Source organism: Vitis riparia, chromosome 9 (genome assembly GCF_004353265.1).
Source record: "Vitis riparia cultivar Riparia Gloire de Montpellier isolate 1030 chromosome 9, EGFV_Vit.rip_1.0, whole genome shotgun sequence".
Classification (NCBI taxonomy): Eukaryota; Viridiplantae; Streptophyta; class Magnoliopsida; order Vitales; family Vitaceae; genus Vitis; species Vitis riparia.
In genome coordinates, this window is record NC_048439.1 from 14511414 (window position 1) to 14640854 (window position 129441).

Genomic DNA, 129441 nt, shown 5'->3' on the forward strand with positions numbered 1-129441 from the left:
TCAATGCATCAACCATTGTGGCATCAATTAGAAACTCAAGAGTCACTTAATTGATCTCAATAATTTAATTTTGTGAAAAAAAGAAAAAGAGATATTAAAAGGTTCATCTCATCCTTTTATTTTGATCAAATACTTCCAATGGAAATTAAAAATCAAAATGAGTTCAATTGTGTTAATTTATTTTTTGCACCCTTAAATTTGGAAATTGAGAACTCTCAAATATTAAGCTTTAAATTTTCAATTTTAATATTAATATAGATAGCATGACATCAATGAATCTCATTGGGAAAACCTAGTTAGAAAGTAAATTCATTCCTAATATGTATGATACATTGAAGTAAGCTCTCGATAAATTATATAGATAAAATACATTTATAGAAGTTCTAAGTAATGAAATCTAAAACCAATAGTGGTTTAGTTTATTTACACTAAACCTTAGGGTGTGATTGAAATTAATCATTTTACAAATGCTTGTAGCTAGTATATTTGTAGTTGTGGTGTTAGATGTTGATGATTTTCTTCAAAGCCTCTACAAAATTGGAAATATTGTCATAGTTTTGGATTTTTTTTATTACACCTAATAAAGGATATCAATAATTTAACAAATATAGTCTTGACTTGAAAGTAAGGTCTCTCCATCTTGTATAAGGCCTTAGGTGACACTATTAGGTGAAATTTTTTAATTTTTGGTTTATGACAAAATATAAATAATTTATTTATTGTAGGACAAAATTTTGTATAATACATTTTTATAGATGCAAAATTATTAATTAGTTTTTATATATTTACCAAATTATCATTTCAATAAATAAGCCTTTATTTGTAAAAAGATGTTATAAAATATATGCAATTCCAAAATATTTAGTTTTTCTTTTACTTAATTTAGTATTTTGATTGGATTAACAATTAATATTTGTAAGATTTTTGTACATTAAAAGAAGTTAACATACTTAAGAAAGATATTCAAGATCAAGAGACCATTTGATATTGGATTAATTTCTCTATTTTCTCCATTTTAATAAATTTTCACATCCATTAAAAAAATTTATTATTTATTTTTCACTTCAATGTTTTATTATGTAATAGACATTTAAAAAGATGTTTTTTCTACTTATTAAACAAAAAAGAATGTGAAAGCCCCTAAAAATGAAACATTGGAATAAAATTAAAGCTAACACGGTAGGACTATAAGTAAGTGTTTTATGCTTAAGAGAGGCTAATTAAAGTAGAATTGGTTCTAAAATTATAATTTAAATGTTAATAATAAAAACATAATATTTATTGAAACAAACATTCTATTGGATTTTGGTTGAGATGGGCTAGACTTTATGCAACAATAGATATGTGGACTTTTCATTAACATCTTCAAAGACATGATTAGGAACAAAATTCCTAGAAGCTACCATAGAGGTACCTTAGCTCCATTCATCTAGATCGTGTAATGTTTAAAAATCAAATTCAATTAACCATTGAATTTAGAAATTAAGATAGGCTTTCCAACATTCTATGCTCTAAAAAATAATGGTATGATACCTCTCTTGTATGATAGAATGCACCATAAAAGGTGTAGTAATACTAATATCTTATCATTTTAGCAACAATTTGAAACTTGAAAGTCACTTAGCACATTGTAGTTATTAATTTAAGAGTACCAAAATAAAATATCCAAAAAGTTACTTTATTCTTGAGATTTTGATCCATGACTTTCAACTATATAAAAAAAAATGGAAATAAAATTAGCAAATCAAACAATTGAATGTAGTATAATTTTTGTACCATTAAATTGGTAAATGAAGACTCTTAGATTTATTATTAATATGAACATCAAGACTTCAATGTACCTCACAAGAAAATTTTAGTTTGAAAGACTTTATCCTTTAAACATGTAGCACATATTAAAGTGAGACTAAGTCTTCCCTATAATTTGTATCTCTCACAATTTCTTTCCTCTTAAGTAGCCTTTTTGAATAAACTATAGACTTTAGCATGCATGGTGGGCCCTATCAAACTACTAGTTAAGAAAATTCATAAGGACTATGTATCAACTGGATTAAATACTTTTCATCTATTTTTATATCAAGAGTAATTTAGTACTATCTTTCTTATGTACTTCATGTCTAAACATATGAGAATTGTTTTTCCCATATGTTAACTAAAGAAAATTTTGAACACCTCTAAAATGAAATATTGCAATAAAATTGAAGTTACATTATGGGACTTTTAGTGAATGTTTTTATGCTTAGAGAGGCTAATTAAAGTAAGCATGCATCTAAAATTGTAATTTAGATATCATACTAAAATAGTAGTTCTCCTCAAGTATATCATAAAATTTGGTTTGAAGAAGACTAATTCATCTTATAAATTTCCAAGTTTCAATTAGATGCATCAAATATGTGAAACATATTTGATATAACTAATATTTTTTGAAGTAATTGAACACTTCTTTTTCTATAAATTTACTTGATTATCAATGAATACCTACATATACAATATTTACATAGATAAGTATCTTAAAATAGTATTAGAATAACTTTGTTTTTTCTCAATTAAAAAAAATATATATATATATATATACACATAATATAGATTAGCATATATTTTATGAAACTATATATTTGTTTAGTGAATTTAATTATTTCTCAACTCATTAGTTACTTACAAACATTATATCGCTCTCAAAGTCAATTCATTTGCAATCATATGTATCTAGCCTTCTTCATTATGATAACTTTTATAAGATAGTCATTGATTGAAAGAATCTGCATGTTGTTTTGTTAGGATAGTTGTTTTTATTTATTTTTTTAATTTTTAAAATTTTTTTATTCGAAGAATTTGCTTTTATTATTGAAACTTCCAAATCCTATATGTCTATTACCAATTATTTTATAAATGAGATGCATTTTTCTCCCTTGCTATCTAGCTTCCACCGCTTCTCATATGGAATATGGGCATAGACAGTACACCTAAAAATCTGGAAATGATCTACAACAGGTTTCCTTCCGCTCCATGCTTCATCTAGTGTCATATTTTGAACAGCAAGTGTGGGACTTCCGTTCAATATATGAATGCTCTAATTAACTTCTTCAAGCCATAAATTTTTTGGAATGCTACTTGTTGTCAAAAAGCTTCTCACCATATTCATAATAGTGTAGTTTTTCCTCTTGCATACACCATTCTATTAGGGTGTCTAAGTTGTTGTAAGTTGTCTCTTAATTCCAAGGTTCTCACAAAAAATTGCAAATTCATGTGAGTTATATTCTCCACCGCAACCCGTGCGAAGAACTTTTATTGGGTTGCCAACTTCTTTCTTAACAAGCACTTTATAGCTTTTAAAAGCTAAAAAGGCTTCAGATTTTTCTTGCAAAAACTAAACTCATATCTTATTACTATAATCATCAATGAAGGTGATTATATATCTTTTACCTCCATTAGATTGTGGTGTTATTGGCCCACAAATGTTGGAATGAACAAGCTCTAATGCCTTCTTCGCTCTCCAAGATTTTCCTTATGGGAATTGATTACGGTGTTGTTTGCTAACAACACATTCTTCACAAAATTGAGAAGAAGCTATAATTTGAGGAAGCTCCATCACCATGTTCTTTTGTTGTAGTGTTTTCAATCCACCAAAATTCAAATGCCCATAGTGAAAGTGTCATAGCCATGCCTTATCTTTTAATTTTGATGAGAAGCACGAATGAGTGGTGTTGTGGAGATAAAGTGGGAACATACGATTCACCGTCATGTTAACTTGAGCAATTAAGCCCAACTTTGTGTCTTGAATCTGACATACTCCATCTTTGATAAGAATCTCGTATCACTTTTCTTGTAATTGACCCACACTAAGCAAGTTGGTCTTTAAATCTGGATCAAAAAGTACATTAGCGATAGTGTGGGTGGAATTTCCTTTGGTTTGGATTGTTACCTTCCTTTTCCCATAATAGAAATTGTGGAGTTGTCACCTAACTTAACAGAGTTGCGAAATGATTCATCCAAGTCAGAGAATGCCTCCTTCTCTCCACACATGTGGTTGTTGCAACCAGTATCTAAATACCACATGTTTTGTTGAGTTTCTTCCTTCACCGTGACATACCATCAAAAGAGACACCTCTTCTTCATTTTCTACAAAGTTAGTTTGATCTCTACTTTGTTTATTCAAATCAATTTGACATTCTGATTTATATTGGCCATACCTATGACATTTGTAACATTCAACATTGAACTTGTCTGCTAACTTTGATCTATAAGTTATTGAGTGGTGGCCTCCATGTCCTCTGCCTTTTCCTTAAAATTGACTCTTTTGATGATGATGATTTTGTTGTTGGTTCCCATGATCATTATTATTTATGCCTCTTCTACCTTGACCTCTGCCTCTTCCTTGTCCTCTATAAACTCTACTAGATGTAGAGTGATTTTCTTATAAGGCCTTCAATGTATGTTCTTTTTTTTCCTGGTGGTTAATTTTTTGCTCATGAACCAATAAAGAACTTTGTAATTCATCAATTGACAGTAAACCAACATCATTAGCTTCTTCTATAAAACAAACAACAAAATTAAAGTTTGGTGTCAAGGATCGAAGAATTTTTTCAACAATGAGAACATTCTCTATCTTGTTGCCATGGATCCGCATCTTGTTAACGATTGCCATTGCTCTTGACAAATATTTGTAACTAATTCTCCTAACTTATTTCGAAACATTTTGAACTTCGAACGAAGTGCTTGAAGTTTCTACCTCTTAGCCCTTGTTGTACCTTGGTGTTTTTTCTTCATGGAATCCTAACTATGCTTGGTGGTGTCCTTGCAAAGAATGGTTTCCAAGATTGAGCGAGCAATAGCTTGGAAAAGATAATTCTTTGCTTTAAGATCCTTTAACTTCAAACCTTCAAGCTCTATCTTTTGCGCATCTATCAACACAACACCTTCTGCTGGCTCTACTACTCCAAAAACAACAACTGTCCAATATTCTTTAGAGCTCAAGAAGTTGTCCATGAGCATGCTCCAATGGTCATAGTGACCATCAAAGTGTGGAATGGCTGGTTGTCCAAAACTTTTGGAAGCCATTATTTTCACTTTTACTATCCTCGAAACCTGCTCTGATACCATTGATATAAACAGAAAACTAATAAAATGTTTTTCACAATAACAGTAGGAAGCAGAGGATATACTTTCTATTTTTTTATTATTATTATGATTGATAAACAAACAGCCTATAAATAGGCTAATACATATATTTTTCACAATAGCAGTAGGAAGCAGAGGATATACTTTCTATTTTATTATTATTATTATTATTATGATTGATAAACAAACAGCCTATAAATAGGCTAATACATAACTAACAGCAACATGAAAATAGGCACTATCCCACGTTAAAAACAAACTCACTAAAGACTAGGATAACTCACGTGCAAATTATTAAATTTCCTCAACAATTTTTTTCAATGACAGTAAAAGGAAAGGAAAAACATCTTTCTCTCTAGATCATATTATTTAATCACTTAAAATCATTTAAAAATAAAAATGTTTACTACTAAAATTATTTAGGTTTATCTTTTTTTTTTTTTTTTGGAGTTGAAATTCAATAATTTGGAGACATGAGCTTGATGTTATTATTGTTATACTTTACTATAATTAATTGATTGTGTGTCTTCATTCCTATTAGTGTAATTAAGTAATTTATGTCTATTAAGTTTTATTGTTTAATGACAAAACAATACTTCAAAATATATCTCTATCTGTTTTATATATACTAGAGGAAATAAGCATTCCAACTAAGGCTTTTTGGCTTTTCTTGTTCCTTTCCTAGTGGAGTGTACATGATTATAATGTTATTGATCATCAAATAATTTGAACCAATTTATGGAGAAGCTTTCCTCTTTCTCTCTTTCTTGGAAACTTCTTAGAAATAATTTGGGCATTAAGTGTTTGCTTTTATTGAGTGATTGGATTTAAATCCATTGAATTATGCAATAGTTTAGTTGTAAATCATATGACATACTACTAAGTAATGTTAGATTGATAGGTTTGTAAATCAAGAAAATAATCCAACAATTTAGTCGGATTATATAATCCTCCTCTTCATTTCATCCACATTTGGATCTACCTTCAAATGTCTACTTTAGACAGCCCATATATGATTCCCCATTTCTTTCTAGGCGGTTTTAAAGGCTATAAATTTTACTATCTTCCATCCCTCAGATAGATGAAAACTATTAGATTTATCCAATGATCGATAGATAACATTTTTGCAAATGCTTTTATTGGATTTTTTAAAAATTGTTCTTAAAAATAAGTGTTAATGAAGATCAACACTATAAAATAAAAAATTACATCTTAATTGACCTCAAGATATTATTTATTTTAGTCTACTCATTTTAGTCATTTCTTAAATGTATTTTAAAATATATCATACGATGCACCTAGTTAAAAAAAAAAAAAATACTATTATGGCAATTAAATATAGAATTCAAGTTTTAATTATGCAAAAAAATATATAAAAAGTCTTTAAAATTAATAGACAAAGAGTTTTTGATAAATGATAAGTAGATTGATGCATTTATTTCCAAAAGTAGAGATGGAGGATCATAAAAGTTGAACAAAGAATATTTTGGAAGTCATAAAATTTTGGAAAGATAAGAAAAAAAAAAGTTGTAAGGAGATTCTAGAAATTTAAGAGAACTACAATTTTTAAGAGCAATCAAAATTTGAGAAGAAAATATAATAATATAAAAGTACAAATAAATTTTTAAAGTGAATAATAATTATTATAAAAATAAATCACTTAAAAAATCTCCTAACATCATTTATATTCATATTTTTGTTTATGGATTTGAAAAACTAAACAATTGGAGTAAAAGTTTACTATTTAAGCTCATAAAAATCATAGTCATCGTTGAATATAATAATGGTAAAAATATTTGTTGGGAATTTAGATACTTATATAGAAAAGTAGACGAAGTGTTATGGTTTATAAAAACAATGCATTTCTTTAGTTTGTTATGAAAAAAGTAAAACAATATGTTTTGGCAATTTTTTTTTTAAGTAGAAAACATTTTATTTCATTTGTATCTAAGATCAATGTCTTTTCTTACACTAGTTATTTTAATTTTCTTTTAATAGAGTTTGCAAGCTTAAACAATTTGGAGATATTGGATTTGAGTTATAATTTCCTCAATGAGATTCTTCCATCATCTATAAGATTGATGTCTTCTCTCAAGTTTTTATCCTTGGCTAGGAATGGCCTCAATGGTTCTTTACAAAATCAAGGTACACATGTTATACTTTCTTTGTTTCATAAACATTAGAGAGGATAACACATTGTAAAAAAGAGTTGTCATAGTTAATGTAAGTTAGAATTAAATAACTTGCTTTCAATTATATAAGCATGTTTTGTTCTTGATGAATCTTTACAGTATTCAGAGTTACCAATGTTTATAATTCATAAAGACCTCATTAATAGTAAGTAACAACAAATTATAAGTAACTATGAAAAAAAAATAAGGAAAAAAAATAAGGGAATAGAAAGGAAATTGGGAAATTATTCCATCCCATAAAAAAAATGCTAAGGAAAAGGTGAAGAAATTTTAAAGAAAGTGTATTTTTCAAAAATTTAATTCTCTTTCCCTTACTTTTTGTTGTGGACAACAAACAAGAAAATGATTTTTTAATTCTTTTTTTATTTTTTTCTTTCATTCTCTTTTTTCCCCCTACTATATTTCTTTTCCTTCAAATTTTCTCAATAGCAAACATAGCCTTAGATAAATAGGGAAACAATTTTTAGTATTTATTTATTTTTTTTAGAACTTTTCTTACCTTTTTGTATTTTATCTAGATATAGAAAAATTATTTCTTTATTTTTTTATTTTTCTTGCTGCTTCTCAAGAATGAATCATACTTTAAAAGAAAATATTTTTAATTAGGAGTTAGACAGATTTAAGGAGAAACAGTGGAACAAATAACAAAAAAATTAAGGAAATTGAATTTTTGGAAGTATAGTCAAATTGCTTCATTTGATGCAAAATTTGAATAAAAAATCTTTCAATGAAAGGGAAAAATATTTTTATCTCCAAATTATAATACTAAATCATTTAAAAAAAAATTCCTAACGTCATTTATTTTCATCTTTTTTTTTACTGATTTGAAAAACTCAACAATTTGGAGAAAACTTATTCAAGGAAAACCAACTTTTAGATTTAGAGATTATTATTTAAAAAAATCATAAATATTACCTTGTTGATGTTTAAGAAGATCATACTCTACAATTTTTTTAATATTATTTAAAGATTATCATTTCTTTATGGTAATTAGGTGATGTCTACTAATTTTTAGTACTTAATGAAAAACATTATTTTTAATTCATATAAGCCTCTTAATTCATGAAAACCTCATTAACAGTAGTGAGAAATAACTTCTTGTAAGTTTGGAGTCAAAGACATGTCAAGGATATGATTAGTTACATGTCTTATTCTCTTTTGTAGGCTTGTGCCAATTGAACAAGCTGCAAGAGTTGGATCTTAATTCCAACTTCTTCCATGAGATTCTTCCTCCATGTCTGAATAATTTGACATCTCTGAGGTTATTGGATCTCTCTTCCAACCTATTCTCCGGAAATGCATCTTCCTCTCTATTAGCTAATCTCACATCCCTGGAGTACATCGATCTCAGTCATAATCTTTTTGAGGATTCATTCTCTTTCAGCTCTTTTTCTAATCACTCCAAGCTTCAGGTGGTCATACTTGGAAGTGGTTACAACAAATTTGAGGTAGAAACTGAATATCCAGTTGGTTGGGTTCCCCTGTTTCAGTTGAAGACTCTTGTGCTATCCTACTGTAAGCTCACCGGTGACTTTCCTGGTTTTCTTCAATACCAATTCAAAATGACGGTGGTTGATCTCTCCCATAATAACTTGACAGGAAGTTTCCCCAATGGTTTTAAAGGTATTCTCCCATCCTCAATAGCCAAAATGAGTTCCTTATGGTCGTTGGATTTGTCCGCTAATAGTTTCTCGGGGGAAGTACCAAAGCAATTGCTTACAGCAAAAGATTTTTCGATTTTGAAATTATCAAATAATAAATTTCATGGTAAAATATTTTCAAGGGACTTTAACTTGACTGGGTTACTGTATATGCATTTAGACAATAATTAGTTCACGAGAACTCTGTCAAATGTAATCTCCAGAAGCTTATGGTTGTGGGAGTTGGATGTGAGCAACAACTACATGTCAGGTGAAATTCCAACTTGGATAGGTAACATGACAACATTGGTAACATTGGTCATGGGCAACAATAGTTTTAAAGGCAAATTACCACCTGAGATTTCTCAATTGTAGAGCTTGGAGTTTCTTGACATTTTGAGAAACGCTCTTTCAGGATCTCTTCTTCATTGAAGAGCATGAAGTATTTAGAGCATCTACATTTGCAAGGGAACATGTTTATAGGATTAATACCCAGAGATTTTCTTAATTCCTCATATTTATTCACTTTGGATATTAAAGATAACAGATTATTTGGAAGCATTCCTAATTCAATCTCTGCACTTTTGAAGCTAAAGATCCTTTTGCTAAGAGGAAACCTTTTAAGTGGTTTCATTCCAAATCATCTTTGTCATTTGACTGAAATAAGCTTGATGGATCTTTCAAACAACTCTTTTTCAGGGCCAATTCCCAGATGCTTTGGCCATATCAGATTTTGGGAGACAAAAAAGGAGTACTGCATGTTTGGACAGTTCCATTATTCTTGGTATGTAGAAAATTCTCTTACCGTATATCCAGGTTACTGGGTGAAATATTGGCGATACCCAAGTTTTGCATATGAAGAAAAAGATGAAGTTGAGTTTGTCACCAAGAACAAGTGTGACTTCTACGTAGGTGGTATCTTTAATTTCATGTCTGGATTGGACTTGTAATGTAACAACTTAATTGGTGAAATCCCTCATGAACTTGGAATGCTAAGTTTGATTCATGCATTGAACTTGTCTCATAATCTATTGAAGGGCTCCATTCCAAAGAGTTTCTCAAATCTTTCCCAAATAGTGAGCTTAGACCTTTCTAATAATAAATTGAGTGGAGAAATTCCTCTAGAGTTGATTGGACTCAATTTTTTAGAGGTGTTTAGTGTGGCTCATAACAACGTCTCTGGTAGAGTTCCAGATATGAAAGCATAATTTGGAACATTTGGTGAAAGCAGCTATGAAGATAATCCTTTTCTTTGTGGGCCAATGTTAAAGAGGAAATGCAACACAAGTATTGAGTCACCAAACTCACCATCACAATCTTCTCAAGAAAGTGAGGCAAAATGGTATGATATCAATTCTGTTGTTTTCCTTGCAACTTTTGTTACATCATATATCATGATATTGCTAGGATTTGCAACCATCCTTTACATAAACCCTTATTAGCATCAACGATGGTTCAATTTTATTGAGGAATGTATATATTCTTGTTATCACTTTGCTTGTGATACTTTTTCCAAGTTATTAGCTTATTTATATAATTAGATACTTTTAATTTGGATGATATTTGTATAATTAACTACTACTTGTTTCTGGCATAGAATTGAATTTGGTGATACAAATAATAATCATCTTTTTGTCTACTAGTGGAATAATTGTTATGATATATATAATTACCAAATATTGTACCATTTTATGTATCCATTACTCTTAGCTTGGATATGAGGTAGACAAGGATAGAGATCATGGGCTTTTAAGGTGGTCCTAAGGCTTGTACATGAGGCCATGTTTGGTATTTGCTTGGTATGGGTCTTTTGGGCTCATTTATAACTTGGGCCTTTTAAAGTAATATCAATATGTCCTTCTCTAGCTTAATTTAGGGCTTATTTTGTGGACCCTTTTGCTGTGAATTATTTGGGTTTTTTTAGCTTTCTTGTTTGTTTAATATTTAGTATGAAGTAACCCTCTTATGAGTTGAATATCTTGGCAATATATTTTGTTGCAATATTTAGCTATACTTTTCTAATATTTGTTGTGTTAAATTTTTGTTATTTCTTTACAATTATTGTCCCATATTTTTTTGGCCTTCTTTTGATAACATTGAACCGAGTGTCACTTGGAAAGCAAATAGACATGTAGGAAATAGAGTGAGATCACTTAAACCAACCTCTCTTCAATGATCTAGTTAATGGCGAAAAGAAGACAAATAAATAAAAAAGTGAATAGATTATTGTGTGTACCTTGTTCTTGGAGGGACTCCCTTCTTATAGTTGTTCTTTTATTGATAGTTTACAGAAAGATGACAATGGTGGTATCAATTAATGGGTGCTTTTAATTGTTTCATTATGCATCTCTTTAACACTTTGGCCATTTCCATGATGATTATGGTAAGATTTTTATGGTCCAATCATTTCATGGTTAACTATGGGGTTGGATCATTACATCAATGTGTTTTGTCCATCTTTTGGGTTAGGCTTTTTCAACGGTGATTCCTTGAAGTCGGTTCATGCTTTAAGGTAATTATGTTGTGGATCTAGTCATATTTAATACCCCACATTGAGTTGGGTCCCTAGATGGCTCTACGATGATTGTTGATTGGCTCTATGTGTCACTTCTATCGGGGCAACACATGGTGGTGGATGCGCATGCTCCTATAAATACTCATAATTATAATTATGAGTTAAAATATAATTGAGTTATAATTATCCCATAATTATTTGTTGAAACCTCTAAATATTTTCTCTACATGAATGGTGATGCTATAGCCATTTAGCCCAAGTTTGTTCTATTGAGATTTCTCAAAATTGAAAGTTTGGAGTATATTAAACTAAATTATTAAGACATATTAAAGTAAAATAATTAATTTAAAATTTTCCAATATAAACCAAAACGGTAGATGATTTGGATAGTCAAAGTTTATCTACTATTGGAATGCATCAAACAAAAATGCCCAAAACTTCTTCAATATAAACAAGAATAATGGGAGAAAACATGATAGAATCTGAGAAGACATAATGTTGTGTTTATTTGAGAAATCTTGAAAAAAAAAAAAAATTAGCACCACTTGTTTGATGGATGTCTTAGTATCATTGAATACCAATTTGCTCTTCTAGCATCAACTCATTATATATATATATATAATAAACCAAATAAACCCCACCCGAAGAATCAACTTTTGCTGCTAATCCCTCCATCTTACTTGCAATGCTTATCATACCAAGTCTGTCTCTGAGCTGCTGAACTGCAGCTCCCGCAATTGCAACAGAGCCACCTAGAGCATAGTTGGTTGGAGCTTCTCATCCAAGCTTAAATGCCAAAGTGGTTAAAAGCCCATGTTTGGACTCGATTAGCTCCTCACCTGTATTGAGAAGTATGAAAGCCCCAGTCCCATATGTGCTTTTGGCCTCACCTTTTTGGCAAGCTTGGCCCTGCATTGCAGCATTCTGGTCATCGAGGCATCCAAAAATTGGGAGCCCAAGAATGTACCATCCTTTTCCGACCATTCCAATAATCTCAGAATTACTAACAATCTTGGGCAAAATTTCAGCAGGAATGGTTAGGGTTTCTAATGTGGGTTTATCCCTATCAAGGGATTTGAGATTCATGAGCATTGTTCTAGATGCAGTTGAGACATCAGTGACATGAACCCCACCATTCAACCCTCCTGTCATACTCTAAATCAACCAAGTGTCTATTGTTCCAAACAGAGCATCCCCTGTTTCGACAGCTTTTTCACAGCACCCCCATTTTCCAACAACCAAAGAAGCTTCAATGCACTAAAGTAAGTGCTTATGGGCAAACCACATGTCTCCACAAAATGTGTTCTTCCCCCAGGTAATTATTTCTCCAATTTCCAGCAAAAACAAAATGTAGGTACCATCCAACTGATTCCTAACATGGGTTGTTTGCACATTCATTAAGTGGGGCAAATAATAATAATAATATTAAATATAATATAAGATGATTAAAGTGAAAAATAATAGTTGTATAATATGTTTATATAAGTAATAATAAATCATATTGTAATAAGTTATTGGTGGATGTTTTAAACTCTATCATACAATAAAATCTATTAATAACTGGACAGGACACCATGCTGATCGATGGAAGGGGCATGGACTTGACTTTGAGACTAGGCCTTGAGTTTCTTTCTGCCAAGGCCATAAGTAGCGTAGCGATGTAAAAAACTATACCATATAGAAAACCAAAATAAATATGCTAATTTACTATTTTTTTTTTCAATCACATATGAGTTAAAACTTGCACTCTTATTTTTGCTTAAATTTCTCCATTTTTTATTTTTCTGTATTATTTATTTTAGGGTTATTTAATTAAAAATTAAAAAAAAATCACATATTCACAAAAATAACCTTCTTATAAACACGTACAAAAAGCATAAAAGAGTATAAAACTGAGATTATATTTACAACTTTCAACACTTTGAGGTTGTTTTTATCTTTTTCCACATTACTCTTGAGTTTTTTTTTTAATGTTAAAAATGTTGTTTACTTTCATAAACACAAATTCAATTCTTTAGGAATTTTTTTAGTGTTAAAATGATTTAGAGCTTAACAGGGGAAAAAAAGAATAAATAATTGGAACAGTAACTCAAGAAAATAAATTTTATCCTCTTAAATTGGTTTTGCATAATACTGAAATTTTAAAATAATCTTTCAATTTGTTAGTATTTTTCTTTTCTTTTTTTACACTATGGAAGCCATTTTCGGATTTCGATTAGGTAGCATTTTGAGTTCATAATTAGTTTAAAATTAAATATTTGTTTGATGACCGAAAGAAGTTCATTTGTTAATAACATGAATAAAATCCTAATAATTTTATAATTTTATTTATAGATAAATCATATTTAAATGTAATTATCACAATAGAAGATCAATACTATCAAGAAGACACGATCAATTAAATCTTTTTTCATGTGTAATGTTGACCTTGCTTATTTAATCATAATAATTGATAAACATATTACACAATTATTATAATTTATTACACCATATATCCCATTAAATTATATATGTTTAATATAAAATATAATATAAGATCATTAAAGTCACAAATTATAGTTGTGTACTAATTATACAAGTCATATAAATCATATTGTATAAATTTTTAACTCCATCAAACTAATAGAATCTATTATATGAATTGGGGTGGACACCATGTTGGCCCGTGTTAGGTCTAGGCCAGATCTTGAAGACTGGGCCTTGAGTTGCCTTTGGGCCTAGGTCAAGGCCTTCTCTTGGTTATCATCATCTTGAAGAAGTACATTACTGAGATGTTAAAAAAAAAAAAAAAAAAACCATACTAAATAGAAAATAAATAAAAGCATCAACTAAAATAAACGTCAAGATGCTTGAAAAGAAATCTTTAAATTTGTTGGATATATAATTTCAATAATGCATAAATAATATAGTATAAGATCATTAATTTCAAACAAATTCATTAAATTTGTTGAATATCCTATCCCATATTTTATCTAGACAATCAAACATGACTTATATATTTAATTTCAAATATAATATAAGATCATTAAAGTGACGAATTGTAGGGGTATAAAATATTTATACAAGTAATAATAAATTATATTGTACAATCAAACATGACTTATATATTTAATTTCAAATATAATATAAGATCATTAAAGTGACGAATTGTAGGGGTATAAAATATTTATACAAGTAATAATAAATTATATTGTATAAGTTCAAATTAGAAGTTTTAAACTCCAAACATATAGGTTATGTTTGGTTCCCGGAAAATATTAAGGAAAGAAAAAAAAATACAAAGGAAAATCATTTTTTCATGTTTGGTTGTCCTATGAAAAATATAAAAGAAAATCAAATATAATTAAAACTAATTAAAAACTTATGTATTTTAAAATTATTTAATCTTTATATTAATGAATTAAAATAAATAAAATGAGTTTGAAGTAAAAAATAAAAATAACTTATCAACTTTTAATTTATTTTTTATTTTCCTTCTATTTTTCCTTTATATTTTCTTTCTCTTTTATTTTTCCTCAAATTTTCTGAGAACCAAACATAGTCATAGTATCTATTAAAAATTGGGCTGGACACCATGCTGGTCATGAGAGAAGTAAATTGGGTCTTGAGTTCCCTTGGGTCAGGGTTTTGAGTTTTGTTGAAATCATAAGAAGTCTCTTGGTATCATCATTTTTGAAAGAGAAGTGAACTTCATTGATATCAAAAAACTGGTACCCACTCTGTCCAACTTCATATTTGTACCATTAAACTACTTTATAAATTCGATCCATTTGCATTGTTGAATTAAGGTGAGAAGAAATAGAACTTAAGTTCAAAAAACTAAAATTAAAATATATTAGTGTATTTTGTTTAGTTGGTAATTATTTTTCTTTCTTATTAATTAGGAGCAATTTTCTTTTTGAGTTTTATCTATCTCAAGATAACCTCCAATGTTAATTTAAATATTAAGGGGGCACCCTATTTACAAGGGTTGTTAAGAGAGACATATTTGGCTAGCATTCTGATTCCTTATAACTATTACTTGTTAATTAAAATTAATATTTATGAAGATTTTAAAACTTTTTTTTTATAGTCTTAACCCTTCAAATATTTTTATTTTTAATTAAAACTTATATTTAGAAAATTTGGAAAAGTTTATTTGGATGTCTTTTTAATTTATTTTTAATGAGAATTATTATTTGTCTTTTTTGGTATCAAATTCACTACTTTTATTTATTTTGACAACTATATTATAATTATCTAAATTACTTATTTCTTTATTTGATTTGAAGACAACCTATTTAATTTCTTTTTGTGTGAGGTCCATATGGCACGTGTCATAATTTGATTTAATAAAGTCATTGTTGAAAAGTAACAACTTATTTGAAATATCTTTTAATGGATTATGATAGAATAAAGTAAGAATAAATAATTAAAACTATTTTTTAATTGTTTACATCCATCTAAATAAGGACAATTAACAAGCAGTCATCTTCAGTTTGTGAACCAAGACCAAGGGAATCAACAATCTTAGCTGCATAAATTCAAGGACAGAGTGGATTGAAGCCTGGCCGTGAAGGAAGCTCAACAAGGGTCTAGCCATGACTGATTACATGACAAGTTAGCAATGTAAGTCTATTTGATTTGGAAGGTGTGAAAGAAAGTTTGTTAAAATTCTTCATGCATGTTTTGGGGCTATGGGGCAACCTGTTTTTGATTTCAAGGATAACATTTGTATGCTTCAATACTAACATTTTCTACTTTCCAAAAATGCATTCAAATCCAATGGATATAATCTCCATGGGCTTGGTCATATGTACCCCAGGACTGATTTTTTCTTTTCGTACCCCGCACAGAAAAAAGCCAGTTTCATTTCCATCTCATCTCTATTTGTTTTGGCAGAAAACAAAATCCGGAAAATAAATGATTAATGCGGCATACAATTTAAAGAATATATATATATATATATATATATATTCGTAGTAAAACATATTTCATCATAAATTTTATTTCATGGTAAAAAGGTGATCTTTCACCATGAACTTTTTTTATGGCGAAAAAATGAAATATTGCCACAAATTTTATTTTGTGGTTAAAAGTGATATGTTGCCACACATTTATTTTGTAGAAAAATTATTTAATTTTGCTATAATATTAAATTTTATGGCTAAAAATAATTGCTCGCGAACTTATAACAACAAACTAGTCACAAATATTTTTTATCCAAAAAAATCTTTTACCACAAAATACTTTATTTTAATCACAAATTAATATATGACAGAACCCCATATTTATTGTAGTGATCATAGTAAATTTAAAGTTACATTGTGGGACTTTTAGTGAGTGTTTTATGTTGAAGAGAGGCTAGTTATAGTAAACATGCATCTAAAATTGTAATTTAGATGTCGTACTCAAATAGTAGTTCTCTTCGAGCATATCATCAAATTTGGTTTGAAGTAATATAAGTCATCTATAATTTTTAAGTTTCAATTAGATGCATCAAACATATGCAACATATTTAATATAACCAATATTTTCTTAAGTAATTGAACACTTTTTTCTATAGATGTTATTGATTATCAATGAAAACCTACATATACGGTATTGACATAGTTTGATAAATATTTTAAAATAGTATTAGAATGGTTTTTCTCTTTTGCAATTAACAAATTCATCAAATACACACACACACATATAATATTCATAAGTATGTCTTTTATGAAACTATATTTGTTTACTTGAATTTAGTAGTCCTTCAACTCCTTAGTTACTCATAAACTTTATATCACCTTCTCAAAGTCAAGTCATTTACAATTATTTCTATCTAGCTTCTCCAATACGACAACTTTATAAGATAGTGATTAATTGGAAAAATCTTCATGCCTTGTTGATAGGATAGTTTTTTTTTTCCTCTTATTCAAAGGATCTTGCTTTTGCTGTTGAAACTTTCAAATCCTTTATGTCTAGTGGTCCTAGAATTCTCTATTCATCGGTAGTTTTTATTACTAATTATTTTACAAATGAGTTAATTTCATTCACATGCTTTGAGATTTGATGTAAATTCACTTAGTCACCAATGATTTCAAATTTCATTAATTGTGTACAAAATTTATTTTTTTATAAGAATTTAGGTAAAAATATTTTAGGTTTATGTCTTTAACAATTCTCTAAAAATAAATTTTACTTGCTAAAAAGTAAATTTGCACTAAGCATTAGGGAGTGTGACTAAAATTAACCCTTTAGGTATATATGTTTAACAAAATTTTTATTATTTATTTTTCATTTAATATTAAAATTTTCAATAAACATTGAAAGGGAATTGTTTTTCTATATGTTAACAAAAAATGATTTGAACACCTATAAAAATGAAATCTTGTAGTGAAATTGAAGTTGTATTATGAGACTTTTAACGAGTATTTATGTTTAGAGATGCCAATTAAAGCAAGCATGCATTTAGAAATTGTAACTTAGATGTCATACTAAAATAATAGTTCTGCTTGAGTATATCATAAAATTTGGTTTGAAGTAGACTAAATCATCCTATAAATTTTCAAGTTCCAATTAGATGCATCAAACATGAGCAACATGTTTGATATGACTAATAATTTCTTAAGTAACTAAACACTTATTTTTCTATAAATTTACTTGATTATCGATGAATACTTACATATATTTACATCGTTTGATAAATATTTAAAATAGTATTAGAATAACGTTGTTTTTTCTCAATTAACATATATATTATGAAACTATATATTTGTTTATTGAATTTAATGGTCCCACAAATCATTAGTTACTTATAAATTTTATATCATTTTATCAAAGTCAAGTCATTTACAATTATTTCTATCTAGCCTTCTCCATTACGACAACTTTTATATGATAGTCGTTGATTGAAAGAATCTACATGTCTTTTTTGATAGGGTAGTTTTTTTTTTTTATTTTATTCCAAGAATTTGCTTTTATCGTTGAAACATTCAAATCCTTTATGTATATTACCAATCATTTTACAAGTGAGTTAATTTCACTTAAGGTAAATATACTTAGCCACAAATGGTTTCAAATTTCATTGATTTGCACTCTTATAGATGTAATTTGTATTTAAATTTTATTCTTTATTTATGTAAAAATATCTTGGGTATATGTGTTCAACAATTCTCTAAAAATAAATTTTCTTATCTAAAAATAATTTATATAAACAAAATACATCTATAGAAGTTCTAACTAATGAAATTTAAAATCAATGGTCGTTTAGTGTATTTACATTAAACCTTATGGGGTATGATTGGAATTAACCATTTTACAAACACTTGTAGCTAATATATTTGAAGATGGGTGTTGGAAATTGATAAAAAAAAAAAAAAAAAAAAAAAAAAAAAAAAAATTGAACACTCCTAAAAATGAAATATTGCAATAAAATTAAAGTTTACACTATAGGACTATTAACGGGTGCTTTATAGTTAAGATAGGCCAATTAAAGTAGAAATACTTCTAAAATTATAATTTAGGTAACAATAATAAAAAGATAATATTTTTTGAAACAATGTGGACTTTCCATTAACATCTTGGGAGACATGATAAGGAGCAAAATCATCCTAGAAGGTACTATAGAGGTACCTTAACTCCATTCATCTAGACTATATAATGTTTAAAGATCAAATTCAATTACTAGATTTCAAAAATCAATATAAGCTTTCTCACATTCTACCCTCTATAAAACAATGGTATGATACCTCTCTTGTGTCGTGGAATGCACATGAAAACCTTATCATTTTAAGATTAGTTTGAAGTTTAAAAGTCACTTAGCACATTCTAGTTATTAATTTAAGAGAATTAAAAGAAAATATAAAAAAAATTACTTTATCCTTGTGATTTTGACCTAGGACTTTTAATGATATTAAAAAAACAAAATAGAAAAATAAATGGAAATAAAATAAAAAAAATTAAACAATTGAATTAAATTATTTTAATTTTTGCATCATTAAATGGGTAAATAAAGACTCTTAGATTTGATATTAATATGAACATCATGACTTCAGTGAATCTTACAAGAAAATTTTAGTTTGAAAGACTTCATCCTTTAAACGTGTGGCACATATTAAAGCAAAACCAAGTCTTCTCTATAATTTGTACCTATCACAGTTTCTTTCCTCATAAATAGCCTTGAATATAATATGGATTTCAACATGCATGGTGGGGCCTATCAAACTACTAGTCAAGACAACTCATGGGCAAGAATGATGTACCAACTACATTAAATACTCTACATCTATTTGCATATCAAGAGTAATTTAGTAGTGTCTTTCTTATGTACCTCATTTCTAAACTTTCAATGGAGAGTTGTTCATGTAAAAATTTGACGTGGTTTTCACATTAGTTTTGGTTTAAACATGTGGATGCAAAGGTTGGATCAAAGAAGAGAAGTAGGCTAAGTCATGTTAAAATTTTTCAAGTTCAAATTAGATGCATCAAACATATGCAACATATTTGATATAATTAATATTTTCTTAAGTAATTGAATACTTTTTTTATTATAAATTTACTTGATTATTAATGAATACTTATATGTATAGTATTGACATAGTTTGATAAATCTTTTAAAATAGTATTAGAATAACTTTGCTAAAAAAAATAAAAATAAAAATAAAAATACATCTATATATATATATACTCCAATGATATTATTGTTCCTTACCATTATGGAAGCAGATCCGGGTAAAATATGCACTTCCTCGGGAATGAAAAAAAATCGATCTACTTTCATTTGGTATTTTGGCTTAAATTCTTTGACTCCTCGATATTCAATCAAATCCTCTTTTTTAACGATTGAATGCGCCTCTATAGTCCCATATTTAGTAATTCCTGAGCTGTTTCTTCTGTATCGAGGATCGTCGAAATAAGCAAGAATACTATTTCTACGGAAAATACCATTTATAGGTATTTCAATCGAGATACCTGAAGGGGGCATTAGTTCTTTCTCTCCTTCTTGAATCGATTGGAATGGAATGATGAATCTATTTCTTCGCCTCTTTGCCAATAAATCAGAATTCTCGTGTAGAATGGCAGGATCTATGAGATTATAACGACCAGTATATATGATTCGATTAAGTTCTGAATAAGCAGGAATCCTACCTTCTTTTTTACCAGAAAGATCAGAACTAAAGAATTCGTGTATCACTTGATCATTAGTCACTGAGGGGTTAGAAATATATCTTCGTTCGACAGAAAGAGAACGAACGCTCATAGGATTTTAGGTCTTTTCCCAAGCTATGAATCTTTATCAATGGCATAGTATAAAGTTAAGAGATAAATAAATTTTTTCTTTGATGAAAGAAAAACCGCAAACACGATGAAAAAGGTAGCCGAACCACCTCCCTCAACTGTTAGCGTACAAGAAATAGCTTTCGACAGTGAATCACATGTCGAAATACAGAAATATTTAATCATCTATATTTGTGCTTGGTCTTTCGCCTACCGTGTATAGTGTAACGACATCTTGTGCCAAGAAAAAAGAAGGGTTGAACCTGATGTGTGTATATATATATTTGCGTGTATGTGTGTGTGGTCCCACAACTCATTAGCTACTCATAAGCTTTATATCACTTTCTCAAAGTTAAGTCATTTTGTAATTATTTCTATCTAGCCTTCTCCATTACGACAACTGTATAAGATATTGATTGATTGGAAAAATCATCATGTCTTTTTTGATAGGATAGTTTTCTTTTATTCAAAGAATTTGCTTTTATTATTGAAACTTTCAAATCCCTTATGTTTAGTGGTCCTACAATTCTCTATTCATTGGTATTTCATATTACCAATCATTTTACAAATAAGTTAATTTCACTCGGTAAATATACTTAACCACCAATGGTTTCAAATTTGTAGCACTCTTATAGATGTAATTTGTTTTTAAATTTTATTTTTTAGAAGAATTGTAGGTAAAAATATTTTAGGTATACATGTTCAACAATTCTCTAAAAAAAATTTATATAGATGGAATACATTCTTGGAAGTTTCAACTAATGAAATTTAAAACCAATGATGATTTAATGTATTTGCACTAAATCTTAGGGGGTGTGGACTAAAATTAACCCTTTTACAAATATTTATAGCTAGTATATTTGTAGTTGTGGTGTTGGAAGTCGATCATTTTCTTAAAGGCCACTAAGATATTGGATATCACCAAAGTTAAGAACTTTTTGTTTTACACTTAAAAAGAATATCATTAATTTAATATATATACATATATACTCTTCACTTGAAAGTATAGTCTCTCAATATTGTATGAGGTCCTAGGTGACAATATTTGGTAAAGTTTTTTTTTTTTGTTTGCTACAAAATATAAATAATTTATTTATTATATGATAAAATTTTGAACAATATATTGTTATAGATGCAAAATTATTGGTAAAGGAAGACTCTTAGATTTGATATTAACATGAACATCATGACTTCATTGAATCTCACAAAAAAAATTTAGTTTGAAAGATTTCATTCTTTAAACATGTGGCACATATTAAAGTGAGACCAAGTCTTCCCTACAATTTGTATTTATTGCAATTTCTCTCCTAATGAATAACCTTTTTGAATATAGACTTTAGCATGCATGGTGGGGCCTATCAAACTACTAGTCAAGACAACTCATGGGCAAGAATGATGCACCAACTAGACTAAGTACTCTTGATCTATTTGCATATCAAGAGTAATTTAGTGGTGTTTTCTTATGTACCTTATCTCTTGACTTTCAATTGAGAGTTCTTTATCTAAAAATTTGATGTGGGATTTCATACTAGTCTTGGTTTAGATACGTGGATGCAAAGGTTGCATCAAAGAAGAAAAGTAGGTTAAGTCATCTTACAAATTTTCAAGTTCAAATTAGATGCATCAAACATGTGCAACATATTTGATATAACTAATATTTTCTTAAGCAATCGAATACTCTTTTTTTATATATAAATTTACTTGATTTTCAATGAATATCTACATGTATGGTATTGACACAACTGGATAAATCTTTTAAAATAGTATTAAAATAACTTTGCTAAAAAAAAGTAAAAAATAAAAATAAAAATACACACACACACACACACACACACACACACACATATATATATATATATTAGTGGTCCCACAACTCATTAGCTACTCATAAGCTTTATATCACTTTCTTAAAGTCAAGTTATTTACAATTATTTTTATCTAGCCTTCTCCATTACAACAACTGTATAAGATATTGATTGATTGGAAAAATCATCATGTCTTTTTTGATAGAATAGTTTTTTTTTTATTCAAAGAATTTGCTTTTATTATTGAAACTTTCAAATCCTTTTATGTCTAGTGGTCCTACAATTCCCTATTCATTTCATATTACCAATCATTTTATAAATAAGTTAATTTCACTCGATAAATAGTAATTTGTTTTTAAAAATTTATTTTTTAGAAGAATTGTAGATAAAAATATTTTAGGTATATATGTTCAACAATTCTCTAAAAACAATTTATATAGATGGAATACATTCATGGAAGTTCCAACTAATGAAATTTAAAACCAATGACGATTTAATGTATTTGCACTAAATCTTAGGGGTGTGAACTAAAATTACCCCTTTTACAAATATTTATAGCTAGTATATTTGTAGTTGTGGTATTGGAAGTTGATCATTTTCTTAAAGGCCACTAAGATATTGGAAATATCGCAAAAGTTAAGAACTTTTTGTTTTACACCTAAAAAGAATATTATTAATTTAATATATATACTTTTCACTTGAAAGTATAGTCTCTTAATATTGTATGAGGTCCTAGGTGACAATATTTAGTAAAGTTTTTTTTTTCTTTTTGTTTACTACAAAATATAAATAATTTATTTCTTATATGATAAAATTTTGTACAATATATTGTTATAGATGCAAAATTATTAATTGAGTTTTATTTTTTACTAAATTATCATTTCAATAAATAAGAACTTATTTGTTAAAAGACAATTATAAAATATATGCAGTTGAAAAACATTTAGTTTTTTTTATTTAATTTAGTATTTTATTTGAATTAATAATTGATATTTGTAAGATCTTTTAATATTAAAAGAAGTTAACATACTTAAAAAGATATTCAAGATCAAGAGAGTATTTGATATGAAATTAATTGAGTTTTATTTTTTCTATTTTAATAATTTTTCACAACTATTAAAAAAAATTTATTGTTTATTTTTCACTTCATTATTTTTATTTTGCAAAAGAAATATAAATAAAATCAACAAATAAAACAATTGAATTAAGTTAGTTTAATTTTTCATTGTTAAATTGGTAAATGAAGGCTCTTAGGTTTGATATTAATATGAACATCATGACTTCATTGAATCTCACAAGAAAATTTTAGTTTGAAAGACTTCATCCTTTAAACATGTGGCACATATTAAAGTGAGACCAAGTCTTCCCTATAATTTGTATTTATCACAATTTCTTTCTTTATAAATAGCCTTTTTAAATAGAATATAGACTTTAGAATGCATGGTAAGTCCTATCAAACTACTAGTTAAGACAATCTATAGGCAAGAATGATGAACCAACTAGATTAAATACTCTTCATTTATTTGCATATCAAGAGTAATTTAGTAGTGTATTTCTTATGTACTTCATGTTTGAACTTTCAATGGAGAGTTTGTCATCTAAATGTTTGATATGGGTTTTTATACTACTCTTGGTTCAAATATGTGGATGCAAAGGTTGCATTGAAGAAGAGAAGATGGGTTTGCTTGAATTCAAGGCTTTTCTTAAATTGAATGATGAGTATGCAGATTTTCTTCTCCCTTCATGGATAGATAACAATATGAGTGAATGTTGTAACTGGGAGCGAGTTATTTGCAATCCCACCACAGGTTGAGTTAAGAAGCTTTCCCTCAATGATATAAAGCAACAACAATAGTGGTTGGAAGACAGTTGGTATAATTATAAAAATGTCAAATTCTGGTTACTAAATGTCTCCCTATTCCTTCCTTTTGAAGAACTTCACCATCTAAATTTGTCTGCAAACTCATTGATGGGTTTATTGAGAGTAAAGCTATGTTACCTCTCACCTTTAAAATTTCTTTTCACTTATACTCCAAACATTCTAAAGGAACTACTAGCATGTATTTTTAAAAGTGTTCAGGTGGAGACTAGATGGTCACTAGTAACTATTGAATTTAATATAAGAACAATTACTAATTATTAAAATTTATAATGTAAATTAACATTTAAATAGAGCAATAAAAAATTATTATTTTAGAATATTATAGATTACATTAGTCTTATATATATATATATAAGCATACTTGTTATTTATGCCATCACATCATCTCACAATCAACCCAATAAGTGGGATTCAACTAAAAATGAGCAATTTCACAATTATTAATTAACATGAACACTTAGGCTCCCATATCCTTATCCCTTTTGTTGAATTCTCTTTTCTTATCTTCCATTCCTAAAAAACTTGATTTCTATATTCCAAATTGATAGAGATTGGTTAAAGAAAGGTGATCACAAAATTTGACTATTGATTTCAAATAAGGAATCACCATCTTCAAAATTTCACATTTACAAAAAAAAAAAAAAAAAAAATCCTAGCCTTGAGTCCAAGCCTTATTGTTTTAAGCTTATGTCAGGTTGGTTTAACAATGAGCAGAGTAAAGCCCAACCCATGACCATCTACACATTTCCAAATTCCACCCATCCACAACCCATTGATATGACATTTTCAAGGACAAAATTTAATCAATGAAACCTATTAGATGGATTCTATATACAATGTTAAAATGAATATAAAAACTTTAATTCAGAAAATAGTTTCCTTTATTTAGTTAGGATTCAGATTATAGGGGCACGAAACATGAAAATTTTCATGTTTAAATTCATAAAGATCACAAAAGCTCTTTGAAGCTCTATGGACTTTTTTATTTCTAACATTTAAACACAAAAATCACAAAATTGAATTAGAAATTTGGATACATATTCTTATATTAAAGACATGTAAGCTTACAGATTTAAATATGAAGATCACAAAAGCTCTTTGAAGCTCTATGAACTTTTTTATTTCTAACATTTAAACACAAAAATCATTAAAGATTTTATCTTCTTCATTTGCTTTATCTTTTCTATTACGTTTAGGTGTTGTGATTTTGCCAACAAGTGGTATCTAAGTCGTGGCGAGAAGATTATGGGAAAAATTATTTTGAGGATGGAGTCAAACTTAAAATATGACATTGAACCCTTTGATGGAAAGAATAATTTTAATATTTGACAGAGTATTATTAAAGATGTTCTGATACAACAAAGACTTCTCAAAGCATTACAAGGAAAAAAACTAGAGAGCATGACAAATAAAGAAATGGAAGAATTAGAAGCAAGAGTTAGTGAATACCTATTACATGCATCAAACATGTGCAATCGTATTTGATATGACCAATATTTTCTTAAGTAATTGAACACTTTTTTATATAAATTTACTTGATTATCAGTGAATACCTACATATTACGACAACTTTAGAAGATATTGATTTTTATTGTTTATCTCTCATTTAATGTTTGCATTTTTCAATAAACATTGAAAAGGAATTGTTTTTCCATATGTTAACAAAAAGAAATTTGAACACCTATAAAAATAAATCTTGTAGTAGAATTGAAGTTACATTATCATACTTTTAACGAGTGTCTATGTCTAAAGAGGCTAATTAAAGCAAGCATGCATCTAGAAATTGTAACCTAGATGTCATACTAAAATAGTAGCTCTCCTTAAGTATATCATAAAATTTGGTTTGAAGTAAACTAAATCATCTTATTTTCAAGTTCCAATTAGATGCATCAAACATAAGCAACATATTTGATATAACTAATAGTTTCTTTAGTAACTAAACACTTCTTTTTCTGTAAATTTACTTGATTATCGATGAATACTTACATATATTTACATAGTTTGATAAATATTTTAAAATAGTATTAGAATAACTTTGTTTTTTCTCAATTAACATATATATATATATATATATATATATATATATATATATATATATATATAATACTAATTAGCATATATTTTATGAAACTATATATTTGTTTATTGAATTTAATGGTCTCACAACTCATTAGTTAATTATAAACTTTATATCATTTTCTCAAAGTCAAGTCATTTACAATTATTTCTATCTAGCCTTCTCCATTACGACAACTTTTATATGATAGTTGTTGATTGGAAGAATCTACATGTCTTTTTTTTTTTTATAAGATCGTTGTTTTTATTTTTTTTATTTCAAGAATTTTCTTCTATCATTGAAACTTTCAAATCTTTTATGTATATTACCAATCATTTTACAAGTGAGTTAATTTCACTTAAGGTAAATATACTTAGTCGCACCCCTATAGATGTAATTTGTGCTTAAATTTTATTTTTTATTTAGGTAAAAATATCTTAGGTATATGTATTTAACAATTCTTTAAAAAATAAATTTTCTTATCTAAAATTTTATATAGATAAAATACATCTATAGAAGTCCTAACTAATGAAATTTAAAATCAATGGTTGTTTAGTGTATTTACATTAAACCTTATGAGGTATGATTGAAATTAACTCTTTTACAAGCACTTGTAGCTAGTATATTTGTAGTTGTAGTGTTGGAAATTGATCATTTTCTTGAAGGCCTCCAAGATATTGGAAATATTGCCATACTTTTAGAATTTTTTTTTTATTACACCTAATAAAAAATATTATTAGTTTAACATATATATTCTTGACTTAAAAGTAAGGTCTCTCCATATTGTATGAGGCCTTAGGTGACAATATTAGGTGAAGTTTTTCTTTCGTTTATTACAAAATATAAATAATTTATTATTGTATGATAAATTTTTATGTAATATTTTTTTATAGATGTAAAATTTTTAATTGGGTTTTAAAATTGAAATTTAGGTAACAATAATATAAAAAGATAATATTTTTTGAAACAATAGTTCTCTTGGAGTTTTAATAAGATGGACTAGACTTTATGTAACAATGGATATACGATCTTTCCATTAACATCTTGGGAGACATGATGAGGAGCAAAATCATCCTAGAAGGTACCATAGAGGTACCTTAGCTCCATTCATCTAGACTATATAATATTTAAAGATCGAATTCAATGACTAGATTTCAAAAATCAATATATGCTTTCTCACATTCTACCCTCTATAAGACAATGGTATGGTACCTCTCTTATGTTGTAGAATGCACCATGAAAACCTTATCATTTTAACATCAGTTTGAAACTTGAAAGTCACTCAGCACATTCTAGTTATTAATTTAAGAGCATTAAAAGAAAATATAAAAAAAAGTTACTTTATCCTTGTGATTTTGATACAGGACTTTTACTGATATTAAAAAAAGAAAAAAAAAACACAAAACATAAAAATAAATGGAAATAAAATCAACTAATTAAACAATTGAATTAAGTTAGTTTAATTTTTGCATCGTTAAATGGGTAAATAAAGACTCTTAAATTTGATACTAATATGAACATCATGACTTCAGTGAATCTTACAAGAAAATTTTAGTTTGAAAGACTTAATCCTTTAAAGGTGTGGCACATATTAAAGTAAAACCAAGTCTTCTCTATAATTTGTACCTATCATCACAGTTTCTTTCCTCATAAATAGCCTTTTTTTTTTTAATATGATATAGACTTCAGCGATGTGGCCTATCAAACTACTAGTGAAGACAACTCATGGGCAAGAACGATGTACCAACTACATTAAATACTCTTCATCTATTCGCATATCAAGAGTAATTTAGTAGTGTCTTTCTTATGTACCTCATTTCTAGACCTTCAATGGAGAGTTATTTATCTAAAAATTTGACGTGGGTTTTCACACTAGTTTTGGTTCAAACATGTGGATGCAAAGGTTGCATCAAAGAAGAGAAGTAGGCTAAGTCGTCTTACAAATTTTCAAGTTCAAATTAGATGCATCAAACATATGCAACATATTTGATATAACTAATATTTTCTTAAGTAATTGAATACTTTTTTATATATATAAATTTACTTGATTATTAATGAATACCTACATGTATGGTATTGACATAGTTTGATAAATCTTTTAAAATAGTATTAGAATAACTTTGCTAAAAAAAGTAAAAATAAAAATAAAAATACATCTATATATACATAAATAAATAAAATTGAAAATGAAAAAATAATATATATAGAGTATGTGTGTGTGTGGTCCCACAACTCATTAGCTACTCATAAGCTTTATATTACTTTCTCAAAGTTAAGTCATTTTGTAATTATTTCTATCTAGCCTTCTCCATTACGACAACTGTATAAGATATTGATTGATTGGAAAAATCATCATGTCTTTTTTGATAAGATAGTTTTCTTTTATTCAAAGAATTTGCTTTTACTATTGAAACTATCAAATGCTTTATGTCTAGTGGTCCTACAATTCCCTATTCATTGATATTTCATATTACCAATCATTTTACAAATAAGTTAATTTCACTAAGTAAATATACTTAACTACCAATAGTTTCAAATTTAATTGATTAGCACACTTATAGATGTAATTTGTTTTAAAATTTTATTTTTTAGAAGAATTGTAGGTAAAAATGTTTTAAGTATATGTGTTCAATAATTCTTTGAAAACAATTTATATAGATGGAATACATTCATGAAAGTTCCAACTAATGAAATTTAAAACCAATGACTATTTAATTTATTTGCACTAAATCTTAGGGGGTGTGTATTGAATTTAACCCTTTTACAAATATTTGTAGCTAGTATATGTAGTTGTGGTGTTGGAAGTTGATCATTTTCTTAAAGGCCTCTAAGATATTGGAAATATTGCCAAAGTTTTATTAAAGTATTTGTTTTAGGTAGTTTGTTACAAATTTGTTTGTATTCCCTATTGATAAGGAATGTGTTGTTTAGTTTGATCTATTCTTTAGTCATAGACCACATTTCTAGGATTGTTGAACATGGATTACTTTCAATTCTATTTGATTTATCTTTGTAGGGCTATTTTATAAGCCAGTAAGTTATTTATTCAATAATAAAATTTCTTAACAAGTTTTGAACTTTTTGTTTTACACCTAAAAAGAATATCATTAATTTAATATATATATATATATATATATATATATATATATATATACTCTTCACTTGAAAGTATAGTCTCTCCATATTGTATGAAGTCGTAGCTAGGTGACAATATTAGGTGAAGTTTTTTTTTGTTTACTACAAAATATAAATAATATATTTATTATATGATAAAATTTTGTAAAATGTATTATTATAAGAACTTATTTGTTAAAAGACAATAATATATTAATTGAGTTTTATTTTTTTACTAAATTATCATTTCAATAAATAAGAACTTATCTATTAAAAGACAATTATAAAATATATGCAATTGAAAAAAAAAGGTTTTTTGTATCTAATTTAGTATTTTATTTGAATTAATAATTGATATTTGTAAGATCTTTTAATATTAAAAGAAGTTAACATACTTAAAAAGACATTCAAAATCAAGAGAGTATTTGATATGAAATTAATTTCTTTATTTTTTCTATTTTAATAAATTTTCACATCTATTAAAAAAATTTTATTGTTTATTTTTCACTTCATTATTTTTATTTTGTAAAAGTAATAGAAATAAAATCAACAAATTAAACAATTGAATAAAGTTAGTTTAACTTTACTGCTGTTAAATTGGTAAATAAAGACTCTTAAATTTGATATTAACATTAACATCATGACTTCATTGAATCTCACAAGAAAATTTTAGTTTGAAAGACTTCATCCTTTAAACATGTGGCACATATTAAAGTGAGACCAAGTCTTCCCTATAATTTGTATCTATCACAATTTCTTTCCTCATAAATAGCCTTTTTGAATAGAATATAGACTTTAGCATCCATGGTGGGCCCTATCAAACGACTAGTCAAGACAATTTGTAGGCAAGAACGATGAACCAACTAGATTAAATACTCTTCATCTATTTGTACATCAAGAGCAATTTAGTAGTGTCTTTCTTATGTATCTCATTTTTAGACTTTTAATGGGGAGTTCTTTATCTAAAAATTTGACGTGGGTTTTCATTCTAATCTTGGTTCAGATATGTGGATGCAAAGGTTGCACCGAAGAAGAGAAGCAGGCTAAGTCATCTTACAAATTTTCAAGTTCAAATTAGATGCATCAAACATGTGCAACATATTTGATATAAATAATATTTTATCAAGCAATTGAATATTTTTTTTATTTTTTTTATTTTATAAATGTACTTGATTATCAATGAATCCCTACATGTATGGTATTGACATAGTTTGATAAATCTTTTAAAATAGTATTAGAATAACTTTGCTAAAAAAAGTAAAAATAAAAATAAAAATACATACATATATATTAGTGGTCCCACAACTCATTAGCTACTCATAAACTTTATATCACTTTCTTAAAGTGTCATTTACAATTATTTCTATCTAGCTTTCTCCATTATGACAACTATATAAGATATTGATTGATTGGAAAAATCATCGTGTCTTTTTTTATAGGATAGTTTTTTTTTATTCAAAGGATTTTCTTTTATTATTGAAACTTTCAAATCCTTTATGTCTAGTGGTCCTACAATTCCATATTCATATGTATTTTATATTACCAATCATTTTACAAATAAGTTAATTTCACTCGATAAATATACTTAACCAACAATGGTTTCAAATTTGTCTTATAGAAGTAAATTGTTTTTAAATTTTATTTTTTTAGAAGAATTGTAGGTAAAAATATTTAAAGTATATAAGTTCAACAATTCTTTAAAAACAATTTATATAGATGAAATGCATTCATGGAAGTTCCAACTAATGAAATTTAAAACCAATGTCGATTTAATGTATTTGTACTAAATCTTAGGGGGTGTGGACTAAAATTTAGCCCTTTTACAAATATTTATAAATAGTATATTTGTAGTTGTGGTGTTGGAAGTGGATCATCTTAAAGGCCACTAAGATATTAAGATATTAGAAATATCGCCAAAATTAAGAACTTTTTGTTTTACACCTAGAAAGAATATCATTAATTTAATATGTATACTCTTCATTTGAAAGTACAATCTCTCCATATTGTATGAGGTCATAGGTGACAATATTTGGTGAAGTTTTTTTTTTTTTTTACTAAAAAATGTGAATAATTTATTTATTATATGATAAAATTTTGTACAATATATTGTTATAGATGCAAAGTTATTAATTGAGTTTTATTTTTTACTAAATTATCATTTCAATAAATAAGAACTTATTTGTTAAAAGACAATTATAAAATATATGTAGTTGAAAAAGATTTAGTTTTTTTTTATTTAATTTAGTATTTTATTTGAATTAATATTGATATTTGTAAGATCTTTTAATATTAAAAGAAGTTAACATACTTAAAAAGATATTCAAGATCAAGAGAGCATTTGATATGAAATTAATTTCTTTATTTTTTTCTATTTTAATAAATTTTCACATCTATTAAAAAAAATTATTGTTTATTTTTCACTTCATTATTTTTATTTTGTAAAAGAAATAGAAATAAAATCAACAAATTAAACAATTGAATAAAGTTAGTTTAACTTTACCGCTGTTAAATTGGTAAATAAAGACTCTTAAATTTGATATTAACATTAACATCATGACTTCATTGAATCTCACAAGAAAATTTTAGTTTGAAAGACTATCATTTAAACATGTGGCACATATTAAAGTGAGACCAAGTCTTCCCTATAATTTGTATCTATCACAATTTCTTTCCTCATAAATAGCCTTTTTGAATAGAATATAGACTTTAACATCCATGGTGGGCCCTATCAAACGACTAGTCAAGACAATTTGTAGGCAAGAATGATGAACCAACTAGATTAAATACTCTTCATCTATTTGTACATCAAGAGCAATTTAGTAGTGTCTTTCTTATGTACTTCATGTTTGAACTCTCAATGGAGAGTTTGTCATCTAAATATTTGATGTGGGTTTTTATACTACTCTTGGTTCAAATATGTGGATGCAAAGGTTGCATTGAAGAAGAGAAGATGGGTTTGCTTGAATTTAAGGCTTTTCTGAAATTGAATGATGAGCATGCAGATTTTCTTCTCCCTTCATGGATAGATAACAACATTAGTGACTGTTGTAACTGGGAGCGAGTTATATGCAATCCCACCACAGGTCGAGTTAAGAAGCTTTCCCTCAATGATATAAGGCAACAACAAAATATGTTGGAAGCCAATTGGTACTATTATGAAAGTGTCAAATTCTGGTTACTAAATGTCTCCCTATTCCTTCCTTTTGAAGAACTTCACCATCTAAATTTGTCTGCAAACTCATTTGATGGGTTTATTGAGAATGAAGGTATGTTACCTCTCACTTTTAAAATTTCTTTTCACTTATACTCCAAACATTCTAAAGGAACTACTAGCATATGTTCTTAAAAGTGTTCAGGTGGAGACCAAATGGTCAGTAATAACTATTGAATTCAATATGAGAACAATTACTAATCATTAAAATTTAAAATGTAAATTAATATTTAAAAATTATTGTTTTGGAATATTATAGATTACATTAGACTTATATATATAAGCGTACTTGTTATTTATGCCATCATCTCGCACTCAACCCACTTAGAGTGAGCAATTTCGCAATTATTAATTAATAGGAACACCTAGGCTCCCATATCCCTATCCTTTATGCTAAATTGTCTTTCCTTATCTTCCATTCCTAAAAAGCCTAATTTCCATTTTCCAAATTGATAGAGATTGGTTAAAGAAAGGTGATAATAAAATTTGACTATTGCTTTCAAATAAGGAATCACCATATTCAGAATTTCACATTTTCACGAAAAAAAAAAAAAAAAAATTAGCCTTGGGTAGGGCCTAGACCTTATTGTTTTAAGTTGGTGTTGGGCTAGTTTAACAATGAACAAAGTAAAGCCCAACCTATGACCATCTACGCATTTCCAAATTCCACCCATCCACAACCTATTCATATGACATTTTCAAGGACAAAATTTATTCAATTAAACCTATTAGATGGATTCTACATACAATGTTAAAATGAATATAAAAAACTTTAATTTAGAAAATAATTTCCCTTATTTAGTTAGGATTCATATTATAGGGGCACAAAGAATGAAAAATTTCATGTTTAAATTCACAAAGATCACAAAAGCTCTTTGAAGCTCTATGGACTTTTTTTATTTCTAACATTTAAACACAAAAATCACAAAATTGAATTAGAAATTTGGATACATATTCTTATATTAAAGACATGTAAGCTTACAAATTTAAGTATGAAGATCTCAACTTGTAATTACATGCTTCTAATTAAAATTATATTACTCTATTTTACAGGATTTAAAAGGTTATCAAGTTTAAAGAAATTGGAGATCTTGGACATAAGTGGTAATGAGTTTGACAAAAGTGCCTTAAAATCTTTGGGCGCAATAACATCGCTCAAGACATTAGCTATTCGCAGCATGGGACTGGATGGATCTTTTCGTATTCAAGGCATGTTATATGTCCACATTGTTTCTTTGAAATTAAGTATAATATATTTCTAACCTTTAATGTTCCTTAGTTAATCTCTCTTTTGATTCATATTTGTTGCAGAGTTAGCTAGTTCGAGAAATTTGGAAGTGTTGGATCTAAGCTATAATGATTTGGAAAGCTTTCAACTAGTGCAAGGTACTTCATTAACTTACTAAAAAAACTTATGATATTTTGTTATTAAATTAACAATATTAGCTAACAATTTCATCTCTATTTTGATTCATATTTGATGTAAAATTAGCTAGTTTGAGAAATTTGAAAGTGCTAGATCTAAGCTATAATCATTTGGAAAGCTTTCAATTAGAACAAGGTACTACTTCGTTAACTTGCTAAAAAAACTTATGTTATTTTGTTATTAAATTAATGATATTAGCCAACAATTTCATCTCTCTTTTGATTCATATTTGACGCAAAATTAGCTAGTTTGAAAATTTTGAAAGTGCTAGATCTAAGCTACAATCATTTGGAAAGCTTTCAACTAGTGCAAGGTACTTGATTAACTTGCTAAAAAAACTTATGATATTTTGTTATTAAATTAAAGGTAAGATTAATCAACAATTTCTTCTCATTAGTTACTTTTCTTTTTTAATATCATTAAATTTGATATAATGCAGTCTAAGTCATCCTTTCAAATTTTAAGTTTCAATCAAATGCATCAAGCATGCACAAGATGTTTGATATAACTAACATTTTCATAAGTAATTGAAAACTTTTTTCTATGAATTAATCAACTTGATTATCAATAAATACTTACATGTATAATATTGTTATAGTTTCATAAGTATTTTAAAATTGTCTTACAACACACACACACACACACACATAAAATACTTTTATGCTATGTTTGGTTTTCAAAAAATTTGAGGGAAAATGAAAGGAAAAGAAAGTAGAGAGGAAAATTAAAAGAAAAAAAAAGTGAAGAAAAATATCAAATTGATTAAAGTGAATAAATTATTTTAATATGTTACTTTAAACTTGTTTCACTTATTTTAATTCTTCAATATAAAGATGAAAGATTTGAAAATGCATAAGTTTCTAATTATTTTTTATTATATTTTGTTTTACTTGATATTTTCTACAATACAACCAAACATGATAAAATCATTTTCTTTAATATTTTTTTTTCTTTTCTTAATACTTTTCAAGAAGCAAACATAAGCTTAAGGTATGTTTGGTTCACAGAAAATATGAGTAAAAGAAAATAAAGAAGAAAATTAGAAGAAAAGAAAAAATGAAGTAAAATAAAATAGATTTAAAATTAATAAATTATTTGTATATGCTACTACAAACTTATTTCACTTATTTTGAATGATTTAAATTCATTTCTAGTAAATAATAATAGAAATTGTAGAGAAGTTTGCATTATTCAAGGTTTGCAATGACTTTTCAAGGGAAATAAAATAATTTTGCTGAAACTAAAAAAGGAATACCCTCCTAAATATAAAAATTACCCTAAGATATACATGCACCCTTATTATTTATACAATCATGTAATACTTAACCAAGTTAGTGGTATTTTGGTGGTCATTTCTGTCTTGGTTTCCAATATTTCCAAGTGATAGTGCTCGGTTTATGAAAGATCATAAAATTTGACTCTAACAAGGACCTCATTTAGGCCTAATCCCTATTTAACGTAACTAGATGACCTAAGCCTAAATGACAAGCCCAACTCATGGAAACACATCTTTCTAATGGAGCCTAAATAACCTAGCCTTAGGTAGGCCCATGCCTTACTATTTTAAGATGTAGTCTAGCTGGTTTGACACTGGGCTAAGTAAAGCCCAACCCATGAGCATATGTGCATTTCCATCCATCCACAACCCACCAACATGGACAAACTTTGATCAATTAAACCTATTAGAAATGCATACAAAATTTTAAGTTGAGAAGATAGTTTTCCTTATGGAGTTAGGATTCATATTAAAGGGGCACAAAGCATGAATTTTCATGTTAAATTCACAAAGATCACGAAAGCTCTTTCAAGCTCTATAGACCATTTTATTTGTAACATTTCAACACAAAAAGCAAAAAATTGAATGAGGAATTTGGACATCACAACATATATGAACTTACAAATACATGTATAAAGATCACAACTTACAATTACATGCATTTGATTAAAATTATATTATTATTTTTTTACTAGATTTAAAGGATTGTTGAGTTTAAAGAAATTGGAGATCTTGGCCATTAGTGGTAATGAATTTGACAAAAGTGTCATAAAATCTTTGGGAGCAATAACATCACTCAAGACACTAGTTCTTTACCGCATAGGACTGAATAGATCTTTTCCTATCCAAGGCATATTGCATATCCATATTGTTTTTTTTTAAATTAAGTACAATATATTTCTAAATTTTAATGTTTCTTAATTAATCTCTCTTTTCATTCATATTAATTTATGCATAATTAGCTAGTTTGAGAAACTTGGAAGTATTGGATCTAAGCTATAATGATTTGGAAAGCTTTCAACTAGTGCAAGGTACTTTATTAACTTGTTAAAAAAGCTTATGATATTTTGTTATTAAATTAACTATCAAATTGACCAACAAATTCTTCTCATTAGTTACTTTTCTTTTGTAATGTCATAAATTTCATATAAAGTAGTCTCAATCATCGTTTCAACTTTCAAGTTCCAATTAGATGTTTCGAGCATGTACAACATGTTTGATATAACTATTATTTTCATAAGTAATAGAAAACTTTAAAAAAAAAATCAATTAACTTGATTATCAATGAATATGACATAACCATAACAATAACCATAACATTCTAACCTTAGATATGCCATAACTATGTTTCCTTCATTCAATTTAGCAACTTTTTCCTTTCATAGGCTCCATAAAACCCTAACAAATTCATAATTTTGGGCATAGTTAGTAAGAAATTTGACCATAAGAGTTTTGGTATCATGATTCGAATTATTCAAATTGTTTTAAAGGAATATTTTAAATTGCATGTTAATTCATTTATAGTAAATGGAGAAAACCTTATTCAAGAAGATAATTGTACTTGGGGCTACGTATAGCATTCGTGAAGACAAAAAATATAGATGAACTTATTTTTCAGAAAACTTAAATCATAGTTAAATAAAATTTATTGATTTTTTAAATGCCTATTAGAGGAGTAATAGAAGTTTTAGATAGAAAGTAAGAACTTTTCTAAGGAATTACTTGTTAACTCCATAAGTGGGATTATTCCATCAACTATAAGATTGATGTCTCATCTCAAGTCTTTATCCTTGGCTGGAAATGACCTCAATGGTTCTTTACAAAATCAAGGTATATATGTTATGATTTGTTTGCTTCATATAGATTAGAGAAGATTAATATTGTAAAAACGAGTTGTCATAGTTAATGTAAGCTAGAAATAAATAACTTGTTTTTTAAATTTTATAAGCATGTGTTTGTTCTTAATGAATCTTTACAACATTCAAAGTTAACAATGTTTATAATTCATAAAGACCTCGTTAACAGTGAGTAACAACTAATTGTAGTTAACTATGGAAAAAGTAAGGAAAACAAAATGAGGGAAAAGCAAGGAATTAGGAAAATTATTTCATCCCCATAAAAAAATGTTAAGGAAGAAAAACATAAAGAAAGTTAAAAAAAAAAAATTAATTTTAAAAAATTTAATTTCTTTCCTTTAATTTTGCTATGGGCAACCAAAAAAGAAAATGATTTTGTAGTTTCTTTTTTTTTTCCTTTCATTCTCTTTTTTTTTTCCCCTACTTTATTTCTTTTGCCTCAAACTTTCTTGATAGTGAACATAGCCTAAGACAAATAAGGAAGCAAATTTTTAGTACTTATTTAATTATTTTGAATTTTTCTTACTTTTTTGTATTTTATTTAAACATACAATTTTATTTATTTATTTTATTCTTTTCCCTTCTGCATTTTAGGAATGAATCATACTTTAAAAGAAAATTAATCTTTAATTAAGAGTTAGATGGATTTAAGGAGAAACAGTGGATCACAGATAAGAAAAAAATTAAGGAAATTGAATTTTTGAAACTAAGTCTAATCATATTGCTTCATTTGATACAAATTTGAATAAAAATTCTTTCAATGAAAATTCAAGGAAAGGAAAAAACATTTTTATGTACATAGATAATAATACTAAATCATTTGAAAAATCTCCTAACATCATTTATGTTCATATTTCTTTTTATGGATTTGAAAAACTCAATAATTTGAAGTAAAAGTTTACTATTTAAGAAGATTATAAATATTATAGTCACCATTGAATAGGATAATGGTAAAAATATTTGTTGGGAATTTAGATAATTTTATAGAAAAATGGATAAGTGTTCTAAATAATATAATCACCATTGAATAAATAATGTTAAAAATATTTGTAGGGAATTTAGATACTTTTATAGAAAAGTGGACAAGTGTTCTAGTTTATAAAAACAATGCATTTCTTTAGTTTGGTATTAAAAAAAAAAAAAAAGATAGGTTTTGGTCATTTTTTAAAGATAGCATGTCACACCCCAAGACCCACTCCAAGGGCGTGATGATCATTTCACACCTCAAACCCGAAGGCTTAAAGTATAATCTGACCCAAACAATCATATTGTAACTGGATGTTACCAATTACCAAATACCTGTTCAGAGTAGCAGAACAAAATCTAAAATCCTCAAATTCAATTTCCAAATAACTTCCAAATATCAAATGATCCAAATGAACATAACTAACAGTTAAAACAAAATCCAACATAAAATCCTAAGTCAAATTCTAATGATGACTATTCCTCAGCCTAGCCATCACTCCTCACCCGAACTAAGAGTACCTGAAAAATTTTCAACAATTGGGAATGAGCTCATAGCCCAATAAGGAATATTAATGCAATTCATGGATCAAATATTTTCATTTCAAATAGGAGATATATATATTTTTTTCTCATCAAATATCAGAGTTTCAAAGATACTAATATATTCAAAATTCAACCAACCATTTTCATATCAAATTCAAACACTTTCATATAAGATTCAATCAAATCTATTCAATTTTCATTACTCTGGTTATCAAATATCAAATGCCCAGTTAGGTGGGACTTTTCAAATGGGTGGCTAGCCTCAAATTGTTCTTGGTGGACGGAACCAAACACTACTAGTACTAGTAACCTCTAACCAAACCCCTAGAGGCTGGGGTCCAAATCAATTACATTCCCACCAAGAAATGTAAAGGTCAACTATTATATCCCGTTGACAGGGCCGAATAGTCAACTATTATATCCCGTTGACAAGGGCCAAATAAACCAGAGTGGTGTTTTGTTCAAGTATTTAAATTTACACAACATAATATCTCCATATTTTGTGTCATAAATAAAACAAAATATTCCAACATAATATTTAGTGCAAAACAGTTTGATCCATGCATGGTAACAAAATATCATTTTCTTTTCCACAATTCAAAATAACATATAAAATAATTTAATTTTATAAATATTGCATTAACTTCCCTTACCTCAAAATATGCAAAGACCTTAAAGGAAAAATAACCCTGCAAAGTCTACTCCTCACCTAACACAATAAAAAGACCACTATTACTATTTACCTCAAAATATAAATCTGATAATCCTAAAATTTCTAAATGTTAAGATTAATATTTTTTTATTAACAAAGTAATAATTTAATTACTCTATTCCTTATTTAATTATAATTAATAAATTCCCAATTTGTTTCTAATAACACATTTCTAATTTAATTAAATTACAATTTTATTTCATTATAAAATTCTATATATATATATTTTTTGCTAAATCTCTCATTCTATTTATTACAAAAAAAAAAAACCATTATTACTATTATCTTATTTATTAATCTAAAACTAAATATTATTATTATTATTATTATTTTATTTTTTAATTAAACAATTCAAAAGCCATTCATGACTCTCGGGTACACCAAACCAAGAAAAGCAAAACAAGGTTTTTTTTTTTTTTCCCATTGCCATCATCATGATAATGAATCATTATATATATATATATATATATATAAGCCTCCCTCCATCCGGGCACACGCCCATTTTTTTTTTTTTTTTTTTTTCCTTCCATCCCATACTGTGCACACGCGTTTTCCCTTTCTTTTCTTTTTTTTTTTCTTTTGTTTTGTTCCATGCTTCCAATAGCACAGTACACGTACGCCATTTTTTTTTTTAAATTAACCCTAACCTAAAATTGAAACTTTCCAAGGAATTATTATTATTATTATTATTTTCATCTAATAAAATTTAAGATCTCCTAAATTCCAACAATAAAATCAAAATCTTAAATTTTTATTATTTTGATATTAAAACGAATTAAAAATAAAATAATCTAACCCTAATCTAGATTTGGGGTTTTCCAAAAAAAAAATATATCTAATGTGCTTGAAATTAACTAATGAATCTAAAATAATAATCTAGGGGTTAGAAACTTACCTATAGAGGTTTGTTCTTCAAACCTTGAAATCTGACCTCAACTTCACGTTCTCTGGAAACTATCTGCGAACAGGAATACGATTCAAAAAAAAGAGTGGAAAGAATAAAATTTATAATTTATACCTAGGGTATTTATTCGTAAAATTACCCTTTTACCCCTCTTCCTTTTTATTAAATTAATTAATTAACTAAATTAATTATTATTAGTAATTTCCTAAATTACCCTTAAAAGAAAATGCTTGGGCGTTACATCCTCCCCTCCTTAATAAAAGTTTAGTCCTCTAAACTTGACATACCTGAGTCTTGAAATAATTGAGGATGTTTTTCTCTCATCTCTTCTTCTAACTCCCAAGTAGCTTCACGAACACTATGGTTGCTCCATTGAACCTTTACCAATTTGACAACAACATGACGTAGTACTTTATCCATTACATCTACAATCTGAACGGGTACCTCTTCATAGGTCAAGTCCTCAAAAATTTGAATAGGCTCCAACTCCACAACATGAGAGGGATCATAAATATACTTCCTTAGAGTCGAAACATGAAACACATTATGAACCTTAGACAGGCTTGGGGGCAAGGCTACTTTATATGCCAAAGTGCCTACTCTTTCCAATATTTCAAACGGACCCACAAAACGAGGACTAAGTTTTCCTTTTCTCCCAAATCTCATCACAGACTTCATAGGTGAAACTTTCAAGAACACATGATCACCCACCTCAAACTCCAAATCTCGTCTACGATTATCAGCATAACTCTTATGTCTACTTTGAGCTACTTTTAATCTTTCTTTAATCAAAGCAACTTTTTCAACAGTCAACTGCACAAGTTCAGGCCCCAAAAGTTTCCTTTCTCCAACATCATTCCAACAGATAGGAGATCGGCATTTTCTACCATACAATGCCTCAAAAGGTGCCATCCCAATGCTAGCTTGAAAACTATTGTTATAGGCAAACTCTACTAAAGGTAAATGATCATCCCAATTACCTTGCAGGTCCAAAATACAAGCTCTCAACAAGTCTTCCAAAACCTGAATTACCCTTTCTGATTGACCATCAGTTTGAAGATGGAAAACAGTACTAAAACTCAACTTAGTGCCCAAAGCTTTTTGTAGACTATGCCAGAATCTAGAAGTGAAATGAGGATCTCTGTCAGACACTATAGAAACTGGTACTCCATGCATTCTCACAATCTCCTTCACATAAAGAGAAGCTAAACGATCTAAAGAAAAGTTGACTTTCATAGGCAAAAAGTGAGCAGACTTTGTCAACCGATCAACAATCACCCAAATAGCATTATTACCCCCTGAGGTTCTTGGCAATCCTATCACAAAATCCATGGTAATATGCTCCCACTTCCACTCAGGAATAGCAAGTGGCTGCAAAGACCCTGTTGGTCGCTGATGCTCAGCCTTCACCTGTTGACACACTAAACACTGAGCCACAAATTGTGCAATGTCACGCTTCATACCTGACCACCAATAGTTTTGCCTCAAATCCTTGTACATCTTTGTCCCTCCTAGGTAGATTGCAAACTTGGAACAATGAGCTTCCTCTAAAAGCTCTCTCCTTAAGTCTTCATCATTTGGGACACAAAGTCTAGTCCCAAATCTCAAGATCTCATCATCTGACAAAACAAAATCAGGCTTACTTCCCCTCTTAACTTCCTTTATAACTTGCACTAATCGGGAATCATTTTTTTGTAGGGTCTTAATTCTCCCAACTAAGTCTGGTTGTACTCTGAAATTTGCTACAAGTGTTCCTAAGCTCATAACTCGAAAGTGGACTTGTAGACTCCTCAACTCTTCAAGTAACTGCTTTTGACACCCTCTAATAGCTGCTAGAGAACCAACTGACTTCCTACTCAAGGCATCAGCTACAACATTCGCCTTCCCAGGATGATACTGAATAATACAATCATAGTCCTTAAGTAGTTCTATCCATCTTCTCTGTCTCATGTTCAACTCCTTTTGGGAAAATAGATACTTCAAACTCTTATGATCTGTGAATATCTCACAAGTTTCACCAAAAAGAAAATGTCTCCAAATCTTAAGTGCAAAAACCACAGCAGCTAACTCCAAATCATGAGTAGGGTAGTTCCTTTCATAAGGCTTCAACTGTCTAGAAGCATAAGCTACAACTCTCCCATGCTGCATAAGAACACAACCCAAACCCTGATGAGAGGCATCACTATACACCACAAATCCTCCTGAACCTGAAGGGATAGTCAAAATAGGAGCTGACACTAATCTATTCTTCAACTTTTGGAAGCTACATTCACAATCATCAGACCACTCAAACTTAACTCCCTTCTGTGTCAACTTAGTTAAAGGTAGGGCAATCTTAGAGAACCCTTCTATAAACCGCCTATAGTAACCAGCAAGTCCCAAGAAACTTCGAATCTCAGTCACAGTACTAGGTCTTCTCTAATTAGCTACAGCATCAACCTTTCCAGGGTCAACTGAGATGCCATCATTGCTTACCACATGCCCAAGGAAAGAAATTCGATCTAACCAAAACTCACACTTCTTCAGTTTAGCATACAACTGCTTATCTCTGAGGGTCTGTAATACAATACTCAAATGGCCCTCATGCTCCTCTCTACTTCTTGAGTATACCAAGATGTCATCTATAAAAACCACTACAAACTGATCTAGATAGGGCTTGAATACCCTATTCATTAAGTTCATAAAAGCAGCAGGTGCATTAGTCAAACCAAAAGGCATAACTAAAAACTCATAATGCCCGTATCTAGTTCGAAAAGCAGTCTTGGGTACATCTTCACTTCTAACCCTTAACTGATGATAACCAGACCGAAGATCAATCTTAGAGAACACACAAGCACCTTGTAGCTGATCAAACAAATCATCAATCCGAGGAAGGGATACTTGTTCCTCACTGTCACCTTATTCAACTCCCTATAGTCAATGCAAAGTCTCATTGAGCCATCTTTCTTTTTCACAAATAGAACAGGAGCTCCCCAAGGTGAAACACTGGGCCTGATAAAACCCTTGTCTAATAACTCCTGAAGCTGAACTTTCAACTCCTTAAGCTCCACAGGTGCCATCCTGTATGGGGCCTTAGACATAGGACCTGTTCTTGGTACCAGATCGATGGTGAACTCCACCTCTCTCTCTCGTGGCAAGCCAGACAAATCCTCTGGAAAGACATCAGGATACTCCCTTACTATGGGTATGTCTTCTAACTTCAAATCACTTTCATTACTCATCACACTAGCCAAAAATCCTTGGCAACCCTTCTTGAGCAAGCTACTAGCTCGCAAGGCTGAGATCATACGCAGTGGTCTGTCCACATGCTTCCCTTCAAAGCTAAACTTAGGCTGACCAGGAATACTAAACATCACCCTTTTCTCAAAACAGTCAACAGAGGCATGGTAGGAAGCTAACCAATCCATCCCCAAAATCACATCAAAATCCTGAAGGTCAAGGAGTACTAAGTCAACTGGCATTTCCCTATAACCAATCATCACAATACAATTTCTAAGCATTCTACTGGCCACAATAGAATCTCCCACAGGAGTAGCAACAATCAAATCAAAGTTCATGCTAGCAACAGGCATACCCAACAAATCAGTAAAAGATACTGAAACAAAATAGTGTGTTGATCCAGGATCAATCAAGACTCTAGAAAATAAGGTGTGGATTCGGAGAGTACCTGTCACCACATCAGAAGTGGCTTGAGCATCTCGATGAGTCATAGCAAACACCCGTCCTTGGCTTTGGGTTTTTTTTTTTATCCTCCTTATTTTCCTCTTTAGGCTTCCCAGTGATAAACTTCCTATTCTCTGGACAATCCCGAACCATATGTCCCTATTTTCCACAACCAAAGCAAGCCTTTGTCTTTCTATAGCATGGCCTACCCCCATGCTTCTTACCACAAGTAGGACAAATCCCATCTAAATTTGTCACTAAGAAGCCAAATAAGCAAATCAGAATTATAAGGAATAAAATAATCGGACTAGATGAAGTTGAAACTTAAACTAATGCGTCACTCATCTATTCCCAAAGGTAAACTAAACAAGTTCCCATCAAGATCACAACCTAAAGCTCTGATACCATTTGTAACGACCCGCACCTAACCATATAGATATTGTCCGCTTTGGGCCCAAGGGGGCCCTCACGGCTTTAAAACGCGTCTACTTGGTTAAGAGGAGTCTCTACATATATAGCGTCAGGAACTTGCTCCCCTATCCGATATGGGACATCACAAATACCCTTTGTAACGACCCGCACCCAACCATATAGATATTGTCCGCTTTGGTCCCAAGGGGGCCCTCATGGCTTTAAAACGCGTCTACTTGGTTAAGAGGAGTCTCTACATATATAGCGTCAGGAACTTGCTCCCCTATCCGATATGGGACATCACAAATACCCTCCCATGCAGACACAACGTCCTCGTTGTGTCCCATGGGATTGCGGGGCTAAACAGATAAACACTTCTTACGGAGCCAAACAAACCCCCACACCTGGGTCGGGGATCGGCTTTGATACCACTCTGTCACACCCCAAGACCCACTCCAAGGGCGTGACGGTCATTTCACACCTCAAACCCGAAGGCTTAAAGTATAATCTGACCCAAACAATCATATTGTAACTGGATGTTACCAATTACCAAATACCTGTTCAGAGTAGCAGAACAAAATCTAAAATCCTCAAATTCAATTTCCAAATAACTTCCAAATATCAAATGATCCAAATGAACATAACTAACAGTTAAAACAAAATCCAACATAAAATCCTAAGTCAAATTCTAATGATGACTATTCCTCAGCCTAGCCATCACTCCTCACCCGAACTAAGAGTACCTGAAAAATTTTCAACAATTGGGAATGAGCTCACAGCCCAATAAGGAATATTAATGCAATTCATGGATCAAATATTTTCATTTCAAATAGGAGATATCATTTTTTTTTCTCATCAAATATCAGAGTTTCAAAAATACCAATATATTCAAAATTCAACCAACCAATTTCATATCAAATTCAAGCACTTTCACATAAGATTCAATCAAATCTATTCAATTTTTCATTATTCTGGTTATCAAATATCAAATGCCCAGTTAGGTGGGACTTTTCAAATGGGTGGCTAGCCTCAAATTGTTCCTGGTGGACGGAACCAAACACTACTAGTACTAGTAACCTCTAACCAAACCCCTAGAGGCTGGGGTCCAAATCAATTACATTCCCACCATGAAATGTAAAGGTCAACTATTATATCCCGTTGACAGGGCCGAATAGTCAACTATTATATCCCGTTGACAAGGGCCAAATAAACCAGGGTGATGTTTTTGTTCAAGTATTCAAATTTACACAACATAATATCTCCGTATTTTGTGTCATAAATAAAACAAAATATTCCAACATAATATTTAGTGCAAAACAGTTTGATCCATGCATGGTAACAAAATATCATTTTCTTTTCCACAATTCAAAATAACATATAAAATAATTTAATTTTATAAATATTGCATTAACTTCCCTTACCTCAAAATATGCAAAGACCTTAAAGGAAAAATAACCCTGCAAAGTCTACTCCTTACCTAACACAATAAAAAGACCACTATTACTATTTACCTCAAAATATAAATCTGATAATCCTAAAATTTCTAAATGTTAAGATTAATATTTTTTTATTAACAAAGTAATAATTTAATTACTCTATTCCTTATTTAATTATAATTAATAAATTCCCAATTTGTTTCTAATAACACATTTCTAATTTAATTAAATTACAATTTTATTTCATTATAAAATTCTATATATATATATATATATATTTTGCTAAATCTCTCATTCTATTTATTACAAAAAAAAAAAAAAAAAACCATTATTACTATTATCTTATTTATTAATCTAAAACTAAATATTATTATTATTATTATTATAATTATTTTATTTTTAATTAAACAATTCAAAAGCCATTCATGACTCTCGGGTACACCAAACCAAGAAAAGCAAAACAAGGTTTTTTTTTTTTTTTTGTAATAAATAGAATGAGAGATTTAGCAAAATATATATATATATATATAGAATTTTATAATGAAATAAAATTGTAATTTAATTAAATTAGAAATGTGTTATTAGAAACAAATTGGGAATTTATTAATTATAATTAAATAAGGAATAGAGTAATTAAATTATTACTTTGTTAATAAAAAAATATTAATCTTAACATTTAGAAATTTTAGGATTATCAGATTTATATTTTGAGGTAAATAGTAATAGTGGTCTTTTTATTGTGTTAGGTGAGGAGTAGACTTTGCAGGGTTATTTTTCCTTTAAGGTCTTTGCATATTTTGAGGTAAGGGAAGTTAATGCAATATTTATAAAATTAAATTATTTTATATGTTATTTTGAATTGTGGAAAAGAAAATGATATTTTGTTACCATGCATGGATCAAACTGTTTTGCACTAAATATTATGTTGGAATATTTTGTTTTATTTATGACACAAAATACGGAGATATTATGTTGTGTAAATTTGAATACTTGAACAAAAACATCACCCTGGTTTATTTGGCCCTTGTCAACGGGATATAATAGTTGACTATTCGGCCCTGTCAACGGGATATAATAGTTGACCTTTACATTTCATGGTGGGAATGTAATTGATTTGGACCCCAGCCTCTAGGGGTTTGGTTAGAGGTTACTAGTACTAGTAGTGTTTGGTTCCGTCCACCAGGAACAATTTGAGGCTAGCCACCCATTTGAAAAGTCCCACCTAACTGGGCATTTGATATTTGATAACCAGAATAATGAAAAATTGAATAGATTTGATTGAATCTTATGTGAAAGTGCTTGAATTTGATATGAAATTGGTTGGTTGAATTTTGAATATATTGGTATTTTTGAAACTCTGATATTTGATGAGAAAAAAAAATGATATCTCCTATTTGAAATGAAAATATTTGATCCATGAATTGCATTAATATTCCTTATTGGGCTGTGAGCTCATTCCCAATTGTTGAAAATTTTTCAGGTACTCTTAGTTCGGGTGAGGAGTGATGGCTAGGCTGAGGAATAGTCATCATTAGAATTTGACTTAGGATTTTATGTTGGATTTTGTTTTAACTGTTAGTTATGTTCATTTGGATCATTTGATATTTGGAAGTTATTTGGAAATTGAATTTGAGGATTTTAGATTTTGTTCTGCTACTCTGAACAGGTATTTGGTAATTGGTAACATCCAGTTACAATATGATTGTTTGGGTCAGATTATACTTTAAGCCTTCGGGTTTGAGGTGTGAAATGACCGTCACGCCCTTGGAGTGGGTCTTGGGGCGTGACAGAGTGTTTTTTTTTTTTCCCATTGCCATCATCATGATAATGAATCATTATATATATATATATATATATATATATATATATATATATATATATATATATATATATATATATATATATATATATATAGATATATATATAAGCCTCCCTCCATCCGGGCACACGCCCATTTTTTTTTTCTTTTTTTTTTTTTTTCCTTCCATCCCATACTGTGCACACGCGTTTTCCCTTTCTTTTCTTTTTTTTTTCTTTTGTTTTGTTCCATGCTTCCAATAGCACAGTACACGTACGCCATTTTTTTTTTAAAATTAACCCTAACCTAAAATTGAAACTTTCCAAGGAATTATTATTATTATTTTTTTTTCATCTAATAAAATTTAAGATCTCCTAAATTCCAACAATAAAATCAAAATCTTAAATTTTTATTATTTTGATATTAAAACGAATTAAAAATAAAATAATCTAACCCTAATCTAGATTTGGGGTTTTCCAAAAAAAAAATATATCTAATGTGCTTGAAATTAACTAATGAATCTAAAATAATAATCTAGGGGTTAGAAACTTACCTATAGAGGTTTGTTCTTCAAACCTTGAAATCTGACCTCAACTTCACGTTCTCTGGAAACTCTCTGCGAACAGGAATACGATTCAAAAAAAGAGTGGAAAGAATAAAATTTCTAATTTATACCTAGGGTATTTATTCGTAAAATTACCCTTTTACCCCTCTTCCTTTTTATTAAATTAATTAATTAACTAACTAAATTAATTATTATTAGTAATTTCCTAAATTACCCTTAAAAGAAAATGCTTGGGCGTTACATAGCAAACACTTGCATTTAAGAACAATGTCTTTTCTTACACTAGTTAGTTTAATTTTCTTTTGACATATTTTGCAAGCTTAAGCAATTTGCAGATACTAGATTTGAGTTATAATTCCTTAAGTGGGATTATTCCATCATCTATAAGATTGATGTCTCATCTCAAGTCTTTATCCTTGGCTAGAAATCACCTCAATGGTTCTTTACAAAATCAAGGTACGTATGTTATGGTTTGTTTGTTTCATATAGATTAGAGAAGATAAATATTGTAAAAACGAGTTGTCATAGTTAATATAAGGTAGAAATAAATAACTTGCTTTTTAAATTTTATAAGCATGTGTTTGTGTTGGAAAAGTCAAATGGTTCTAGTCTCCAGTAGTTGTCCTAGACTTTAGGAAAGTTGTTTTTTTTTTTTGTTATACTACTTTGTTGCTGTATGTGGCCTACTTTGGCCTAGTCTTTAGTAGTAAGTTTGAGTCTGTTGCAGTTTGTTATCAAGTCTCAGGTTTGTTAGTAGTGGAGCACTTTCTTAGGACTTAGTGGGTAGTGTATGCATGATCCTATTTTCATGCTGCAGCAGTTCCTATTTTCTTGGTCTTATCCTTCTGTGTATGAGCCTATTTAAAGGCTGTTTGGTTTATCAATAAGGTGTGTGCAGATTAGTAAATAGTCTCTGCTTTCCAGTTATTATTGTCTTTCTCTTTTTCAATTTGTAACAGTGGTATCAGAGCCACCAAGTGAAAAGTGAGATAGAGAGTGGGTATAGCAGCAGCTCTGTATTTGTTTTCCGTTTTGCAGCAGCATAGGAGAACGATGGCTTCAGACACTTTTGTGCAGCCAGCCATTCCACGTTTTGATGGTCATTATGACCATTGGAGCATGCTCATGGAGAATTTTTTGAGGTCCAAAGACTACTGGCCAGTTGTGGTTTCTGGAGTAGCAGAACCAGCAGAAGGGGTGGTGCTGACAGATGTGCAGAAAATGGAGCTCGAAGCACTGAAGCTGAAAGATCTCAAGGCAAAGAATTATTTTTCCAAGCTATTGATCGCTCAATCTTGGAAACCATTCTTTGCAAGGACACCGCCAAGCATATTTGGGATTCCATGAAGAAGAAATACCAAGGTACAGCAAGGGCTAAGAGGCAGCAGTTTCAAGCACTTCGCTCGGACTTCGAAATGCTTCGAATGAAGTCAGGAGAATCAGTTACAGACTATTTTTCAAGAACGATGGCAATCATTAACAAGATGAGGATCCATGGCGACAAGACAGAGGATGTTCTCATTGTTGAGAAGATTCTTCGATCCTTGACACCAAAATTTAATTTTGTTGTCTGTTTGATAGAAGAAGCTAATGATGTTGATTCATTGTCAATTGATGAATTACAAAGTTCTTTGTTGGTTCATGAGCAAAAAATAAACAAACAGGTGAAAGAGGAACAAGCATTGAAGGCCTTATCTGAAACTCACTTTACACAAAGTAGAGTTGATAGAGGACGAGGTCGAGGCAGAGGTCGAGGTAGAGGAAGCAGGCACAACACTGATCGTGGCAACCAACATCACCATCAGCACCAAGAGAATCAATTTCAAGGAAGAGGAAGAGGACGTGGAGGCCATCAGTCAACATCTTATAGACCAAGGCCCGTAGACAAGTCCAACGTTGAATGCTACAAATGTCACGGGTATGGTCATTATCAATCTGAATGTCGAACTAATTTGAATAGACAGAATGGAGAAAGAACTAACTTTGCAGAAAAAGAAGAAGAGGTGTCTCTTTTGATGGTGTGTCATGTGAAGGAAGAGACTCAACAAGATATGTGGTATTTAGACACTGGCTGCAGTAACCACATGTGTGGAGATAAGAAGTTGTTCTTTGAGATGGACGAATCTTTCCGCAACTCTGTGAAGTTCGGTGACAATTCCATGGTTGCTGTTATGGGAAAAGGAAAGGTAGCTTTCCAAACCAAAGGAAACACCACCCACACTATCTCTAATGTCTTTTTTGTGCCAGATTTAAAGACCAACTTGCTTAGTGTGGGTCAGCTGCAAGAAAAGGGTTACGAGATTTCTATCAAGATGGAGTATGTCTTATTCAAGATGCAAAGTTGGGATTAATTGCTCAAGTTAACATGACGACGAATCGTATGTTCCCTCTTTATCTCCACAACACCACTCATTCATGTTTCTCGGCAAAGTTAAAGGATGCAGCCTGGCTATGGCATTTTCGCTATGGTCACCTAAACTTTGGTGGTTTGAAGACTCTACAGCAGAAGAATATGGTGATTGGTCTTCCTCAAATTACAGCTCCTTCTGCAGTCTGTGAAGAATGTGTTGTTAGCAAACAACACCGTAATCAATTCCCACAAGGGAAATCATGGAGGGCAAAGGCTGCACTAGAGCTCGTTCATTCTGACATTTGCGGGCCCATAACTCCTTGCTCTAATGGAGGTAAGAGATATGTACTTACTTTCATTGATGATTTTAGTAGCAAAAGCTGGGTTTATTTTTTGCAAGAGAAGTCCGAAGCCTTTCTAGCCTTTAAAAGCTATAAAACGCTAGTTGAGAAAGAAGTTGGCAGTCCCATAAAAATTCTTCGCACAGATCGCGGTGGAGAATATAACTCACATGAATTTGCAAATTTTTGTGAGACTCATGGAATCAAGCGGCAACTTACTGCAGCTTACACGTCCCAGCAAAATGGAGTTTGCGAGAGGAAAAATCGCACTATTATGAATATGGTGCGAAGCCTTTTGTCAAGAAGTGGAGTTCCAAAAAGCTTTTGGCTTGAAGCAGTAAATTGGAGTATTCATATTTTGAATAGAAGTCCCACTCTTGCTGTTCAGAATATGACACCAGAGGAAGCATGGAGCGGTCGAAGACCAGCGGTTGATCACTTCAAAATTTTCGGGTGTGTTGCATATGCCCATATTCCAGATCAGAAGAGGAAGAAGTTGGATGACAAGGGAGAAAATGTATTTTCTTGGTGTTAGTGATCAGTCAAAAGCTTATAAGCTCTACAATCCTTACACTAAGAAAATACTTATTAGTCGAGACGTTGTTTTTTATGAAGATCAGATCTGGGATTGGAGCAAAAATGAAGTTGGAAAACCAATTCCAACTAGTTTTGATGGTGATGAAGCCAACCAGTCGCAGCAACACCTTGCTCCAGCAACTGGCGCAGTTGAGTATCCTCAAAATGAAACTTCTGTAGCCTCTGAAGTCACTCCAATAGTACCAAAAGCAGCAGCTGAATCACGTTCTCATCGTGTTCGAAGGAGGCCAGCATGGATGTCAGATTATGAGGTAACCGGAATTGATCAATCTGACGACCCACTCACTCATTTTGCTCTATTTTCAGATTGTGATCCTGTAGTGTTTGAGAGTGCTGTCAAAGAATCAAAATGGCGAGAGGCTATGGATGCTGAAATTGCAGTCATCGAAAAGAATGACACTTGGGAGTTATCTGATCTTCCAGAAGGGTACAAAACAATTGGTGTGAAGTGGGTGTACAGACAAAGCTGAAGGAGAATGGTGAAGTCGACAAGTACAAGGCACGCTTGGTGGCCAAGGGCTATAAGCAAGAGTTCGGTGTTGATTACAAAGAAGTCTTTGCTCCGGTTGCAAGGCATGACACAATCAGATTGGTGATCGCATTGGCAGCTCAAAACTCATGGCCTATCTTTCAGTTGGACGTGAAATCGGCATTCCTCCATGGTGATTTGAGTGAAGAGGTATTCATTAATCAACCTCCTGGTTATGTGAAACTTGGCAATGAGCATAAAGTGTATAAGTTAAAAAAGGCTCTATATGGATTAAAACAAGCTCCAAGGGCTTGGTATAATCGTATAGAAACTTATTTTTTGAAGGAAGGATTTCAAAAATGTCCTTATGAACATACACTTTTCATAAAAGTTGGAGACGGAGGTAAAATGCTCATTGTCTGTTTATATGTGGATGACTTGATTTACACTGGAAATGATAGTGTCATGTTTGAAAGTTTTAAGAAGTCCATGATGTTTGAATTTGAGATGTCTGATCTTGGCATGATGCATTATTATCTTGGCATTGAAGTGATGCAATCTTCTACTGGAATTTTTATTTCTCAAAAGAAGTACGTAGGAGAAATCTTAGACAGGTTTCAAATGAAGGATTGTAATCCTGTGAATACACCATCTGAGTTTGGCTTAAAGCTAAACAAAGATAATGGAGGAAAGAGGGTTGACAACACTTTTTACAAGCAGATTGTAGGGAGTTTAATGTACTTGACTACAACAAGACCTGATATAATGCATGCTGTAAGTGTCATTAGTAGGTACATGGAGTGTCCTACTGAGATTCATCTTTTGGCTGCAAAAAGAATTTTCCGGTACTTGCAAGGTACTAAGGAGTTTGGGCTGTTCTACAAGAAGGGAGAAAAATCAGATTTGTATGGCTTCACAGATAGTGATTATGCAGGAGATTCAGAGGATCGGAAAAGCACATCTGGGTATGTTTTCATATTGGGTACAGGAGTTGTTTCATGGTCATCGAAAAAGCAACCAATCGTCACTTTATCAACCACAGAAACTGAGTTTGTTGCTGCCACTTCATGTGCCTGTCAAGCTATATGGCTAAAGAAAATTCTCAGAGAGCTGCAGTTTAAAGAGGATGGGCCTATTCTCATTTATTGTGACAACAGTTCAGCAATAAAGCTCTCAAAGAATCCTGTTCTTCATGGTCGAAGCAAGCATATAGATGTGAAGTATCATTTCTTAAGGGACCTCACGAATGATGGAGTTATTAGTCTTATTTATTGCAGGAGTGAAGACCAGGTTGCTGATATTTTAACAAAGTCTCTCAAGTTGGCTACGTTTCAAAAGCTAAGAAGGATGCTTGGTGTTTGCACTTTAGATAATCCAATTTGAGGGAGGGAGCTTCAAAGACCTTCACTAAACTGAATGTTGAAACATCAGTTTAAGGGAGGGATTGTTGGAAAAGTCAAATGGTTCTAGTCTCCAGTAGTTGTCCTAGACTTTAGGAAAGTTGTTTTTTTTTTTGTTATACTACTTTGTTGCTGTACGTGACCTACTTTGGCCTAGTCTTTAGTAGTAAGTTTGAGTATGTTGCAGTTTGTTATCAAGTCTCATGTTTGTTAGTAGTGGAGCACTTTCTTAGGACTTAGTGGGTAGTGTATGCATGATCCTATTTTCATGCTGCAGCAGTTCCCATTTTCTTGGTCTTATCCTTCTGTGTATGAGCCTATTTAAAGGCTGTTTGGTTTATCAATAAGGTGTGTGCAGATTAGTAAATAGTCTCTGCTTTCCTGTTATTATTGTCTTTCTCTTTTTCAATTTGTAACAGTTTGTTCTTAATGAATCTTTACAACATTCATAGTTACCAATGTTTATAATTCATAAAGACCTCATTAACAGTGAGGAACAACTAATTGTAGGTAACTATGGAAAAAGTAAGGAAAACAAAATGAGGGAAAAGCAAGGAATTAGGAAAATTATTTCATCCCCATAAAAAAATTCTAAGGAATAAAAAGGTAAAATAAAGTTTTTAAAAAATGTATTTTTCAAAAATTTGATTTCTTTGCTTTCATTTTGCTATGGACAACCAAACAAGAAAATTATTTTGTAGTTCTTTTTTTAATTTTTTTTCTTTCATTCTTTTTTTCCCCCCTACGTTATTTCTTTTGCCTCAAACTTTCTTGATAGAGAACATAGCCTAAGATAAATAAGGAAGAAATTTTTTAGTAATTATTTAATTAGTTTGAATTTTTTTTTTTTTTTTTTTGTATTTTATCCAAATATACGAAAATTATTTCTTTATTTATTCTTTTTCCTCCTACTTTTTAGGAGTGAATCATACTTTAAAAGAAAATTAATTTTTAATTAGGAGTTAGATTTAAGGAGAAACCTGGATCATAGATAAGAAAAAATTAAGGAAATTGAATTTTTGAAACTAAGTCTAATCATATTGCTTCATTTGATACAAATTTGAATAAAAATTCTTTCAATGAAAATTCAAGGAAAGGAAAAAAGATTTTTATGTATAGATAATAATACTAAATCTTTTAAAAAATCTCCTAACATCATTTATGTTCATCTTTCTTTTTATGGATTTGAAAAAATCAATAATTTGAAGTAAAAGTTTACTGTTGAAGAAGATTATAAATATTATAATCACCATTGAATAGATAATGTTAAAAATATTTGTTGGGAATTTAGGTACTTTTATAGAAAAGTGGACAAGTGTTCTAGTTTATGAAAACAATGCATTTCTTTAGTTAGGTATAAAAAAAATAAAACTGTAGGTTTTGGTCATTTTTTTAAAGTAGCAAACGTCTTATTTCATTTGTATTTAAGAACAATGTCTTTTCTTACACTAGTTATTTTAATTTTCTTTTGACATATTTTGCAAGCTTAAGCAATTTGAAGATACTAGATTTGAGTGATAATTCCTTAAGTGGGATTATTCCATCGTCTATAAGATTGATGTCTCATCTCAAATCTTTATCCTTGGCTAGAAATTACCTCAATGGTTCTTTACAAAATCAAGGTACATATGTAATGATTTGTTTGTTTCATATAGATTAAAGAAGATAAATATTGTAAAAAAAAAAAAAAGTTGTCATAGTTAATGTAAGGTAGAAATAAGTAACTTGCCTTCTAAATTATATAAGCATGTGTTTGTTCTTAATGAATCTTTACAACATTCAGAGTTACCAAAGTTTATAATTCATAAAGACCTCATTAACAATGAGGAACAACTAATTGTAGGTAACGATGGGAAAAGTAAGGAAAACAAAATGAGGGAAAAGCAAGGAATTAGGAAAATGATTTCATCCCCATAAAAAAAAAAAAAAAATTCTAAAGAATAAAAAGGTAAAAGAAAGTTTTAAAAAAAATGTATTTTTCAAAAATTTGATTTCTTTGCTTTCATTTTGCTATGGACAACCAAACAAGAAAATTATTTTGTAGTTCTTTTATTAATTTTTTTTCTTTCATTCTTTTTTTCCCCCCTACTTTATTTCTTTTGCCTCAAACTTTCTTGATAGAGAACATAGTCTAAGATAAATAAGGAAGAAATTTTTTAGTATTTATTTAATTAGTTTGAATTTTTCTTACTTTTTTTTTGTATTTTATCCAAATATACGAAAATTATTTCTTTATTTATTCTTTTTCCTCCTACTTTTTAGGAGTGAATCATACTTTAAAAGAAAATTAATTTTTAATTAGGAGTTAGATTTAAGGAGAAACCTGGATCATAGATAAGAAAAAAATTAAGGAAATTGAATTTTTGAAACTAAGTCTAATCATATTGCTTCATTTGATACAAATTTGAATAAAAATTCTTTCAATGAAAATTCAAGGAAAGGAAAAAAGATTTTTATGTATAGATAATAATACTAAATCTTTTAAAAAATCTCCTAACATCATTTATGTTCATCTTTCTTTTTATGGATTTGAAAAAATCAATAATTTGAAGTAAAAGTTTACAGTTGAAGAAGATTATAAATATTATAATCACCATTGAATAGATAATGTTAAAAATATTTGTTGGGAATTTAGGTACTTTTATAGAAAAGTGGACAAGTGTTCTAGTTTATGAAAACAATGCATTTCTTTATTTAGGTATAAAAAAATAAAACTGTAGGTTTTGGTCATTTTTTTAAAGTAGCAAACGTCTTATTTCATTTGTATTTAAGAACAATGCCTTTTCTTACACTAGTTATTTTAATTTTCTTTTGACAGATTTTGCAAGCTTAAGCAATTTGAAGATACTAGATTTGAGTTATAATTCCTTAAGTGGGATTATTCCATCATCTATAAGATTGATGTCTCATCTCAAATCTTTATCCTTGGCTAGAAATTACCTCAATGGTTCTTTACAAAATCAAGGTACATATGTAATGATTTGTTTGTTTCATATAGATTAAAGAAGATAAATATTGTAAAAAAAAAAAAGTTGTCATAGTTAATGTAAAGTAGAAATAAGTAACTTGCCTTCTAAATTATATAAGCACGTGTTTGTTCTTAATGAATCTTTACAACATTCAGAGTTACCAAAGTTTATAATTCATAAAGACCTCATTAACAATGAGGAACAACTAATTGTAGGTAACTATGGAAAAAGTAAGGACAACAAAATGAGGGAAAAAACAAGGAATTAGGAAAATTATTTCATCCCCATAAAAAAATTCTAAAGAATAAAAAGGTAAAAGAAAGTTTTAAAAAAAATGTATTTTTCAAAAATTTGATTTCTTTGCTTTCATTTTGCTATGGACAACCAAACAAGAAAATTATTTTGTAGTTCTTTTTTTAATTTTTTTTTTCTTTCATTCTTTTTTTTTCCCCCTACTTTATTTCTTTTGCCTCAAACTTTCTTGATAGTGAACATAGCCTAGGATAAATAAGGAAGAAATTTTTTAGTATTTATTTAATTAGTTTGAATTTTTCTTACTTTTTTTTTGTATTTTATCCAAATATAGAAAAATTAGTTATTTATTTCTCTTTTTTCATGCTCCTTTTTTGGAATGAATCATACTTTAAAAGAAAATTAGTTTTTAATTAGGAGTTAGAAATAGTGAATCACGGATAGCAAAAATTAAGGAAATTAAATTTTTGAAAGTAAGTATAATCAAATTTCTTCATTTGATACAAAATTTGAATAAAAATTCTTTCATTGAAAATGCAAGGAAAGGAAAAAAAACATTTTTATTTCTAGATTATAATACTAAATCATTTAAAAAATCTCCTAACATCGATTATGTTCATCTTTCTTTTTATGGATTTGAAAAACTCAATAATTTGAAATAAAAGTTTACTATTTAAGAAGATTATAAATATTATGGTCACCATTGAATAAGATAATTGTAAAAATATTTGTTGGGAATTGTAGACCCCCTTTGAGGAAACCAGAGGACTATTAGTTGTTTTAGTTTTTTTGAGGATTTGGATAGCATGGGAGGAATGCTATTTCCTCATCACCAGCAGCGGGCAGCACTGGAGATAAGTGGAGGGCCCCCTTTTCCCTATACCCGGGAAATCAGCTGCGGAGACAGGGATGACCATGCTCATGGTCAGAGACCCAATCCTTGCTGACGAGGGGAGCAGTGGAGCCGAGGATGGCTTGCTGAAGAAGACACCAACAAAGAGAACAAGGTGTGGAGGTGAAGAAAAGGAGAGATAGCTAGAGGGAAGGAAGCCAGACGGAGGAGGGATTCGTTGGCTGGAGTGAGGGAGCAAGGTAGCAAGACTAAAAGAAAGCGAGTTGTAGGCAGCGGGAAGGAGAAGAAAAAGGTATGGCTGCCAGGAATGCTTTGTTCTTCTCCGTTGGAATATAATTTTATTTTTTTTCTTTCTTTTCTTTTCTTGATATTTTCTGTGAATTGCCTGACTTAGTGCTTAGTTTTATGATTCATGTTTGACTGCTGTCTTCTTCATTTTCTTTGGAATGATTCGAGAGTGACACAGCTCTGCTTTTAGTTTCACTATGCATCATGTGGAAATCTTGTTTTGTTGTTGTTTTCAATACCATGGGATATTTATTTGATTTCATTCACCTTCATCTGAGCTCCTGGATTGATACATGAAATGAGGTTTTGTGGGGGTTCATTTGCTTCCCATTATTTCGTGCTCTGCTTGTTGTCCTCCCCTGTTCTTGGTGTTTTGCCATGGTGAGTATCAGATTTCTCATCTCTACCTAAAAGAGTAAAGCATTGTCGAAGGAAATCTGGTTTGGGGTGCTTCTGAAGGAGCTCAACATCAGAGTATCTGGTAGATATCTGGACAAGGAAAACAGATGGGATTGCTCAGACCGTTTAAGTTGATGAATTTGTTGAAGTTGCAGATTCTACCTTGTGTGGATCAGTAACAGTATTTGGGTGTCCCTAAATGCAATCTGTTCATTAGTTGCTAGTTGACTTGCCTCCGGTCCATTGTCCATCCTTTGGATTGCTGATTAAGGAGTTTGTGATCCATGACCGGAGTGCTCCCAAAAAAAAATGAATTCCATGAGATGAGCAGCCCTAGGTGTGTATCAGAAACTTCCAAGTTGATGATGGTTGTAGACTCGTTCATGCAAAATCATGTGTATATATTGATCCTTATGGCTCCCGATATGTCAAATATATTGACTTTTCCAGGCTAAGATTTGTTCACCCAGATCTTCTAGAGAGAATTTGCACAGAATAAAGCAAGCAAAGTTGTTCTCGAACGACGCCGGCGGCGAAATGCCTCCACCACGAGCAGAACGCTCATAGCAACCATGGTTGGCAGAAGGTCACCTACGCCAGGCGCAATCGGAAGTAGCAGTCCAAGAACTTAGATTCCGTTGGGAATTCTGAAAAGTTCGTGTCAATGGAACGCCCACCACCGAGGACAAGCCTAACGTGTTCCGATCACTCGAGCAGCAGGCGGAGGAGCAGCGTCTGCGGGTCCTGGAAGCTCGCATGGTGGCTGCTGCTGCTGCTGTCGATGATCATCAAGTCGGATCGAAGCCCAAGCACAGGTCCCCTGGGTTCGTTCTCTCAGCAGTGCTGACGTCCACCGCTCTGAGTTCGACTTTGATTCCAGGAATCTCTCCTAGTCCATGCCCTTCCGCGAGTTCTTGGTTCAGAGGCGGACCAATGATCTGCTGATGTTCAGTTTCTCGGAGCTCAGATCGGTGACTAAAGGATTTAGTAGAGCTCTGACGATAGGAGAGGGAGTATTCGGGTGCGTGTACAGAGGTGTGGTGAGGGTTCATGCTGATGAAGCTCCCGATTCAAAGATGGATGTGGCTGTAAAGTAGCTGAAATGGGTTCCTTGCTGAATGATATCAGCCTGAAGCTTGGTCCAAGGTTCGATAAAATGGGGTTCGGAGCTGCGAAAGAGGTTGGGTTTTATCCAGATGTCGGCGACGTTGCTTTTGGTGGCGATGGCACTGGCAGCGGCGGTGGTCCGGCGTCATCTTCTATATGCAACACGTAGCAGCTAAGCTACGAGGAAGGCGGATTCGTTTATGGAGACTGTTTTGCATGGATCCCCCCTCAAGCCCATTTCCAAAGCCCACTTGCCCCACTTACTTTCATGCATGCAGTCGGTGGAGAGTGTCACTCATGCATATATATTTGCTTATTTGTGCAACCTCTCCATTCTCAATATCAAGATTCAATCCTCACCCTTTTTAACTTTTAAATCTAATTGTCAAAATCTTCATTTTCAAAGTATAGTTTCCCAAAATCCTTTCTAATTTTTAAGAGTTTCTATTTCATAATGTTCCTTTTTTAGCTCCCCAATTCCAAAGTCAATTTTCAAGATTCAAGATTTTAATCTAGTTTCCGAAACTCCAATATCTTCCTAAATTAATTTTCAATTTTAAATATTCAACTATTCAATTTTATACGTTTAGATATTATGTTTGTCAATAATTATTTTTATCCCATATATATTTATTCATCTCATTAAAAAAAAAAATCATTAAAGTTTCCACCCTTCAAAAATCTGAATTCCAAATCTAATTTTCAAACCCCTAAAAAAAATCCACTATTCTTCTTTATTCATTTAAAAGTTACTTTACTTAAACAAAATTGTCATCCTATATTTATTTATTTATTCAAAATCCAATTCTTCAAAAACTTGACTTCTTAAATTAATTTTCAATCTCGAAATTTCCACTATTCAATTTCACTCACTTAAATACTACGTTTGTTAATTATTATTATTATTCGATATATATTCATTCACCTTCTTCTAAGATTCGCACTCATTAAAGTCCAATTCCTTCAAAAATCCCATATCCTAATTTAATTTCCAACCCTAAAAATTCCACTATTCTTTTTATTCCGTTCTAAATGATTATCTTCGTTAATTAGTATTATCATCCTATATTAGTTTATTTATTCAAAATCCAATCCTTTAAAAGGATCCAATGTTATAATTTAATTTTCAATCCTAAAACTCTACTATTTGGCTAAATGTTATTTTCTTTAATTTGAATTAGTACCTTATATGCATTTACTTATTTAAAGTCTAATCCCTCGAAAATCTAACTCCCTAACTCAATTTTTCAATTCTAAAAATTCCGCAATTCGCTCAAATCTTATTTTCATTAGAATTATCCTCCCCTATTTACCTATCTATTTAAAGTATAATCCTTCAAAAATCCCATGCTTAAATTTAATTCTTCAAATATTCGTTTAAATCTTATTTTCATCAATCAGGATTATTATCCCATATTCATCCATTTATTTAAAACCTAGTTCTTCAAAAATCTCACGTCACGTCTTAATTTAATTTTTTTTTTTTTAATCCTAAAAATTTTACAATTCGTCTAAATTTTATCCTCACCCATTAGAATCATCATTCCATATCTATTCAAAGTCCAATCTTTCGAAAACCCCCTGTCTTAATTCAACTTTCGATCCCAGAAATTCCATTATTCGTCTAAATTTTATTTTTTGTTAATTAGGATTCTTTTTCCACATCTATTATATTTCATATAAGATCCAATTCTTCAAAGATCCAATTTCTGAATTAAAACTTTAATCCCAAAAATTCTACTACCCATTCTCTATTCGTCTAAATATTATTTTCGTTAATTAGTATTATAATCTCATACCTACCTATTTATTCAAAGTCATATCTTTTAAAAAAACCCAACGCCCTAAATCAAATTCTCAATTAGAAAAATTCCACTAATCTTTTCTTTTATTATTCGTTCAAACATTATTTTTGTTAATTAGTATCGTTATTCCATGTTTATTTATTCATTTATTTCAATCATTAAAATTCAATTCTTCGAAACCGGATTTCTAAATTTAACCTTGAGACTAAAAAATCCCACCATTCACTATCATTCATTCAAATATCATCTTTGTTATCATTGTTATAATTCCATTGTCTACCTATTTCTTTTTTTTCTTTTCTAAAAATTCCAATAATTAGAATTCAATTATTCAGAGATCCGACTTTCAAACTTAATTTTTTAAATCCCACTATTCACTTTCATCCGTTCAAATATCACTTTCGTCAAAATCTGATTTTCCAATTTAATTTTTAATCTCACAAATCTCACTATTCACTAATTCATCCGTCCAAATATCGTTTTGATTAATTAGTAACATTATTCCATACTTACCCATTTATTTCTCTTAAAAATTTCAATCATTAAAGCCTAATTCTTCAAAATTCCGATTTCTAAATTTAGCTATTTGAAATTCCAATTGTCCTATCTCCGAACTTAATTTCAGTTTCCCATGCTCCAATTCCCGTGTTTATCCCGCTATTTATTATTATCATTATCATCATCATCTTATTCATTATTTCTATAAATTCTGCCTTCGAATGATTTTTAAGATTTCCAATTTTTATACATCGACTTTCATAATTTTTACGTCTCAAATAACTTACGATTTCGATCCCTTTCAAAATTTAATTCCCATAATCCCAATTTTCGTAACTTAATTTTTCTTAAAAATCCCGAACTTCCAAATAATTCTTCAAAATCCCAATTTCCTTTCAAATTTGATTTCTAAAAGTTCTCATTCTTACATTTAATTCCTAAGAATCCTATTTTCAAATAATCTCCAAGATTCTGATTCTCGAATGAATTTCAAAAATCCATTTTTCCTTCGAACAATTTTAATCCCTGTTTAGTGATGCATGTGATATGTTTTGTGCTCTATATGGTGTACTAACCCTCTCTATTGATAGCGCATGGTGGCTCGTTGCCTAGGTATGTACCCATTTTCCCTCTAATCGTTGTCTATGCATGTCTCGATTCTTATGTGTGCATGATCATTCCGGATATTCATTGACTTACTCATCAATTGCCACGTCAGCTTCACTTTATTAGTAGGGACCCGACTTTAGGGACTTAGAAGGGTGCTATGGTCCTTACCGTACCTTCCTGATAAGTAACCTGACCCCCGAACCCGATCCGGTTTTTCGTAGACCACCCTTTCCAAACCAGGAGTCGCACTTAGGGTTTTTCTTTCTTATTTTGTTTACCCTTTAAAAAATAAAACAAAAATAAGTGGCGACTCCAAGTCAATTTTTCTTAATCAATAAAAATGAATTTTTTGAATAAAAATCGAGTTTCGCCATCGAGTGGGAAACGCATGAGCCGAAATGCGGGGTCCACAAGAATTTAGATATTTTTATAGAAAACTAGACAAGTGTTTTAGTTTATAAAAACAATGCATTTCTTTAGTTTGGTATAAAAAAAATTGAAATGATAGGTTTTTGTCATTTTTTTTAAAGTAGCAAACATTTTATTTCATTTGTATTTAAGAACAATGTCTTTCTTACACTATTTATTTATTTATTTTAAAGTAGCAAAAATATGGATGAACTAATTTTTGAGAAAGTTTAAATCATATTTAAACAAAATTTATTGATTTTTTAAATGCCTATTAGAGGAGTAATAGAAGTTCTAGATAGAAAGTAAGAACTTTTCTAAGGAATTACTTGTTAATTGCATAAGTGGGATTATTCCATCATCTATAAGATTGATGTCTCATCTCAAGTCTTTATCCTTGGCTGGAAATTGTTGAGAAAAAGCTGTTTGCTAGCTTTTGTCCTAGTCTTTTGGGAACTTGTTGTGTTCAACAAGTTAGTTTATTATTTTCCTAGTCTGTAGGTGTTAGTTTTGGCACGATATGTAGTGCCCATTTTCTTGCTTTTATTTGTTATATATAAGCCTATATAAAGGCAATTCTTTTGGTTGAATAAGTAAGACGATCGATATTTAGTCAATTCTCTTTTTACTTGTTTCAGCAGAAACATTATTATTTCTTTTCTTTAATCTGTAACAGTGGTATCAGAGCTTGGTAGAGAGAGAGTGAGAAAAAAAAAAGTTGAGAGTGCCAAACAAAACAAAAAGAAGTGTGTGAGATAGAGTCGTACAGCAGCAGCTTCATTTTTATTTCACCTAGTCTCTTGTTTTTTTTTTTTTTGCAGCAGCAGTAGAAGAGAACAATGGCCTCTGAAACTTTTGTGCAGCCAGCCATTCCACGTTTTGATGGTCATTATGATCATTGGAATATGTTAATGGAGAACTTTCTAAGATCTAAGGAGTATTGGCATGTCGTCTCTGAAGGAATTACGGAACCAACAGATAATGCGACAATGACACAAGCACAAAGAACGGAGCTAGACGGGCAGCGGTTGAAAGATCTCAAGGCAAAGAATTATCTTTTCCAAGCAATTGATCGCTCAATCTTGGAAACCATTCTTTGCAAAGACACTTTGAAACATATTTGGGATTCCATGAAGAAGAAGTACCAAGGTTCTGCAAGGGCAAAGCGGCAGCAGCTTCAAGCACTTCGCACGGAGTTCGAAACACTTCGAATGAGATCGGGAGAATCAGTTACAGATTATTTCTCTCGAACAATGGCGATCGTGAACAAGATGCGGATCCATGGGGACAAGACAGAGGACATGACCATAGTAGAGAAGATTCTTCGATCCATGACACCAAAATTTAATTTTGTTGTTTGCTCAATAGAAGAATCTCATGATATTGATGAACTTTCAATTGATGAATTACAAAGTTCTTTGTTGGTTCATGAGCGTAAATTTAACCAGCAGGAGAAAGAGGAGCAAGCTTTGAAGGCCTCAACAGAAAATCACTTGGCGACAAGAGGAGAGAGAGGACGAGGTAGAAGTCGAGGCAGAGGCAGGGGAAACTATGATTGTGGAAATCAACACCAACACCAACACCAACGTCAAGACAACCGATTTCAAGGAAGAGGACAAGGTGGCAACTACTCAACTACATATAAATCAAGGTCAACAGACAAGTCCAATGTGGAGTGCTACAGATGTCATAGGTATGGTCACTACAAGTCTGAATGCCGAACTAATATGAATAAACAAGGTGAAGAAAGAACTAACTTTGCAGAAAAGGAAGAAGAGGTGTCTCTTTTAATGGCGTGTCATGCGAATCAAGGCACCCATCCGAACTTGTGGTATATAGATACTGGTTGTAGTAATCATATGTGTGGGGACAAGTCAGCGTTCTCGGACTTGGATGAAACATTTCGCAACTCTGTAACTTTTGGTGACAACTCCAAAGTCTCTGTCATGGGCAAAGGAAGTGTACGAATTCACTCCAAAGAAAAATCTGATCAGATTATTTCTAATGTCTTTTTTGTTCCAGATTTAAAAAACCAACTTGCTTAGTGTTGGTCAACTTCAAGAGAAGGGATACGAGATTTTTATTAAAGATGGAGTTTGTCGCATCCAAGATGTGAAATTAGGCTTAATTGCTCAAGTCAACATGACTACAAATCGGATGTTCCCGCTGTATCTAGACAACACTACTCAGAATTGTTTCTCTGCGAAATTGATGGATGAGGGATGGTTGTGGCATTTTTGCTACGGACATCTAAATTTTGGTGGTCTAAAGACGCTACAACAGAAGAACATGGTGACTGGACTTCCACCAATTCAGACTCCTTCTCAAATTTGTGAAGAATGTGTTGTTGGTAAACAACATCGATATCAATTTCCTAAAGGAAAATCATGGAGAGCGAATAAGGTGTTGGAGCTAGTTCACTCTGATATATGCGGACCCATTAATCCAACATCCAATGGTGGTAAACGTTACTTTATAACGTTCATTGATGATTATAGTCGGAAAACTTGGGTTTATTTTTTGCAGGAGAAATCTAAAGCTTTTTCAACTTTCAAAAGCTTTAAGATGCTGATCGAAAAAGAAGCAGGCAAACCTATTAAGATTTTCCGCAGTGATCGTGGTGGAGAATACAACTCACAAGAATTTGTAAATTTTTGCGAGAACCATGGTATTCAAAAGCAACTTACAGCAGCATATTCGCCACAGCAAAATGGTGTTTCAGAAAGGAAGAACCGTACAATTCTAAACATGGTGCTGACTATTCTGTCAAAGGGTCATATCCCAAGAAGTTTTTGGCCTGAAGCAGTCATCTGGAGCATTCACATTTTGAACAGAAGTCCCACTCTAGTTGTTCAAAACGTGACACCTGAAGAAGCATGGAATGGACGCAAACCAAGTGTCAACCACTTCAGAATTTTTGGTTGCATAGCATATGCTCATATTCCAGATCAAAAAAGAAAAAAACTTGATGACAAGGGAGAAAAATGCATTTTTCTTGGTGTTAGTGAGATGTCAAAAGCATACAAATTGTACAATCCTATCACCAAGAAAATTGTCATAAGTCGTGACATAATTTTTGATGAAGGAAGTTTCTGGAAATGGGATGACAACACTACCAAACAGCAAATACAAGCTGATTTTGATGGTGAAAATGAAGAAGAAAGACAACAGCCTCTACAACAACGAATTCCAGCGGCTGAAATTCCACCCAATGAAGCTCCAACTACTGCTGAAACTTCACCAACAACACCAGAATTTGATGAACAGGTTGAAACAGCAGTTGGTTCAAGTTCTCATCGTGTTCGAAAGCGGCCAGCATGGATGTCAGATTATGAGGTAACTGGAATTGATCAATCTGAAGACCCACTCACTCATTTTGCTCTATTTTCAGATTGTGACCCTACAACTTTCGAAAGTGCTGTCAAAGAATCAAAATGGCGGAAGGCCATGGATGCTGAAATTGCAGCCATCGAAAGAAATGATACTTGGGAGTTATCTGAACTTCCAAAAGGACACAAAACAATCGGTGTAAAGTGGGTTTACAAGACAAAGTTGAAAGAGAATGGTGAAGTTGACAAGTACAAGGCGCGCTTGGTGGCTAAAGGATACAAGCAAGAGTTTGGAGTGGACTATAAAGAAGTTTTTGCTCCAGTTGCAAGGCATGATACAATCAGATTGGTGATCGCGTTGGCAGCACAGAATTCATGGCCTATCTTCCAGTTAGATGTCATATCGGCATTTTTGCATGGAAACTTGGAGGAACAGGTATTTGTTGATCAACCTCCTGGTTATATTAAGGTTAAAAATGAGCATAAAGTGTATAGATTAAAGAAAGCTCTTTATGGATTAAAACAAGCCCCACGGGCTTGGTATAGTCGCATTGAGGCTTATTTTTTGAAAGAAGGTTTTCAAAAATGTCCATATGAGCATACACTTTTTGTCAAAGTTAGTAATGGAGGGAAAATGCTCATTGTTTGCTTATACGTAGATGATCTTATATTTACTGGCAATGATAGTGTCATGTTTGAGAGGTTTAAGAAGTCTATGATGGTTGAATTTGAAATGTCTGATCTTGGTATGATGCATTATTTTCTTGGCATCGAAGTGGTGCAGTCTGATACTGGAATTTTTATTTCTCAAAAGAAATATGTGCGAGAAATTTTGAATAGGTTTCAGATGAAGGATTGTAATCCTGTTAGTACACCAACTCAGTTTGGCTTGAAGCTTAACAAAGATCACAGAGGAAAAAAGGTGGACAGCATAATCTATAAGCAAATTGTGGGTAGTTTGATGTATTTAACTGCAACAAGACCAGACATAATGCACTCAGTGAGTCTAATTAGCAGATATATGGAGAATCCAACAGAGTTGCATTTTTTAGCTGCCAAGAGAATCTGTCGTTACTTGCAAGGAACTAAAGATTTTGGGTTGTTCTACAAGAAGGGTAAAAGGTCAGATTTGATTGGGTTTACTGACAGCGATTACGCAGGAGATCAAGATAATAGGAGGAGCACTTCGGGTTATGTTTTTATGCTGGGCACAGGGGCTGTTTCATGGTCATCTAAGAAGCAACCGATTGTCACTTTGTCCACCACTGAAGCTGAATTTGTTGCAGCAACAGCTTGTGCTTGTCAAGCTATCTGGCTGAGGAAAATTCTTGAAGAGCTCCATCTCAAGCAAGTGGGAGCTACTACAATTTTTTGTGACAACAGCTCAACCATCAAACTCTCCAAAAATCCCGTGCTACATGGAAGAAGCAAGCATATTGACGTGAAGTATTATTTTTTAAGAGAACTCAGCAATGATGGAGTTATTGATCTTGTCTACTGCAGAAGTGAAAACCAAGTTGCTGATATTTTTACTAAACCCCTTAAATTGGCTGCCTTCTTGAAGCTGAGGAAGTTACTTGGAGTTTCCACTCTAGAAGATTCAATTTGAGGGAGAATTCTGCGTATTTTAAACTGTATGATTGAACACATCAGTTTAAGGGAGAGTTTGTTGAGAAAAAGTTGTTTGCTAGCTTTTGTCCTAGTCTTTTGGGAACTTGTTGTGTTCAACAAGTTAGTTTATTATTTTCCTAGTCTGTAGGTGTTAAGGGAGAGTTTGTTGAGAAAAAGTTGTTTGCTAGCTTTTGTCCTAGTCTTTTGGGAACTTGTTGTGTTCAACAAGTTAGTTTATTATTTTCCTAGTCTGTAGGTGTTAGTTTTGGCACGATATGTAGTGCCCATTTTCTTGCTTTTATTTGTTATATATAAGCCTATATAAAGGCAGTTCTTTTGGTTGAATAAGTAAGACGATCGATATTTAGTCAGTTCTCTTTTTACTTGTTTTAGCAGAAACATTATTATTTCTTTTCTTTAATCTGTAACAGAAATGACCTCAATGGCTCTTTACAAAATTTACATATGTTATGATTTGTTTGTTTCATATAGATTAGAGAAGATTAATATTGTAAAAACGAGTTGTCATAGTTAATGTAAGCTAGAAATAAATAACTTGCCTTTTAAATTTTATAAGCATGGGTTTGTTCTTAATGAATCTTTACAACATTCAGAGTTACCAATGTTTATAATTCATAAAAACCTCATTAATAGTGTAACAACTAATTGTAAGTAACTATGGAAAAAGTAAGGAAAACAAAATGAGGGAAAAGCAAGGAATTAGGAAAATTATTTCATCCCCATAAAAAAAAATGCTAAGGAATAAAAAGGTAAAAGAAAGTTTTAAAAAAGTGTATTTTTTTTAAATTTAATTTTCTTTTCTTTAATTTTTCTATGGACAACCAAATAAGAAAATGATTTTATAATTTTTTTTTCTTTCATTCTTTTTTTTATATACTCTATTTCTTTTCCCTCAAACTTTCTTGATAGTAAACACAACCTAATATAAATGGGGAAGAAAATTTTTAGTATTTATTTATTTATTTGAATTTTTCCTTACCTTTTTGTATTTTATCCAAATATAGAAAAATTATTATTTTTTTCTCTTTTTCATGCTCCTTTTTAGGAATGAATTATACTTTAAAACAAAATTAATTTTTAATGAGGAGTAGGATAGATTTTAGGAGAAACAGTGAATCACGGATAACAAAAAATTAAGGAAATTGAATTTTAGAAAGTATAATCAAATTACTTCATTTGATACAAGATTTGAATAAAAAAATCTTTCAATGAAAATTCAAGCAAAGGAAAAACATTTTTATTTCTAGATTATAATACTAAATCATTTAAAAAATCTCCTAACATCATTTATGTTTATCTTTCTTTTTATGGATTTGAAAAACTTCAATCATTTGAAGTAAAAGTTTACTTCTTAAGAAGATTATAAATATTATATGGTAAAAATATTTGTTGAAAATTTAGAAACTTTTATAGAAAAGTAGACAAGTGTTCTAGTTTAAAAAACAATGCATTTCTTTACTATTATACTTTACTATTTATTGGAAATTTAGATACTTTTAGAGGAAAGTAGACATTTATTTGATGTTATTATTGTTATGCTTTATTATAATTAATTAATTGTGTGTATTCATTCCTATAAGTGTAATTAAGTAATTTATGTCTATTAAGTTTTATTATTTAATGATAAAACAATACTTCAAAATATATGTCTCTATTTATTTTATATATACATTAGAGGAAATAGGCATTGCAACTAAGGCTTTTTGGCTTTTCCTATTCCTTTTCTAGTGGAATGCATATGATTATAATGTTAATGGTCATGAAATAATTTAAACCAATTTATGGATAAGCTTTCCACTTTTTTTTTTCTTGAAAACTTTTTAGAAATAGTTTAGACATTAAGTATTTGATTTTATCAAGTGATTAAATTTAAATCATTGAATTATGCAACTGTTTAAATCATATGACTACTAAGTAATGTTAGATTGATAGGTTATTAAATCAAGAAAGTAGTCCAACAATTCAATTGGATTATACAATCTTTCCCTTCATTTTACCCACATATGAATTTACCTTCAAATCTCTATTGTATAAAACCCATATATCATTCCCTCCAATCTTAGCCTTCATTTTTTGCTAAGTAGTTTTATAGGTAAGAAATTTTACTATCTTTCATCCCACGGTTAGATGAAAACTCTTAGAATTATCCAATGTTAGGTAGCATTTTTTGCAAATGCTTTTATTTGATTTTTTTTTGTTCTTAAAAATAAGTGTTAATTATGAATAGTCACAATATAAAATAGTAAATTACATCTCAATTAACCTCGAGATACTATTTATTTTTGTTGACTCGTCTTAGTCATTTCTCAAATGTATTTAAAAAATATATCATATGATTCATCTAGTTAAAAAAAAAAATACCATAATTACAATTAAATATAGAATTTAAGTTTTAATTATGCAAAAACGTTATAAAAAGTTTTAAAATTAAAATAAAAGCATATTTTAATAAATTATAAGTAGTTTGAAGCATTTATTTCTAGAAGTAGAGAAAGATAGAGGATCATAAAAGTTGAAAGAAGAACAATTTGGAAGTCATAAAATTTTGGAAAGAAAAATAATTGTATAGAGATTCCAGGAAATTAAAAAAATTAAAAATTAAAAAATTAAAAAAAAAAAAAAACTTAATTTTTAAGAGCAACCTAAATTTGAGAAAAAAGTGGAATAGTATAAAAAGGTAAAAATAATTTTTTAAAGTGACTAGTAATTATTATAAAGGATTATTATAGTAACATGTGTAGAAATAAAATAAAAAAGTGATTCAAGTAAGAACAATTTTTAGGGTAAAAGATAATAATATGAGAAGTCATAAATATTAGGGTCATTGTCTAATATATTAATATAGGTAAAAATAATTGTTATGAATATAGATACTTCAAAGAAAAGTAGATAACTGTTCCCATTTATAAGAAATAATTTATTTTATTTTATTTTTCATTTTGGTATGAACCAAGCAAAAATGATAGATGTTGAATTGAGATTTACCAATTTACATTGTTTTACTTAAATCATTCTAATTTTTTTAAGAACAATGTCTTCACTTACATTACTTGTTTTGATTTTCTTTTGATAAATTTTACAACTTTAACCAATTTGGAGATATTGAATTTGAGTGGTAAAGAAAGTTTAAAGAAAGTGTATTTTTAAAATATTTAATTTTCTTTCTCTCAAATTTGTTAGGACCACCAAACAAGAGAATGATTTTATATTTTTTTCTAATTTTTTCTTTCATTCTTTTTTTTTTTTTTTTTTTGTACTTTATTTCATTTTCCTCAAGCTTTCCAACTAGTAAGCTTAGCCTAAGAAAAATAGAGAAGACAATCTTTTAGTATTTTTTTTTTTAAAGTATTTTTTCTTTCCTTTTTGTATTTTATCCAAATATAAGAAAATTATTTTCTTTAATTTTTTATTTTCCTTCTTGCTTTTTAGAAACCAAACATACTTTAAAAGAAAATTATTTTTTAATTATAAGTTACAAATATTTAAGGAAAAAAAAAGGTTAAGGAAATTTAATTTTTGAGAATAAGTATAATCGGATTGCTTCATTTAATACAAAATTTGAATAAAAAATTCTTTCATTGAGAATATAAGGAAAGGAAAAAACATCTTTATCTATAGAATATAAAAATAAATTACTTAAAAAATCTCTTAACATCATACATACTCATCTTTCTTTTTATGGATTTGAAAAACTCAACAATTTGGTGAAAACTTATTCAAGAAAGAACAATTTTTGGAGTAAAATTTTATTATTTAAGAAGATCATAAATATTACAGTCATTATAGAATATGACAATGGTAAAAATATTTGTTAGGAATTTAGATACTTTTATAGAAAAGTAGACGAAGTGCTCTAGTTTATAAGAACAATGTATTTCCTTAGTTTAGTATGAAAAATGTAAAATGATGGTATTTGATCATTTTTAAAGGTAGCAAACATTTTATTTTATTTGTATTTAAGAACAATATTTTCTCTTAACAATGTTATTTTAATGTTCTTTTGACATATTTAACAAGCTTAAGCAATTTGAAGATATTGGATTTGAGTGATAATTTATTCAATGGGATTGTTCCATCATCTATAAGATTGATGTCTTCTCTCAAGTCTTTATCCCTTGCTAGAAATCTCCTCAATGGTTCTTTACAAAACCAAGGTACATATATTATGCTTTCTTTGTTTCATGGAGATTAGAGAGGATAAACATTGTAAAAAAAAAAGGTTGTCATAGTTAATGTAAGCTAAAACTAAAAAACTTGCTTTTTCAATTATATAAGTATGTTTTGTTCTTGATGAATTTTTACAACATTCAAAGTTACTAATATTTATAATTCATAGAGACCTCATTAACAACAACTAACAACTAATTGTGTAAGTAATTATGAAAAAAGTAAGGACAAAAATGAGGAAAACGCAAGGAAAGTGGCAAATTTTTTTGTCCCCATAAAAAATGCAAAGTAGAAAAAAGTGAAGAAAGTTTAATGAAAGTGTATTTTTCAAAAATTGAATTTTCTTTCCCTTAAAGTTGGTATGGACAACCAAACAAGAAAATGATTTTGAAATTCTTTTTTGACTTTTTTCTTTCATTCCTTTTTTTTTTCCTACTCTATTTCCTTTCCCTCAAACTTTCTAGGTAGTAAACATTGCCTAAGATAAATAGGGAAGAAAATATTTTATCATTTATTTATTTAGTATTTTTCTTACCTTTTTTGTACTTTATCCAAATATAAGAAAACTATTTTTCTTTAATTTTTCTTTTTTCTTATTGCTTTTCAAGTACTTTAAACTCTAATTAAGAGTTACATAGATTTATAGAGAAACAATGCAACTAGTAACAAAAAATTAAGGAAATTTAATTTTTTGAGAGAAAGTATAATGAGATTGGTTTGTTTGATACAAAATTTGAATAAAAATTATTTTAATGAAAATTCAAGGAAAGGAAAAAAAAAACAACTTTATCTCTAGACTATAATACTAAATCACTTAAAAAATCTCCTAACATCATTTATGTTCATCTTTCTTTTTATGGATTTAAAAAACTCAATAATCTGGAGAAACTGATTCAAGGAAGAATAATTTTTAGTGTAAAAGATTATTATTTAAGAAGATCATAAATATTATAGTCATTGTTGAATATGATAAATGATAAAAATAAAATAAAAAAAAAGTTCATTGGAAATTTAGATACTTTTATGGAAAGATAGACAACGTGCTCTAGTTTATAAGACAAATGCATTTTTCTAGTTTGGTATGAAAAAAGGTAAAATGATAGGTTTTGATCATTTTTTAAGGTAGTTTGTTTAAATCATTTTAATTTAAGAACAATAATTTTTATTACACTAGTTAATTTGATTTTCTTTTGATAGATTTTGCAAGCTTAAGCAATTTGGAGATATTGGATTTGAGTTATAATTCATTTAGTGGGATCCTTCCATCATCTATAAGATTGATGTCTTCTCTCAAGTTTTTATCTCTGACTGGAAATCAACTCAATGGTTCCTTACCAAATCAAGGTACATATATTGTGATTACATATTTTTTCTGTTTTCCTTTTTAACATCTTGTTTGTTCTTTATGCCAATTAAGTCATGCATTTCTATTAATTTTTGGTATTTAATAAAAAACTTTATTCTTAATTCATAAAGACCTCATCAACTGTAAGTAACAGCTATTTGTAAGTTTGGGGGCATTGACAAGACGAGGAGATGATTGGTTACATGTCTTATTCTCTTTTGTAGGCTTTTTCCAACTGAACAAGCTTCAAGAGTTGGATCTTAATTCCAACTTCTTCCAAGGGATCCTTCCTCCATGTTTGAATAATTTAACATCTCTGAGGTTATTGGATCTTTCTTACAACCTATTCTCTGGAAATGCTTCTTCTTCTCTGTTGCCTAGTCTCACAACCCTGGAGTACATCGATCTCAGTAATAATCTTTTTGAGGGTCCATTCTCTTTCAGCTCTTTTGCTAATCACTCCAACCTTCAGGTGGTCATACATGGAAGTGATAACAACAAATTTGAGATAGAAACTGAATATCCAATTGGTTGGGTTCCCCTGTTTCAGTTGAAAGCGCTTGTGCTATCCAACTGTAAGCTCATCGGTGACCTTCCTGGTTTTCTTCGATACCAATTCAGATTAACCGTGGTTGATCTCTCCCATAATAACTTGACTGGAAGTTTCCCCAATTGGCTGCTTGAAAACAATACGAGACTAAAATATCTAGTCCTTAGGAATAACTCTTTAATGGGTCAACTACTTCCCCTCAGACCTAATAGTCATATCACTTCATTGGATATCTCAGAATGTGGCCAATATGATTCCAAATATTGAGTATCTAAATTTATCCAACAATGGTTTTGAAGGTATTCTCCCATGCTCAATAGCCAAAATGAGTTCCTTATGGTCGTTGGATTTGTCTGCTAATAGTTTCTCAGGGGAAGTACCAAAGCAATTGCTTGCGGCAAAATATTTGGAGTGTTTGAAATTATCAAATAATAAATTTCATGGTGAAATATTTTCAAGGGACTTTAACTTGACTTGGTTAGCGTTTTTGCATTTGGACAATAATCAGTTCAGAGGAACACTGTCAAATGTAATCTCCAGAAGCTCTTGGTTATTGGTGTTGGATGTGATCAACAACAACATGTCAGGTGAAATTCCAAGCCAGATAGGCAACATGACCTATTTGAATACACTGGTGTTGGGCAACAATAGTTTTAAAGGCAAATTACCACCTGAGATTTCTCAATTGCAATGGTTGGAGTTTCTTGATGTTTCTCAAAACACTCTTTCAGGATCTCTTCCTTCTTTGAAGAGCATGGAGTATTTAGAGCATCTACATTTGCAAGGGAACATGTTTACAGGATTAATACCCAGAGATTTTCTCAATTCCTCAAATCTATTGACTTTGGATATCAGAGACAACAGGTTATTTGGAAGTATCCCCAATTCAATCTCTGGACTTTTGGAGCTAAGGATTTTTTTGCTAAGAGGAAACCTTTTAAGTGGTTTCATTCCAAATCAGCTTTGTCATTTGACTAAAATAAGCTTGATGGATCTTTCAAACAACAATTTTTCTGGGTCAATTCCCAAATGCTTTGGTCATATCCAATTTGGAGACTTCAAAACTGAGCACAATGTGTATAAACCCTTGTTTAATCCAGATCCAGGAAGCACTCTTATATATACAGGTTACTTAGTAAAATATTTATTTTTCTCTACTGAGGAACACCGTGATGAAGTAGATGAAGTTGAGTTTGTTACCAAGAACAGGTCTAACTCCTACAGAGGTGGCATCCTTGATTTCATGTCTGGATTGGACTTATCATGTAACAACTTGACAGGTGAAATCCCTCATGAACTTGGAATGCTAAGTTCGATTTTGGCATTGAATTTGTCTCATAATCAATTGAAGGGCTCCATTCCAAAGAGTTTCTCTAAACTTTCTCAAATAGAGAGCTTAGACCTTTCTTATAATAAACTGAGTGGAGAAATTCCTCCAGAGTTGATTGGACTCAATTTTTTAGAGGTGTTCAATGTGGCTCACAACAACATCTCTGGTAGAGTTCCAGATATGAAAGAACAATTTGGGACATTTGGTGAAAGCAGCTATGAAGATAATCCTTTTCTTTGTGGGCCAATGTTAAAGAGGAAATGCAACACAAGTATTGAGTCACCAAACTCACCATCACAACCTTCTCAAGAAAGTGAGGCAAAATGGTATGATATCGATCATGTTGTTTTCTTTGCAAGTTTTGTTGCATCATATATCATGATATTGCTAGGATTTGCAGCCATCCTTTACATCAACCCTTATTGGCATCAAAGATGGTTCAATTTTATTGAGGAATGCATATATGTTTGTTATTATTTTGCTTTTGATACTCATTCCAAGTTATTAGCATATTTGTATAATTAGATACTTTTAGTTTGGATGATGTTTGTATAAGTAACCACTACTTGTTTCTGGCATAGAACCAAATATGGTGATACAAATAATAATCATCTTTGTGTTTACTAGTGAAATAATTGTTATCATTTAAAGTCTATCTTTGCTTAAATTTCAGTATCCCTTGTTTGTAATTTCAGTTTTTATTTTGTTTTATATTTTTTTTTAATTTAATATCTTAAGTACATTACTTTTGAGGTTACTTTATTAAGTATGGTGTTTACTTTTATATAGACAAATTGAAACTTTTAAGATTTTTTTAGCATTTGAGTAATTTCATGTTCACATTAGAAAATAAAAAATAAAAACAAAACAAATAATAAATAATTCAAGGAAGCATTAAGTTATCATCTTACATTTGTTTGTGATAATATGGGAATTGTAAAATAATCTTCCAATTTGTTAGTATCCTCTATAATAGCAACCATTGAAATATCAAATATGAAGTCATATTTTATTTTCTAATGTGGGCTAACACTCTTTGTTTAATCATAATAATTGATAAATGTATTACATAATTATTATAATTTATTACAAAGCATGGGTGATAGTTACCATGCCAACACGTGAGAGGCTGGGCTTGACTTTAAGGATTGGGCATAAAGTTTCCTTGGGCCAGTGCCCTTAGTCATGTTGATAGCATAAAGTCTCTTGACACTATCATTCTAAAATATATCAAATAAAAGAACTAAAATAAGATAAATACCGATATCCTGTCATGTTTCAATATGCTAATTTTACAATATTTTAAGTCAAACTATTAAGATAAAATATATATTTCAATAATGTAGAAATAATTATATATCTACAAAACAATAAACAATTGGGGGTTAAAGAAATTTGATTTATTTTTAAAAGGGGAGGGATGACAAATAGAAAAGGTGCAATATTTTTAAAAGCCTAATAGGAATAAGCTACCTAAGGGAGCCATATTATTAATTTTAATTTATATGAATTTAGGGGGGTGTTTGGTACATGGGAATGGACATCTCATTCCTTCTCTTCCTCATTCCCATGTATCAATAGAAAGCTAAAAAATGAGCTATTTTTCTACTATCGTTGAGAGGATTCGAATCAACAAAATATTAAAATAATATTTTAAAGAACAAATTAATAATAATTATTTTATAATTAAATGAAAATTTTTCATTTAACTAATTAGAAAAAATATAAAAATTATCATGATAATTTTTTTCATAGTGTTTTTAATATCATTAATATATTAATTAAATATTAAAAAATTATACATTTATCATTATTTATTTTATATCATTTAATACAATTGAATTAATAAATATATCATAATTTTAATATTAAATATATTTTAAAATTATATATATTATAATAAATCACAATATTATTATCGAATAATATTTGATGTAATTTAATAATCAATGTACACTTATTAAATTTATATTTTTTGTTGACACATGTAATATTATTATCAAATATGATAAATTATATCAATTTATTTAGTAAAATAATTTTAAAATGTTTATCATATTTCTAATTTAATTTATAAGAGATTTTTTTTTTTTTTACATATTTATAAATTTTGATCAATTTTAGATTCATCAATATTTTGTATCAAAATATCTGTCGATCGGAAACAACTTGATATTCCCAATATCTTAGTTTTAAATTTTTTACTAATTATAAAAAAAAAAAATGTATGATAGAAAAAGTGAAAACACAAGGCAACGATCGGAAACAACTTATAAATTATTAGGGTTATAACCAAAGGGATGTAGATTTATATAATTTTTTTCCTTTTTTTTAAGCTACTAATAATCACATCAAGAATTTTATATGAAAATAAATTAAAAACAATAATGTATGGCCTGATGCCTTTATCTCTGGAGCTATGCGCCACTACATCTTAACAGTTCCTCTGACGGGCCCCGAATCCCCACGACCCCAAGTTTTCGAGGCATACTCTTCTTGCCCAGCTATCCGATACAGTCTCCTTCACTTAAATTCTCTAAGAAAGCTCAAACAATCTCCAAAAATTGTCAGTTTTCTATTCGGTTGAAATCGTGGGCTTGTGCTCTCGATGCTATTGAGTCAAACCCTACAGGCAATTGGGCTTTAATCAATGCCCAGAACTTGCCGGTTCGGCTTCAGGATGGGTTCCAGAAAACACCCAGTAAACTATCAAGTCCCAATAGACCCAATTAGACGTCGGGGAATAGGGTTCCTGAAACAGTTGAAAAGAAGAGAATTTGGATAGCAAGGAGAGCCTAAGATGGTATTCGAGGATGCTGAGGAGTTGTGCTTGAACAAAGGGGCAAGGCTATTCATGGGCAGGTGATAAAAAGTGGGATAAACCCGGATTCCCATTTGTGGACTTCGTTGGTTAATGTTTATGCAAAATGTGGGAGCTCTAAGTATGCATGTAAGGTGTTTGGGGAAATACCTGAACGAGATGTTTTGATTTTTTTATAGCTTCTTAAGCATGACAAATTATTCCAATTTTTTTATAAATTGGAAATACCTCACCCTTCTCCCCTGCATCCTTGTGCATTGAATCTAGGACCTCCTTTACCTGAAAACACATACTCTCAAGCACGGCTTGAGCAATGTGAGACTTGTTTGTAAATCTTGTGATCCCAATGCAAACCCCACACCCATCATCACGCCACCATGGAGCAAACAATCCATTGAATGCTGGCACAAAATAAACCCCACCCGAAGAATCAACCTTTGCTGCTAATTCCTCTATCCCACTTGCAGTGCTTATTATACCAAGGCTGTCTCTGAGCCAGTGAACTGAAGCTCCGGCAATTGCAATAGAGCCCTCTAGAGAATAGTTGGTTGGAGCTTATCGTCCAATCTTAAATGCCAAAGTGGTTAAAAGCCCATGTTTTGACTCATCAGTTACCTCCTCCCCTGTGTTGAGAAGTCTGACAGCCCCTTTTGGCCTCACCTTTTGGGCAAGCTTGGCTTAACATTGCGTGTTGGTCACCATCTTTTGTTTTTATTTTTGGTTATTATCTATTTTAGGGTTATTTAATTAAAAAGAAAAAAGAAAAAATTCACATATGTGTTTTTATAAAAACATAAAACATAATATTCTTTTTTTATAAAAATACCCTCCAACATTTTTTTCCATCCTTGTCTCCTATCCAAACACTTACAATGTATTGTCTTATTCCAGATATTAAACACATAACTCTCAAGGTTTTTTTTTTATTAAATATGTTGTTTACTTTCATAAGGACAAATTCAAAATTTCAGGAGTTTTTTAGTGTTAAATTAATTTATAGCTTAATGAGAAGAAAAGAATAAATAATTAGAATAGAAACTTAGGAAAATAAAATTTATTCTCTTCAATTGGTTTTGTATAACGCTAAAATTTTAAAATAATCTTTCTTGTGTTAGGCCTACACCAGATTTTAAAGACTGGGCCTTGAGTTGCCCTTGGGCCTAGGTCAGGGCCTTCTCTTGGTATCATCATTTTGAAGAAGTACATTGCTTGGATGTGAAAAAAAAAAATACTAAATAGAAAATAAATAAAAGCCAAGATGCTTGAAAAGAGATCTTTAAATTTGTTGGATATATAATTTCAGTAATGAACATACCAATTAAAATAATGTATTACATAATTATATTTTATTACAACATATATGCTAATAAACTATATAATATCATATTTTTTATGCTATATCGGTCAGTCAAATTAGAAGTTTTAACCTCCATTAAACATACGGTATCTATTCAAAATTGGGCTGGACACCATGCTAGCCCGTCAGAGAAGTAAACTGGGCTTTGAGTTTCCTTGGGCCAGTGCATGGAGTGTTGTTGAAATCATTGGTATCATCATTTTTGAAAGAGAAGCAAACTTCTTACTTCACTAAAGTAAAAAAAAACTATATGAAACATAAATAAAAGCAATGTAAAGATCATTCTTCAAACTATTAGTATAAAAAATATGCTTGATTAAAAAATTATTAATCTTTAAATTTATTGCATTTATATTTTCAAGAGAAAAATGATTTATTTTAAAAATGTAATAACATGTGCAATATTTTTTGAAATTGTGATTGCAAATAAGGCACCAAACTAGGGTGTTATATTATTCATTTTAGTTTGCATGAATTTATTTCTTTTTATTTGCATTCTTGATAAAATAATATAAAAAATCTCAAATTTCTAATAAAAGTAAATAAAACTTTTTTAAAAAAATTAAGGATATTAAAACATTTTCCTTGATAAGAATTTCTTATTTCTACTTATATTCTTAATGAAAAAAAAAATGAAGCATTAAGAAAAATTAAATTGTTTAATTCCCTAGAAACCCAATGTATAAAACATCAAACAAATATTTATGAAACAAGATTTAAAATTGAAAGAAGAATAATTTTTTTTTCCTATTTTAATCCCTATTCAATTCATTATAATATATATTAGTTTTTATACTAAAATTCACTCTTTATTCAATAATTCAATTATAAAAGTTTTTTTTTAAGAAAAAAAAAAAGAAAAAGAAATCACAAGTAATAGATTTAAATTTTTAAAAAAAATAATAGATGCAACCTTTTTTAAAATCACCGATTTAGGGATCTTTTATATGTCATTTTTAAAAGGAGGATTAGAGGTGCTTTATCCTCTTATGCATCATAGAAAAGTCCCAAAAAAAATTTGTTTAAGAGAATTTATCTTGCTACACTACTTTTTCCTTTTTAAAAAAAGAAAATATATTTCATTGAACATACTTTAATCTATAATGAGCACATAGCTCATCATTCTATTGAAGAGTATATGTATGTTCTATCATGTTTAGGCGTATCAAGTAGTATAGAAATGCTTAAAAAAAACATACTTAAGTTGTTCACAACTTTCTATTAATTCAAGTTTTAAGTTGGTACAATAATAGAAGATATTTTATTTTAGTGAACGAATAAATTATTTGACTAAGAGATTCCTTTTGAGTTCTAATATTATTACTTGTGTACATGAAATGGCTAAGAGGGTGTTTGTTTTTTTGGTTTTTTGTTAAAAACAATTTGTTTTCAAAAATTTAGGTTGTTTGTTTTTCTACCTTTTTCATGACTTATTATAAACTTTTTACTAAATAGAAAAAACCAAAATATTTAGCTTTTTCTAAATAGAAAAAATAACATATTGATTTTTTTTTTACTTTTTAATACTTAATATAAATAAAATATTATAAAAACAAACAACTCAATATTTAATACTATTAAGTATAAAGGTTTTATTTAGAATTAAGTAAAAAAACAAACACCATCTAAGTGTTGCCTTAAATTCCTTGCATATCAAGAGCTCAATTCTTTTTTAATAAGACTTAGGTGGTGTTTGTTTTTTTACTTAATTCTAAATAGAACCTTAATGTTTAATAGTGTTAAATATTAGGTTGTTTGTTTTTATAGTATTTTATTTCTATTAAGTATTAAAAAGTAAAAAAAAAAAAAACAATATGTTATTTTTTCTATTTAGAAAAAGTTACATATTTTGGTTTTTTCTATTTAGTAAAAAGTTTATAATAAGTCATGAAAAAGTAAAAAAAACAAATAACCTAAATTCTAAAACTAAATTGCTTTCAGCAAAAAGCCAAAAAAACAAACACCACCCTAGTGTATGGATGAAAGGATGAGAGGCCACCTTCTTCTATGTTCTTCATGGTATCCAAGGGGACAAATCCATCAACAAACATTTAAAAGCTTTTAAAATAATCTCGTAATTTTGAAGCCTTAACTTAGTATAGTTTTCCTTGAGATGTATACCTCATTAAGCAATTAGTAGCACTATAACTTAATTATTTTGTACATCCAATCTTTATTGTAAGGAGAACTATATGAGAATCATTTAAAACCTAAACTTTGTGAGGGTCTCAATTGGTTTAGTCATGTTAGTAAGTTGTTGTAGAGTACATGCATTTATCATCATAACTAGCATGATGGCATTGCAAGAGCTGATAGTATTAGTTGCCGCATCGAGAGTATCGTGTTCAGATATCACTACAAGAAAAATATGATATGGTCATATAGTTTTCATAAGGTTCGATAAAATCTATAACTAAAGATGGTATATAGCTTCACACTTAAGAGTGCATTTGACAGTGATTCTTAGAAGTGTTTCTAGTCTTTCTAATACTTGAAAAATAAAAATTTTCAAGTGTTAAAAAGACTAGAAACACTTTCGAGAATCACTACTAAACGCACTCTTACTCCATTCGCATCTAAAAAGTGCTAGTGGGTCCTATATAGCTGCAGGAAAAAATTGGTTGCTACTAAATGGGTCCTATACAGCTGCAAAAAAAATAAAAAATAAAAAAATTGGCCCCATCCAGTTATGGTTCAATAGGCACAGATTTCTTCAAGTCGCTGCCACATGGATTTTAAAGCCACATGGGCTTCAACCGCTCTCATAAAACCCCATATATAAGCTAGCCCAACGCCTCTTCCGCTCACTCTCTATAGCAGAAGCCATTGAGACCGTGAGACCCATTTCTGCACACTCATCATTCGAAGTATGAATTATCAGAATTTACCTTGATCTTTCGACACTTTCAATGATTCCAGGTATGGATTTTATTTTGCCTTTCGATTTTCTTACCTATCATCAGAATTTTATTTTTGTGTTTTTTTTTTTTTTTTTCATTTTGTTCCGGTTTGGTTGCTGTGAGAATGTGGGGAAAAAGGGAAATTTCTAAGAAAAAAAATGGAAAATTAGGGTTGGTTTCTGTTTGGTTAGGGGAAATGTAGGAAAAATTGGAAATTTGGGGCCAAAGTAGCGAATTGAGGTGGGCTTAGCGAAGCCACTTTTCTTTTGTATTCCTCTTTTGGTTTCAATATAGAAAGAATGAAAATCAGAGCCAAAATAGAAAAATTAAGGGTCATTTTGGCAACAAAGGCAGAAATTGTTACCTGCTTTCTCTTTTACAAGGAGGAAGAATGAAGAAGAAAATGGCGCAAAAAGATTGGTATAACTTCTTCAAGATGTGTTATTGTAGATTTTCCAATCAAAGACTTCAAACACTCTCATGTTTTCCAAACTTAATTTTTTTTTTTTTTTTTTTTTGCAGAAAAAGACTGTTTGGTTATTAAACATTGAAGCTGATTGAGTTTCTCCATCAACTAAATTTGTCAAATTGGAGCTTTCCCTTAAAAAAATTGGACTATCATGTATTTGAATATAAATAGGCACCAGTGTTGTGATGGTTGTAGGATCAGGTGGTTGCTTGAGAGTATCATGATTCTTTCTCTAGATTATTTTCTATGCCCCATGAAGAGGATCCCACAAATCCTGTTGAGCTAATACGGTAAATAAAAAAGAAAGCAGAGTGATTCTTATAATAATGAATGATCAGTTTTAGGTCAAAAGTAAATTTTTGGGAACAGATTGTTCTGGAGGACCTTGGGGTTGACACTACAAGAGACAAGAAGGATCCTGATTCCAGTGATCCTGATCTCAATTTGGATTCTGGTCTTGGAGTTTTTTATTCTTTCTTTATAAGTTTGTCGATGATAATTGTTAGTGAGGTTCATTCACTTAATTCTTGGTGTTATTCTTCTTATTGTTGTAATAATCGTTGGTTAGGTTTTGCTATTGGTTCTTAGTTCTTTTTTTTTTTTTTTTTGGTCAATTTCATAAATAAATTTGCGATTCCACTGCAGAATGTCTCATTTTGCTGCCAGTTCTATTTTATGTGCTTTTAGAGGTCATAATCGTTTGGCAGTGAGAATAGATCACATATTCTACTAGTACTAATGTCTCATCTTTAGAAAGTAGCAAATATTATATGATACATTTAAAATACTATCTTGTTGTCTTAACATTTTGGAACTTAGAATAGGGCATATAACCTGGATCCCTCATAGGGGGTCTCACTCTTTTCCTCTTTTATTTTCAATGTTTAATCAGAAGAGATCGTATCACCACAAGTGGGGGTGAGGTCAGTCAACTAAAAATGCAGGTGGTGGTGTAGAGGTATTTTTCTTTCATATTTGTTCTTTTGGCTATTTATTTCTTCAAAATTTTATTTCTTTAAAATTTTGTATTGCTGTAATAGAAGTTTTAAACTAATAGTTTTGCTTTGTCCATAAGGCTAAAAGCTAGGGTTCTTTGATGCCCAATGAGTTGTGAAACAAACCTATCCCGTTAATTATTCTTGGTGCTTTTTGATGATTGGACGATTTTGTGATGACCAGCTTTTGCTTTTCTATTATGCCTTGCAAAGAGAAAGTATGAGGATTTTTGAAGTGCTAGAGTTGGAAATGGATATATGGATGGTATTGCCATTGCTAAAAGACAATTTTTAATTTTTGGGATACATTGAAATGACTACTCGTAAGTATGAAGAGTTGGCGATGTTTGAGTGCCATTTCTAATCCATTTTCATGCACGAGACACCTTTTTTTTTATTAATAACGTGTATCTCATCCCAATGTTGTTTTAAATTACTTGAATGCTAAGAGTTGGATAACTGTGATATAATATTGGGATTACCATATTTGAATTAATTAAATGCCTCATCAATTGAATGCATTACTTTAATATTTTTGGATCTGAACTCCTTTGTTTAGTTTTTTTTCTCTAGTTTTATGTGTGTTTGGGTTAGATGTTATTTGGCTATATCTAGAAGTATCATGGTTATCTGGAAGTAAGCAGGTTAGACCCCTATCCCCCTATTCCCCTATTCTAGATAGTCTTTGCAGTCTCTCCCCATCATTACCAAAGTTGGTAAGGAGTTGTATCATGTATTTATTGTGAAACAGAAAATGCTCTTGCCCGTCAAGCATATGTTTTAAGGTCTGACTTTGAGCAGTTAATTGTTAAAAGATGTTTTATTGTTTAAACCTTTTCTTTAAAATTTGTCACTTTCCTTCAAATTGTTCCTCATTGTCTGATTAGTGAATAATGTGAATCAATAAGTATTTTGTGGATTGCCTTAGGTTTCTTATTGTGTGCACTACTAAGATACATTCTATTTTCCCCACATTTTAGTTGTTTATTACTTTAGGTTGCTTAATTATCGTCATCTCTTTTTCAATATTGAATGTTGTAGAGATTCCATGTTAGCATGGAGAAAACAAGGGCTATCTCTGTTTTTACTCATGGATTTCTTCACAAACTTCTGGAAGAATCAAGAAAACTTGAGAATCATGCAACTAAAGCTGAAGAGATTGGGCAAGAACAGATTGAAGTATGAAATTTTGTCCTAGTGGTGCTGAATTCGAGTTTGTTATCTTGTTTGATATTCTATATCTATTTATTTTCTGTTATCTGTTTATTTATTGAGGAAATGCAGGTAGAGAACAGAATCTGAAGTTCCTCAAGACTCCATGGAATTGATCTTAATGCTATTTGGCTTAGTTTGAAAACCAAGCAACGTAAAAAAAAAAAATAAGATTCTGAATTTTTAGTTTTATATTCTACTAAGACAGTTTTCCCAGCAGGCAAATAGATTTCTTGAAAATGAGGGTTAATAATTGGAAACTATGGATGATATAGAAATCAACCTTGAAATTTGTTGCATTATAGTTTATATCATAATTCTTTTCTTATTGTATTTCTATCAAGTATGATGATAATTGATAGCAAGGATTGTCCCCACCCATGCTTGATAGATGCATTATCATAAGCCATTGATTCTTTAGTTTCAAGTTATACATGTACTAAGCCAAATCTGCTGGTTGTTGGCCTATATTTGTGCACCCCAATGACCATTTTTCTGAGGTATGAGTCCTTAGCCCTACAATCATCAAACTTAGAATAACTCCAAGTCATCTACATAGCCTTCATACCTAATGTTTTTAAGGTAAGGGCAATCAACAACCATGTGTCACATTCCCCCACAATTAAAGCACTCAATTTTCTTTTTCTTAGATTAGCGCTTTTCTTTTTTATTTTATTTAATTTCAAATCCCTTTTGATTTTTATTATCTAATATTGTGAAAGATCTTTTGTGAGCTTCCATGTCATTTTACAACTTTTAAAAAAAAAATGAAAGATCAACATATGTTAAACATTGGTCATTATGTTCTTCAGACTCGATACTTTCTTTCACAAAAGCTTTTAGGGCTTCATCCTTAGGCTTCATAGAACTAGGTAAGGGCATCTTGTAAGTTTAAAGGGATTCCATAAGTTCATGAACTCTAATTGAATCAATGTCTTTGTTTTCCTCTATGACAGTTTCCTTAGCTCTAAACCTACAAGGAAGAGAGAGAGGTAAGGAATTTTTTTAATTTTTTAATTTTTTAATTTTATTATTATTATTTTTTAACTTGAATCTACTCCCTTGCATTGAGTTTGAGTTGCAAATATTACTCAACTTGTCATAGAATTTAGAAATTATTTTATCTTTTCACACATTCTAATACCCTCAAACTTGACATTTAACATTTATATTTTCAAAAACTTCACAACAAAATTGCTCTCATGAGTAACAAAAAATATATATATCTCAAGCCTTTTTAACATGTTTTGCATATTGTAATCCTATGAAAGTAATCAAAACTAGCTTCATTAAAGATGCTATAGAGGGATCTAGCTTTTTCTCACGGCCTTTATTATCAAATTTATCTCATTCATGTTTTGCCTTTAGTTCACTAGGGGATTTACTAGTTCCATCAAATATTAATGAAGGTCTTCAACCAAATTCAACTACATTCCGGACACGTTTTTTTAAAAAAATAATAAAAAAAATTCATATGATCTTTCCAATGGAAGTAGTTTTTTTCATTGAAACAAGGTAGGAATTTAACCAAATTCAACTATATTATTTTAGGGAAAGTTAGGTTTTGGGTCGGTGATGTGGAAAATATATGATTTTGATAACCCAATTTTACGTATTTCAAAATTAATAATGTAATTAGAAAATATTTGGAGAATCATGCACTTTCAGCTTATGTGTATTTTAATGCCAAAAATACCCTTCACCTTGCCAGCTAAGCCTTCCACATCTGAAAATTCATAAGAGAAAAAACCCTCAGAAAAGCCACAAAGCCAATATTTCTCTCATATACTGCTTTTCCCATTCTCAATCTCAGAAACCCAAAATGCTGTAAAACCTAACCTCTTTCATTTCTGTAACATTCTCGTCTCCCATTTTGTTGATAAACATCAACAGCCCAAAACCTAACTTTCCCAAAAAAAAAGTAATAATGCTGCGGAGGAGAAGAATTTATCAGGTGGATGTGTTGGTAAATGAGAAACGAATCAGAAGGAAGAGACATGGGACTACGGGAGGAAATCGGGAAAGGTGATATCCTTATTGTTCCCAAATTACTTGATCCAGAAACCCTAATTTCTGAAACGAAGGTCAGATCCGGGGAAAATTGGTGATCGGAATCAATGGTGGGTGCATCGAGCTCATGGTCTCGCACACTGGTTCAGATCTCACCTTACACCTTCTCCGCCATCGGCGTTTCCGTCTTGGGTGCCGCTTGGTACTTTCTCTTCCCTTCCTCCCTTGTAAAATCCACCAAAATAAAACAACTACTAAAATTTTTGCATTCTTGTCAAACCAGCGGAGGTTTAGGTTAAATTGATACATTATATTTGTTTTTTTTTTTTGGTTGGATCGTTGTTTTGATGGTTGCGTTATTGCTGCATTTTTAAGGGAATTTATATAACTGGAAGTAGTTTAATTGGTGTTGCCATCAAAGCTCTTCGGATTACTTCAAAAAATCTGATCAGGTGAGTACTTCAACTTTCTATGAAACTAAGTCTAATCATATTGCTTCATTTGATACAAATTTGAATAAAAATTCTTTCAATGAAAATTCAAGGAAAGGAAAAAACATTTTTATGTATAGATAATAATACTAAATCTTTTAAAAAGTCTCCTAACATCATTTATGTTCATCTTTCTTTTTATGGATTTGAAAAAATCAATAATTTGAAGTAAAAGTTTACTATTGAAGAAGATTATAAATATTATAATCACCATTGAATAGATAATATTAAAAATATTTGTTGGGAATTTAGGTACTTTTATAGAAAAGTGGACAAGTGTTCTAGTTTATGAAAACAATGCATTTCTTTAGTTAGGTATAAAAAAAATAAAACTGAAGGTTTTGGTCATTTTTTTAAAGTAGCAAACGTCTTATTTCATTTGTATTTAAGAACAATGTCTTTTCTTACACTAGTTATTTTAATTTTCTTTTGACAGATTTGGCAAGCTTAAGCAATTTGGAGATACTAGATTTGAGTTATAATTCCTTAAGTGAGATTATTCCATCATCTATAAGATTGATGTCTCATCTCAAATCTTTATCCTTGGCTGGAAATTACCTCAATGGTTCTTTACAAAATCAAGGTACATATGTAATGATTTGTTTGTTTCATATAGATTAAAGAAGATAAATATTGTAAAAAAAAAAAAAGAGTTGTCATAGTTAATGTAAGGTAGAAATAAGTAACTTGCCTTCTAAATTATATAAGCATGTGTTTGTTCTTAATGAATCTTTACAACATTCGGAATTACCAATGTTTATAATTCATAAAGACCTCATTAACAGTGAGGAACAACTAATTGTAGGTAACGATGGGAAAAGTAAGGAAAACAAAATGAGGGAAAAGCAAGGAATTAGGAAAATGATTTCATCCCCATAAAAAAAATTCTAAAGAATAAAAAGGTAAAAGAAAGTTTAAAAAAAAAACGTATTTTTCAAAAATTTGATTTCTTTGCTTTCATTTTGCTATGGATAACCAAACAAGAAAATTATTTTGTAGTTCTTTTTTTAATTTTTTTTATTTCATTCTTTTTTTTTTCCCCTACTTTATTTCTTTTGCCTCAAACTTTCTTGATAGTGAACATAGCCTAAGATAAATAAGGAAGAAATTTTTTAGTATTTATTTAATTAGTTTGAATTTTTCTTACTTTTTTTTTGTATTTTATCCAAATATACGAAAATTATTTCTTTATTTATTCTTTTTCCTCCTACTTTTTAGGAGTGAATCATACTTTAAAAGAAAATTAATTTTTAATTAGGAGTTAGATTTAAGGAGAAACGTGGATCATAGGCAAGAAAAAAATTAAGGAAATTGAATTTTTGAAACTAAGTCTAATCATATTGCTTCATTTGATACAAATTTGAATAAAAATTCTTTCAATGAAAATTCAAGGAAAGAAAAAAACATTTTTATGTATAGATAATATAATACTAAATCTTTTAAAAAGTCTCCTAACATCATTTATGTTCATCTTTCTTTTTATGGATTTGAAAAAATCAATAATTTGAAGTAAAAGTTTACTGTTGAAGAAGATTATAAATATTATAATCACCATTGAATAGATAATATTAAAAATATTTGTTGGGAATTTAGGTAATTTTATAGAAAAGTGGATAAGTGTTCTAGTTTATGAAAACAATGCATTTCTTTAGTTAGGTATAAAAAAATAAAACTGTAGGTTTTGGTCATTTTTTAAAAGTAGCAAACGTCTTATTTCATTTGTATTTAAGAACAATGCCTTTTCTTACACTAGTTATTTTAATTTTCTTTTGACAGATTTTGCAAGCTTAAGCAATTTGGAGATACTAGATTTGAGTTATAATTCCTTAAGTGGGATTATTCCATCATCTATAAGATTGATGTCTCATCTCAAATCTTTATCCTTGGCTGGAAATTACCTCAATGGTTCTTTACAAAATCAAGGTACATATGTAATGATTTGTTTGTTTCATATAGATTAAAGAAGATAAATATTGTAAAAAAAAAAAAAAAGAGTTGTCATAGTTAATGTAAGGTAGAAATAAGTAACTTGCCTTCTAAATTATATAAGCATGTGTTTGTTCTTAATGAATCTTTACAACATTCAGAGTTACCAAAGTTTATAATTCATAAAGACCTCATTAACAGTGAGGAACAACTAATTGTAGGTAACGATGGGAAAAGTAAGGAAAACAAAATGAGGGAAAAGCAAGGAATTAGGAAAATGATTTCATCCCCATAAAAAAAATTCTAAAGAATAAAAAGGTAAAAGAAAGTTTTAAAAAAAATGTATTTTTCAAAAATTTGATTTCTTTGCTTTCATTTTGCTTTGGACAACCAAACAAGAAAATTATTTTGTAGTTCTTTTTTAAATTTTTTTTCTTTCATTCTTTTTTTTTCCCCTACTTTATTTCTTTTGCCTCAAACTTTCTTGATAGTGAACATAGCCTAAGATAAATAAGGAAGAATTTTTTTAGTATTTATTTAATTAGTTTGAATTTTTCTTACTTTTTTTTTGTATTTTATCCAAATATACGAAAATTATTTCTTTATTTATTCTTTTTCCTCCTACTTTTTAGGAGTGAATCATACTTTAAAAGAAAATTAATTTTTAATTAGGAGTTAGATTTAAGGAGAAACGTGGATCATAGATAAGAAAAACATTAAGGAAATTGAATTTTTGAAACTAAGTCTAATCATATTGCTTCATTTGATACAAATTTGAATAAAAATTCTTTCAATGAAAATTCAAGGAAAGGAAAAAACATTTTTATGTATAGATAATAATACTAAATCTTTTAAAAAGTCTCCTAACATCATTTATGTTCATCTTTCTTTTTATGGATTTGAAAAAATCAATAATTTGAAGTAAAAGTTTACTATTGAAGAAGATTATAAATATTATAATCACCATTGAATAGATAATATTAAAAATATTTGTTGGGAATTTAGGTACTTTTATAGAAAAGTGGACAAGTGTTCTAGTTTATGAAAACAATGCATTTCTTTAGTTAGGTATAAAAAAAAATAAAACTATGTATTTGGTCATTTTTTTAAAGTAGCAAACATCTTATTTCATTTGTATTTAAGAACAATGCCTTTTCTTACACTAGTTATTTTAATTTTCTTTTGACAGATTTTGCAAGCTTAAGCAATTTGGAGATACTAGATTTGAGTTCTAATTCCTTAAGTGGGATTATTCCATCATCTATAAGATTGATGTCCCATCTCAAGTCTTTATCCTTGGCTGGAAATTACCTCAATGGTTCTTTACAAAATCAAGGTACGTATGTTATGATTTGTTTGTTTCATATAGATTAGAGAAGATAAATATTGTAAAAACGAGTTGTCATAGTTAATATAAGGTAGACATAAATAACTTGCTTTTTAAATTTTATAAGCATGTGTTTGTTCTTAATGAATCTTTACAACATTCATAGTTATCAATGTTTATAATTCATAAAGACCTCATTGACAGTGAGGAACAACTAATTGTAGGTAACTATGGAAAAAGTAAGGAAAACAAAATGAGGGAAAAGCAAGGAATTAGGAAAATTATTTCATCCCCATAAAAAAATTCTAAGGAATAAAAAGGTAAAATAAAGTTTTAAAAAAATGTATTTTTAAAAAATTTGATGTCTTTCCTTTCATTTTGCTATAGACAACCAAACAAGAAAATTATTCTGTAGTTCTTTTTTTTTTTTTCCCTACTTTATTTATTTTGCCTCAAACTTTCTTGATAGTGAACATAGCCTAAGATAAATAAGGAAGAAAATTTTTAGTATTTATTTAATTAGTTTGAATTTTTCTTACTTTTTTTGTATTTTATTCAAATATACGAAAATTATTTCTTTATTTATTCTTTTTCCTCCTACTTTTTAGGAGTGAATCATACTTTAAAAGAAAATTAATTTTTAATTAGGAGTTAGATTTAAGGAGAAACGTGGATCATAGATAAGAAAAAAAATTAAGGAAATTGAATTTTTGAAACTAAGTCTAATCATATTGCTTCATTTGATACAAATTTGAATAAAAATTCTTTCAATGAAAATTCTAGGAAAGGAAAAAACATTTTTATGTATAGATAATAATACTAAATCTTTTAAAAAGTCTCCTAACATCATTTATGTTCATCTTTCTTTTTATGGATTTGAAAAAATCAATAATTTGAAGTAAAAGTTTACTGTTGAAGAAGATTATAAATATTATAATCACCATTGAATAGATAATGTTAAAAATATTTGTTGGGAATTTAGGTACTTTTATAGAAAAGTGGGCAAGTGTTCTAGTTTATAAAAACAATGCATTTCTTTAGTTAGGTATAAAAAAAAAATAAAACTATATATTTGGTCATTTTTTAAAAGTAGCAAACGTCTCATTTCATTTGTATTTAAGAACAATGCCTTTTCTTACACTAGTTATTTTAATTTTCTTTTGACAGATTTTGCAAGCTTAAGCAATTTGGAGTTACTAGATTTGAGTTATAATTCCTTAAGTGGGATTATTCCATCATCTATAAGATTGATGTCTCATCTCAAATCTTTATCCTTGGCTAGAAATTACCTCAATGGTTCTTTACAAAATCAAGGTACATATGTAATGATTTGTTTGTTTCATATAGATTAAAGAAGATAAATATTGTAAAAAAAAAAAAAGAGTAGTCATAGTTAATGTAAGGTAGAAATAAGTAACTTGTCTTCTAAATTATATAAGCATGTGTTTGTTCTTAATGAATCTTTACAACATTCAGAGTTACCAAAGTTTATAATTCATAAAGACCTCATTAACAGTGAGGAACAACTAATTGTAGGTAACGATGGGAAAAGTAAGGAAAACAAAATGAGGGAAAAGCAAGGAATTAGGAAAATGATTTCATCCCCATAAAAAAAATTCTAAAGAATAAAAAGGTGAAAGAAAGTTTTAAAAAAAATGTATTTTTCAAAAATTTGATTTCTTTGCTTTCATTTTGCTTTGGACAACCAAACAAGAAAATTATTTTGTAGTTCTTTTTTAAATTTTTTTTCTTTCATTCTTTTTTTTTCCCCTACTTTATTTCTTTTGCCTCAAACTTTCTTGATAGTGAACATAGTAGAAAAAAGAGTTGGTATGGAAGGAAAGTGGCAAATTTTTTCGTCCCCATAAAAAATGCAAAGTAGAAAAAAGTGAAGAAAGTTTAATGAAAGTGTATTTTTCAAAAATTGAATTTTCTTTCCCTTAAAGTTGGTATGGACAACCAAACAAGAAAATGATTTTGAAATTCTTTTTTGACTTTTTTCTTTCATTCCTTTTTTTTTCCTACTCTATTTCCTTTCCCTCAAACTTTCTATGTAGTAAACATTGCCTAAGATAAATAGGAAAGAAAATATTTTATCATTTATTTATTTAGTATTTTTCTTACCTTTTTTGTACTTTATCCAAATATAAGAAAACTATTTTTCTTTAATTTTTCTTTTTTCTTATTGCTTTTCAAGTACTTTAAACTCTAATTAAGAGTTACATAGATTTACAGAGAAACAATGCAACTAGTAACAAAAAATTAAGGAAATTTAATTTTTTGAGAGTAAGTATAATGAGATTGGTTTGTTTGATACAAAATTTGAATAAAAATTCTTTTAATGAAAATTCAAGGAAAGGAAAAAAAAAACAACTTTATCTCTAGACTCTAATACTAAATCACTTAAAAAATCTCCTAACATCATTTATGTTCATCTTTCTTTTTATGGATTTAAAAAACTCAATAATTTGGAGAAACTGATTCAAGAAAGAATAATTTTTAGAGTAAAAGATCATTATTTAAGAAGATCATAAATATTATCATTGTTGAATATGATAAATGATAAAAATAAAATAATAAAAAAGTTCGTTGGAAATTTAGATACTTTTATGGAAAGATAGACAACGTGCTCTAGTTTATAAGACAAATGCATTTTTCTAGTTTGGTATGAAAAAAGGAAAAATGATAGGTTTTGATCATTTTTTAAGGTAGTTTGTTTAAATCATTTTAATTTAAGAACAATAACTTTTATTACACTAGTTAATTTGATTTTCTTTTGATAGATTTTGCAAGCTTAAGCAATTTGGAGATATTGGATTTGAGTTATAATTCATTTAGTGGGATTCTTCCATCATCTATAAGATTGATGTCTTCTCTCAAGTTTTTATCTCTAGCTGGAAATCACCTCAATGGTTCCTTACCAAATCAAGGTACATATATTGTGATTACATATTTTTTATGTTTTCCTTTTTAACATCTTATTTGTTCTTTATGCCAATTAAGTCATGCATGTCTATTAATTTTTGGTATTTAATGAAAAACTTTATTCTTAATTCATAAAGACCTCATCAACTGTAAGTAACAGCTAGTTGTAAGTTTGGGGGCATTGACAAGACGAGGAGATGATTGGTTACATGTCTTATTCTCTTTTGTAGGCTTTTGCCAACTGAACAAGCTTCAAGAGTTGGATCTTAATTCCAACTTCTTCCAAGGGATCCTTCCTCCATGTTTGAATAATTTAACATCTCTGAGGTTATTGGATCTTTCTTACAACCTATTCTCTGGAAATGTTTCTTCTTCTCTGTTGCCTAGTCTCACATCCCTGGAGTACATCGATCTCAGTTATAATCTTTTTGAGGGTCCATTCTCTTTCAGCTCTTTTGCTAATCACTCCAACCTTCAGGTGGTCATACATGGAAGTGATAACAACAAATTTGAGATAGAAACTGAATATCCAGTTGGTTGGGTTCCCCTGTTTCAGTTGAAAGTGCTTGTGTTATCCAACTGTAAGCTCATCGGTGACCTTCCTGGTTTTCTTCGATACCAATTCAGATTAACCATGGTTGATCTCTCCCATAATAACTTGACTGGAAGTTTCCCCAATTGGCTGCTTGAAAACAATACGAGACTAGAATATCTAGTCCTGAGGAATAACTCTTTAATGGGTCAACTACTTCCCCTCAGACCTAATAGTCGTATCACTTCTTTGGATATCTCAGACAACCAACTTGTTGGGGAAATTCAACAAAATGTGGCCAATATGATTCCAAATATTGAGTATCTAAATTTATCCAACAATGGTTTTGAAGGTATTCTCCCATCCTCAATAGCCGAAATGAGTTTCTTATGGTCGTTGGATTTGTCTACTAATAGTTTCTCAGGGAAAGTACCAAAGAAATTGCTTGCGGCAAAACATTTGGAGTTTTTGAAATTATCAAATAATAAATTTCATGGTGAAATATTTTCAAGGGACTTTAACTTGATTCAGTTAGAGTTTTTGTATTTGGACAATAATCAGTTCAGAGGAACACTGTCAAATGTAATCTCCAGAAGCTCTTGGTTAGTGGTGTTGGATGTGAGCAACAACAACATGTCAGGTGAAATTCCAAGTTGGATAGGTAACATCGATTTGACTACACTGGTGTTGGGCAACAATAGTTTTAAAGGCAAATTACCACCTGAGATTTCTCAATTGCAGCAGTTGGAGTTTCTTGATGTTTCTCAAAACACTCTTTCAGGATCTCTTCCTTCTTTGAAGAGCATGGAGTATTTAAAGCATCTACATTTGCAAGGGAACATGTTTATAGGATTAATACCCAGAGATTTTCTCAATTCCTCAAATCTATTGACTTTGGATATCAGAGACAACAGGTTATTTGGAAGTATCCCCAATTCAATCTCTAGACTTTTGGAGCTAAGGATTTTTTTGCTAAGAGGAAACCTTTTAAGTGGTTTCATTCCAAATCAGCTTTGTCATTTGACTAAAATAAGCTTGATGGATCTTTCAAACAACAATTTTTCTGGGTCAATTCCCAAATGCTTTGGTCATATCCTTTTTGGAGACTTCAAAACTGAGCACGATGTGTATAAACCGATGTTTAATCCATATTCAAGAAGCGCTCCTTCTATATATACAGGTTACTTAGTAAAATATTTATTTTTCTCTACTGAGGAACAACATGATGAAGTAGATGAAGTTGAGTTTGTTACCAAGAATAGGTCTAGCTCCTACAGAGGTGGCATCCTTGATTTCATGTCTGGATTGGACTTATCATGTAACAACTTGACAGGTGAAATCCCTCATGAACTTGGAATGCTAAGTTCGATTTTGGCATTGAATTTGTCTCATAATCAATTGAAGGGCTCCATTCCAAAGAGTTTCTCCAAACTTTCTCAAATAGAGAGCTTAGACCTTTCTTATAATAAACTGAGTGGAGAAATTCCTCCAGAGTTGATTGGACTCAATTTTTTAGAGGTGTTCAATGTGGCTCACAACAACATCTCTGGTAGAGTTCCAGATATGAAAGAACAATTTGGGCCATTTGGTGAAAGCAGCTATGAAGATAATCCTTTTCTTTGTGGGCCAATGTTAAAGAGGAAATGCAATACAAGTATTGAGTGGCCAAACTCACCATCACAACCTTCTCAAGAAAGTGAGGCAAAATGGTATGATATCGATCATGTTGTTTTCTTTGCAAGTTTTGTTGCATCATATATCATGATATTGCTAGGATTTGCAGCCATCCTTTACATCAACCCTTACTGGCGTCAAAGATGGTTCAATTTTATTGAGGAATGTATATATTTTTGTTATTATTTTGCTTTTGATACTCATTCCAAGTTATTAACATATTTGTATAATTAGATACTTTTAGTTTGGATGATGTTTGTATAAGTAACCACTACTTGTTTCTGGCATAGAACCAAATATGGTGATACAAATAATAATCATCTTTGTGTTTACTAGTGAAATAATTGTTATCATTTAAAGTCTATCTTTGCTTAAATTTCAGTATCCCTTGTTTGTAATTTCAGTTTTTATTTTGTTTTATATTTTTTTTTTAATTTAATATCTTAAGTAGATTACTTTTGAGGTTACTTTATTAAGTATGGTGTTTACTTTTATATAGACAAATTGAAACTTTTAAGATTTTTTTAGCATTTGAGTAATTTCATGTTCACATTAGAAAAATAAAAAATAAAAACAAAACAAATAATAAATAATTCAAGGAAGCATTAAGTTATCATCTTACATTTGTTTGTAATAATATGGGAATTGTAAAATAATCTTCCAATTTGTTAGTATCCTCTATAATAGCAACCATTGAAATATCAAATATGAAGTCATATTTTATTTTCTTATGTGGGCTAACACTCTTTGTTTAATCATAATAATTGATAAATGTATTACATAATTATTATAATTTATTACAAAGCATGAGTGATAGTTACCATGCCAACACGTGAGAGGCTGGGCTTGACTTTAAGGATTGGGCATAAAGTTTCCTTGGGCCAGTGCCCTTAGTCATGTTGATAGCATAAAGTCTCTGGACACCATCATTCTAAAATATATCAAATAAAAGAACTAAAATAAGATAAATACCGATATCCTGTCATGTTTCAATATGCTAATTTTACAATATTTTAAGTCAAACTATTAAGATAAAATATATATTTCAATAATGTAGAAATAATTATATATCTACAAAACAATAAACAATTGGGGGTTGAAGAAAATTGATTTATTTTTAAAGGGAGGGATGACAAATAGAAAAGGTGCAATATTTTTAAAAGCGTAATAGGAATAAGCTACCTAATTAGGGAGCCATATTATTAATTTTAATTTATATGAATTTAGGGGGGTGTTTGGTACATGGGAATGAGGAGTGGGAATGGACATCTCATTCCTTCTCTTCCTCATTCCCATGTATCAATAGAAAGTTAAAAAATGAGCTATTTTTCTACTATCGTTGAGAGGATTCGAACCAACAAAATATTAAAATAATATTTTAAAGAACAAATTAATAATTATTATTTTATAATTAAATGAAATTTTTCATTTAATTGATTAAAAAAATATAAAAATTATCATGATAATTTTTTTCATAGTGTTTTTAATATCATTAATATATTAATTAAATATTAAAAAATTATACATTTATCATTATTTATTTTATATCATTTAATACAATTGAATTAATAAATGTATCATAATTTTAATATTAAATATATTTTAAAATTATATATATTATAATCAATCACAATATTATTATCGAATAATATTTTATGTAATTTAATAATCAATGTACACTTATTAAATTTATATTTTTTGTTGACACATGTAATATTATTATCAAATATGATAAATTATATCAATTTATTGAGTAAAATAATTTTAAAATGTTTATCATATTTCTAATTTAATTTATAAGAGGTTTTTTTTTTTTTTTACATATTTATAAATTTTGATCAATTTTAGGTTCATCAATATTTTGTATCAAAATATCTGTCGATATATCTCCAATATATCCATAAAATCAAAATAGCAATATATTCGTGATTACCAATATTTTCATCATTACTTATAAATGATATTTCAGTTCATATTTTTATTCAGTCATCTCATATGATAATATAAAGGGGAAAGGTGAATTATTATTCGCTTTTATATATTTCAGTTCATATATAAAAATAAAAATGTTAACAAGGCAACTATTGGAAACAAGTTGCACAAATTGCCCGAGTGATAATAAATTATTAGGGTTATAACCAAAGGGGATGTAGATTTATATAATTTTTTTTCCTTTTCTGATTTTTTAAGCTACTAATAATGACATCAAGAATTTTATATGAAAAGAAATTAAAAACAATAATGTATCATCTTAGGGCCTGATGCCTTTATCTTTTTCTTTTTTTCTTTCTCTGGAGCTATGCGCCCCTGCATCTTAACAGTTTCTCTGACTGGGACCGAATCCCCACGACCCCAAGTTTTCGAGGCATACTGATACAGTCTCCTTCACTTAAATTCTCTAAGAAACCTCAAACAATCTCCAAAAAATGTCAGTTTTCTAGTCGGTTGAAATCGTGGGCTTGTGCTCTCGATGCTATTGAGTCAAACCCTACAGGCAATTGGGCTTTTGGCAATGCCCAGAACTTGCCGGTTCGGCTTCAGGATGGGTTCCAGAAAACACCCAGTAAACTATCAAGTCCCAATAGACCCAATTAGACGTCGGGGAATAGGGTTCCTGAAACAGTTGAAAAGAAGAGAATTTGGATAGCAAGGAGAGCCTAAGATGGTATTCGAGGATGCTGAGGAGTTGTGCTTGAACAAAGGGGCAAGGCTATTCATGGGCAGGTGATAAAAAGTGGGATAAACCCGGATTCCCATTTGTGGACTTCGTTGGTTAATGTTTATGCAAAATGTGGGAGCTCTAAGTATGCATGTAAGGTGTTTGGGGAAATACCTGAACGAGATGTTTTGACCTGGACTGCTTTGATTTTTTATAGCTTCTTAAGCATGACAAATTATTCCAATTTTTTTATAAATTGGAAACACCTCACCCTTCTCCCCTGCATCCTTGTGCATTGAATCTAGGACCTCCTTTACCTACGGCTTGAGCAATGTGAGACTTGTTTGTAAATCTTGTGATCCCAATGCAAACCCCACGCCCATCATCACGCCACCATGGAGCAAACAATCCATTGAATGCTGGCACAAAATAAACCCCACCCGAAGAATCAACCTTTGCTGCTAATTCCTGTATCTCACTTGCAGTCTTATTATCCCAAGGCTGTCTCTGAGCCACTGAACTGAAGCTCCGGCAATTGCAATAGAGCCCTCTAGAGAATAGTTGGTTGGAGCTTATCGTCCAAGCTTAAATGCCAAAGTGGTTAAAAGCCCATGTTTTGACTCATCAATTACCTCCTCCCCTGTGTTGAGAAGTATGACAGCCCCTTTTGGCCTCACCTTTTGGGCGTGTTGGTCACCATCTTTTGTTTTTATTTTTGGTTATTATCTATTTTAGGGTTATTTAATTAAAAAAAAATTCACATATTCACAAAAATAACCTTCATATTTTAAAAACACATGTATTTTTATAAAAACATAAAACATAATATTCTTTTTTTATAAAAATACCCTCCAACATTTTTTTCCATCCTTGTCTCCTATCCAAACACTTACAATGTATTGTCCTATTCCAGATATTAAACACATAACTCTCAAGGTTATTTTTTTTATTAAATATGTTGTTTACTTTCATAAGGACAAATTCAAAATTTCAGGAGTTTTTTAGTGTTAAATTAATTTATAGCTTAATGAGAAGAAAAGAATAAATAATTAGAATAGAAACTTAGGAAAATAAAATTTATTCTCTTCAATTGGTTTTGTATAACGCTAAAATTTTAAAATAATCTTTCTTGTGTTAGGCCTACACCAGATTTTAAAGACTGGGCCTTGAGTTGCCCTTGGGCCTAGGTCAGGGCCTTCTCTTGCTATCATCATTTTGAAGAAGTACATTGCTTGGATGTGAAAAAAAAAAAAAAAAAATACTAAATAGAAAATAAATAAAAGCCAAGATGCTTGAAAAGAGATCTTTAAATTTGTTGGATATATAATTTCAGTAATGAACATACCAATTAAAATAATATATTACATAATTATATTTTATTACAACATATATGCTAATAAACTATATAATATCATATTTTTTATGCTATATATCGGTCAGTCAAACATGACCTATATGTTTAATTTCAAATATAGTATAAGATCATTAAAGTGACAAATTGTATAATCAAATATATTGTATAAGTTCAAATTAGAAGTTTTAAGCTCCATTAAACATACGGTATCTATTCAAAATTGGGCTGGACACCATGCTAGCCCGTCAGAGAAGTAAACTGGGCTTTGAGTTCCCTTGGGCCAGTGCATGGAGTGTTGGTATCATCATTTTTGAAAGAGAAGCAAACTTCTTACTTCACTAAAGTAAAAAAAAAAACTATATGAAACATAAATAAAAGCAATGTCAAGATCATTCTTCAAACTATTAGTATAAAAAATATACTTGATTAAAAAATTATTAATCTTTAAATTTATTGCATTTATATTTTCAAGAGAAAAATGATTTATTTTAAAAATGTAATAACATGTGCAATATTTTTTGAAATTGTGATTGCAAATAAGGCACCAAACTAGGGTGTTATATTATTCATTTTAGTTTGTATGAATTTATTTCTTTTTATTTGCATTCTTGATAAAATAATATAAAAAATCTCAAATTTCTAATAAAAGTAAATAAAACTTTTTTTTTTTTTAAATTAAGGATATTAAAACATTTTCCTTGATAAGAATTTCTTATTTCTACTTATATTCTTAATGAAAAAAAAATGAAGCATTAAGAAAAATTAAATTGTTTAATTCCCTAGAAACCCAATGTATAAAACATCAAACAAATATTTATGAAACAAGATTTAAAATTGAAAGAAGAATAATTTTTTTTCCTATTTTAATCCCTATTCAATTCATTATAATATATATTAGTTTTTATACTAAAATTCACTCTTTATTCAATAATTCAATTATAAAAGTTTTTTTTTTAAGAAAAAAAAAAGAAAAAGAAATCACAAGTAATAGATTTAAATTTTTTTAAAAAATAATAGATGCAACCTTTTTTTAAATCACCGATTTAGGGATCTTTTATATGTCATTTTTAAAAGGAGGATTAGAGGTGCTTTATCCTCTTATGCATCATAGAAAAGTCCCAAAAAAAATTTGTTTAAGAGAATTTATCTTGCTACACTACTTTTTCCTTTTTAAAAAAAGAAAATATATTCCATTGAACATACTTTAATCTATAATGAGCACATAGCTCATCATTCTATTGAAGAGTATATGTATGTTCTATCATGTTTAGGCGTATCAAGTGGTATAGAAATGCTTAAAAAACACATACTTAAGTTGTTCACAACTTTCTATTGATTCAAGTTTTAAGTTGGTACAATAATAGAAGATATTTTATTTTAGTGAACGAATAAATTATTTGACTAAGAGATTCCTTTTGAGTTCTAATATTATTATTTGTGTACGTGAAATGGCTAAGAGGGTGTTTGTTTTTTTGGCTTTTTGCTGAAAGCAATTTAGTTTTAGAATTTAGGTTATTTGTTTTTCTACTTTTTCATGACTTATTATAAACTTTTTACTAAATAGAAAAAACCAAAATATATAACTTTTTCTAAATAGAAAAAATAACATATTGTTTTTTTTTTATTTTTTAATACTTAATAGAAATAAAATACTATAAAAACAAACAACTCAATATTTAATACTATTAAGTATAAAGGTTTTATTTAGAATTAAGTAAAAAAACAAACACCATCTAAGTGTTGCCTTAAATTTCTTGCATATCAAGAGTTCAATTCTTTTTTAATAAGACTTAGGTGGTGTTTGTTTTTTTACTTAATTCTAAATAGAACTTTAATGTTTAATAGTATTAAATATTAGGTTGTTTGTTTTTATAGTATTTTATTTCTATTAAGTATTAAAAAGTAAAAAAAAAAAACAATATGTTATTTTTTTTATTTAGAAAAAGTTACATATTTTGGTTTTTTCTATTTAGTAAAAAGTTTATAATAAGTCATGAAAAAGTAGAAAAACAAACAACCTAAATTCTAAAACTAAATTGCTTTCAGCAAAAAGCCAAAAAAACAAACACCGCCCTAGTGTATGGATGAAAGGATGAGAGGCCACCTTCTTCTATGTTCTTCATGGTATCCAAGGGGACAAATCCATCAACAAACATTTAAAAGCTTTTAAGATAATCTCGTAATTTTGAAGCCTTAACTTAGTATAGTTTTCCTTGAGATGTATACCTCATTAAGCAATTAGTAGCACTATAACTTAATTATTTTGTACATCCAATCTTTATTGTAAGGAGAACTATATGAGAATCATTTAAAACCTAAACTTTGTGAGGGTCTCAATTGGTTTAGTCATGTTAGTAAGTTGTTGTAGAGTACATGCATTTATCATCACAACTAGTATGATGGCATTGTAAGAGCTGATAGTATTAGTTGCCGCATCCAGAGTATTGTTTTCAGATATTCACTACAAGAAAAATATGATATGTTCCTATAGTTTTTATAAGGTTCGGTAAAATCTACAATTAAAGATGATATATAGCTTCACACTTAAAAGTGCGTTTGACAGTGATTCTTAAAAGTGTTTCTAATACTTGAAAAATAAAAATTTTTAAGTGTTAAAAAGAATAAAAATACTTTCGAGAATCACTACCAAACGCACTCTTACTCCATTCGCATCTAAAAGGTGCTAGTGGGTCCTATATAGCTGCAGGAAAAAATTGGTTGCTACAAATGGCCCCATCCAGTTATGGTTCAATAGACACAGATTTCTTCAAGTCGCTGCCAAATGGATTTTAAAGCCACATGGGCTTCAACCGCTATCATAAAACCCCATATATAAGCTAGCCCAACACCTCTTCCGCTCAGTCTTTATAGCAGAAGCCATTGAGACCGTGAGACCCATTTCTGCACACTCATCATTCGAAGTATGAATTATCAGAATTTACCTTGATCTTTCGACACTTTCAATGATTCCAGGTATGGATTTTATTTTGCCTTTTGATTTTCTTACCTATCATCAGAATTTTATTTTTGTGTTTTTTTTTTTTTTTTTTTTTCATTTTGTTCCGGTTTGGTTGCTGTGAGAATCTGGGGAAAAAGGGAAATTTCTAAGAAAAAAAATGGAAAATTAGGGTTGGTTTCTGTTTGGTTAGGGGAAATGTAGGAAAAATTGGAAATTTGGGGCCAAAGTAGCGAATTGAGGTGGGCTTAGCGAAGCCACTTTTCTTTTGTATTCCTCTTTTGGTTTCAATATAGAAAGAATGAAAATTTAGAGCCAAAATAGAAAAATTAAGGGTCATTTTGGCAACAAAGGCAGAAATTGTTACCTGCTTTCTCTTTTACAAAGAGGAAGAATGAAGAAGAAAATGGCGCAAAAAGATTGGTATAACTTCTTCAAGATGTGTTATTGTAGATTTTCCAATCAAAGACTTCAAACACTCTCATGTTTTCCAAACTTAATTCTTTTTTTTTTTTTTGCAGAAAAAGACTGTTTGGTTATTAAACGTTGAAGCTGATTGAGTTTCTCCATCAACTAAATTTGTCAAATTGGAGCTTTCCCCAAAAAAAATTGGACTATCATGTATTTGAATATAAATAGGCACCAGTGTTGTGATGGTTGTAGGATCAGGTGGTTGCTTGAGAGTATCATGATTCTTTCTCTAGATTATTTTCTATGCCCCCATGAAGAGGATCCCACAAATCCTGTTGAGCTAATACGGTAAATAAAAAAGAAAGCAGAGTGATTCTTATAATAATGAATGATCAGTTTTAGGTCAAAAGTAAATTTTTGGGAACAGATTGTTCTGGAGGACCTTGGGGTTGACACTACAAGAGACAAGAAGGATCCTGATTCCAGTGATCCTGATCTCAATTTGGATTCTGGTCTTGGAGTTTTTTATGCTTTCTTTATAAGTTTGTCGATGATAATTGTTAGTGAGGTTCATTCACTTAATTCTTGGTGTTATTCTTCTTATTGTTGTTTTTATGTTGTAATAATCATTGGTTAGGTTTTGCTATTAGTTCTTGGTTCTTTTTTTTTTATTTTTTGGTCAATTTCATAAATAAATTTGCAATTCCACTGCAGAATGTCTCATTTTGCTGCCAGTTCTATTTTAGGTGCTTTTAGAGGTCATAATCGTTTGGCAGTGAGAATAGGTCACATATTCTACTAGTACTAATGTCTCATCTTTAGAAAGTAGCAAATATTATATGATACATTTAAAATACTATCTTGTTGTCTTAACATTTTGGAACTTAGAATAGGGCATTTAACCTGGATCCCTGATATCCCCGTCTCACTCTTTTCCTCTTTTATTTTCAATGTTTAATCAGAAGAGATCGTATCACTGCAAGCGGGGGTGAGGTCAGTCAACTAAATGTAGGTGGTGGTGTAGAGGTATTTTTCTTTCATATTTGTTCTTTTGGCTATTTATTTCTTCAAAATTTTATTTCTTTAAAATTTTGTATTGCTGTAATAGAAGTTTTAAACTAATAGTTTTGCTTTGTCCATAAGGCTAAAAGCTAGGGTTCTTTGATGCCCAATGAGTTGTGAAACATACCTATCCCGTTAATTATTCTTGGTGCTTTTTGATGATTGGACGATTTTGTGATGACCAGCTTTTGCTTTTCTATTATGCCTTGCAAAGAGAAAGTATGAGGATTTTTGAAGTGCTAGAGTTGGAAATGGATTTATGGATGGTATTGCCATTGCTAAAAGACAATTTTTAATTTTTGGGATACATTGAAATGACTACTCGTAAGTATGAAGAGTTGGTGATGTTTGAGTGCCATTGCTAATCCATTTTCATGCACGAGACACCTTGTTTTATATTAATAAGGTGTATCTCATCCCAATGTTGTTTTAAATTACTTGAATGCTAAGAGTTGGATAACTGTGATATAATATTGGGATTACCATATTTGAATTAATTAAATGCCTCATCAATTGAATGCATTACTTTAATATTTTTGGATTTGAACTCCTTTGTTTAGTTTTTTTCTCTAGTCATTCAAGTTTTGTTTTATGTGTGTTTGGGTTAGATGCTATTTGGCTATATCTAGAAGTACCATGGTTATCTGGAAGTAAGCAGGTTAGACCCCTATCCCCCCTATTCCCCTGTTCTAGATAGTCTTTGCAGTCTCTCCCCATTATTACCAAAGTTGGTAAGGAGTTGTATCATGTATTTATTGTGAAACAGAAAATGCTCTTGCCCATCAAGCATATGTTTTAAGGTCTGACTTTGAGCAGTTAATTGTTAAAAGATGTTTTATTGTTTAAACCTTTTCTTTAAAATTTGTCACTTCCCTTCAAATTGTTCCTCATTGTCTGATTAGTGAATAATGTGAATCAATAAGTATTTTGTGGATTGCCTTAGGTTTCTTATTGTGTACACTATTAAGATACATTCTATTTTCCCCACATTTTAGTTGTTTATTACTTTAGGTTGCTTAATTATTGTCATCTCTTTTTCAATATTGAATGTTGTAGAGATTCCATGTTGGCATGGAGAGGGCTATCTCTGTTTTTACTCATGGATTTCTTCACAAACTTCTGGAAGAATCAAGAAAACTTGAGAATCATGCAACTAAAGCTGAAGAGATTGGGCAAGAACAGATTGAAGTATGAGATTTTGTCCTAGTGGTGCTGAATTCGAGTTTGTTATCTTGTTTGATATTCTATATCTATTTATTTTCTGTTATCTGTTTATTTATTGAGGAAATGTAGGTAGAGAACAGAATCTGAAGTTCCTCAAGACTCCATGGAATTGATCTTAATGCTATTTGGCTTAGTTTGAAAACCAAGCAACATAAAAAAAAAAAAATAAGATTCTGAATTTTTAGTTTTATATTCTACTAAGACAGTTTTCCCAGCAGGCAAATAGATTTCTTGAAAATGAGGGTTAATAATTGGAAACTATGGATGATATAGAAATCAACCTTGAAATTTGTTGCATTATAGTTTATATCATAATTCTTTTCTTATTGTATTTCTATCAAGTATGATGATAATTGATAGCAAGGATTGTCCCCACCCATGCTTGATAGATGCATTATCATAAGCCATTGATTCTTTAGTTTCAAGTTATACATGTACTAAGCCAAATCTGCTGGTTGTTGGCCTATATTTGTGCACCCCAATGACCATTTTTCTGAGGTATGAGTCCTTAGCCCTACAATCATCAAACTTAGAATAACTCCAAGTCATCTACATAGCCTTCATACCTAATGTTTTTAAGATAAGGGCAATCAACAACCATGTGTCACATTCCCCCACAATTAAAGCACTCAATTTTCTTTTTCTTAGATTAGCGCTTTTCTTTTTTATTTTATTTAATTTCAAATCCCTTTTGATTTTTATTAGCTAATATTGTGAAAGATCTTTTGTGAGCTTCCATGTCATTTTACAACTTTTTAAAAAAAAATGAAAGCTCAACATATGTTAAACATTGGTCATTATGTTCTTCAGACTCGTTACTTTCTTTCACAGAAGCTTTTAGGGCTTCATCCTTAGGCTTCATAGAACTAGGTAAGGGCATCTTGTAAGTTTAAAGGGATTCCATAAGTTCATGAACTCTAATTGAATCAATGTCTTTGTTTTCCTCTATGACAGTTTCCTTAGCTCTAAACCTACAAGGAAGAGAGAGAGGTAAGGAATTTTTTTTTAATTTTTTTAATTTTTGATTTTATTATTATTATTTTTTAACTTGAATCTACTCCCTTGCATTGAGTTTGAGTTGCAAATATTACTCAACTTGTCATAGAATTTAGAAATTATTTTATCTTTTCACACATTCTAATACCCTCAAACTTGACATTTAACATTTATATTTTCAAAAACTTCAGGGGGGGTGAGTTGAATATTCAGAAATTAAAGAATTCTTTTGTCTGTAATTTGTGGAATTGGGCCAAAGTGTATTTAGGTGAGGAGTCTTTCTCCCTTATAGGTTTTTTGGAGTGGATAGCTTCCACTTAAGGGGAGGTAGTTCTCTTTGGTCCTTTTTCTCTTTTTGAGGCTTTTACTGTTTTGTATACTCCCTGTATGCTCTGTGGCGATTAGCCTTTTCTAATGCATATCCTGTTTACTTATCAAAAAAAAAAAAAAAAACTTCACAACAAAATTGCTCTCATGAGTAACAAAAAAAAAGGGAAAGTTAGGTTTTAGGTCGGTGATGTGGAAAATATATGATTTTGATAACCCAATTTTACGTATTTCAAAATTAATAATGTAATTAGAAAATATTTGGAGAATCATGCACTTTCAGCTTATGTGTATTTTAATGCCAAAAATACCCTTCACCTTGCCAGCTAAGCGTTCCACATCTGAAAATTCATAAGAGAAAAAACCCTCAGAAAAGCCACAAAGCCAATATTTCTCTCATATACTGCTTTTCCCATTCTCTCCCATTCTCAATCTCAGAAACCCAAAATGCTGTAAAACCTAACCTCTTTCATTTCTGTAACATTCTCGTCTCCCATTTTGTTGATAAACATCAACAGCCCAAAACCTAACTTTCCCAAAAAAAAAAAGTAATAATGCTGGGGAGGAGAAGAATTTATCAGGTGGATGTGTTGGTAAATGAGAAACGAATCAGAAGGAAGAGACACGGGACTACGGGAGGAAATCAGGAAAGGTGATATCCTTATTGTTCCCAAATTACTTGATCCAGAAACCTAATTTCTGAAACGAAGGTCAGATCCGGGGAAAATTGGTGATCGGAATCAATGGTGGGTGCATCGAGCTCATGGTCTCACGCACTGGTTCAGATCTCACCTTACACCTTCTCCGCCATCGGCGTTTCCGTCTTGGGTGCCGCTTGGTACTTTCTCTTCCCTTCCTCCCTTGTAAAATCCACCAAAATAAAACAACTACTAAAATTTTTGCATTCTTGTCAAACCAGCGGAGGTTTAGGTTAAATTGATACATTATATTTGTTTTTTTTTTTGGTTGGATCGTTGTTTTGATGGTTGCGTTATTGCTGCATTTTTAAGGGAATTTATATAACTGGAAGTAGTTTAATTGGTGTTGCCATCAAAGCTCTTTGGATTACTTCAAAAAATCTGATCAGGTGAGTACTTCAACTTTCTTTCTTTCTTTCTTTATTTTTTTCTCGCTGGTTTTATGGATCATTGATGTGGTATTACATGGACTGGCTTATTAATGAGAGGTAACTGACAACTTCCATGTGTAAAAAAAATTGAATTATGCCACCACTTACTAGATTGTCCGGGCATAGGTTACATGGTCGTAGGATAAGCTGATACGCCTATTTACCATCAATATCAATGAGTGTCAATTCTGAAATCTTACTGAACATACATTTGGACAAAGCAATATCAATATTTCGGCCAATATTTCAGTATGGTTCATGTTGATATTCTATAATATTATTGGTATTCCTCATTTACTTTGATGAGCTGAAGATTTTTGTGCTCATTTCCTATGCAATACTTGCTTGTTTTGAGCTTAATTTGAAGACTCATTCAAGATTGATGCTAAATTCACAAAGTTTCGACACTATAGAATTGTAATAGACTTTGTTTTTTTTTTTTTTTTCATTTGGATTACAGCCTGTTTGTTTCTTTGGATTATTCCAGCTACTTCAATGTGTTGGAATTCATTAATATTGAAACCCTAGTGTTTTTTAGTGGCCATTTATTCTTTTTTTTTTTTTTCTCTCTTGCATTGTAGATATGTGCCTAGTGGAGTGAAGGCTGGTTCTTATTATAAGTTTTTATGCATCTTTGAAATTCTTGTTTTTCTCTGTCATCCAAGATCGGTACCTGTTGACTGTTTAAGTACTTGATGTATCATCATCTGTGGTATGCATTCTCTTAGAAGGTATAAGGTCTCTGAAAGGAAGAAATAGAGTAATGAAGAATATGCATAAAGCTTCTGGTCATAGCAGTTAAAACATCTATTGAAATAGGTCCAGAACTATATTTCAAACTATAATTCTCTTTGTACTTCATCTGAAGTTGATGTTAGACAATACAATGCCTGTAATTGGAATAATAAGAACTTCTTAATTTCTTTGGTTGTATAGCCCCTAATCGTGATCTGAAGGGAATATGATCACAAGTTATTATAATCAGTTTCTGATAAAAATTGAGACGTGGACAAAAGAAGTTAGAAAAATAAATAACAATAATATTAAAGTGGCTGAATACCAAAGCAAGCTTGAAGTGGCCGAATACCAAAAATAGCATGAAGAAGAAATAGAGGAAGAGAAAATTATTAAGAATAAATTGACAAAGTCTACATAAGCTTAAAGTGCCACAAGCTTAAAGTGGCTGAAAAGTCTACACAAGCTTAAAGTGGTTGAATACCATGCTGAAAAATTGCATGAAGAAGAAATAGAGGAAGAGAAACAAGAACAGAGCAAACTCCTTCACAGTTTTATCAAATAAACAATCTAGTCTATTTGATGTAGAGCATGTTAACAAGAAATGAGCAAATTTATCTGTTGGGAATACTTTTTGTGAATAATTGCAAATCCAGGGCTGTGATAAAAGGAATGATGATGGTGCGAGTTTTGGTCCATATAAACAAAAGAGTATGGCTATAGCTTATGCTAGCCAATAATTTGGCAAAACCCCTGTAAGGGTTCCGCACATTTGAGTCATAAATCAGTGTATGACCTATTGGATTTCAAATCAGGGTTTGACTTGAAATCATTAGAAAGTGCTTGAAATTGAGAAGATGGTGTCTTTGGTTGTATTTGATTGGGTTCTAAGCATTAGGATTATGGAAAGTGAATTAGGAATGCTGAGGATTGAAAGGAGTTGAAGAGGTTGTCGTGCAGCCATAGAATGAGGCATGGCAGAAAAGAAAGAGGATGAGGAGGGTTTTAAGAATGCACCCAAGGTAGTAAAGGGGTGGTAAGAGGTTCAGAGGAAAAAGAGGTGGGAATGTTGTATACATGCCAAGTTCATTTAAGCTATCAGGGAATCAGCCCCTAGGGCAATAGCGGCTTTCTTCACCATTGCAGTTAAAGGATTGTCAATACTTTGTTCACAGTGTTGTTTAGAAGAAGAGGATGTAAAAAACCTTGTTGCTTTGCAATATTGATAGGAGATGGCTTTTTTATGGTCATTCTCACAAACAGTGTCAAATTGTGAGGGCAGAATAATTCTCCTGACAATGATAGAAATTAGTAGGAAAAATATCTTTTATAACTAGAAGAGTTATAGCATAGGAAACACATCCTTTATAACTAGAAGAGTTATAGTATATAAAAACTCTCTCCCAAGTCTATTTGAAGATTCATCATTTGTCTCTGATGGAATAACCAACTATAAATTACATGGGATATGAGATAATGGGGATATAACTATTAGAGCATAGTTAAAAAATAGTGGAATCAAATCTAAAGATAGTGAGGATCAGATGCAGTTATATTGTTGTAGTTATCCTCTTAGTACTCAGATATATTGCACTTTTTGTCTTTTGCCTTGTTGGACTCTTGGTTTCCTTGGACTCACATTTTGCAAAGTTATGATTTCAATTTTATAAAAAAGTCATTAATAAAAAAGCCCCCCCTTCACTTGCTAATGATGGTCAGATATGAATTACCACCAGACTAGAGTTCATATGCAGTGAGTAGTGTGGTTATTTGTTCTCCCTTGTGCCAGCCTTGTTCCCGTATGTTTACTTAGAAATTGATGAAACCTCTCTAATGCTTATGTGAATGTCTCACATTGCCGATGCTTTGTAATTTCACTGCAGGAGAACAGAAAATGAATAAACTTCCAGCTATCAAATTGACTAGGTATGCTGCATTTTGATTAATTTTATCCCTGGAAATTGAATTCTAATACCTGTAGCAAGATATTTTGGAACATTTGAATATGTGAAGTATTTGGAACCTTTAACTAGGGCCCTCTGATCGCTGATATTGTATCTTGCAACTTCAATTGATTAAAACCTGAGTTCATAAAAGAGGCTTGGATTTGGCAACTTTGGTTGAGTTGGGTTTTAGACAAATGAACTTCATGTTTAGATTGAGCTTGGATTGATTTTCAATCTGATATGACCCACCAGAATTGCATCCTAAATTTTATGCCATCTTATTAGTAGAGTTGTCATTCATTTCCTTAAATAAGTTCCAACTTTTTCTATCGACTGATAAACGAATTGATCAAGAATGCCTATCATAAAAAACTAATGGTTCCCTATTCTTACAGTATTTTATATTGGTGTAACTGATCCATTAATATGTAGTACAACATAATATATTTAAACTATTGAACATGGGAACCTGTCTCAGGTTTTGAGTAACTGGCAATGTTCATAGTTTTTGGAATCTGCTCACAAATATACCAGATAATAGGAGGATCTACTGTGTCCCATAGAGTGCTACTAGCCTACCACAGTATTCTTTATCAGTTTTTTATATAAATAAGATATTCAACTGCCAGGATTAATACATCTCAATGGTTAGAATTTTCACTTAATCATTATACTAAGTTTCTGATTATGTTGCTTTGCTTTCAATCAAAAAGTGGTGTGCTAAGTTTGCTTATTATCATATTATCATTTGAGCTCTCTTTCTCCCTGTACCCCGTTTCTCATTTATTGGGATGTGAGAGAACAATTTTGTTGACTTCTAGTCAAATCTGAGTGATATTAACATTCTGATTCCAGTGTTCTTTAGCTTTCAGCATCATTCTGCTGGAAATTATAGTTGATATAAAGTTGTTTATTGTCTAATTGTTTGACCCATTCTGTTCTCAAATCGGAGAGGCTTGCTAATCCGGGATTTGCAACTCCACTAGTTTTTTTTGTTTTTTTTGTTTTTTTGTGTTTATGATCAAACGAGCTAATACATTAATCTAATTCCAATTAATTTACTTGAGTGATACTAGTTGTTTCAACATGCAATACATGATAAATTTTTGGTAAAAAATCTTTAGTTTTTGTTGACTTTATTGCATAGGTCTTATTTGGTAGATTTCTTTGTACTTTTAAGATAATAACTATTATTTTTTCTTTTATTTGCAGTGAACAAAAAGGTTTCAGCTTACAAATTGAAACAACAGGCGGTCAAGGCTTCCTACGAACATGAAAGGCAAAAATATGCTGAAACTTCTCAATCAATACCTTCTTATTCTTGCCCAAATGGGGGTATTATTTCTTCTCATTATTTTCCTTGTTAATTTGGTTACAATTGAAGTGCATTGCATTAGCATTGAGTCCATAGTTTTGATTCTTATTCCATTGGTTTTGAACTTTGAAGTTTATTTAGACAGTGTAACTTGTCCAAAAGAAAAACAGTGGAAAGTTCAAAATTCTGAACCATGTTTACTTCATCCTGGAGATCCTCCTAGAAGACTAATTTTCACCCAAATGATTAGATGTTGTCAAATATTATTTGACTATGTGGCTTATTTCTACAGGTGCGGCCTTATAAACTGTGGATTGAAATGGAAAATATTGAGAAAGGGATTGTAAAAATCATTGCTCAGAATAATATAAAATGGCTTGTTATGGGAGCTGCAGCAGATAAATATTATTCAAAGTATTAACCATCTATTACAAGTTCTTATTGTTGACTGCATTGATTTATTTGATATTGTTGTAGAATTACTTGAGGCTTCCACCCTAGGCATTTGGGATAAAAGTTTTGTTGAATTTAGTGGAATTTCTAGAAGCTTCTACAAGAATTATCCAATATTAGTGCACAAGTATTGTTGCTCTGTAGGAGGCCTCTTGATGTAGCCTAGTCGGTTATAAATTGCTATGAAGATTAACCCAATTTTAAGTCATAAAAGATCAGCTCCTTATAGTGCTATACTTTTCTTTTCAGCATTTGAGGAATTAAATTGGCAGACATATCTTTTCAATATATTTCTCAGGCAGTTGATAAAGTTGGGTTATTTCTTTTGTGTTAGAATCAATGTTGCTCTGGCGCTTCAAAATATGTGATACATGTAGAGGGTTATGGATTGTGAGCTATCAATGGGAGCATCCATCAAAGAAAAGAGGAACACATCCCTAGTATACAGGAAGTTCCACAGTATACTTTCTTAATTTGTTCCTCTTTTGAATGATATCTCAAAACAAGCAAAGCACTCACATTGCATATGCTATGTTGTTTTAACAAATCATTTACGCAAGCTATGAAAAAAAAAAACAAAAGGAAAATTGGATGCTTTGATAATTTAGCCATGTCTTTATATTTGAGGATTAGATGAATTGATACCTAAACACATTGGAGATTGATCAAACTTATGTATCTAATTAAGAAACTTATTGGTGTTAGAATTATATAATCTTATTGTGAACCTTTTATATCATTGCCTTCTAACTAGATAACTTCATCCTCTTAGTTATTTAATATTTTATAAGTACGTATTCTTTAAAAGAATTTGAAGACTGTAGCATGTAACAACATGATTGAGAATGAAAATTTCAGCAAAAGGAAGAAAATGTTTATTTAAAGTTAAGTTGCTTGTTGTCGTGATTTTAACTCAAGGCATTAGCTTTGGTATGTGCCTGTGCAATTAATTATAATTAAGGTATTGTTTTTAGGCTGATAACATTAAAATGCCCTGATAACCTTAAAATGTGCAGATATCAAAATAGGTAAAACTTATACCAATTTAATTGAACTTGCATTTGCTTTCAGTTTCTAAATTTACTGATCCAGACTCATGAAGATTGCAGGAAAATGGTTAAGGTCAAGTCATTCAGAGAAAAAGGTGGAGCCTGAGGCATCTTTTGAAATTTTGACCAACCCTGCTGAGGAGAAGTTCATTAAATTTCTGGAAGAAAGCAGATATGTCCCAGGGGAAAAACTCATAAAGAAAGAAAAAAATGTGCATTTGTGTTGAGCAAGTACAACATGAATAGATTTTGTAACTCTTTTGTATTAGTGAACTATGTTTTGTTCTTCACTTACCTTACCATCGCCTCCCCCACATTTCTCAGAAGCAAAATAATGTTCTCAAATCTCTCCCTCATTGTAACTGTGTAAATGTGGGTCTAATTGAAACCGGTCTTGTTTGTTTCAATCCAGTAGCTTGATTTTTCTTCATGTCTTTTATGATGGGTTATGATGTTGAATGATGCTTATATGATAGAGTGTGAAGCAAATCCTTTTGTGTGCACAATTGGGGATAGATAATTTTCATTGAAAACAAATCTCTACTCTTGAGTGCTTTAAACTTTTTCATTTCTTTCACTTTGTTGAGAAATTACTGTTTGGGATTCACTTGGTTGTGTGTGTGTCTGTTTGGAGAACTGAACATTGGGTACCTCTCTGCAAAGATGCTCTGAAACAGCTTTAGATAATTTTTTTGGTTTCCAATCACACACCACCACAAGAACAGAATCTCAGATAAGAGATGATGAACTTTTGAGCAATTTTTTATTTTGTTCTGGCCAATAGGAATATCTCTGATGGTATTGATAGGGAAAAAAATAGATACATTTTCCAGCTTTACATTTCAAATAAAACAGATTCCAAAGCTTATGATATGTCTAAAATTTGAGTTGCTATTGATATTAAATGAAACTAGTCATACCATTCATATTTTGCTAAGAAGAATTTCCTGAATACACAATCCAAGCAATGGGGAAATATTTCTTTAAATTGTCTCTTATCATTCCATATATATTCTCAAGGAAGGTTGTGAGTTGCTGTTTAAAAAGAAAAGCTGCATATTTGGCTTCAACTTGTCTCAAGTCATCCAGTTCACCAAGCACCTTGTGGAGATGCACGAAGCCCCTAAAAATGTAAGGCAGCAAATGAGAAAATAGAAACATAAACAAAAAAGGAAGCTATATCAAATGTCCTGGTTGGTGCCCAAGATAAAACAAATCCCATTTCTTAGTTGATACATCCTCCCAAATAAAGAAGCTGATGTTGATCTCCTATTAATTTTCAATCATTCTTCTAGTGAAATATCTTGGTCCCATTAAGCAAATTCAATTCAGTTTACCAGGTCCAACAAGGGGATTGACAGTAGTCACTATTTTCAAACATCCAAGATAAAGAAACCAAATAAAACAGAGGTCGGTTATACCTCTATTGCTGCACCTATTGTCTGAATGATACGATCAAATACACTACTTCTTTCAACCTCAAATGACCTCCATTGGAGAAGGGATTTGTAAATCAGGCAAGCAGCAATAGGCCTGCCCCCAGAGAATCCTAGATCTTGTGAAATAAACTTGATTAGCAGGTCTTGGTTTTCCTGCACCAGAAAAAATGATTAGCATGAAGAAAGAGGAAGACCGAAAGAGGATATCCACCTGCTGCTTTTCAATGAGAGATTTCTGGGGCTTTTCCTCATATTTATGAAGAGGGAAAAAATATCTACACTACCCTTAATCGTTTCTCCAACTGCAATCTCCATGTAAATTCCTCCACCCGCTTTTGTAGCTTGTCCTTAGCTTCTTTAAGGGCCCGTGTTTCTCTTGCAGCCTAAAAAACATAGACAAAGAATCAACACTAACCTTCATTCCTCACTCACAACAAGTTTCATAACAAATGTGATTAATATTAAGAAAAGTAAACTTTCAGCTATACTCATCCCTATACATACCTTTTCAATTATAAAATTGATATCACTTACCCTAAACCAATTGTATTCCCTATGCATATAATTGGTATTTGTGGGCAATATGTATTTAAGAAAAGAATGATAAGCAACTATTGTTTAAATTATATAATGTAGTTGAACAAGCTTCAATGCACAGTCATAATAGGAAAAAATATTAAAAAAATTTAGCACCTAAGGGCCCTTAAGGTAGTACCTAAGGAACAGTAGCAAAAAACCATTGGTGGACGACATGAGGACTCAAGAGAAGCACATAATGGCATGGTCTAAGGGTCACAAAGGAATACCCGAGGCTTGGGAGAGGTTGAGTTCAAGTTTAGCTAAGGTAGTACCTAGAGTCCCTTAAGGTAGTACCTCAAGGCCACTAAGGTAGTACCTCAAGGCCATTAAAGTAGTACCTAAGGAACAATAGCAAAAAACCATTGGTGGACCACTTGAGGGCTAAAGAGAAGCACATAATGACATGGTCTAAGGGTCACAAAGGAAGACCCGAGGTTTGGGAGAGATTGAGTTCAAGTTTAGCTGAGGTAGTACCTAGGGTCCCTTAAGGTAGTACCTCAAGGCCACTAAGGTAGTACCTCAAGGCCATTAAGGTAGTACCTAAGGAACAGTAGCAAAAAACCATTGGTGGACCACATGAGGACTCAAGAGAAGCACATAATGGCATGGTCTAAGGGTCACAAAGGAAGACCTGAGGCTTGGGAGAGGTTGAGTTCAAGTTTAGCTAAGGTAGTACCTAGGGTCCCTTAAGGTAGTACCTCAAGGCCACTAAGGTAGTACCTCAAAGCCATTAAGGTAATACCTAAGGAACAGTAGCAAAAAACCATTGGTATACCACATGAGGACTCAAAAGAAGCACATAATGGCATGGTCTAAGGGTCATAAAGGAAGACCCGAGGCTTGGGAGAGGTTGAGTTCAAGTTTAGCTTAGGTAGTACCTAGGGTCCCTTAAGGTAGTACCTCAAGGCCACTAAGGTAGTACCTCAAGGCCATTAAGGTAGTACCTAAGGAACAGTAGCAAAAAACCATTGGTGGACCACATGAGGACTCAAGAGAAGCACATAATGGCATGGTCTAAGGGTCACAAAGGAAGACCCGAGGCTTGGGAGAGGTTGAGTTCAAGTTTAGCTAAGGTAGTACCTAGGATCCCTTAAGGTAGTACCTAAGGAACAGTAGCAAAAAACCATTGGTGGACCACTTGAGGACTCAAGAAAAGCACATAATGGCATGGTCTAAGGGTTACAAAGGAAGACCTGAGGCTTGGGAGAGGTTGAGTTCAAGTTTAGCTAAGGTAGTACCTAGGGTCCCTTAAGGTAGTACCTCAAGGCCACTAAGGTAGTACCTCAAGGCCATTAAGGTAGTACCTAAGGAACAGTAGCAAAAAACCATTGGTGGACTACATGAGGACTTAAGAGAAGCACATAATGGCATGGTCTAAGGGTCGCAAAGGAAGACTCGAGGCTCGGGAGATGTTGAGTTCAAGTTTAGCTAAGGTAGTACCTAGGGTCCCTTAAGGTAGTACCTCAAGGCCACTAAGGTAGTACCTCAAGGCCATTAGGTAGTACCTAAGGAACAGTAGCAAAAAACCATTGGTGGACCACATGAGGACTCAAGAGAAGCACATAATGGCATGGTCTAAGGGTCACAAAGGAAGATCCGAGGCTTGGGAGAGGTTGAGTTCAAGTTTAGCTAAGGTAGTACTTAGGATTCCTTAAGGTAGTACCTTAAGGCCATTAAGGTATTACCTAAGGAACAGTAGCAAAAAAACCATTGGTGGACCACTTGAGGACTCAAGAGAAGCACATAATGGCATGGTCTAAGGGTCACAAAGGAAGACCCGAGGCTTGGGAGAGGTTGAGTTCAAGTTTAGCTGAGGTAGTATCTAGGGTCCCTTAAGGTAGTACCTCAAGGCCACTAAGGTAGTACCTCAAGGCCATTAAGGTAGTACCTAAGGACAGTAGCAAAAAACCATTGGTGGACCACATGAGGACTCAAGAGAAGCACATAATGGCATGGTCTAAGGGTCACAAAGGAAGACCCGAGGCTTGGGAGAGGTTGAGTTCAAGTTTAGCTAAGGTAGTACCTAGGATCCCTTAAGGTAGTACCTAAGGAACAGTAGCAAAAAACCATTGGTGGACCACTTGAGGACTCAAGAAAAGCACATAATGGCATGGTCTAAGGGTTACAAAGGAAGACCTGAGGCTTGGGAGAGGTTGAGTTCAAGTTTAGCTAAGGTAGTACCTAGGGTCCCTTAAGGTAGTACCTCAAGGCCACTAAGGTAGTACCTCAAGGCCATTAAGGTAGTACCTAAGGAACAGTAGCAAAAAACCATTGGTGGACTACATGAGGACTCAAGAGAAGCACATAATGGCATGGTCTAAGGGTCGCAAAGGAAGACTCGAGGCTTGGGAGATGTTGAGTTCAAGTTTAGCTAAGGTAGTACCTAGGGTCCCTTAAGGTAGTACCTCAAGGCCACTAAGGTAGTACCTCAAGGCCATTAAGGTAGTACCTAAGGAACAGTAGCAAAAAACCATTGGTGGACCACATGAGGACTCAAGAGAAGCACATAATGGCATGGTCTAAGGGTCACAAAGGAAGATCCGAGGCTTGGGAGAGGTTGAGTTCAAGTTTAGCTACGGTAGTACTTAGGATTCCTTAAGGTAGTACCTTAAGGCCATTAAGGTATTACCTAAGGAACAGTAGCAAAAAACCATTGGTGGACCACTTGAGGACTCAAGAGAAGCACATAATGACATGGTCTAAAGGTCACAAAGGAAGACCCAAGGCTTGGGAGAGGTTGAGTTCAAGTTTAGCTGAGGTAGTACCTAGGGTCCATTAAGGTAGTACCTCAAGGCCACTAAGGTAGTACCTCAAGGCTATTAAGGTAGTACCTAAGGAACAGTAGCAAAAAACCATTGGTGGACCACATGAGGACTCAAGAGAAGCACATAATGGCATGGTCTAAGGGTCACAAAGGAAGACGCGAGGCTTGGGAGAGGTTGAGTTCAAGTTTAGCTAAGGTAGTACCTAGGATCCCTTAAGGTAGTACCTCAAGGCCACTAAGGTAGTACCTCAAGGCCATTAAGGTAGTACCTAAGGAACAATAGAAAAAAACCATTGTTGGACCACATGAGGACTCAAGAGAAGCACATAATGACATGGTCTAAGGGTCACAAAGGAAGACACGAGACTTGGGAGAGGTTGAGTTCAAGTTTAGCTGAGGTAGTACTTAGGGTCCCTTAAGGTAGTATCTCAAGATCACTAAGGTAGTACCTCAAGGCCATTAAGGTAGTACCTAAGGAACAGTAACAAAAAACCATTGGTGGACCACTTGAGGACTCAAGAGAAGCACATAATGGCATGGTCTAAGGGTCACAAAGGAAGACCCGAGGCTTGGGAGAGGTTGAGTTCAAGTTTAGCTAAGGTAGTATCTAGGGTCCCTTGAGGTAGTACCTCAAGGCCACTAAGGTAGTACGTAAAGGCCATTAAGGTAGTACCTAAGGAACAGTTGCAAAAAACCATTGGTGGACTACTTGAGGACTCAAGAGAAGCACATAATGGCATGGTCTAAGGGTCACAAAGGAAGACCCGAGGCTTGGAAAAGGTTGAGTTCAAGTTTAGCTAAGGTAGTACCTAGGGTCCCTTAAGGTAGTACCTCAAGGCCACTAAGGTAGTACCTCAAGGCCATTAAGGTAGTACCTATGGTACAGTCCCTAAGAAGCGATACTACTTCCCAAAATTAGCTTTTGAAATATTATTATTGTGCCAAAAATTGAGGTGGGTCATTGGATGAATGGTTCTATAATTGAGAAGTGCTCCCCAAAATCATCAAATCAATTTTCAGCCCCATATGTAAAAGTGAAGCTTTATTTATCTACTTTCCCAAAAATACACGGAAATGTTCATGTTGTGCCAAAACTTGGAAGTGGGCCTTTTGATGGATGGCCATGTATTAGAGAAATGGTCAACAAAATGATCTAATCTAAGACCTTTTTTTTCCCAAAAATACAATTTACATGGGTCATTTCATCAGTAGCCATATAGTTAAGAAATGCTCACGAAATCGTTAATCAGATTCAAACCCATGTGTAAAAATGAGACATTTTCCCAAAAACACATTCTCAAATTTACTTGTTATGCCAAAACTTCACCTAGGTCATAGGAAGAATGGGCTAAAAATGCAAAAATGTTCATCAAAATCCTCAAACCCACACCCAAAAGATAGAATTTTCCCTCAAAATTTGAACTGGGATATTAGATGAATGGTGACCAAAATTATCAACCGAATTCGTACCCATGTGTAAAAATGAGATATTTTACCAAAACAGATCCGAAAATGTACTTGTAGTGCCAACAAAAATCGAAAGTGGGTCATTTGGATATGAATGGTCAGCAAAATGCTATAAAAATTTCAAATCTCAGTAAACTTCAGAAGAAGTTGAATTTTGAAATAGATCCCATAGCACAGAACCATATGGGACTGCAAGCCCTGGTTAATCTAATTCCACGTATTACTACTATGTCCTCTACCCTTATGAGCTATTTCTATTCATATTCAAAGTGAGTGTACAAGGTGATCAGTGAGGAGGGAAAACTCAGTAATATGGGGTGAATAGGCGATGCTTTTCATACATGGTTAGGTCAGATCCAAATCCATATGTAAAATGACAGCCCTTTGCCCAAAAATCAAACAAACACCTAAGGTAAAACCCACTGAATGGAGAACCACATACCTCATGCCATTTTTCCTCTGATCGGGTTCTTTTCGGTTCAGATTTGAGTGCTGATTACATGGCCAATTTTGGAGACCCGTGGCTGCTTACATGGAGACCGTGGTGGCTGTTGACAAGGAGAACAAAAGGGCAATTTTGGAATAACATTTCCAAACAGTAATTAGTGCACAAGAAAAATAATATTCTGATCATTAATGGACAAAGCCCGTATTCCAGGTTCTATGGGTTTCATTCCCATATATCCTTCAAATGGGCCTCATAAAACACAACTTCCCCCTTAACCGTACACTGAAAATTCTTTCTCAATAGGCCCACAAATTTTCTGATTTCCCAGTAGAAATATAGGATATTTTTAAGCACCACAACCTTAGTGATAGCATTTAAGATCTACAATTTTTTTGGTACACTTAAAATGATTCTAACATCAATTCAAGTGCTGAAAGAAGCAACAAACTTATTTTATATTATAAATAATTGAATTTATTCCCAACATGCTTCTCCACAAACAAGTTCTTCCTTTTTACAATTCCAACACATAAATTTAACACAACCAAAACAGCATCCATTTCGACAAAACCCTTATTATGAACCATCAAATCTTAATTTACAAACCCATCTCAACAATTAGATCCATCCAAGAAAACAGAGAAGTATAATTTTCACATAACATCCAAAGATGAAATAGATATCTACAATTGAATTTAATATGAGCAAACAAATAATAAAAAAATTAAAAGAAATAATACAAAACCTGTAGGAACAAGAGGAACAGAAATTAATATTGACGGTGTTGCCGAAGCCAATACCTCCAATACCACTCTCTTTCTGCAATTCAAAAAAGCAATCGAAAATTAATCAAACACCCACTTACATAAATACGGAGAATAGAAAAATGGGTATCAAGGAGAATAGACCTGTGTGGGGAAATCTAGAGGAGCCGATTGGGGTTTGGGTTGGGGTTGCTGGTGGTGATGATGCGGCGGTGGCTTTAGAGGCAATGGCGTGAAGAGATTTATGATGTCTGAGAAGAAGAGAAACAGAGGTAACCCTACCAGAAGAAACTGAGCTTGATCCATTGGAAAAGAAGCCTGAGTGATCGAGCGAGTGAGTCTCTGAATTTTTTTGGTTTTGTAGGCCTTCTGATGTGGACACTGAAGTGGCTGAAGAGAGAGGGCAATTTCGGAATGAAATAACACCTCACAGCAGAGTGCATGAAATCCCTGATTTTTTTGTCATCAGTGTACGTATTTTTTTTTGTGCAAAGTTGGGTTTTGAAAATGTTATTATTTTGGGATGGGCAGCCCAAAGCATAACTTTCCCATTTTACTAAACCAATCATCATCTTTTCCATAGAGTCTTACACTAGCTAGAGTCCACACCCATCTTCATATTAGTGGTGCAATGCCTACATGTTCCTTAGATTCAAGAACTTGATAGGATGAAATCATCCACCATTAACAAAACATGATCAAGCACAAGGCTTTGGGAGTATTGGCAATGGACAGGGATTGATGGCAATTTAACTCCATGGTATACGTATCAAAATCAATAACATAAGGTACATTCATAATCTAAAATACCCTAATGGGCTAATTTGACGATGGAAAAAAATTAAAATAAAGAAAATAAAATAACACAAAATTTACTATGAGCCCTTGAGCACTCTTAGGAGACGTTGGAGCCCCTTTAATGATTGAGTGTACTTAGAGAGTGCTTGTGCACTTAAAATTTCCTTTTTTTTTTGGTTTTTTTCATCCATTAAAATTCATGTTATGCAAGATATACCTTTGTATATTATTATTAACTAAACAAACCTAACCCCACTTACCTGAATAACCATATAAATTGATCTCAAAACTTCAAGGCTAATAGAAAACCAAAGAGTTGTGTAGAGCTACATAAAAAAAAAATTGTTTGGAATAAAATTAATAATCCAAATTAGTTAGATAAGCTAGCTAACAAGATCCTTAATCAAGTTTACCAAATAATAATTTTTTTGAATGGTATTCATCTAAAAAAATATGATTAAGACAATTATGTTGGTGTGGACCCTGCATTTCAGCAAATGCGTTCCCACTCGATGGCGAAACTCGCTTTTTATTTGAAAATGATTTATTTATTAGAAAATGACTTGGAGTCGCCACTTATTTTTGTTTTATTTTTAAAAGGGTAAACAAAATAAGAAATAAAAACCCTAAGTGTGACTCCTTATTTAGAAAAGGTAGTCTGTGAAAAAACCGAGTCGAGTTCTGGGGTTAGGTTACTTATGGGAAAGGTAAGGTAAAGACCGTAGCACCCCTCTAAGTCCCTAAAAACGGGTCTCTACTAATAAGATGAAGCAATCATGACAATTGATTGATTAAACATGGATACCAAACAGTGATAAAATGTGTGAAAGCAGGACACGCATGATAACAAATAAATTAATAAGCACAATCGGGCACGAGGGCGTACCTTAGTCACAAGTTGAACGCTATCATAAGACAAGGTTAGTGCACAAATACAGAATAATCGCATGTAGGTCATAGAGTGAGGCAAGCCAATCAAGCATAGCAATCAATCAATCGATGAGAAAATCACATATGTTGGGTTCCACCAAAACCCAATCTATCTTGCACGAATTAGCCTCACAAATTCCATTATTATGGAATTATGAAAATGGCATTCATGCTTATGTAAAATCAAGAGAAATAGAATATTATTTGAGAACCGGAGTGGAATTAAAACTGTTCGAGAGAAAACTGGATTTTTGAAATTTATTTGAAAATTAAAGTCTTGAAAATTATTTGAAAATTAGAGTTTTGGAAATTAAATTTGAAAGAAATTGGAACTTTGAAAATTATTTGAGAGTTTGAAATTTTAAATTATGAAAATTGGGACTTTGGAAATTATTTGAAAATGGAATTTTTTAAAATAAATAAATAAATACAATAATTATAATGATAACAATAATAATAATAGACAAATGAGAAAATTGGATTTTTGGATTTGGACATCAAAATTTTGAAGAATTTCTTAAAAATGGAATTTTAAAAATATATAAATAAAAAAATAAAATAATAATAACGAAAATAATCATGATTGAATAAATAAATGTGAAAATTGGAATTTTGGAAATTTTATTTTGAGAATGGAATGTTAAAAATTAAATTTGGGAGTTGGAATTTTTGGAAAATTTATTTGAAGATGACATTTTAAAAATAAAATTTTGAATTTTAGAAATTTTGGAAAATTTAAAAATTGGTATTTTAAAAATTAAATTTGAACTTTTGGAATTCCGGAAATTTTGGAAAATTTTGAGAATGGTAGTTTTGGAAAATTGCTCAAAAATGAATTTTTTAAAAATTAAATTTAAAAGTTGGAACTTTGAAAATTTATTTCGAGAATTGGAGTTTTAAAAATTAAATTTAAAAATTAGAGTTTTGAAAATTAGGATTTTAAAAATTATATTTAGAAGTTGAAACTTGGAGTTTTTAGAATTAAATTTGTGGAGGTTGAAATTTTGGAAAGTTGAACTTTGATACATAAAAAAAAAAAAAAAAAAATTAAAATGGGAATGTGGGCTACACGTACATGAAAGATGGTTGGAAGAAATAAATAAGTAAAGAAATGGGTTTGGTGGAATGAGTGGAGGTTTCTCAAGTAAAAAAAAAAAAAAAAAAAACTTTTAAACACTTCCATAGGTATGTTCTCAGCAGTAGAACCTTGTGAGTGGATCATCATGCATTTCCAGGCGGTGTAAGACATGGAATTCTCTAGAACTCCATCAGACTTACTATGTTGCGCATGGACTTTGCCTCAAAAAGAGACATAATGGGCACTGAAACACAAAAAAAAAAAAAAAAAATACATCGGAAGCCAAAACGCATAGTAGGCAGTGTGGCGACCATGGAAAATACTGCATATGCAGCACGCGCGGGCTGAGATCCACTGGTAAGGACCGAGACTCCAAGCACAGAGAGAACCAGAGTATAGGGACAAATACAGAACAAAAACTAAGAGAAAAAAACAACCAAGAGAAGAAAACAACCGATGAAACCTATGAAGCCTCGTCTCATACGTCTTCCATGGGGTTGCATAGGTGAGACAAATAGAGAGCAATGGCATGATTATTAAATATCCGGCTCAAAAATAGTCCATACATTAGTTGATTACAGGAGAAACCGAAGAAACCAAAATGAAACCAAAACAGAGCAAGTTTGTGAGCAGTCGATTCCAGCAAAACAAACGAGTGGCCCTTGATGTCCACCCCGATTAACAAAACAAAGCTCAGAAAAATCAGCAGAAAAGACACAGAGATTACCGTAACCTCACTTGGAGACTAGAGAGCCTCCTCCCAAATTCCCAACCCGTGCTAGCTTAGCCTCAAGTGAGACCCACTTTCTCCTAAAAAAAGAACAAACCAGCACAACCTCACTCCTCCTCTGTTCTCCTCTTTTTTTTTACTGCTCCTATTTTCCGTCCACTTTCCGCTCTCGTTCAGCTCCCAAAAAATAAAAATAAAAATCTCTCAGCCCTCTCAGCTTTCTGCCCCTGAAAAGCTCCCCCCAGGGCTCCGTTTTTTGCCCCCCATACTGCTACCCGCTCTCTACTCTTGGTTAGAGACGTGCTTTCACCAACTCCCTGCTCCTACCATCCCATCCAACCACCTAGAACGACTCCTTTTAGGGTGGCCAGAAAAATAATAATAAAAATATCTGAGAAGGGTCTACTGAGGGGGGGTCTACAGTTGGATTTAAGAGTATGAAAACAAATGACTAACCCAAAAGACACAAACAAATAACATAATTAATAAAAAGAAAAACTTATCGGCTAAGGCGTGACAAACACTGTCCTTGAAATAGATCCACCTTCCTCGAAGACAAACTCGGTGCACTAAGGTACCAGTGGTCTACCTCCAGGATTCAATAGCCAGATCTCGCATTAGGTGCACTTTGTAAGTGAGATGTGTACAGCTCGGGTTTTAAAAAAATTCCTCCAGATAGATGTATGAAAAAACTCTCTGAAAAACTCTTTGAAAAATTGGTATTCGTATTCAGAGAGTGAGAGGTGACCTACTTTTATAGGCCACTAACATAGTCCTAATGAGACTCTACTTGTAATCAGAACATGACTCAAAGTGGAAGGTGATTACTACTCAAAAAGTGTTATTTCATAGCTTATAATTAATCCTTTTAAACACTTTTGAGTAGTAGTTAGTGTCTTTTAGCCCAATTAGCATGTTAAGGCCCCTTTCAATCAATTCTAATCAAATTGTGTAAGTTTTGGTGTTTTTGTTAGTAAATTGATCACCAAAGCATTATGAGATTGAGGAGAGTTATATGGAATCCTTGGCAAGCAATGGGAAGCTTAGAGGAATGAAGAATCAAAGCTTAGGAGCACTTTTTCCATAAGCAAAGTCTGGAATGCAAGGGGAAGCAAAGAGAAGCCAGCCATGAAGCACTCTTGATGACAGTCACTGCAGCCATTTTTGGAGCACTTCCTGAAGTCCAAATTATGCATACAATATGTCATTTGAAAGCTTGGGAAGTCAACAATCCAATACCTCAAACCGTGTGCAATTTGGAGTTGAAATGAGGAAGTTACAGCCTTTTAAAGACAACTGCTCCAAGCTGAAGGAAAGCTTCAAAAAAGTGCTGCGGAATTAGCACTTTTGTTGCGGAATGATTTCGCAACACTTTTGCACAGTGCTATGGAGTTCCCCTGAAGCTTCACGCCGCGATGGAAGCCAAACACCTCAAGATGGAAGTCCACTTTGCAAAGGTGTTGAAGCAGCTAGTTGCTATGAAGAAATTTCGCAGCTCTTCTTGTGCACCTGCGAAATTTCGCAGACCTCACCTTTCACCTGCGAAGTGGTCCTGAAGCTTCGTGATATTTGTAACCGACACCAGGAGATATTTTTCATTAGATTTTTGTTGCCTAAATGCCCAAATTCTCCTTGTAAACCACCAGTGATAGAATTCCTTAGCTTTTAAGTTAGGAATTTGGCAAAATATCTATGTAATAGATGTAAGTGTAATTGTGGTATAAAGTGAACCCGAGGAGCCTGTTCTGAGGGGTGTTAGAGGTGTTGAATCCTTTGTACAGTTTTGGGAAGGAAGTAAAATACAGAGCACTTGCTCTGCTTTTCATATATATTTTTGTTTTCTCTTTCATTTTCATTTTCTTGCTAGCCAAACATTCTCTGAGATGTTTTCTCAGAGGATGAGAGGCTAGACTCTTTGTCTCTTGGAGCTAAGGTAACCGGGTAAGTTTCCTCATGCATAAATTGGAAGTTTTGTTGTTTTAGTTTGTAATGAAGAGAAAGTGTGACCCGTTAATGGTTTTTATCTTTTTAGTTAACTTAAAACTCCTTTTAATCACCTAGGCCAACACTTGGTAAGGCAAGTGACCTCCATCCATGGAGATGCACTAGTTTACCCCTTGCGAGCCTTTGGGAGGTGGTTTGAAGGTAGGATTTTCTAGAATAGCCAACACTTGGTAAGCTTTTGGACTCCAAGGAGACATCCATTAGTTATCTCTTGCGAGCTTTTGACGGGTAATCCAAGGTTAAAGATCACCTTGAATGGCAAGTGCTAGGTGAGAGGTATGAGCCATTGCAAGATGCATCAGTGAGAGGGATTTAGTGTTTGAACCCATTAATGGGAAGCATCTGTACAACACCGGTTGGAGAAGGAACTATATGTTAATTCTCTAATGCGAGGAAAAGAAACAAGTGACCGGAACTCTCCTTTTTGAATGAGGAATCCGAGCCCAGTGATCTAAACTCCAAGAAACCTTTTCTTTTCTAAGTAAAATCAGTTACTACTACTTTTGGTTAGCTTAAAACCTTTCTTTTTTTTCATTCAAACATCTTTATGTTTTCCTTTAAAGTTAACCTTGAAATGAAAAGGCACCAATTCAGCTTTGAATTAATGTCATCTGTGAAGTGAAAACCCATCCCAGTGAACGATCCTAGAGCCACTATGCTATAGTAGCTTTGTCTTTGCTACCCTAGTATATGGTGTAATAGGTTATAAATTTTGTTGATTAATCCCTCAATCAAGGAGCACCAGCTGGACACGAATCAGCTGAGACACCAATTAGGCATGAATCAGAAGGTGATTCTACTTATAAAAGAAATGGGACTCCACTAGCACAATCCTAATAGGACTCTTTCCAAAAATATAAGACTAATATAATATAATAGAATAAAATAAAATAAAATAAAAATAATTCCTAATAGGATTCTTCCCAAAAATGTAAGACTAATAGAATAAAAATAAAATAAATAATTTACACTCTTCTTACAATCCCCCACAGAGTATAAAGGTGATTTTATTTATTTATTATTTTTTTTTAGGAAAAAAGAATCCAATGCATCAGTACTGGTGCCCAAAGGTTATGAACCAGTCTTAGGACAAATAAGTATTGAATCACAAAACACGGTGAAAATAAATTTCTATGAACCAATGTTTCTTAATGTAACTCAAGGGACTTTTATCCACATTAGTTTTCTTAACTACACTACGAGCTATACAAAACGGGTTGACACAAATAGGTCATGCGCCCTACCTGGATATTCATGAGAGCTCTAGAGAACCTGCCTAAGTTCTCATAGGAAACAACCCCACCTCCACTCTCATATAGGTGAATCCATTAAGTATGTTCTGCATTAAACATACCATCCATAAGGAATATGGTATTCATTAAGAGTAAACACTCAACCTTAATCAATGCAGAATACACTCTATCTACACTATAGGGATAGACTCTCATACAATTAGAGTTTATAGAACACCTCAAGTCAACAAGTGATTTGTTATTACCCATATGAACCTACTTCGTGGAATTTCCATTCTAATAGGTTGGGTTACTACCACTCTTGACTTCTGTAATAGGCATAAGCCCCATCCCCCTCGATGTTTCTTCCACTATTTCTTATTTAGTGGTTTGGTCAAAGGATCGGCCAAATTCAACTTTGACCTCACAAATTCTAGGGATATAACCCCTGTTTCAAGTAGTTGTTGCACAATATTGTGCCTTAGACGTATATGCATGTTCTTCCCATTAAATATTTTACTCTTAGTCTTAGCAATTGCAGCTTGGCTATCACAACTCATAGACACAGACGGGGCTGGTCTCATCCATAAAGGAATATCTGCTAAGAGGTTTCTAAGCCACTCAGCCTCAAAACTTACCTTTTTTAAGGCAATAAACTCGGCCTCCACAGTAGACCAAGTAATGTAAGTTTGCTTGGTAGACTTCCAAGAAATTGCACTTCCACCAAGGATGAAAGCTGGATCACTATTAAGAAGGTGTAGAAACCATCTCCAAAGTTTGTTTCTTTCCTATCTCTTTTACTCCTTCTAGGTTCAAATTCAGAAGGTTCAATAGACTTGTCTCTACTTGTTGTTCACCATTTAGTTTCATAGGAAAGATGTTTTCAAAGAAATTTGCATTCTTTGTTTCTATTATAGTTGATGAGAATCAACAAGCATTCAAGGATCCATTGCATGTTCCAGTTGGGCCTATTACTAAAGCAAGATCTAAGAAGATCAAAGAAGCACTTAATGGGCTAATTCAAGAGATTTGGGTTGATTCTAACGCAGGACATTCCAAGTTTGGCCCAAAAGAAGATGAAGGTGTAATAAATTTAATCCAAGATATTGAGGGTTAATATGGCTTGATTGGACGTGATTTATGGCATGGATTAATGACTGATTGAATTTCCAGCTTCATATCAGTTATTTCCTATTCTAGAGCTTCTAAATTCAGCCAAATCTACCTTAATTTTAGGCTTTTATTATTTAGAACATTTTTTTAGCTATTTTCCTATTTTGGGTATGCTAATTTCATACCAAATCAACCTTTATTTAGGGTTTTAATATTTAGTAAGTTTTTTTCATGACATATAAATAGCACGCGCTTATTGTAATAGGGGATAATTTTTATTGAACAAAAAGTCAGAAAAAGTGAGACTTTGCTCTTCTTTTGGTTCTTCAAAAACTGTGAACTTATCAGGGATTCTTCCTTGTGGCGTTCAAACCTTATACCTTCGGTTCGTGATTCCATTGTAATAATTGGGTCAAGGTCTGTTACTTATACTTTTGGTTCGCATTTCACTTATAAACGTTGGGTCAAAGTTCTATAAAAAATCTGTATTTTAGCTTTCTTGGGCAATTATTCCAATACTGTTTGTTGGGTCTCAAATCGTGTCGATTGAGGTTCGCATCATTTGGTATCAGAGCACAGGTTCTAAAATCAGTTTTCTATCATTTTATCTTTTGTTTCCTGTTATCATCCTATCTTGTTCCTTTTGTGTTCTTTATTCTTTGTTCTTATTTTTTTTTACGTGCACTAGGTTAAAATCGTGCACCAAGCTCCAAAAATTTAAAAAAAGAACAAAAAAACAAAAAAAAAACCTTAGAAAAGAAATAGAAAACAACAAATATATATATATATATATATATATATATATATATATAT

General features: G+C 31.0%; 2 protein-coding genes and 1 long non-coding RNA gene across 18 annotated transcripts; 2 read left to right on the forward strand and 1 right to left on the reverse strand.

Annotated features, from left to right (window-relative positions):
* Positions 1-56346: 56346 nt before the first annotated feature.
* On the forward strand, positions 56347-113712 carry LOC117922576 (receptor-like protein 1). Of its 14 annotated transcripts, XM_034840725.1 has the most exons (11): positions 81959-82124; positions 83467-83532; positions 84611-84748; positions 85738-86993; positions 87167-87243; positions 87719-87865; positions 89059-89205; positions 90398-90544; positions 91703-91849; positions 93319-93465; positions 93691-96010. In XM_034840725.1, exons 6-11 carry the CDS (start codon positions 87802-87804, stop codon positions 95898-95900), a joined length of 2862 nt encoding a protein of 953 aa, XP_034696616.1. In that variant the 5' UTR covers positions 81959-82124; positions 83467-83532; positions 84611-84748; positions 85738-86993; positions 87167-87243; positions 87719-87801; the 3' UTR covers positions 95901-96010. The 14 variants fall into 14 exon arrangements, 3 of the variants coding, with proteins under 3 accessions (XP_034696615.1, XP_034696618.1, XP_034696616.1); XR_004652506.1 differs by lacking the exons at positions 87719-87865; positions 89059-89205; positions 90398-90544; ... (1 more) ...; positions 93319-93465; positions 93691-96010 and adding exons at positions 110403-110445; positions 111678-111800; positions 112568-112692; positions 113336-113712 and having other exon boundaries at positions 81980-82124; XR_004652500.1 differs by lacking the exons at positions 87719-87865; positions 89059-89205; positions 90398-90544; ... (1 more) ...; positions 93319-93465; positions 93691-96010 and adding exons at positions 110403-110445; positions 111678-111800; positions 112073-112692; positions 113336-113712 and having other exon boundaries at positions 81982-82124.
* LOC117922577 lies at positions 102524-106563 on the forward strand. Of its 2 annotated transcripts, none has more exons than XM_034840729.1 (5): positions 102524-102652; positions 103157-103394; positions 104009-104072; positions 105165-105296; positions 106287-106563. In XM_034840729.1, the coding sequence occupies exons 2-5, from the start codon at positions 103255-103257 to the stop codon at positions 106293-106295; spliced, it is 345 nt and encodes a 114-aa protein (XP_034696620.1). In that variant the 5' UTR covers positions 102524-102652; positions 103157-103254; the 3' UTR covers positions 106296-106563. The 2 variants fall into 2 exon arrangements, with proteins under 2 accessions (XP_034696620.1, XP_034696619.1); XM_034840728.1 differs by lacking the exon at positions 106287-106563 and adding an exon at positions 105402-105482.
* Positions 113713-114155: 443 nt separating the features above from the next.
* On the reverse strand, positions 114156-121226 carry LOC117921704. 2 transcript variants are annotated; one of them, XR_004652411.1, is made up of 6 exons: positions 120888-121226; positions 120725-120798; positions 119974-120079; positions 115006-115104; positions 114704-114874; positions 114156-114405 (listed from the first exon to the last, which is right to left on the reverse strand). It is a non-coding gene; the product is annotated as an uncharacterized LOC117921704 (long non-coding RNA). The 2 variants fall into 2 exon arrangements; XR_004652412.1 differs by lacking the exon at positions 119974-120079 and having other exon boundaries at positions 120888-121205.
* Positions 121227-129441: the final 8215 nt, after the last annotated feature.

Bases quoted from the DNA above. Each gene is read 5' to 3' on its own strand.
- LOC117922577 (XM_034840728.1), top strand. From the start codon at position 103,255: ATGTATTTGAATATAAATAGGCACCAGTGTTGTGATGGTTGTAGGATC. The intron at 103,395-104,008 runs GTAAATAAAAAA...ATGTTTAATCAG, and splicing joins AATCCTGTTGAGCTAATACG to AAGAGATCGTATCACTGCAA. The intron at 104,073-105,164 runs GTATTTTTCTTT...TGAATGTTGTAG, and splicing joins ATGTAGGTGGTGGTGTAGAG to AGATTCCATGTTGGCATGGA.
- LOC117922576 (XM_034840724.1), top strand. From the start codon at position 56,388: ATGTCTCATCTCAAATCTTTATCCTTGGCTAGAAATTACCTCAATGGT. The intron at 90,545-91,702 runs GTACGTATGTTA...TTCTTTTGACAG, and splicing joins TGGTTCTTTACAAAATCAAG to ATTTTGCAAGCTTAAGCAAT. The intron at 91,850-93,318 runs GTACATATGTAA...TTCTTTTGATAG, and splicing joins TGGTTCTTTACAAAATCAAG to ATTTTGCAAGCTTAAGCAAT.